The sequence below is a fragment of the Peromyscus leucopus genome, chromosome 5 (assembly GCF_004664715.2).
Source record: "Peromyscus leucopus breed LL Stock chromosome 5, UCI_PerLeu_2.1, whole genome shotgun sequence".
Classification (NCBI taxonomy): Eukaryota; Metazoa; Chordata; class Mammalia; order Rodentia; family Cricetidae; genus Peromyscus; species Peromyscus leucopus.
The window spans coordinates 134,044,021-134,188,199 of NC_051067.1; the positions used below are offsets into that span (position 1 = coordinate 134,044,021).

General features: G+C 44.5%; 1 protein-coding gene across 1 annotated transcript; it reads left to right on the forward strand.

Moving 5' to 3' along the window:
• Positions 1 to 1,057: 1,057 nt before the first annotated feature.
• On the forward strand, positions 1,058 to 70,917 carry Mkx (mohawk homeobox). The gene is made up of 7 exons (XM_028873071.2): positions 1,058 to 2,297; positions 4,202 to 4,471; positions 6,139 to 6,298; positions 13,216 to 13,369; positions 13,785 to 14,120; positions 68,741 to 68,774; positions 68,867 to 70,917. Exons 2-7 carry the CDS (start codon positions 4,284 to 4,286, stop codon positions 69,051 to 69,053), a joined length of 1,059 nt encoding a protein of 352 aa, XP_028728904.1. The 5' UTR covers positions 1,058 to 2,297; positions 4,202 to 4,283; the 3' UTR covers positions 69,054 to 70,917.
• Positions 70,918 to 144,179: the final 73,262 nt, after the last annotated feature.

Genomic DNA, 144,179 nt, shown 5'->3' on the forward strand with positions numbered 1-144,179 from the left:
CAGAATTAAGTTTAGGTCTCCGGTTTTCTGCCTCCTCAGCTGGGGGTTCCTTTCCTCAGGGAAAGAGCACCTCCTACACGTGCCTCACTCTCTCAACAGCTGCCTAAAAAACAGCAAGTTCACACTGGGGATGACAGTACAGCACTTCATAGAGCCCGAGTAAAACTCAATTTAGGAAAAGATGAAATTTCATATGATACAATAAAGGTGTCTGGGCTGTTGTGGAAGAAGACAACTTCCCTCTCGCACACGGGCTGCAACCTGGAATGCTCTCTGTGAACTGTTCCGAAAACACTTTCATTTTTAACAAGGGCCCTCTACTGTCCCTCCACTGAAAAATAGATCCTAACCATTAAGCCCCAGTCCAAAGGAGATGTGATATATTAATTTTCAGTGACCTCACGTGAGTCGAAGGTGTATGTGACAAAAGTCTGGGTTTTTTTTTTTTTTTAAATTCTGTATATCTCATGGGGGAGGACTAGCTTGCCAATGTATAGTAATGTCCCCTGGATTTTTTAATGCATGTAAATACATTGAAATACTAAATTTAAAAAAATCACAAAATTGCCTTGTTCTGCACTACAGCATTACTGTAGCACGCAGCTCCGTAAACTAGTAGAATATTATAAAATTATAATCACATTCGCGAATGCTGCTTCGCCCCAGGGAAGGGCAGCTGGCGAGAACGTCGTTGGTCAGAAGGGAAGGTTGTGACTGAGTTCATCCCAGTGTCTACCGACGATCTTCACACAGAGACGACGGAAGAGAATGGACTCTTTCTACCTATGGATTGTCAGCTGTGCCTGCCTCTGTTGTGAAACTGGACGGCGGAAAAGCGGTGGTTGAAACTGTAAGACGTGTCCCTGCGGTTTAAGCCGCTGTGGTGGCCTCTGTAGACCAGAGCCTGTCCTCAACCCTACTGCACAAGCGCAGCGCAAAAGCCAGTGGTGCAGCGTGACCAAGGAACATTATATAACAGAAACCTGGGAACGGCGCAAAATGCAATCAAACCATAGTGCGCATCTGCCTGGCGCGCAGAAATGAAAAGCCACTCTCCTTTCTGATTTAGATTGTGCCATGCTGGGTTTCCGCCTACTAATTGAGGAGATAGCAACTCTGAAGAACCGAGAGTGCTGTTAGTCCTGGAAATATCAGCTTTATTACATATGCTAGCCACTTCTAGATGACATAAAAGGACTCTTAGGTGCGGATCAGCCCTGCATGGCCATCGTTAAGGGAGAAAGGTCCAAATGATGTTAATTCTGTCAGATCTTTAAAAATCTGCTTTAGCTCTTGAAAGAGATGGACAGTAGCGAGAGCAGCAGGGCCCAGCCACCCAAGCAGGCGACTTGGTGCTCCACCTCGGGGACATTCTAAAGCTGCCACAAATTCTGCTCAGTCTTCGGTGGATTACAAAGCACCGCTTGGAGCATGTGGTAGCCACTTTTTCTCCTTACTCCAGATGCCTTCAGGTTCCAACCACAGGGTACTTGTAGATACAGCCTCCCCGAGCTCGGTCTCCTGCACTCCTGATTAGCGCAGCACGGGCACCTGAGCTGGCCTGGCCCCACCTCTGCCTTTCGGCATCCCTACCTCTTCAGTTCTTGTCCTGGGAAGGGCACGCTTGCCTGGCCTTGACCTCCACAGCCTGGACTTCGCTGGCCAGCCCAACCGCACCAAAAGGGATTCCAGGGTACAAGAAGCTCTAACCTCCAGCTAATCAGAAGGGAAACACCCGGTGCGTCTCCGCGACCTTCTCGCGCCCTGCCATACAAAGTGACATTTCCGGCACTGGGAGCAGCTAAGACACGGGATTTGCACCGCAACCTCTGGAGCCCCAGGCTTCGGGCGGCTACTTGGATTACTCCCCTGAGCGCGAAGGAAAAAGCCGGCTTTGCTCGGCGCTGCGAGGCGGGAGCAACGGAAGCGGCGCCCGGCTAGGAGAATGCTGCTGCCCGGGGCTCGGGGCGCGGCCAGCGGCAGCTTCTCCGCGAGGGGTTAACTGCAGCTCCTGCGGCCCGGCGGGCGCGATTGCTTCCTCTCCCACTGCCCGGGAACATGGATACCGGGCCCACGAGATGTTCGCGGGCTGGGCCAGGCAGTCAGGAAACATGAGAAGGCCTCGGTATTCCGGGTCCCGGGCCGCGCGCGCCCGTCTGGGTAAATAAAGCCGAGACGACGGCGGTGGCGGCGGTGAGCTCCTCGTAGCCTGCGCCGAGAACATGCGGCGGGGATGGGAGTGTGCCTAGCCCCGAGGAGGGACAGTCAGCCGCTGGCTGCGGGCCCCGCGGTCACAGGTACGGCCCTGGGTCCCCTCCCCTGAGCGCCGAGCCCCAGGCTCGCCCAGGCTGCGGCACTGCTGCTCCCTAGCTCTCTGCACGCTAGGGCTCTGCCCTCCCCTCCCCCACCTCTGTCTGAGGTCTAGTAGGGGACGCTCCCGGGTGTTGGTCAAGGCTGGAGGGAGGATCTGGGAAGCAGCTGGCAGCCCACCTGGCCGCCTTTGCTCTGCTTTCTAATTGTCCCCGGGGCAGTTCCGCAGGGAAGCGCGCTCCCCAGTACAGCTAGGAGAGAATCTGGGTAAGTGCAGATCACAAGAGCAGAGATGGGATGTTGGGGACCTTTCACGGGAGCCAGGAAGAATTAGGAACCGTGGGTCTTAACTGCCTCCATGCCCCACGCCGACCCATGGTAATGGTTCGGAGCTCTCGGACATGTGCCAACCTCCTGCCACCGCGCCCGCAGTCGCAGACCTGGACCATGGCGGTGTTTGCAGTCTGTAGGAAAGGTCCTAGGTGGCAAACCTCGCCATGGCTTTGCTAGGAAAAAAGGCACTGTTGCGTCTAGGACTGGGCTGTGTGGAAAGAGGTGGAGTGTCCGGGGGAAGGATGCTTGCACCAGCAAAGGGGCTTGATCGCCAACCGTCGGAACAGGGACGCCGGGCTCACAAACTTGCTTTGACACTTAACCGCTGAGACTGAGTGCGCACCCCGACCGGTACCTGTCTGCGCAGAATTCAGCCCTAGGGCGCAACACAGCGGCCACCAGAGGTCTGGCTTCACTTTCCATACCAATATTGACGGTGGCTGTCGCTTAGTCGCTGTGGCTTTTCCTAAATGTCGCGTGTGGCCGCCACTGCGGTGACTAGAGGGCGGGGCAGGGGGCGTTGGCGAGTGTAGGCGCTGCGCACTCAAGAAGCAGGATGTGTGTGTTGACGGGGGTGCTGGTGGCGCTGTGTGAGCGGCTCCGAGTAGATCGAGCTACTGGGAGTTGCCAAGGAGGAAATCTGGCTGGTGGGCATGGTCCGGATCTCGCAGCGATACTGCGGCTTTTCTACCGCCATTCGGCCTTGCTCCGGATGCCTGTACCTGGTGAGCTGAGGCCTCCAGGCGCTCCAACTCCAGAGGTGAACTGCGGGCTGTCCGGGAGCCCAGCGGTCACAGTCTGAAAGGTGTGAGGGTTATTGCCTGCTAGGAGCCTTCAGGCTTCTGAAATGGGCTCAAATTCCTGAGGATTGTAATCCCCAGGAATCCATGACCTGGCGTCTTCGTTTTGAGCTCCCCAGGAAGACTGGAGATTTTGTGAGACATTTGTCCTAAGACCACTTAATTTTCAGGTTTGGGGCTCTACTAACTTCTCTCCGCTGTCCTTATCTCAGCGGGAGACTTTAACCAAAAGAAAGGTCTCCGCCTGTGGTCCAGCATCTAGAAAACATAAACATCCCTTGACACCTAGGACGCACTGACTTGCCCTTGTGGATGCAATTTTTCATGTTACCCCATTTCGTCTCCTCCTTCCAACTCCTCCTAATTACCCTAGAAGAGGCTTTATTCTGTGTGTGGTGCTTAATGAACATGCCCCTTACTTATTTTGCTTCGCTGTCCTAATTGTGTCTCTCTTAGAGACCGGAAAGTTCGTTTGGAAATTGATTTCTTTACCTCAGTAGGTAAATTGTTTATGTTTGAAGTTCCTGGAGGTGTGGGAGCTTGATTGCCGGGAGGAGAAGGGCCGGGACCTGTCCCAGGAGTGCTGTGTGAGTGTGTTGGTAGCCAGGTGCTGAAGAAGGGCGTTCACTAGTCTACCAGCAGCAACAGAGCCCTGCCCCTCAGTTCAGCAGTCCCGCAGCCCCCACCAAATTCTGGGCTTCTGAGCTGTGGGAACCTGGGCGCAGTTGGGAGTAACGTGATGCGCCTTGATCTTCTAGAACCCGAGCCCTGCTACGGAGCTCCTGGCGGCCCGGCTCCGAGGCGCTGCGGCGAAGCCGCACATCCCTGCCAGCCGTCACCATGAACACCATCGTCTTCAACAAACTCGGGGGAGCTGTGCTTTTTGAGGACCGAGGCACCCCGGAGCGGGAACGTGGCAGCCGGCCATACGGTGGAGTCCTGGACAATCCACACACACGCCCGGAGGTGGGCATTCCAGACGGCCCGCCCCTCAAGGACAACCTCGGCCTGAGACACCGGAGGACGGGGTATGCTCACGCTCTGGGGTCGGTGCCGACCCGTGAGTCCGGAGGGTAGAGGCGGCGAGTTGCGGGGTAGGGGGTATGAAACGCGAACTAAGATCTGGGGATTCGGAGTCCCCAGCTTCTCCCAGGACTCGCACGCCCTGCTCTTAAGGATTTGCCTTCTCAAAACTGGAGGGATTAATTCCTTAGAACAGTTCAAAAGAGGCTTGGTGGAAATCGAGTTGGCGCCCAGTCCTCCCGCACCTAGAGGTCACTGGCACCCGGGAACCCGGAGTAGTTTCTTGCTTTTTCTGCGTGTCTCGGGAACAAATTGAGCACTATGCTCTGACAGTGTAGAGTCGAACAGACGGCTCTCAGGTAAGGCCTCGGGGGCTTCGTCTTCTGTCACTCGAGGAGCTCACCTTGGCCTCGGGGTTCACCTTGGTCGGTTCCCCATACGGCGTCCCTGGCGCTCACAGCTCGGCTGGGCCCGCGGCGAGCCCGGAGGAGCAGGCTGCGGACCGGGTGGCTTTCGGTTTCTGGGAGTAAGCGGGCTGTGGTCGCCAGAGAGCTCCGGGGTGAGCCATCTGCTCCAGTCCCGGGGCATGTAGGGCAGTGTGCGCCGGGCAAGGTCCTCGCGGCTCCTAGAGAGGCCGGCCTCCTCCTGAACCACAACACCAATTGCTTGTTTTGCCGCACTGACGCTTAGTGATAGAGATTAGGCTTCCTCAAACTGTTACAACCAGTCAGCGAGGATGGAATTGCATTTCAAAGAGTTCGAAGAAGCTGACGCCCGGGAGGCAGGGGCGCAGGCGCACCAGCGGGGACTAGGGCTGGGAGCGCTCGCAGTTGCGCGGCGACACCTCCCGGAGCCTCTCGGGAGCGCATCACCCTACGCCGGCTGTAGAGTGAAGGCTGCTTAGCCTGGTCCTCCTGGAAGTCTGCTTTCCTGAGTGAGGTCTTTTACAAACCTTTGCCTGCTGGGACGACGTTTCACACTTTTCACTCTTCCGAAAGAGGGAAAGAGGCCCTAGACTGATTTGTAGGGTCGGCCGTTTTTCCAGCTTCCAGCATCAAATGAAATGAGAGAGTTCAGAGTCTAGGCTGCTCTCCATCATCCTCTGCTTTGTTTCCGCCTTCCAGTATGTGTTCCCTGACCACTGGCGACCTGCAGCACCAGGACCTAAGCAAGAGAACTTGGAGGGCCGGCCGCTGCCTCTCCCCGCCCCCGCCCCTGCCCCGAGGCTAGGGCCACTCAATGGCTTGGGGGAGCAGGCAAGGAAAGGGTCGGTTAGCTCTGGGTCCAGATCTTCAGTCAAAAGAACAGTTTTCCAACCACGTGGCGTTCATCCCTACCCCTGCAGCCCTGCCTTATTGGGATCAAGATAGCTTCTCCTTTCAATATAAATGTAAGGCACAGGACCCCATGGCCAACAAGCTCTTCGGAGAGACGCGCAAGACCCAGTGCCCCCACTGAGAAGCTGTGGGGTTTCCTTTTCTTGCTTTGCCCCATCTGTGGGGCTCTCAGAGTTGCTGTGCATGATAGACACCCTGGGTTGTTGGGGGTGGGGTTCGGTTAAGCCCAGGCTGGATGCTGACGTCGCAGAAATGCGACCTATCATGGAGGTCCTTCAGGCCACCCAAAAGGTGCCACTAACACGTCCCTCTCCTCTCCTCTCCTCATGTCCCAGGGCCCGGCAGAATGGAGGGAAGGTGAGGCACAAGCGGCAGGCCCTGCAAGACATGGCACGGCCTCTTAAGCAGTGGCTTTATAAGCACCGTGACAACCCGTACCCCACGAAGACCGAGAAGATATTGTTGGCCCTCGGCTCGCAGATGACGCTCGTACAGGTAATCCAGACCCCTCAAACCGGGGTCCCGTCTCCCCGCTGAGGAGCAGAAACAGAGTGCCCCTGCGGTTGCGCCTCTCCCTAGGATGATGCACAGCGTTCATAGGCGGGTCCAGATATCCTGGCTTCTGTCGCAGACGAGGATATGGGCTAGGTACAGGTGCCAGGTCCTGTCGTGGAAAAGAGATTTCACCCCTATCAATCACCTCAGTGCGAATGATTGAGTCCAGAAGGAGTTTCGGTGATGCCCTGTTGAGAGTGGAGGGAATACAAGGCCAGCTGCAGTGTGTGTGCTAAGAGAAGGTGGTTAGGAATCTTGATTCAGGAGCCATGATGGGTAAGGATGGTGCCACCCACTGTAATTTTCAGTCTCTAGTGTGTATCAGTTACTAGGGAGTCTACTCAGAGCACAGATTGTTGCATCCTGCTCTGTGTTCCTGATTACGTAGTTTTGGGGAGGGACCATAAAGTGCATTTCTAACAAGTTCCCAGGTGGTGCTGAAGATGCTGGTCGAGCCTTGAGAACCCTGGGGCCTGTGGTTATACACTGGACCCCAAATTAAAGCATACGTACAGACTAAGTAAAAAATAACCATTATTCAGAGGTAAGCCAGAAAACGGGAAAGGTGGGAAGAGGCTTCTAAATGCTGCATCATCCTGGCACAGTTGGAAACCGCAGCACATTGTTACTGTTTTCTTCTGGGCTAAGAAGAGAAGATTCCAGTTTGTGAGCAGCCGGTTCAGTTGCAGGGAAATCATGCCAGTGTGTTTCTTTTCTAGTGAACAAACGCTGCTTTGTATTTAATTAGCTTTTCTGAGCACAGTCGTATTTGCTATTACCCCAAACCGTCGGTACAGAGCAGTTACTACCAGTTTTACCAAGGTGCAGGGGGGCTGTGGGTAAAGGCCGGAGGTCTTGGAAACAAATCCTGGATCAAATGCTTTTCCATCACATGACAGTTTTCTTTACTGAACATAGTGATATCAACTTTTGTGTAAACAACAGATTCATAAAGAGGAGGCCACAGGGTGAGCCGGAAGACTCCATATATTACAGTAGCACAAGTGAGAAAGTTTGGACATTTCATCGAACATAGGACAAAAGGACACTGAGAGATCCAAGATAAAATTGCACTCAATAAAATAAAAATCTCTTTCCAGAGTATTTACAATTTCATTTAAGAATTACTGGAAAGTTTGACAAAGCATTTGTGTTGGCTTGTAGCATGGCCCCACAAAATTCCAGCGTCTATTTTTTCTGCTTATTTTCAGAATACAGTTTTAGAGAAAAACATCTGCTTTCCTTCTTATCAACAGGAAATTGTAATAATGGTGATTTGCCACAGCACTGGAGGCAAAAAACTAATTCTGTATTCTTGGCTTGAGATCTGTTTAACGCAAAACTGTGAACCTTGCAAAAGCAGTTTCTAAATAGTTATTACAATCAGAAAAACTTGACTTATGAAAATAAATGCATATGCTCCAATGTTAATTTAAACAGGCCTGTTACTTATTCTGGACATATGCCCACTTACAGAGGTGCTTGAATACTAGTAGAAAGTTCAACAATAAAACACTATATTATTTTGGCTGATCATGTAGCTTCACCGCTATTCATATGTAAAGCAAGTCTATTTGACATGCTTTTAAAAACTGTTTAGTGATTAAAAAGTAACATTTATAGTTATGAGAGAAATTTAAATTATTATATTTTCATTGTTAATTTGAATGAACTGAAATGCAAAGTTATACTCTTAATTTAGTTACATAGTTACTTGCTGCTTGTAATGATAATTTTAATACAAATAACTGCTTTCACGCTTATATCTTGGTAACACTATTACATTTTTCTAATTTATGTGAAATTTTCGTTCAAAATTTTTTTATTCTTTTATACCATTCAGGATATAAAAATATGTAATTCTTAAGGGAAGCAATGATGGTTTGCAATAATAGATGATATATGTATAGCAATGATTTTTTATTATTGTCAGTAAGATGAATTTTTTAAACTTTAAAATGATAAGTGGAAAAACTTGAAGTGCATAAAATTACCACCCAAGGACCTTATTTATAATCCATCTGAGGTTCAGTTATTCTCAGCTATGCACAGTGACATATGCAAAAGATATACATAATGTGTGACGTATGCCCACACATCCACCTATATAGGAATTTATATGAGTCAAACATGAATTAGACATCCAAAGCATATTCCAGCTTTATGGAAATTGCATAAATTATGCAAATACTTTGCACTTCTGGAGGAAAAGCATAAAGCTGTGATCTGAGTCAGGCTTTTGATCCTTGCAATTAGACTCCATGGCCTGAGTCAGTCTCTCCCCGTGAGTCATTTTCTCCTGTGGAGTGAACCTTCTTAAGAAGAGCAGTCATGTCTTATTCATGGGGTTTGCCCCGTAGTATGACTCTTTCCAAGCAGCACACTACCCCTATGTGCTTGTAGAATGAACAGTTCCTGCCTTCTGGGAAATGGCATTCGAGTCGCACAGAGCTTTCCAGAACGTCCTTGTGACAGTTACAGGAAGTTTTGAACTCGGGTTTTAGTTTTAGAACATAGCTTTATCCTGTAGAATAAGCCTTCAGAACAAGCGCAAATATGCCTCGCTTTATTTTCAAATTGTCTACGGATATACCGTACCCCTATGCCTGCAGGGAGATTTGGAAAGCTGCCTCTGCTTCTGCCTGAACTCTTGGTTTTTGGTCACTACAGGGCCTCCTCTCACTTCTTCCTCATGGCTTATTGCAACCGGCTGTCACCATAACTATTTTATTCCTCAACAAAATATCTTAAGTTTGGGCATTTATTTTACATTTAACATTTTCCTCTGAGTGCGTGTCAAACTTTTCCTATACTGTAATTTTCCTTTCCTTTGCTTCTCTTAAACTGCCAAGGAAAGGTGTGAAACCTAGTCAGCAATCTCCCATGAAACATAGAAGTAAAAAGATGGAAATGTGTTTCAGTACTTTTTCTGATGCATAGAACCTCGGAGGACATTGGTTAGCACCTACCGTTTTTCATCCCTGAGAAAATGAAACAGAAATGAATGAACTGATCATGTGACTCCCACTTATTGTTATTCATTCACCTTAACAGTTTGGTCCTAGTTTGCAATACCTGTGTCTAACTCTTATTTGCCCATGTCATCTTTATGAAATCACAAGAAGCATTTTGATCAAAATTAAGGAGAGTATTTCTGTGTGACATGCTTTGATGTCAACCAAACAAAATCTTATTATACTGGGCTTGGTTCCTATCACTAACACTGTTCACATACTATAAAAATGTGCTATGTACTCCTAAAATAGGAATAGCTTGTGTTGTTGTGGACAATAACTAGTAGTATGAGATGGAAAGTTTGCATTATTGTAAGGTATGTAGCTTACCAAGAAATAACGCTTGGGTATTGGGGCTTCATCTGTTTATAAAATTTCATGTTCCTGTGATGTGCTTATGTACGTTTGGTAAAAATCAAACAAAATCAAAGTATTACAAAAAAAATTGTTTCCAACATTGGCATAGCTGTTTTTGCTGGTAGTTGAGTATTTATTCTGAGATAATACTTGTCACATATTCAACCAAAATCTTAGATGTGGCCTTATACATCATTCCAAGTGTTATAGGTACAGAAAGAAAATGCCCATTATTTATGCTAATAACTCAGAGTAGATTTATTAATTTAATATGTTCAAAACTGGACAGACGACAGTTCATCCCTTTGGGTTCTCACTGCAATTGCTCTGTCCACACAACAAACCTAAACGCCTTTGGTAAAGATGTGTGGAAAACTTTCGCTTCCAGCTTCTAGGTATTAGGCTCTTTAAGCTTTCGCTATAAAATATGCAGCTTTAAAGGCACTTCTGACATTAAAATGCTGCTCTAGAACCTACCCTTGGTAAGAGAATATGAACAACAGCGTGAAGGAACCCAAAGTGGGTGTCAAACGTAGAAAATGTGAGTCTATGTTTTTACTGCCAGCGACACAAGAAATTTACATTCAGTCAATAACCATTAGTACGTGTGGTGTTCCAGGGAGTCACTATTCACCCCTCGGTCTACGCTTAGCTGTTAAGTTGTACTACAGCTTTCTGGTGACAAAATGCTGGCAGTGTATGTATGCTAGCAGACTTGGTGTTATTCAAACTTAGGAAACCAGTTTAGAAAAAGCCTATGTCAGATATCACTGACCTTTCTGGAAAATCTCCTAATGTCATTATAATAGGTTGAGAACTAGGAATATATAACACATTAAAAATAGATAATCTACACAGAGAAACCCTGTCTTGGGGTAAAAAAAATAATCTCTAATTGTGAAAAACCAATTAATTCCCTCTGACATTTTAATGTTCTTCCATTTTTATACATTAGAATTATAGTATACGGTTGTTTGTTTTTCTTAACTAGGCAGTCATTCCACTTTTACTATATGAAGTGTTGTGAGAGTTCAGTTTTATACTGTACCACATGGGTATAATGCAAGTTAGTGAACATTAGTTAAGATGTAACTCATGTAGTCTAAATTATATGTTGTTTAGTAAAGAAAATAACACAAAAAGGGTTGGTGTTGGGTCCTATGAAATGTGTTGTAAACACTGGAGAAGATGCAGGCTGGCCTCCTCCGTGTGAGAGGTGCACAGGTAGGCCTGGTCACTGGCAACTGCTTTTGAAGGAACACTGGAGAGAGCTGGAGGCAGGATGGACAGCGAGCTGCCAAGAGGGTGGCGGGTATGTCGACAGTGAAGGCTGCTTCACAGCACTCTGTTTTTAGAGTTGATAAAGATGCTGGGAACATCTGAATCATTTTACAGCAGGGGACAGGACTGCTGTTTTGTTTTTTTTCATGCTAAAGATCAAACCCAGAGCTTTGCATATGCTAGGCCAGCGCTCTATCACTGTGTTACATCCCAGCCCCTAGATGAAGTTCAGGAAAAGTTAGAATGAAGTAACTAAATTTACATGATGTGGCATGTTTTTAGATAACTCAGAACAGGAAACATTTTCATTATACCACTTTTCATTATACCACAGTCACAGGGCAGCAGGACATTAATAATGACTTGAAGGAGTAAATTGATTAAGTCAGAACAATGCATCCCCTTTGGATTTGATAATAGTTATTAAGATCCATTTAAGAGAACAGAATGAAAACAAGAGAAGTTAGAGAGAATGTTTTTAAAGTTCCAAAATAATAGTCATGGGGATTTCATGAAGATTTGGGCAGCGAGAGAATCAGAGGCGGGTGGGGGGTAGGTAGTGAGGAAGAGACCAGCAGCTCATTGTTTCCATGGTGAATGACTGCCCTGGGTCTCAGATTATTACTGTTATTACAGAGGTTCAGGTGAGTGTGTCACATTTGTAGATTCGTGTGTGTGTGTGTGTGTGTGTGTGTGTGTGTGTGTGTGTGTGTGTTGATATGGCCTTGCCAAGGCCTGCACTTCATACCATAGCTAGTATGCAGTAACTACTCACTGTCTTATTTGTTGAGTGAATACTCCTGGACATTGCCTATGTGAGGAGGATGGAGAAACTGAGAATTTGACGCACTGAATCATGGCAATAGCAGTTCAGCTTGACTGGAAGAGAAGTTGATGAAGACTAAGGTTTTTGCAGTGGTCTGGTAGACACAGTGAAAGGACAGCCATCTTGTTCAAGGCGGAAGGGGGCAGTATGAGTGTAGTCAGTGTTATGAGAAAAAACATACATGTTAGACAAGGAGGAAAATCTAATTTTCCTTTTTTAAGCAGCAATCAAATATAGTTTCAAATAATAATAAGATATTGAGCAGTTTTCAAAAGTACTTATTTTATATTTATAACACTTATCCTATACTATAAACAGCCTAAATATATTTACAGCATGGGAAAGAAGGAAAGAAAGAAAGAAAGAAAGAAAGAAAGAAAGAAAGAAAGAAAGAAAGAAAGAAAGAAAGAAAGAAAGAAAGAGAAAGGATCTTCCATGGAAAACATTGCCACACAAACCATTATAATAATAGAAATTTGTGTTCTGGACGAAATTCATAGAAAAAATAGATATATTTATATAGTTCATATTTTTAAAAGCAAATACTGTCCTTTTAGTTTTTTTTTTTCTAAGCTATGTGCTAATATCCTGATAGCCTGATATTTTAGGAGAAAAGTACATTCTATCCTCTAGGAACTCAATGGCTCCGTGAAGGAAGCACGAAAGTAACTCAAATGTTATTTCTTTGTCTTCACTGATGTCTTTAACAGTGGACTTTCAGTTTCATGCAGGGTGTCCTGGCCTTCCCCTCCCCCTGCTCCTGATTACACCACCTTTGACCATTTTGCTAGCTCCTCTTTTAAGTGTCCAGCTCCTTAATTGGCTTCCAAGGCTTGGACCTCAACTCACTTCAGCTTGCCTACTCACATCTCAGCCTGAAGGTGAACCTCTAAGCCTGTCACCCTCAAATCGGACCCTCCCTTCCTTTAAGTCTTACGTATGAGTCTCCTTTTCCTGTTGGACCATCGTCATCTGTGTGCGTCTCTAGTACCTTAGCGTAAATATTCCCCAAACAGGACATACTGGCACATCCTCAGAAAGCTGTCTTATTTTTCAAAATTTCAGGGCAACACAAGTTGGTCAACTCAACATCACCATTGACTTTTCCACTCACGTTTGTGGATTCTTGTATCATTCATCCTCCCTCTCCCTGCCCTTTCCCTTTCTTCTCCCTCTCTTTTGAGATGGTGCGTCCCACTGTTTCATGGAAATACTGACCCCAAAGCCTAGCCTTAAGTGATTCTCCTGCCTCAGCCTCCCAAGTAGCTAAGACCACAGGTGTATAGCGGGAGTCCTGGTCTTGGACCCTCTAAGAGAAAGTTACTGCATAATCACCACGTTTTAATGCTATGTTAATTGAAAAACTAATGCCGTTTTAGGTGTCAAATTGGTTTGCTAATGCTAGACGTCGGCTGAAGAACACTGTTCGTCAGCCAGATTTGAGCTGGGCCTTAAGAATAAAGCTATACAACAAGTATGTGCAGGGCAATGCAGAGCGGCTCAGCGTGAGCAGCGACGACTCCTGCTCTGAAGGTTCGTTCCGGTTTTTATTTTCCTGTCTTTGCTTTGCCATTGTAATAAGTTCACCCTAGATGCTGTCTTAATGGTTGACCCTACAAAATATTGTAGTGCCACAGATTTGGTTTTTATTGCATGAGGTAACTTCACCTTTACAATTTTATAAAGCAACAGGAACTACAGCCATTTCCTCTGTTTATAGATTTGTCCCGTAGGGGTAAAAAAGCATTTTCATTAAAATTAAATACCCTATGGAACAATTACATAGGTTCCTGCATCCTTTTACCTAAAAAGTAATCTTCTATATCAAAAAAATCTTACATATGGCATATATTCTTCCATTGTGCATATTTTTAATGGCTAAATGTGACAGCTGAGCAACTAAGAGAAGTATGTGCAAATACTACTTGGTGACATTTATTCCCCTCAGATGGAGAAAACCCCCCAAGAAATCACATGAACGAAGCGGGCTATAGCACCCCTGCCCATCACACTGTGATTAAAGGGGAGAGCTCAGTGATAAAGGCTGGAGTGAGACCAGAGTCAAGGGCGCCCGAGGACTATGTGTCACCTCCCAAGTACAAGAGCAGCTTGTTGAACCGTTACCTTAACGACTCTTTGAGACATGTCATGGCCACAAGCACTGCTATGATGGGGAAAACAAGGCAAAGGAACCACTCGGGATCTTTTAGCTCCAATGAATTTGAGGAAGAGCTGGTGTCTCCGTCGTCATCAGAAACTGAAGGCAACTTTGTCTATCGCACAGGTAAGCCCATGCTTTGTTGTAATTATGGTGGCCTGTGTGAGACAGACAGAAAACTGTGGCAGAGGGCTTTGTTATAACAGATATAAGAAAGCCATAAGATGCACGGATTGCCGTAATGCATTCTGATGTAAAGCTTGTGATTTGTTTTAAACTGGCAATGGATATATTTGTTGGTAGATATGTTTGTTAGTCTCAGAGAGTCTGAGATATTTTGTTCTTTAACAATAAGGATAAGAATCTTCATTCTTACCGATAGTTTTAAGCATGATGATGTGAAAACAGTATTTATTTCTTTGCTGTGTATTTTGTGTGTGCATCTGTGAATGGGCCATGTGTGCCAGATGCCTTCCTCTCCCGCTCTCGGTTTTATTCCCTCGAGATTTGGTCTCTCATTGGCCCTGGATCAAGGCTTGTAACCAGCAAGCCCCAGAAATCCTCCTGTCTCTGACACACCAGCACTGGGGTTACAGGCACATGCCCCATCATGCTTAGCTTTTTTATGGGGGTGCTCAGGTCCTCACGCTTGCGCAGCAAGTTTTCTTCCCCTCAGAGCCATCCCGCCTGCCTGATGATAACAATATTTAAAGGATGTATGTGCTCCCTTTGTGAGTAACACATACAGTGGAGGATTGTGCTGGATTATGGCCAGCCATGCAAATGTTTTATGTTCCATCTTTTCTTTTACATACTTTGGTTGCTAGATGTGATAGGAAATGAATACAAATTAACACACATGCCAGCATTTTCAGAAGGAAAAACACAAGCCTGGATCTACTTACTTTGGAAATTTCACTTTCATTCCTGGAAAGTACAAGTAGAGCTGATAAATAGCTTTGAAAATGTTATATTCATTCCAGAAATATTGAACTGATTTCTACCTGTCCAAAGCATTCAGATGGAGTAGCAGGTTGGCAAAGATTTCTATCTTGACTTTAGCTCAGAGAGATTTGCTTTTAAGGAGTATTTTGAGCAGGATTACTTTGGAAGAAGGGATAGGTGAGATCTACATCTGGTATTGATGCAGCCTGGCTCCTAAAAACACCAATGAATGAGCCTAATGTTAGATCTCTAGACAAGAAAGCACTCAGCCTAGCCAGTCACACCACAGATGGAGAAACCGACCAAGAACACACCATGGGTAAGCACTGGCCGAACAGCACAGCTGAGCCTGCACACGGGGTCCCAGGAGGGGCACCTCTGCCAGCACTGTGATTGTATCTACTACCGACAGTCACCACCTGTAGTTAGCCCACAACCACCAACCACTGCTCCTAATTACCCTACCACTAATTAATGCCTGTAGCTACACTACTGCCTGTAGTTATCCTACTGCCAATCAGTGACTGCCTGTAGTTAACCTACCATCATCCGTCATTGCCTGCAGTTAACCTTCCATCATCAGTCATTGCCTGTAGTTAACCTACCATCATCAGTCATTGCCTGCAGTTAACCTTCCATCATCAGTCATTGCCTGCAGTTAACCTACCACCATCAGTCACTGCCTGTAGTTAACCTACCACCATCAGTCACTGCCTGTAGTTATCCATCACCACCAATCAGTGCCTGTAGTTATCCATCACCACCAATCAGTGCCTGTAGTTATCCATCACCACCATCAATCAGTGCCTGTAGTTATCCATCACCACCATCAATCAGTGCCTGTAGTTATCCATCCACCATCAATCAGTGCCTGTAGTTATCCATCCACCACCAATCAGTACCTGCAGTTATCTTTCCACTAACAATCATTTCCATGGTTATGTTACTGCCATTGACAACTATGGTATATTCCCCAAGAATTTGTTGAGTACCATGTGCCCAACATCATGGCAGATGTGATATCTGAATTACACTCTTAGAGAAGAACGAGGTAGGTAATTCCTTGTCCCTGGAGACTTTTCCAGTAGCATTTAGTTCAAGTCATTTTTGCATTATAAAACTAATTTTTAAAGGTATACCATATGACAGAGACTGAGTTAGAAAGACTACAAGGTGAAACCTGTAGCTGGAGCCAATGACCTAAGCAGTCTTCTTGGAGGACCAGCAAGCATTTGATGGCAGAAAGAGAAGACAGAGGTCTGGAGGTGCTACATATCCATCAGCTCCCATGATAAAGATGTGGCTTGTGTATGGCAGGCTCTTCTTGACTACTGGAGTGCTCTCTTTGAAATCATGGTATTTATTTAACTCTTACTGGTTAGTTAACCCACTACTCCCAGGTATTTACTGAGTAGTGATGATACACTTGGCCCTGCTATGGGGACTGCACACCTCTACACAACCTAACACTGTTGAGGAGCCTGGCATAGCAACAGCAGAGCTTTAGGAAGAAATCCACAGTCAAGTACAGCCTTCCAATTGGTTAGCCTGAAGTCTCCTCAGGTGTCTACAGGTGTGAACAGCGTTATCATTCCGGAAATGTCAGGACACCCTTAAAGAACTGTGTCGATACTTTACAGTTTGCATCTCTATCTCCCTCATAAAGTAATTCCAAGCACACAGAAATAATAAAAAAAAAAAAAAACAGCCTCAGAAAGAAGGACTGGTTGTAGGAAGAAGTTAAAATAAAAAGCCATTTAGTCAATAATGAAAATGAAGAAACTATATTAATACCTAACTGCTAGGAGCTAAGTAGAAATTGGAGTTAATTCAGAGTTTTAGAAATATTTTTGGAGAAAGGAAAATAAATCAAGAAATTCCAAATGCAGGTGTCTAAAAGAAAAACATAAGTAAAATGAAAGTCAGAAAATAAACTAACCACAAGTTTGAAGGCAATAGTAAATAAACAAAAAACAGTCACAAATTAACATTGGAGATGACAAAGTAGATTTAGAAACAAATGCACAGTTATCAAGCAGAATTTTTTTTCTACTTGTCATGAAGGGCCTGGGGAGGTGGCCCTGTGGCCAAAACATCTGTCACACAAGCAGCAAGCATGAGGACCAGATCGCCAGCCCTACATGAATGTCAGTAGGGTGTGGCAGCCCTTCTGTAAGTCCAGCCCTTGAAAGGAAGATAGAGGGTCTCTAGAGAAAGCCAGCTAGTGAGACCAACTTGATCAACAGGCTCTGGTTTAATCAAGAGGCCCTTCTTCAATGGATAAGATGGCAAGTGATTGAGGGAGACTCCAGATGTCAACCTTGGGCTAACACATGCACACAGATACAATGCACACCCAGGCCAACATGTGCAGACATATACACAAGCATACCTGTACACCTGTGACTGTGTGGATGCAATAAATTGATATTATTTATAGCCCTGAAAATAAATGACAAATTCACGAGTAAGAAAGCTTTATAAAGGACCAATAACTCAGGAAAAATTCAGGTTTTTAGTAAATCCAGTGTCCCCAGAATTATGAATTGATGGATCTATTGGGTTGTTTTTGTTTTTTCAAACTTTGAGTAAGTCTTCAGTTTTACACATTTTCTGGGGCATTTAAAATTATAGCAAGTGCTTCAGTTTTTAAAAAAAATGTAAATGTAATCCTAATCCCAGACTAGATTGAGATAATATAAAAGTCCCTTTATGGTACAGAGTACTGAGTGAGCTGAGAGATTTTTACAGTCAACTATTCAAACTGCAGAAACATGGACACAGCTATGATGGTACAAATGTACATGCACAGGTACAGCAAAGGTTTCTTGGAAGAAAAATCCAATTAATGGGGTGAGTTAGGTAGCAACTGTTTATTTAGGGGAAAAATGTTTCTTATAAACACGTTTATGTTACCCAGTAAAAACAAGATTATATGCCTGTAAAATGCCCATTGTGTTGAGTCTTTTGAAAACGTGTGCTCTTTTCAAAGGTGACAAAACACAGGCTCAGAACGAATGCTGTGCCTGCACTTGATGCTTTTCAGACTTAAATATTTTGGCTGTTTATTTTTCTTAAACCATTCCAAGAGTACTTGGTCCCTATTAAGTACCATTCATCTGCCTGCTCGCTTTAGAAGTAAGGCCCATTTTTTCCTTGTCCAGCCAGGGAGAAAGCAACCTAGACACGTAAACTTTTTCATGCATGTGTGTAAACTTACAAAGAACAGTTTTTTTCCTTTAATGTCCCAGTTTGGAAAATTAAAAGAAAGATCAAGGGCCTAAAAGCACTGTGCTAAGTTTCAGGCCAAACAATAAATGTCTGTCTTCAGGGGACTGAGAGATGACTTTATCGCAGCCAGGTTAGCGCGTGTGGCACAGGGAACTCGGCTTTCTGAGCAACCACTGTGGCTTTCCTTGGCATCTGAGCCTACTCCAGAGTCCTTCATTTCCATCTGGTTATGTCTCTTTCCCCATCAGAACAGCAATGTTTGAAGTCTGCTGTTCACTAACACTCCTACCTCACCTTGCTGTATACAAAGATGTAAACTCCATTTTGTTTTATTTTTTTTATTTTTTATTTTTTATTTTTTGGTTTTTCTATACAGGGTTTCTCTGCGTAGCTTTGCGCCTTTCCTGGAGCTCACTTGGTAGCCCAGGCTGGCCTCGAACTCACAGAGATCCACCTGGCTCTGCCTCCTGAGTGCTGGGATTAAAGGCGTGCGCCACCACCGCCCGGCATTTTTTTTTTTTTTTTTTTTTTTGTAAACTCCATTTTAAAAGGACACTCTAAGTGTGATTTGTTCATTTGTCTAGGCTAAGCAATAACAATTACATCTCTCCTTTTTTTGTTGCTATCTAAGAATATACTTCATTATGAAGATGGAATCAGGAATTGAAATTGGTGTGTGGAAGGATCTTGGGGTGCTGGTGAAATTTTATTTCACCATTTTTTTTTTTTAAGATGGAATCTCTCTGTGTAGAAAGAACAGAGTGGCCTAAAACTCACAGAGATCGGCCTGCTTGCCATGTGAGTGCTGGGATTAAAGGTGTGCTCCAGCACACCTGGCTTTGTCCATTCTTATAAAATCATCAGAGGAAGGAGAGGGTCTGTGGGTCATGAAGCAGAAATCATCAATGCATGAATGTTTCGTTGGTTTTTTATGTAAACATTATTTCACTGTATTTTGCAGCCTTTGGCATTATGCCAAAGCCATAATAAATCCTCAAGAAATACTCACTAAAACATTTCCAATACAACTGACCAGAATTCCCAATGTTTTAAATACAATTAAGTGACTTTGAAGGCAGGCAGTCACTCCGTGTGTGTCCACGGGAAGAAATCCTGTGAATTAAAACAGAGATTCCTATTCTGCATGTTAGGCTAAGGAGCTGGGAGGAGGAATTGTCAGCTATTCGCTGGAGCCAATTTCTGTTACAAACTGACACCCAGACCTCTGGGGCTGAGGATGTGCCGAGGCATCGGGATAAAGTTTTCTAGTCCTCGTTCATCCCTCTGTCCTCTCTCTTCCTTCTATTCTCCACACAAGACCAACTGACTATGCCACCTTAGAAAACAAGTCCTCTGTTTGGCTCGAACTGTTTGGGGGGCACCCAGGCAGGGGGATCGGGATCTGTGCCTGGTGCACGGGCAGGCTTCTGGAATCCGGTGCCTGTGGTGTGACACCTTGCACAGCCTTGGTGCAGTGGGAAGGGGCTTGGACCTGCCTAGGCTCGGTGTGCTGGACTCTGCTGACTCCCCATGGAAGGGCTCGATTTGGGGGATGTGGGGATGCGGGGTGGCTTGGGAAAGAGGACTGGGGGGTTGGAAGGAGGGAGGTGGGAGGGCCTGTGGATAGCATGTGCAGTGAGTAGAAAATTTCTTAATAAAGAAAAATAAAAAAAAGTAAAAAAAAAAAAAAAAAGAAAAGAAAAGAAGTCCTCATTAAGACCTTGCCTTAAAAAAAAAAAAAAAAAGACCTTGCCTAGAGGATTTAAATCTGCCTTATACCTCAAAACCAAATCTATTGAGTTTTCTTCTCTATGGAAAAAGGGGAAGAAGTTTCTAAGTGTGGTGATTAGAGGCTATCAGGAAAGCCTGGAAATGAAACTTAAGGAATTCAGCTTTCCACTTGGCTGGAGAACGAGGGGTGTGTCTGTCTGTCTGTGTCTGTGTGCGTGTTCACAGCTCACAAATGAACCTCTTTATAAGTGCCTGGGACATTCAGACCTTTCTCTGAGCGCCCCGTCAGTAAGTATATAATTCATTGGTGTAACCTGCTCCCAAGAGGCTGAGCGTTGTAAGTTCATCTTGTTAAGCTGACTTAATTAGTCACATCTGTCCTAGACAAAACATCCAGGCCTCCAGGACAGCTCTCTGCGTGCTGTGAATTAATCATGTTTAGCTTTTCCTGTGCTTGACTGAGGTGAATGTCCCCAGTAAAGGGAAATTTTTGATGGAGAGCAAAAAGAAGCCATGTTCTTGGTACATGGGACAGACACTTTAAGATACAGGGACTATTTGGACTGCCTGCCATGGTTGCAGAATTGAAGCCAAATGAGAGAGCTGGGCAGTGGAGTTGCTGAAAAAGTACACCAAAGGTTGTGGACGAGAAGGGCCAGCTGCCATTTCTGAGTGTTTCTGTCTTAGCTGAAGATACCCTTGGAGGGATAAGATGTTCTTTTCCCTCTCATTTCCGGCACACTCATGTATGTTAGAATTTAAGCTGGTGTCTGTAGTAAGGTCCAGGTGTGCCAGTGAACCCTGCAAGCCACTGGGTCAGCCTGAGGTGTCACCTTGCTCCTGGCTTCACGTCTTTGGAGAAGTACACTCTGGTTCTGACAACTGCTGTATGTTGCTCTTCAGCAGCAAGTCCATCCTGTCTGAGGTTCTCCGGCGCATAGAGTCATTCCCACATCACCCACGATCTGAGGTCCAGGAACCCCGTGCTTGGGTCAGCCACTTCTTAATGAGATTTGCATAAATGAGCCAGAGGAAAGATTTTAGAAGATGCTTTAACAGACATTTTCCAATGATGAGAATCAGTTCTTCTGCATTAATAACTTCAAGATTGGTACCAGAGCATGTGGCTATCAAGGCAGTGATGCGGCTTTGTGAAGGACAGTGCGTGTGGATCTGTGTGCACATGAGGTTTGTCTCGGACCTTGTAGACCAGACTTTCTGCTTTGGATGCAATTTTTTTTAGTTCCAATTATTGTTGTTGTTGTTGTTATTATTATTATTATTATTTGGTGTAACCTGACTGCTTCCTGTTGAGCTTCGCCATTTTGGACTATTTAAAACAATGCTTTCCTGACAAGGTAACAATAGTTGATAGAATACAGCAGAAAATTATGAGACCACCTGTCTCTGGCCCAGCCAGTGGCATTTAAAGGCTATTTGAAAATTTACCCAGTTGTTTTCAGCCTTGTACCTTACCTATCAAACACCATCTGGGAAGGAGGTAGTTAACATAGTGAAATTCCAAGATAGCAGAAATTTAAGTATAAATATAAAAATACAAAATTATCTGCTCCTCTGACATCATAAATTTGTGGGGTTTTTTTTGTTTGTTTGTTTTTTGGTTTTTGTTGTTGTTGTTGTTGTTTCGAGACAGGGTTTGTTTATGTAGCTTTTGTGCCTGTCCTGGATCTCAGTTTGTAGACCAGGCTGGCCTCGAACTCACAGAAATCTTCTTGGCTCTGCCACCTTTTAGTGCTGGGATTAAAGGCGTGCGCCACCACCGCCTGGCTCTGACACCATAATTTTAAACACTGCTTTCAGGGTATGTTTTAAGGACTCTTCTTTTCTCTTCTTCTGTTTCCTGCCTTCTCTGAGAGCTTCATTAAGTTGATATTTAAAGCTGGGATCAAACCAAGGGCCTTTGGCAGTAAGACAAATGGTCTACCCCTGACCCATGCTCCTATCCCCCAGTCCCTTTAAAAAGTCATTCTAACTTCTAGTCAGAACCCTCAGGGTTTGCCACCTTAACTGGACCCTAACTTCTTTGGGTAAAGAACAATGACTTTCTGATGGATTTTGAAAGGGCAGAACTTCCTAGTTACTAATTTCAAAGCAATAATATTTCAAATGAGATTTATAGATATTCTAACCATTGGGTAAGATCATGACAACCTTAGACAATCTGTAGGTTCTTATAAACATTCAATAATGACCGTGATTGCAAAACTTTCTCACAGAGCTTATGTGGAGAATTTTAAGCAAAAATGATGCTTGAATTTACTTTATAGATTCACTTGAAAAATAGAAATGGAATTACACAAACTGTCTCCCCCATTGTGAATAACCGAAAGAGGCACAGGCAGGAGAGGGAGGGAGGGAAGGAGAGAGAAATGGGGGGGGGGAGAAAGAGAGACAGAGACTGAGAGTCACTGAGTGACTCAATCTTTGGTATCTCATGGGTACCTAAGAAAGCCAAAATGAAGATCGGAGACTCTCAGCCTCAGGAGCAGCAGGACTTGCAGGTGAAGCCAGGGTGGCATCGTAGCTAGGAGAACGCTTTTTTTTTTTTTTTTTTTTTTTTTTTTTTTTTTTTTTTTTTTTTGAGCTGGGTTTGATCCCTTTTTTTACATTCTAATGCTTAAGACAAATAACAATACTAATCATGTGGGTTCTGGAGATTGACCTAAGGTTGCGGCGGGTGAGGTACAAAGCACTTTACCAGCTCAGCCATCTTGCTGTCCATGAAGCATGGCTTGAAATGCAGGCATATTCTTTCTGTTCGGTAGTGATGCCCAGTGCCTTGCATGCATTACAAGTTCTCCGTGGCCCCGAATTGGCGATGTATTGATTGAGGTTTTATAGGCTCCCTAGCACTTGAAATAGTAATATATTGCTATTTGCTACATAAGTATTTCCTAAGTGAGTGAGTTGGTGTTTTAATGTTTAAGTGTGTCTCAAAATCTTGACAGGCATTCAAATGTGCACAGGTGTATGTGGGTTTTCACTTAGCACCATGACAAGAGAAAGAAAAAGATCCTGAATAAGTTACAGTTAATAAAAACCCAGATTTTTGAAGAAAGAAGATGTAATTTTTTTGAAACCAGGCAAAGCTTAGATAAAAAAAATCAAGCTCAAAAGAGATTGTAAAATAAAAATAATTCAATTTTAAGTAAAAGAGAAACTTCCAGGAAACTCATAGGTAATGAGTGGGAAGGAGTAGCTAGTTTGAAGAACATCCATCAGTGAAGGAAACTCTAGCAGGCACATTTATCTCCACTGTGAACATCGCTTTGGAGACGAGGCTTCAGAAACAAAGTGAGACATAGACCCATTCATCAGAACTCTTCTGTCTCTTTGAGGGTTGACGAGAAGCCAGAACAAAGATTTGCCTTTTTAAGAATGACTGTGTGGAGTTGAGGATGTAGCTCAGAGTCCGTGCCTCCCATGTGTAAAGACTATTCCTCATCCCAACGTACATCTTAGAATAGAGAACAATCTATGAAGAAACCTTAGGTTTCTCCTCTCTTCTATGTGTAAGAATGATGATGAACCCTACGTTTTACAAATTTTCCTACTAAAAACAGGTTTGCGAGCAGGAGACTTGGATCCTGCAGAGACATTCTCTGGGCTTTGTCCTGATTCTTCTGCTAGCATCTGTCAATAAATCCAGTGTGACCAGTGTCTGATGCTCAGACTTGCCACAGAGGCCGGTCACCTCCTGGGCCGTTCCTTGGATGTGCGTGTCTGTGGTCCCTGTCACTGTGTCTAAGACTGTGTCAGCATTTCCATTAAGAGACATTTTCATTCCCTGGGGTTTCTAAATGTCATTAGAATTCAAGCCAAATTCAAACCCTGGTGTAAAAGACTCTTTTTTCCCCTTTCTCTATGCATAATGACTATAAGCCAATAACCCCCACCAATTCTAAGTTTAGTTCTGTGCTTAAACTTTCTGCACAGAATGAGACTCAGTAAGGGACATTGACACCTCTTTGTAGCCTGAGACTGAAGAAAATGTTAAAAAAAAAAAAAAAAAGTTTACAGCCTCTGAAAATGACATGTTCTGTTTAATGAACACAGAAGTGGGTGCTCTGCTCCTCCCTGTCTCCCATGTCTGTCTGTCTGTCTCTCTCTGTCCCTCCCTTCCTCCCTCCCTCTCTCCCTTCCTCCCTCCCTCCCTCCCCATTCCTTGATTCATTACAGGTCGTCTCCCCAACTTCTGCTTCCCTACTCTGTTTCTAAAATCCAACAGGTATTTTTCTGCCTAAATTTTTTCTGTGTAGCATTGTGGGTCTTACAGAAGTTTTACTCTGGGTAAATATGTACATTCTGCCAGCCCTGAAGATGGTCCTTTGACATTTTAAGGCTGCATGTTCTTCTCTTCTGTGATTTATTGGACTGTTGATAACTGTGTTTCCTGGAAGCAAGGGGGGCTAGTACACGTGTCTACCTTAAGCAGTTGGTTTTTTTGTTGGTTTGTTTCTCAGAAGTTTTTCCCTTGTTTCTTCAGGTTGATGGAGGATGGCATGTTTCAATAACAGTTAGATACTGAACCTGTTCTTCTCTGTGTCAGCTTAGTTATAGTTACTCTCAGGGTGGCACACTAAAGGGGCAGGTGGTCATGGACTTTCCTGAAGGATCCTCAGATCCCATCTCTTACTTCATGGTGAAGAAGTGGCTTTGGGTGCTACCATAGGAACAAAAGGTGCTTTTGGGATATGAATTGCTTAGTCTAGTTGGTTTGGGTAGTTCCAGGTACTTAAATGGTATTTGCTTAAGAATTCTTGAATCATTAGTGTTGAGCTTTTGAGAACTAGAATGGGTACCTGTACATTTCTACTAATTTCATTAAAAAAAAATTTTTTTAAAAATCATATATTATTATTGTGTGTGATAGGGTGTGCATGTGTACTAAAGCCAAGGTGTGTTTATGTGTGCATATGCGTGCAGGCGTGCGTACGTGCGTGCATGCGTGCACGCGTGTGTGTGTGTGTGTGTGTGTGTGTGTGTGTGTCAGAGGACAATTTTGTGGACTAGATTCTCTCCTTCCATGTTTATGTGCATTCTGGGGCTCAACTCAGGTTGTCAGGCCTACTGGCAAATGCTTTGTTCATGGAGCCTTCCTCTGGCCCAGTGTCCTTCTTTTAATGGCCATGGTAGAATGGTTGTCTTGTTGACATTACAAGTTGCAGGCTGTGATGGCCAGTGGTACCTGGGGATGATCTTCAGTTATAAAGAGGAAAAAAGAATGGTTTGTAGAAGATCACCAGTAGTTAACAGTGGTGGCTGGAAGTCTCTGTGGGGTGCACACATGTGCTTGCTCCTAGTGGCAACCGATGGAGTGCCCAGGAGAGCAGAGCAGCTTTTGAAAGGGAACCGTGCCATCTTCCCTGTGCCTTTGCATCATGGGAGCCTGAGGTCACCACCGGGAACAACTCCAGTGCGAATAGCATCCCGGTTTGCTGGTACTTCAGTGTGGCTTAGTCTGAGGTTTATAGACAACAGCACTGCTCCTCTGCCTCCAACAGTCCTGAGACTTCAGTCAGACAAGTGAACCATGAACTTCCTTCTGGTCCAGTCGGACGAAGCAGTTGATGGCACCCGAGCTTCTGTGAAGGAATTCCTTGTGGGCATTTCTCCAGGTCAGATGGAGAGTGCCCCATCAGCTCAGATGGGGAGTACTTTCTCAGGTCAGATTGGGAGCGCTTTCTCAGGTCTGGTTGGGAGTACTCCACTAGGTCAAACTTGGAGCTCAGATTGGGAGTACTTCCTAGAGTCAGATTGGGAGCAGTCCATCCGCTCTTCCTAAGGTCAGTATAAGAGAACTAGAATGACGTTTAAACTTCACTGGCTCGGGACACGAAGCAGCATCTTACCCACTGGCCCCGTAGCCTCAGTGATCTCCACTATCTTCCAGAATTACTGGACTGCACATGGGGTTAAAAACTTACCCACTGCTGACATTTGGAGCATTTTCAATACAGTGAGAGAAATAAACATCTCTGGTGAAAACAATGTGTTGATGTGTATGTGTGGTTGTGTGTGTGGGGGGTGTATATGTGTGTGTGTGTGTGTGTGTGTGTGTGTGTGTGTGTATGCACTTGTACAGATGTGGGAGACAAAGCAAATTTTGCCTTTGAATAGTTTTCATTCAAATAAGAGAGTGAGTTGTTGTTTAACGATAGCCATGCAAAGAGGAGCATATTGGGAATGTAGAAACTAAAATGAAAACACAAAGAACTCGGGTGAAAAAGAAGCCTGTGAAACACTGAGAAGTGGTGGGAGAAAACCATCCACACAGTGAGACTTCCAAGGGGCAGACTGCTCTTACGTTTTCACATCGCCGCCTGTACACCAAGAACGCGTTGTCCCTTCCGCAGAGCCAGACTCAGGCGATGGTGGACAAGGCTCAGTGTGCAGGGCTGTTTGGAGCAGGAATGTCCTGTTCTGCCAAGACTGTCATTATGACCCTGAAATGTGCCCTTTTTCGAAGGGCCAGAATTCAGAGGCTGTCCTTCCAGCTTCCACACTGATTTAGACAGCAGATGCATTAAAAGGCAACGTGGAATTTAGAATCATTTGTCATATGGCTTCAAGGCAAAAAAGAAAGAAAGAAAGAAAAAAGAAAGGCTATCTGGCCAGAGCAAGAATTCCTTAAGTGTTACTAGGTCCTACATTTCTAAATGTAAAATCCCAGGCCAGAAGTTGTTGGGTGCCAAGGACCTTTCCTGTGATGTCTCAGCCTAGTGCACGCTGGCCGCTGTGCTGCCGTGGCTCTAGCGGTCCACATGGCCCTCTTGAGTTGCAGCTGAAGCCAGGCCTGAGGATATTATTGTTTCCCATGTTCACTTACTGCTCTGGTTCCATCCACACGGCTTTGTTTCCTTCCCACTGGAACTCTCCTGTGAGCTGCTAAGTCTGTCTACCTGGACTGCGGGTCCCGTCACGGCTGAGTCAGGAGGGTAGTTGGTGTGAGTTCAGTTGCTGAGCCTCCCGGCTTCCTTTAGACCTCTTAAGAAATACAACCCTAATTTGGATTTCTTTTCATGTCTCATGGGGACCACGGTTTCTCTAACCTGTGGCCTTCCTCTTTCAGAAGATTTTTCTTCAAGTATATCGCCTGCCCCTTAAACCCTGCTTGGAAAATATAAATGTAAATCATCCAGGATAGTAATGGTTAACCATGCTAAAAGATATTTGAGGACTGTTTCACTGTTACTATGGTTGAAGCTATAAAATTTCATTTATAGATATAATAACTTTCCTCTCACTAGAGGAAAAAAAAATCAAAGCTCATTGTGATTTCATGACATTTTTTATTTTTACATGAGCTAGGGATGGACAGATCAGTAGTCTTTTTCCAAGGGACAGTTGTGAGCTGCCCTGTGGGTGCTGGGAATTGAACCCGGGTCTACCAGAAGAGCAGCCACTGCTCCCAACTACTGAGCCATCCCTCCAGCCCGATTTCATGACATCTTATCTCCTCGAAAAAACATTCCTTCTCCCACCTGGGAGCACACGAGTGGAAGACATTCCAGGAGCCAGAGAGGAACCCCGGGGTGCAGGCTCTGCCAGCACCCAACCTGCACTCACTTGTCCTCACTCTCACTAAATGACAGTGTACACGGCCCAAAGAGGGGCTCCACCGACACACTCCAAGTCGAATCGATATTTTTATTGTAGTTAAAACACTGGTGGCCTCTGCTGAAGTTTGGAAAACAGCATCACTGCCCCAGATTTTCTCTCCTGTCAAAGCCTCCTTACTTGACGTGAACCAATGACCTGAGGGAGGGTCACAGACTGAAAGAGCAGAGGCAAAGTCTTAGGCTAAGGAAGTCCAGCTGAGTCAGAGCTGCAAGCAGTGGGTTTGTGTTCTAAGGTAAGTAAGGCCCTTTATTAACCCAAGCCTCCAGTTCCTCTTATGTGAAGTGAAGGAACATGATGATGTAATGTCAGTGACACACAGTGAAAATCTGTGGCTGTGTGGAAGGCGCAGGAGAGAAGGAAACACAGAGCTCAGAGACATGCACAGGCAGAGGTCTACCACGTTACCCATCCTGAGGAAACACAGAGCTCAGAGAAATGCGCAGGCAGAGGCCTGCCACGTTACCCACCCTGGGAGGACATTGGGCCCTGAGGATGGCTTATGGGGCTCAGAGGGAGGGCTCAGCTGTGTCTGTCATGGTGGACTTTGTGCGATGTGTCTTTTTAGAAAGCTCTAGCTCAAGTTTATAGCCACCTGCTTCTGTGTTTTCTCTACTATTTTAAATATTTAAATTGTATAGCACAGCTTATAATCTATCCTTCGAATTAATTTTTGTAAATTATATGAGGTAATGACCCAACTTCTGTGTTTACTCATTTATTTATTTTCTGAATAACCTTGAACTCTTGGTCCTCCTGCCTTTCGCTCCCAGTGCTGGGGTTTAACTTGTAGGGTTTTTTTTCTGACACAATTGACTGAATACAGCAACAGTTCCTAACTGACTTGAAAGAGTACTTTTATTATATACTAGCCAGTAGGATGCCTATTTCTAGATGATATTGCATTTGATCAGACTTAACATACTCAATGTGTAAGAGCAGACCATCCTCCCAACTCTGGTCTTGTAGACCATTTTGACATTTAGCAGCATATGTCTATATTCATTTTTTCCTCCAGATAATTAAAAATTCAATTTCCAGCTGAACTTTTGAGTAAATTTGACAAGTTCCCTTAAAAAACATTCTTGTTTGAAATTAATTTGGTATCACTTTGAATATTAGTCTGACTATTATCATTATTAGTCTGGGGAATATTTTTGTCTTTAATATATCAAGTCTAAGGAATGTTTATTCTGGTCAACTTTTGTGACATTCAGTATGTCTTTATACTTTATATAAAATTTGCATATTTCTTATGAAGTTAATTACTAGATACTTTATGTGTTCTTAATACTTTCATTATTTGTAATTTTGCCAGTTACATGTTATAATAGTTAACACTGATGTATAGAAAAGCTATTGCATTTTGTATAATTTTCTTATAGCCAAGTGGCTTTTCATAGCACACTGTGTATCTTGTTTAGATACCATTTTGTATGTATCCTCTCCTCCCCCTTTCTCTCTCCTCCCCCTCCCCCTCTCCTTCCCTCCCCCCTCCTTTTATTATGTCATCTTGGTTATTCTACAAGACACCATTGGAGAGCAAACATTAAATGTAATTTTCTTCTGTTTTACCATTAAGTATATACTTGCAGAAGGCTTTTGGTCATCAGAAACCAAGAATAAAGAAATTACTTTGTAAAGGAATTCTTCAATCATTCCTAGAATAGTAAGGGAACCCAAACCCAGCAAATAGAGTGGTGCATGTTGCACTTACAGAGTGCTACCTCTACAGTTTTCAAGATCATTCTCTATTATCTTTTCTAATCTATTTGTGTTGTCATTTAAAAAGAAATTTTCCTATAATCTAAATGTCCTTGAATTCTTAGGGAATTTATAATTTCATCATACTACATCATTCTTCTGAATTCAGCTTACATTCTACTAGTAAACATTCCAGTTAGTGATTTTACATCAAAATTCTTGAGTAAGATTTGTCTATAAATTTATGTCATTCTGATGCTCTTGCATCGCTTTAGTAAAAGAGTTATGCTCGTCTTGTGGAAAGAACTGGAAACTATTTTGCCTTTTTTTTTTTTTAATTCTGGAAACTTTTAAATGATGTATTAGCTCTTCTTCATGTCATGAAAGTTTGAAAGAATTTACCTATGAGATGACACTGGTCTGTGAGTCACTGAGATGGTCTTGGGCTGTGATCTATTGGGATGACCTTAGCCTTGAGTCATTGAGAAGAACTTGGCTGTGAATCATTGCTTCTCTGCTTTTTCTCATTCATTATTCATCTTTCTCCTGTAAGTCATGAACAGTTTCATAACTTTATCTTTCAAATTACTGCTTTTGGCTTCAATCCCATCCCCATTTATTAACCAGCTTTATACTGAAGTTGATCTTTTTTATTTTAGTATCTTATTTTCATTCTCCAAGAATGTCATCATCTTTTTATCTTCTGTTACAGTGTGGACCTTAAATTTCCCTCAAACCTCATGTGCTAAAAGTGGGGTCACCAGCCTAGGAGAAATGGTGGGACCATTAGGAGATGAGACAGGGAGAGGGAGTTAGGCCAGTAGGGGCTTCCCTTGAAGGGGTCACTGGAATGCTGACCCTTGCCCTCTCTTTCTCTTGTTTCCTTGCCTCCAGGAGGTGAACAAATTTTTTCCTCAAGGCATTTCCTGCTGTGATGCTCCCCCTTTCCACAGGCTCCAAAATAGAGCCAACTAACCCCTGATAGAAACTGGGAGAAATACAAACTTTTCAGCCATTGACTTGGTTTTCTACATACATTTTATCATAATGATAAGCACAACCAGACAGTATCACTTATTTTTCATAGCAGTTGGGAGAACAGAAGTTACTTGAAAATATTTCCAATCTTCTCCTCCTCCTCCTCCTCCTCCTCCTTCTTCTCTCTCTCTTTCTCTCTCTCTTTCTCTCTCTCTCTCTCTCTCCTCCCTCTCTCCCTATCCTCCCTCCCTCCCTCTCTTTCTTCTTCTTCCTCCTCCTCCTTCCTTCCTTTCTCTCTCTCTCTCTCTCTCTCTCTCTCTCTCTCTCTCTCTCTCTCTCTCCTCCCTCTCTCTCTCCTCCCTCCCTCCCTCCCTCTCTTTCTTCTTCTTCTTCCTCCTCCTTCCTCTCTCTCTCTCAATCTCTCTCTCTCTCTCTCTCTCTCTCTCTCTCTCTCTCTCTCTCTTTCTCTCCTTTCTCTCTCCCTCTCCTTTTCACTCTGGCGATTGAACCCAGGTCCTCACACAAGTTGAGCACAACACACTCTACCACAACATGCCACTCCTGTGAAACGCTCCCGATGCTTTTAAAGTCTTTATTAGGAATCCTTCTTGCCTTTTCAACACGTCTACTGATTTGTTTGAAGAATATTTGTTGACAGGTGACCCATTAAGTTCTCATTGAGTCAAGAAGGCAGAAAAGGCATGACCTTCTTCTGGTGAGTGTCCTTTAACTGGTGACTCTCCTGATTCCACTGACATCCCCTCAGTTCTGTTTGGGAGTTGCTGACCTGCAGTAAATTCTGCTCTCTGTTGGGAGAAGCCACTTATAGCCTGTCCACATGTTCAAGTTGTAGTGTCCTATTTAGATTTCTACACCAATGGGATGCCATATGTAGTTCATCTTGCATGACTTTCTCAACTTTTCTGACTTGACAATGATTAGTTTGATTGTTTTCATGCACTACTATGTCTATATTTTATTTTAAATTTACATTCTATAATATAATTTTAAAGGACAAATGAATCAAACATTCAGTGAACTAACTTAAAGGAGAACTCTGTAATACAGATTTAGTAAATGCTTTTATCATAAAAAAAAAAAAAAACACATCTTTTGTTTCAGATAGTTTTTTTTTCCAGAGCTGAGGACCGAACCCAGGGCCTTGTGCTTGCTAGGCAAGCACTCTACCACTAAGCTAAATCCCCAACACCTCAGATAGTTTTTAAACTGAGACATTGGACACACTCACAATTGTGCATGCATATGCAATTCAAGAAATAATAAATTCAGAGTAATTTCTGAGCTATCATGGAATTATTAATAGGACAGTAAAATGGCTCAGCTGGTGAACGCTCTTACCAAGCAAGCCTGGGATCGTGGTTAAATCCCTAGAATCGATGTAAAACCTCCGGCTGTGGTGGGTCACATCTGCAATGCCAGCGCATACATGATAAGACAAGAGAATCATCTGGAAGCTTTGGGCAGTCTAGCCTGGGGAATGTAGCACACCAAACAGGAGAGGCCCTACCACAATAGGGTTGAAAGACAGAAAGGAATCTCCAAGGTCCTCGGACCTCCATATGCACATCATGGTACACCTATGCTGTGGCACACCTCATACACATGCATAATCATACATTTTTTTAAAAATTAACAATTTCCTGGAGAGATGGCTTAGCTGTTTATAAGTGCTTGCTGCTCTTCCAGAAGACCCAAGTTCCATGCCCAGCAACCAAGTTCTGCTCACAGATACATGCAACTCCAGATTTAGAGAATCAAAGCCATTTGGCTTGGTCTCTGTGGGCAGCCATATACACATGGCACACACACACACACACACACACACACACACACACAAACTCTCTCTCCCTCTCCCCCTCCCCCTCTCTCTTTCACACACACACACACACACACACACACACACACACACACACAGAGATAAAACCTTTTTTAAATCCTTAAAAACATTATTGATAGGCTTCATCTGTATAAACATGGCTTGTTCTGATAGCACACTTCCTGAGTTACATTGTTTCTAGAAAAACTTTCAGTATAATTGAATTACATAAACATGCCTATAGTTATAACAATGTGATGTGGGGCTACTTGGCAGATGTGACCCTTAGAAGTACACTCCTTGAAATGCTCCTGTCTCCTCTGGACTGTCTACTCTGCAGTTAAGCATGTGACAGAAGATGCTAGAAACTCACTTTTCTTTTTGTCTTTCCATGGAAAACTTGAAGTTCTTTGAAGGGAAACTGGTGGGAATTTTTAAGTGAAAACAAGGCACTATGAATTCCACTACTTTCTGCCAACATTTCTTTCAAGCAAAATGATCAATAAATGGAGCATTAAATATCATATGCTTCAAAATATTTTTTTACCCTTTTATACTTGAGTTACTTTTATGATTTTAGCTAGTGTTGTGAGTGTAATTGGTGAAAAGGACACAGAGAAAGCCATGGGAGGGAAAGGTCACCATGTTTGAAAGACATCGTATTAACTAAAATACATGCTAAATGTGGTGTGTGTGTGTGTGTGTGTGTGTGTGTGTGTGTACACACTTGATTTGTTTTGAAAATGTCAAAAACAGATTTGCTTCCCTTAAGACTTCTATCACTTTTTCCCTCTTCCTCCTGTTTTTTTTTTTTTTTTCTTTTCCTGACAATAACATGTGTCTTTGAAGAGCACTCCTGTTTTTAGATTCCCCTTGGTTGGTTTGACTGTGACTGGTCCAAGGAAATATTTCACAGTAATTCTGTGTCTATCAGCAGTGATAAACTGGCCTCGGGATATTTTCTGTGTGTTTTGATTCCCCTTCTCTGTCGACACACACAGCTGCAGCACCAATTACACAGTACCGTTTTAAATAGGCTACTGTCCCCAGGTCTTTCCAAGACTGGCTGGTTCTTTCACTTGAACAACTGACATTTCTAGTGTCTTTGCTTACAGTGACTTATTGTCATCTCTTAGTGGCTTGCCTTTTATCAGACAAGTCTTTCCCTGAATTACATAGCTATTGCTTTGGTTTGTCCTTGAGGACCGATGAGCTCAAGGACTTTGCATCCTTTCACTAGCTGGCTTCACCGTCGGAAAAGCATAAGCAATTACCAGGTCCAATCTGAGCCCGTGGCTGCAGCATGCTCCTTTACCAGGCTTTTTCTAGGAAGATGGGGATCTGAAGCCATTCTTTCTTTATTTTTCATTTCCTTTTATTAATTGACAAATAATAATTCCACACATTTATGGGGTACAATGTGAAGTGTGATACATGTGTGCACATGGCACAATCAAATCATGCTCACTAACACACATAGCACCTCAAATATTTATCATGTCTTTGTGGTGAGAACAGTTAAAAATCTCAATCCTCTGACATTTGCAGCACATTTATTACTAACCATATGTGATTCTCAAGCTTGGAATGGCTGGATCTCATGGTCATCCACCCAGGCTTTTTCTGGACTGCCATGCTGTTTTCCCCAATGGCTATAGTAATTTTCATTCCTATTAAGTATGGACCTTTGGTCCATGGAGTCTCTAATGTGTTTCAAATTATAAATATGTGTGTGTGTGTGTGTGTGTGTGTGTGTGTGTGTGTGTGTGTGTGTGTATGCCACCAAAGGATAAGAAGGGATTTCTCGTGGCTTTAATCTTATACTTAAGAGATATTTAACATTTCTTAATATGTCTTTAACCATTTGTATATCTTCTTTTGAGAAATAACCATACACATTTTTTGCTGTTGTTTTTGTTGTTGTTGTTGTTTTAATGTTCCATGGGGTTGTTTTCTTGTTAAGTAATTAGCATTTTTCCATACTTTAGATTCCAGAATTTTATCTGACACATGATTTGTGGGTTTTTTCCCACAAATCCTCTGCTCTGTGGAAAAATTTTCTGGCGGGGGGGGGGGGGAGTTGGGAGAAGCTGAGGATCGAACCCAGGGCTAAATCCCCAACCCCCTGTAGAAATGTTTTAGTTTAGTTTTTCCTTCACCTGTGCTCTGGGGGTCATATCCAAGATCATTGCCTCAATGTGTCATGGAGCCTTCCCCTAGGTTTTCTTGTAGTGATTTTATGGTTTCTGGTCTTTAGTCCTAAAGGATTTTCTTTCCCAGTGATCCACCACACCCTTTGTTTGAGATGCTGCTTGGTAATGGTGCATCTCAACATTTATCCTAAAAAGAATAGAAAAGGAGAGTCCTAAACCAAGGAGGGCACAAAAAAATGGCAGAGGCTGGCTTCAGATCATCACACACAGGTCGCCATGAAGAGATAGCTTGCATGCATCAGCCGAGGACATGAGGTAGCTGAGGCTATGGGGCATTGTGTGTTACCTCAATAACAACGTGGGGTTTGTGAGTCTAGTTACAAATAAAAGAGAAGTTCTGTGGCCGTGTATTAGTTTTCTACTTCACATAGTAAGTTACCATAAACATTATAAATCATTAGTATTGTAAGATGTCACAGTTCTGTAGGTCAGACACCTGATACAGAATGCTGTGGACTCAGGGTCTCACAGGCTAACATCAGGATGTCAGTTATTTGACTCCTTCAACACATGCAAAGAACCCATTTAGAGATCTATCCAAGCCATTGGTGGAATTCATTTCCCTGTGGTTATAGGACTGAGGTAACCGATTCTAGTCCTTTCTCTTGATCCTTCTCTGGTTTCTCAATTTTTTTTTCCTCCTCCTCCTTTTTTATTTTTATTTTTATTTTTATTTTTTGAGACAAGGTTTCTCTGTGTAGCTTTGGAGCCTGTCTTGGAACTTGTTCTGTATACCAGACCAGCCTTGAACTCACAGAGATCCACCTGCCTCTGCCTCCCGAGTGCTGGGATTAAAGGCGTACACCACCACTGCCCAGCATCTTCTTGCTTTTTTGCAAACAGCATTTATCACATGCCAAGTGTGAATTTCTTTGACTTCCCCTTCACCTTTAACCATCAAACCTTTTGCATTTAAGAGTTGATGCCATTATACTGAACCCATCTACGTCATCAAAAGTAATCTCTCTATTTTGGGGTCAACTAGTTGCTCATCTTAATCAAATCTACAAAGTCCATTCCCCGTATAATGTAACATACTCATGTGGCACTGAGAACAAAAGTTCTGTAGGGCCATATTTTGCCTTCCTAATATAGACACACAACAAGAGATTTTGAAAGGTTTGTCCCACCCTCCTCCAATGTACAGATAAATATAGTATTAATAGCAACTGAAACCTTTTATCTATAAGTTATCAGAAAGTATAATGCTTAAATGCTTTGGGTATGGACAGTCTACACACTGAGTAATGAGAACCCGTCTAGGATAAATAAACTCAAGTTTATATTTTATTCATTTGTGCTCATTTATCTGCATAAAGGCCCCCATTTCTGCTCTCGTGTGCTCTCTACCTTTCTTGTTACCTCACAACATAAAGTAGGCAACTGAGCATGCAGCTGGGCATCGGGCTGTTAACAGTGGACTTCCGAGCAAGCTGGCAGGTAGTTGCAGTGGCCTGAGGAATGCTGAGTGGCAGGAGGATTGAAGTAGACTTTGCTGTATAGTGATGGAAGCTGCCGTTTGTCATGGTCAGGCATGTCTGGTGGGGTGTGCAGTACTTTACCTCCACGTCATTTAGTCCTCTCACAATACCTCTGTTATTAATAATATCCTGTGTCACTGCCCTCCTTTTTGGGATGAGAGCAGGTGTAAGTTAACAGAACGGGCATGTGAAAGCGGCTGCTGAGCCAGGATTCTAACTCAGGCTGGTTGACTTGAAAACATGACCAAGATGGGAGTTTATCTCCGTGAAATCTTTTCGCCCTCTTTCTCTAAGTCTGCCTCTACCTCCTGGGTCTTTCCCTCTCTCCACCAAAGGTCTTGTGTCCTAATGACTTTCTCAACCCTCTGCCGCCGTAGTGGGTCCTTTGTCCCTCCAGAGTTGATGATCTTCTGTGTCTCCATCAAAACCTACAGACTCCAATTCTGGGGACAGCTGATAACGACAAGGTCTGAGAGCACTCCAAAGCACTCACATGAGGGCATTGGAGTGACAGAAATCACAGTGTCACCGAACACTCACAAGAGCCACTCACTGATTTTTCCTCCCGTTGATTTCCTTACTCAACTTTCACGGCTCCATGACGCAGGCGGCGTTGGTACTGTCCTCATTTCCCACAGAAACCTGTGGATCTCCAGGAGGTTAAGGGCCCTTCATTGGACTCCTTGGCTACTGCAAGCATCATTCCTGAAGATTAGGGTCAGCCCTCAACCTCCTTCATTTTTGCCAATCACCTTTAGCCTTCAGAATTTACTCCACCCGTGTCCTCTGACGGCTGATCATGCCTTTTGAGAGCCCCTTGTGAGCATGTGAGATGGAAGACAATTCGACAGAGTCAGCTTTGGACAGACAGTGGGAAGACTAAAGAACCTTTGTGGAGATGCCTAGGGATCTGGAGACACATAGCAGCGGAGGGAAGTCATTGCCAGCAGTGGTAGTTCTTCAGAGAGCTATCCAGTCCAAAACTGTGAGGAAGGCAGAAAAGAAAATAAGTAAGCCAGGTGCCCTGTCACATGAGACCAAAGTGCCAGGCTCCTTAGAAGGGCAACTGCTTATCTGCAGGGACAGCAAGTCTGCTGAGGGACAGGCCCTCAGGGATATTGCTTCCTTCTCAGAGTGGCCACAGGATACCCAGAGCAGGCCTGGAGAGACCAGGCTTAGGGCCTGCCTTGCTTGTAGGTTCGACTTAAAACTTCCATGCCCTTCTCTAAAAATCCACAGACCATGAAGGCATGGCTTAATTTTCAAAATAGATTCCCAAGTTTTAAAGAGCTTAACTGAGGTCAAGCTTCAAGGACAGTACAGATAATATTTTCAAATAAGCCTTCAAGGAAGCCCTTTGTGCTACATACAGCCTATCTCAACTTGAATGTTTTGTAAGCTTCGACTCTAAGATGTGGGGCTTTTCTTAAATTTAGGGTAAAGCTGCATGGTCAGCTGGCTCCTATTAGGTCTGTCATTGTGTCCAGCGGTAGCTAAAGCTTTACACCCGGGCTTAAAGTGTGACCGTAATGTAATAAGGAGTGGGTGAAGTGTGGCTGCCGTAGTTGAAAAGCCGCAACAGTGAGGTCCCCATGTGTGGTGTATGCTCTATACTTAATCCTCCCATATCAATGAAGATGTTTACTTTAAGGGGATTAACTTTTAAAAATCCTGATGCTATCTCCAGTGGTGAGACTCAGTAGCGTTCCTTTTCAGCCACTTTCACTCCTAATCTATAATTAAAACCAACGTTTTCTTTTCATTTTAAAAGCTTGTCCTTGAACTAAAATAACACGGAACATTTTAAAAACACGGCTCCAAGCAGCTGTAGATACGTTTCGTTTAAACCACAGAGACTGCCGTTAGATTCCTCAGTGCCAGACAGACTACAAATTATAACAGCAGCCGAATCAGAAGTGAGTGAGCTTCTGGATGCTGTAGGGCCAGTGGGGCTGGGTGGGGTTTTTGGAGTTGTTCCTGCCTTGGGTGGTACCCACGGATGACTGACTCTTTGCCTGAGACCCAATGGCATGCCCTTTGCCAGGTGGGGAGGTATGTGTAGTCTCCTTTGCCTGTCACCCCATCCTGCGAAGATGATGTGCTCGCCTCCAAAGGAAGGAGCCATGTGGAGAGAGCTCCCAGACAGAAGTTGTAAAGTGAGGCCAGAACACACTGAAACTCTAAGGTTTGGATGTGTGATTTAAAAAAAAAAAAAAATACCGTTTAAAGAGAAGGCAATTGTTTACCATGGCAGGAAAAAAGGGTTACCATCCATGATTGAACTGTAGAAATATTTTTACAAAGTTCGTTCTCTTACTTACTATTCTGGTACTTGATTAGCAAATCCCATGCCAGATTAGGTCTAATAATATCTTATATTGTGTTGCACTGTGTACTGCAGCGTGCACGAACATCTGTTATTCTATTTGATCCTCATTATGACTCTATGAGGTAAAAGTACGGATAATTATTCCCACGTTCTGCAGGGTGGGAGGGAGCGACCTGCTGCAGCTACTTAAGGGCAAAGCCAGAGAGAGAAGTGAACACTCTCGGGGCTCGATTCAGGCTCTTTCCATCCAGTTTTATGGTGTTTTCCATCCTGGTTAAATGGACTGAAAAAATTAATAATAATTTGCAGAGAACTCTTGAAAGCAGTGCCTGGGAGTTTATCTGGAGCTATTTTTTTTTTTCTTTTCTTGTTTTGGTAAATGGTCTGCTTTGAAAGCTGTGTAAGAGGTTCCAGAAAAGTGCACAGCTACCCCTTGTCCCCTTACAGCTGTGTGACACAAGCATCTCAGTAGTGTCCCCTGGCATAGCGTGGTCCCTGCTGTGGAGGACTGAGTGCTGGAGTCACAGCCTGTGGCCCGTGGCACCTGTGCTTCCTAAACACATTCACTTCATGGGTTGTGGCTGTTCTCTCCATGTGCTCCTGTTCTGTGGCATGTTGGTTGATCCAGACACAAAGCGAGTCTCTTCCAGTGCCAGGAGCCCCTCCTCTCCAAGGCATGCACACAGTATGGTGGGCTGGGTGGAAAATATGGAGAACACAAATAAGAGTCTTCCATCATATCGCTTCCTGACTTATCAGAAACATCACTTCCTCCTCCTGCCCTCCCACCCCCACCCGGCCCCTGGCTTGGGATTCAGTAGTCCCCCACAGCCTAAGCACATGCTCAAGTCAGTGAGCTGCATTCTATCCCTGCCCTTATCCTGCCCACATGGGACACTTCTCCTATCTCCCCACCCCCACATAGCCTCCCAGCATCTCAGAGTCTACTCTTCACTCCTTCCTTCCCTTTTAAACCTTTTTGCCCACTTCAACAGCATGGTGGAGTCAGAACAGATGGTCGAGAAGTCTGTGAGTATCCACATTTGTGGATCTGTCCATTCCCTTCAACTGGCTAATCAAGAGATAGAGGTAGCAGAGAAACTCCCGGTTAAAAAAAATAGAAAAGAAATCAGACCAGGCAGAAATAACATTGATGTTTTCCTTATCAGTCTATCTGGTCCTTAAGCTTTATAAAGAAATGAAATATGCACTATAAAGAAAAGTAAAACTGTGTTATAGGGGTAGAGAATGGTATAAAAACAGGACATGGACAGAGAATGGTATAAGGTGGCTTTTTGTGGATATTTATTTTTTAAAGTTAAATACAATATTTTAATTATTTGAGAATTTTACATATCCATACAGTATATTTTTATCATATTTACCTCCCCCCCCACACTCTTCCCTCTAATTCCTTCTAGGTCCACTCCCCCTCCACACTTCATGTCCCCTTTGTTTTTTAAGAGCCCACTGAGTCCCGTTCGTGGTGCCCATATACCCATGGGTGTGGGGCCATCCACTGGATCATGGGTGACCTACCAGGGACCACACCCTAAATAAAACTGATTCTCCCTCCTCTGGGAGCCATCAACTGTCACTAGGGGCCAATACCTGAGCCCTTCCTCTCTCTGGAATGGTGACCAGCTTGATCTTGTGCAGCTCTTGTGAAAACAGCATCCAGAAGACACTGTTTCACTCCAGTCTTTCCTGACCATAGCACAAAGAAACCTCTCTGACGAGATCTGAGAGCTGCATTAATATATGGGTATAGAGAAATGAAGTTGGGAGGCGGTTTGATACTGTATCCATTGAGCAAAATAATGGTAGTAGGTGTACCCCTGGATCCTATGAGCTCCCCAACCATGAGTTCTTGGTCATATATATAGTCCCAGTGCTTCCTCCTGCAGAGTAGGACTTAAAGGCATTCAGGAAGTAGTTGGTTACCTCCTAATATTTGTGCCACGCCTGCACACGTGGGCATATCTTGCCAGACTGGTCATTATTGTAGCTCACAAAGTTCACAGCTGAGCAGCACCGTCAGGCACTGTGGAAGCTAGCCAGAAGGGAAAATCTTTCTAGTAAATACCAAGTGGATTTCTCTTTGTCCTGTGACCAACTTGTGTGGTATCTTCAGAAATAAGGTCTGAAGATCAAGTTCTGGTGGACAACCAGAAGCAGTGGCAACAGCCTATATTCTTCAGTGGAGGGTCGGTCTCTTGGACACCCTTGACCAACAAACACCTCAAGGGCAGGTATCCTATACCTGCACTGCATTTTTTTTTTGTTTGCTTTTTTGTTTTTTGTTTCGAGACAGGGTTTCTCTGTGTAGCTTTGCGCCTTTCCTGGAACTCACTTGGTAGCCCAGGTTGACCTCGAACTCACAGAGATCCGCCTGGCTCTGCCTCCCGAGTGCTGGGATTAAAGGCGTGTGCCACCATGCCCGGCTACACTGCATTTTTTATTTGGCAACTTATGCCTTCTGTGGGGGTCCCTTGCAAGCTCTGTTGCTGGAGGCAAAACAATCCGATCTGCAGAGAGGCAAGAAGGAAAACGAGTTTAGCTCAACTTAGTTAGCCAGGCTAGATCAAATGTCTGGAATCTGACACCAGGCAGTTTATTGTAGACACATTTAAATGTAGTGTAATCTTGAAAAAAAGTTCCCTGATAACAATTATCTCAGTCTATGTGCACAATAAAGCTTAAAGTGTGAGTACATCAAAATTCTTTTGCAAAGTATGTGTGACCTCTACCATGAAGATGGGTTCCACAGCTTAAGGGCTCAGGATCTGGTGTGGTCTCTGACAGAGATAGTGTAGAGGTCAGCAGGCTATGAAGTACATGAGACATCTCCCCTAAAGATGGCTCCTATTGACTGAGAAACAAAACTAAAGATAAAGGCCTAGGGAGGGAGATTCTGGGATGAACAGTCTGAGGGATTTGGGTGAGATCTGGCTCTACAGACAGCAAAGGTCACCAGGTCGTTAACATCTACTCCCAGCCTTCTGCATGGAAGACAGGTAGGTATTCATTTCCTCCATTGAGGAAACGGCCCTTCGTGATTGACATTCCTGGTTTCTCTAGTGCTTATCTGTGAGCAGTCATGCCTTCTATGGGTTTCCAAGTTGCTCTTCAAGGCTCCGGGCCTGCTCCAGCCAACGCCCCCACCCCTCTCCACTTACCCATCTCTCCCCATTACTCTTCTTTCCCCTTTCACATCTTCTGTGGTGGGTGTTGACTTTAATTACATTTGGTCTAAGTGCGAGATGCTCCTCTGAAACACCTTCCTTCCCTAGCAGTGAGCATCTGGCCTGAGAGATGTCAGATGTCTCTCCCGGGCAATCTAGCAGCTGTGGCTTTATGTTTAACATTACAGAAAAATTACTATCATCCTGCTTGAATAGCATACTTGACTAGCACCTATCACATTTCTGAAGGGAACATTTAGAGCGGTGAGGTGGTTTACAAATGTCGCTGGTCCAAATGCATCTTAAGAACCTGTGTGACTTGCTGCCTAACCTTCTATTTCCGCCTCTGCCTTCCCGACCCCTACTGATAAGGTGTACCAAAATAAATTAGGGGACTTTGTTCTGCTGTTACAGCACCCTGGGGTCACATAGTTCACAATGACCCAGTTAGAATTTTCGAAGGACTAGAAGACTCTGCAAATAAAGCGATGGAAAGCAAACAGACAGTAATGATCCTCATTTGATCAGAACGTGCTACATTCGTGTGTTGATCTATCAACACACCCTACAAATGAATATAATCGTTAACTACATAAACTGTGTAAGTTACTTTTCTTGTCATTGACAAAACCCCTCACAGGCACGGTTTAATGGAGGGAGGGTTAACTTTGGCTCGCGCTTTCAGGGTGTTTCAGTGCATTGTTGGAGAAGATGGGGCAGATTGGCTGTGGAGCAGTGGCTTGTTCACGTGAAGCAAACGGGGAACAGAGATGTTAATTAGGACCAAGGATAGGCATGCCTTTCCAAGGTCCAACCCTGGCGCTCTGCCTCTGCTAGGTGGGCACCGTCTCCTAAAGGCACCGTAACCTTCAATGTAGTGCCACAGCTGGGGGCCAAGTCAAAGCACGAGCTGGGCAGTCCAGATTGAATTTATAAGTCATGCTAATCCAAAACGTAAAAAATTCAAAGTCAGCCAAGAGAAGGAAGGAAGGAAGGAAGGAAGGAAGGAAGGAAGGAAGGAAGGAAGGAAGGAAGGAAGAGTCAGAGTCAGGGAGGGAAGGAAGGAGGGAAGCAGAGCTGCAGAGAATTAGGGATAAACAACAAACATCATAGGATTGCTAGTTCCGAAGTTAAGAAGGTGGAAATCATTGAACTGGAATTTGGGTCCTGGCCCCACTGGTCCTGCTTTGGAGTGTTCTCTGGAGCCCTTGGGGCTTTGCTGTGTGCCCTGGGTGTGCTATTTGATGCTAAATCACCCCAGTGATTTGCAACATACTTTGTCTGCTCTAGTGAGCTTATTAAGATCATGTTCATCTCTTTTCTTTCTTCTTAGGAAAACTCAGCCAAGGTCAAAGGCACTGGATCGTCTCTTTATACCACTCAAATACCACTGAGTATTTGCGTTTGGGTAATTTAGCGAAATTATGTGTCATTTTCTTCCCTGGAAAATATGGGGTGTTTTCATAGTTGAGTATAGGTCAGATCAGTCTGCCTTGATATAGGAGTTAGAAGATATGGCCCAGTATGGTGGTGTATGCCTGTAATCCTGGCATTCGGGAGACTGAATCAGAAGAGCTGAGAGTTCAAAACCAGCCTGGGCTATGTCATCAGATCCTCTCTGGAAAAAAAAAAAAAAAAAAAAAAAAAGTGAGATCAGCTTTTGAGGCTGAATGAGCCAGAACAAAACAGAAGAGGTAAATACAGTTACCTGCTAGTTGTAATAAATGATGGTAGCTCAGAAAGAGAAAGACAGGAGAGACATAATGAGAAGAAATCCAGAGGTGGGAAAAGTTACAGCCTCTTAGTGGGGTAGAGAAACATACAATTGAAGAATCCATTTGATTAAAGGAATCAACTAGGGAAGAAAAGTAGAAATGGGCCTGAGAAAAAGGGACTTTAGGAGTTGTTCCTTCATGCTAAGGATCAGAGTGTTTCTTGATACTTTGAACCGTTGAGAGAGGGGGTCGAGTGAGCGTTTGCAGGGACCATCAGTAACACGCTGAGTAGTTCTGGGCAAGTCCTTCAGTGGGATTCTCCAATGTGGCGCAACATGATGTCATAGTGTAACAGATACAGTATTTTACTTTGGTGCTATTCTTTATGTATTGAGTGATGGCTGCTTGTTCATAAGCATCATCTAGTCTTCTCCCAGAGTCCATGAGCGAAGTACATACAAGGGAAAGCATGTTGAGGTGTACCTTGAGTTGGCACTGCTGGGGAACAGTCAGCCCTGTTCCTGCCAAGCATAAGCTAACAGTGAGCTGCTGAGGTTAGGGAATCGAGTCACTGTGAATCTGGAATAAGAAGTCCTCCAAGACCTAGATGAAGAAATGGAAAGCTAAGTGCTAAGGGCTGGCAAAATGGCTCACCTGGTAAAGACACTTGCCACCAAGTCTGAAAACCTGAGTTCAGTCCCTGGACCCACCGGGTAGAAGCAGAGAACTGCTGCGTGTTAGCTTTTTTTTTCAAGTCTGTTTCTCCATCAAGAATTACAGGACAAGAAGTTGGCACTCCACTGGACACAGGATTTATTGCAGCACACACACCACACAGCGCGCACACACACACAAAGTCAGAGCCTGCTGAGTAGCACAGGGGTGAGGTCCAGGTGAGTGTGTGTGTGTGTGTGTGTGTGTGTGTGTGTGTGTGTGTGTACGTGCAGAGCTTGGCTCCATTTTTCCTTCTTAATGTGAACCTACCAGATTGCATTTAGAGGGACATGTTAAATGTTAGCAGGGACCTGGCTTCCTGAAGACAAGGGTGGGGAACCCTTGAGATTCCCACTGAGAGGAAAGCCTGCCAAGCCCACAGCACAGCGGGAGATGAGGGTAGGGGATTAACCTACTGGCTGGGAGTTAGCCCAGAAGTCTACTGGAAAGGAAAAGGCTGAGGAAAAAGAGTTCTTTTGGACAAGGGTGGAGGTGGATATTCTTAGCATCCCCATCTAAGATGGAAGCATTCAGGGGTCTTAGAGGTCAGGCTGATCCCATCCTGAAACTTTTTCTCCAACTACCTAACCCCTGTTGTCTCTTAGAACCAACTCCTGCAAGCTGTCCCCTGACCCCCACATGCTCACCATGGTACATACCACCCTCTCCCACAAAATAAATAAATGAAAATGTAATTTAAAAACCCTTTTAGGAGTGGGAGGCTAAGTTCATGCCACAAATCAAGATGAACCTGGTCTTCAATTTTTCCATTGCACGATGAGTCCGGGAATGTCTGATTTCACGGAGATGCTGTATGTAGAAAATGACAGACCTTCCTACATATCCTACTTTATAAGACAACCCTTGTGGGGTTCTGTGGGTATAAAGTATCTGGAGTAGTCAAATTCATAGAGACAAAAAAACTGTTGTAGGACCTAGAGACAAGGAGCTAGGGGTGGATGTTTAATGAGTGTGGACATTCAGTTTGGGAAATTGAAAAACTTCCTGAGATGGATGGCGGAGGTGGGTGGATTATACCAGTGTGCTCGATGGCACTGACTGGGACTCTTAAAAATGGTTAAAATGGTAAATGCTGTGTTAAGTATGTTTTACCCTGGAGGGGGAGGGGCAACTTTCATCAAAGCTCTTTCTGAGTGATAGAATGAAGGGCTAGGGTCATCCTCTGATTCTGACTTCTTATTCATATTCAGCAGGTTAAAAAAAAAATGTTGATCACAGTTTGTATTGTGTCTAGATATCAGGAATAAAATGATGACTTTTTTCCCCTGGATGCAGCAGCAGTGCTTGGGGTATTTCCGAATCATGTAAGATGGCGGCCTGGGAGCTTCAGTCACAGTCTTCTCCCACTCAGATTATGGGTTTTGGTCTTGGAGAGCTGGGTTCCAGTTTTTCCATTGTTGTTTACTAACTACAAAACATTAGCAAGCTCATCCAACTGCCCTGGTTTGTTTTTATCTATGTACATACAATGAAGAAAATAAAAGTGTCTCACGAAGCTATCACAAGGGTCAGACAAGGTCACGACCTTGAAAGCCAGTGCTCCTCGGCAGTGCTGTGTGTCACCGGCTCCCTCCTCCCCCTGTGGATACTTCTCTTTCTGGAACTGTAAAAGCTGGATTCCCCCTTGTGGCCCTGAGCCTTTCTGTAATTCCACTCACCACACAGTTTCTACATCCACTCCAAGTTTGGAAGGAAAAAAAATGGTTTTTGAACGATGAGTGAATTCCTGTGCCTACATTTAACCAAGACATATTCCAAACCTGGAGCTTCTTGTGAGGTTAAGAAAATGTTGGTCACCTTCTTGTAAAAAAGTGAAATAAAAATGTGCCTGTATCTCCGCTCTTCCCCAGTGAGCTGGAGGCAAGAGCGCCAGGGGGTTGTTACTTTGTGGTGTTTCAATTCCGGGAAAAAATGAAACCAGAAAATAGAGGAGATTTTTCACATTTTTTGTTGGGAAGCTTTTCTTTTTCTTCTTTTTCCTTTTTTCTTTTCTTTGATTTTGTTCTTGTTTTATGATGTCTGCTCCAGCATTGCTTAATACTACGAAAGTCACAGACCTCTGGTCGCACGCAGATATTCGGCAGACTAATCCTGGTTACTGATTCATGGCTTTTTCTTCTGAATTAATGGTTTTAGAGAATGGACTTGAGTCTATTTCCCGTCTGAGACACAACGCTGACTCGGGACAGTCTCGATGAATGGAAAATAATTTGCATACATAGGATTTTTGTGTTTCCTTTTGTGAGTGAGTGTCAATATCAGGTTTCTGTCTGGAGTTATGTGGCCTGGTCCAGTGTGACAACTGACTTTTTCTTTATAAGCAACCAGCCAGCAAGAGGCTCTTCACTTGTTAAAGAACTTAGTTACTTTGAGTTTTGCATATCACTGCCTTCTTAGCGCTCGCAATGTGAATGACTACTCCTTTGCTAGTCTCCACGTTTCCTCCCCACTCACCTTACTCCCTTGAGACAGCTCCCAGGCTGTCCAGCAATGCTGTAAAACTGAGTGTTTCCACAGAAGCAGCCTTGACCCTGCTGGCTGGCCTGTGGGTGGCTTTCTCTCATGGCTAGGCTTCCGGAGAGGAGTCCACAGGCCCTCATTTTCCTAAATCTAAATCTGGATCTATGACTATAGTTAGAATCTCAAGAATCTTCTAGATCTGGGAAGACTGCAGTTTTACATTAAAATTGAATGAGGCCTCACTGCATTCTCTCAAAGAAATGGCCATAAGGATGATGTTCTCATCTTCCACACATGTTGCAGATTTGTTTGCTGATATTAAAGGCAAGCACACAGGAAGACACATACCTTCTTTTATACATAGGCATGTATGATCTTTTATAGCCTTATATATTTATAGATACAATATTTTATAGTGCTATCATCCATATGTATCATCTTATATATATCACCTTTACATATCATCATATATGAAAATTCATCTAGTGTGGACCTCAGAGCAAGAGCATGAGGGAAGACAATGTGGGAATGTGCTGAGACGATCTTTTGAAGAGCCTCCATGATCGAAATGCAACAGTAATCCTGTTGCTCCCGAGAAGCAGAGCTATCGCCTCCTTAGCTTAATTTACAGAATGCTTGTCTAAGCGAAGTTTGCAAGTTAGGGTAAAAGTCAAAGCCATCACAATGATTCATCAAAAGGAATCGGAACTCAAAGCTTCACAGATGTCGCTCTGGTGAGAGCTGTAGTGACTGTGACCCCCATGCCACAGAAAGGGCTCTGTTCACCCAGTAGTACAGCAAGTGTCAGGGAAGAGAGCAGCTTCTGAGGTGGGGGTGGGGGACCCTCTTTATAGTTTTATAATTAAAATAAGCATCCAGGGATATGGTGGTCTGTGTCCAGTTTATGACTTCTCTCGTTTGTTACGCTTCAGACACTCCCCGTCTCCCTATGTCCATGGAGCTAACTGTTAACAATAGCAGTGCTGGGACACGTCTCTTGATTGACAGAGCACTGGGGAATAGAGGTGCTTCCATCTTCGCTTCCGTCTCAGCTTGGAGAGGAAAGCTTGTATATCTTTTGGTGTGCAAATCTGACAACAGGCAACGTAAATATGATAGGCCAGAGAAAATTCTCGTCTAATTAGGAACAGAGCCGATGCAAAGGAAATGGTTTATGTTACTGTAAAAGCAAAAATCTGCCTTTAGTGTCAGATACAGCGGTAAGACCTGGAGGGTTCGCCTTCTGCCCCTGGTGTAAACACGATTCCAAGACGCCTCTGGAAGTCATTTACTCAATTCTTATTTCATATGCATGTTCTGTTCTGGGGTTTGGTGCAGAACTTGATGGAAAGTTATTTTCTTTAAGTGACAGCTTGTTTACAGAAATTCCTTGAAATCTGGATGGTTATTGAAAAGACTGAAATAAATGTTGCCTGCAGCTGCCTGCAGCAGAACTCCGCCACACCTTCCAAAGTGGTCCCATGCCTCACTAGTAAATCATCCAACATCCATAAAGGTCATGGAGACGGCTCCCTTTGTAATACCAAGTATTTATGTTTCTTTTGCAAAAAAACATACTGTGAATCACTTTGGTGTTTTTTAGGTTGAGGGTACATAGTAAATTATTCCAAAATTATGGGGGCCAAATGCCATTCCCTCCAAAAGTTTGTGTAATATCTATTTATCTGAGGGCAGATGACTGCTCTGGATAACCAGTGGCAGACTTTGTCAAGTTAGGTCTAAGTAAACACAGCTGAACGTAAGCAAGTTGGACTACAAGGATTTCTTGAGCTTTGCCAACAGCATATGACCTTGGAGAATGCTGGGGTTTTTTTTCTTTTTCTTTTTTTTTTTTTTAGCTACAATCTGCTTTCAATGGAAAAAAAGAATTCTTTTTGCTTCAAATTAACAAGTGATGATTAGAAGCTTGTTGTGTTCTAATTTTTAGATGCCAGACAAATGAACATGGGTACACGGTACACGCACCAAGCAGAGTCGCCCTCCTAGGGAAAGCTGTCTCCATCCAGGGAGCAGGATATAGCCTGGAGAGCTAGGCAAAAGCCAGCCAAATGGAGTTTGTCTGAGAAAACAAAAGGGGGGGGGCGACCATTTTCATTTGCTTCCTTTGTGCCATTTCAACAGATTAAAATTGTGGTTTCCAAGGGGCACTAGCAAATGAGAGAGAGAGAGAGAGAGAGAGAGAGAGAGAGAGAGAGAGAGAGAGAGAGAGTTCATGTGCATGCCATAGCATGCTTGTTGAGGTCAGAGAACAACTTTCAGAGTTGATTTTCTCCATGAACCAAGTAGATCGTGGGGCTTGAACTCAGGTCATCAGGCTTGGCTGCAAGCTCCTTTACAGGCTGTGCTATCTTGCTGGCCCTCCAGTTTCCAGCAGAAATTCCCATCATTCTTTTATACTTCCCATGGGTTCCTTTTGTGCTCCTTTAATACACTAATACATGTCTCTGCAGTCCCCTAAGGTTGTCATTTTTCACATAGAATGGAATCCAATATTTAACAAATGTAAGGGCACTTTGTGGCGCATGTAAGGTTCCTTGTGTCAAAGGTGGGACTTTCAATGAGAACCGAGGTAAAAGGTGGATTAGTTGGGATTTGTCTCAAAACTTCTGGCCTGGATGTCAGCCAGATGGCCGGCCCTGTCTTTCCCTCATTTAGGGAAATGGTTTCCTTTCCCTTTACCCTTTGCGTGTGTTTCCTCCTGAGAATAAATGCAGTATGTATGAAGGGGTGTGACTAGTACAGATTTTAAAATAATTCATCTTTCAAGATGTTGGTATTTTATACTTAAAATCACATGCTGAATAATAGTAGATGAGCATATGGGAAAATGTTCAGCTCTTTGTGCTAATGTATTATTCTACAGTGAAACCTTTTATTATTTGTGTATTCATTAATCTATTCATCCACCTTCTCCTGGATTTCCACAAAGAAATACCTTAAGAAGAATATTTTCAACTACCTTGTTAAGTAGCCCAGCATCGATTTGACTTTACATCATCTTCAATCTCTAATTTATACCTGTGCTTCAAGATCAAGACATGTCATACTCTGGATGGACAGGAACCAAACACTGTCCTGCCTGCTGTGGAGGGAACCTAGCCTTCTTCCATTCCCTTTGAACTCAGAGAATGGTATTACCAATACCTCATTCTCCCAATGAGTTATCCGAGTCTTGAGAAACACTTTAGATCGCAGTTCCCCTCGGTCATTTAGCAGTTCCCCAGTCAGTCCTCACCCTGCCTTCCCATCTGCACTGCTACTTCTAGGCCCCCCCACCCCCACCGTGTTTCTCCCCCAAGTCCCTTCGAGGATCCTCCCTGACTCCTTGGTCTTATACCACAGCAAGAAGAACCTTCCAGACGTCCAAATCTGATTCCACGTGAATATCCATGGTGTCTCCTGGTACCTTTCAAAGAGAGTTTCCATTCCTTGTGTTGGACACAAAGCCATAAGACCTTGGCGAGTGTTTGCAGACCTTTGCTGTGTCTTGGCACTTGGATAATGACGTCATTGGTTTGGTACACAGCGTGAGGAGAGGAGACTGCTTGCTGCTTGGCTACAAGAGCATCATCCTCTCTTGATCCTCATTGCTCCATCCTTTCACATCTTTCTTGGCACTACCTGTCATTCGTTTACCAAAAATGGTCACCAGGTCTGGGATGAGATCCTTCTGGAATTATTATTTCTAGTGTCTGTCACCACGGCTGGGACACAGCCTGCATCCAGTAAGTGTTTACTGGGTGAACCAATGAACCGAGTACAGAACTGAAGAGAACATAAAGAAAATTCCGACGCACTAGAAAGAATCGGTATCCCGTCCTGTTGTTTACTGACAACCAGGTTTTATTTCCTACCATGGGAAACGGGTAGGAATTTTTCCCATGGTAGAAACTGAACCTAGGACCTTCTCATGCCAGGCAATCTCTCTGCCATTGTGAACCCTCAACCCAGGAATATGTTTAATCATGCCAATGTGCACAAAAGCAGATTAAACAAATCATGTGGTTATGAAGTGAAATGGTTCACAAAGTATAGGACTTTTTTCCCTGACACTCAACAAAAGATAATTTGTTCTTCACGCAGGCAAGTTCAAATTCATTAGAATATGGTTATATATTTTCTACCAAAACACCAAGCATCCAAAGATGGGGAAAAAATTCCAAGGGAGGCCAAACATTCTACCTATTACACAAGGTGAGGCAAAAAAAAAATGTGGACTGTCAGGTATAAGACAGCAGGAGTATTTGATAATCCATGCACTCCTGCTGCAGTCAGAAAGAAGACCACCCCCCCCCCCAGAGCCAGCTTAGTAGGAAGCAATGGCCCAGTTAAAGCTGTGTAGCTGTGCCTGTGTGGTTTGCAACCTGTGAAAGGCAAGTAAAGCACTGAATTAGATCCTACAAGAAATCTTATGTCGTTCTCTCTCTCTCTCTCTCTCTCTCTCTCTCTCTCTCTCTCTCTCTCTCTCTCTCTCAGATAAGGTCTTCATAATTGAAACTTGCTTCAAGCAATTCAGAATAAAAAAAAAAATCAGGCTATATATAGCTCAGTAGCAGAGCTTACCAACATTCAAGAGGCCCTGTGTCCAACCTCTAGTGTTGTTTTTTGTTTGTTTGTTTTTTGTTGTTTTAATACAATCTTCTAACATAGTGATTGAATAGTGTGTATGCAAGCTGCTGGTGCAAAGGCTGCTTCAGGCAGGACACCAGATAGTGACCAGCCTGTTATTTAACATACCCATTCTCACTGTCACTGAAGATGCCTTCCTAATGTGTTGCATATTGTGACTGTTCACCAACCCAAGTGACCTTCTCCAGGCTGCTGCAAACCTGGAGCTGCCATAATTATGCATCATGCCCTTTTGAGAATTTTCCACACTGCAGCGGCCTAGACATAACATGGCTTAGACAACACAAACTACGAAGAACTGTTGTGTTTCCTATTATCTGTTCCATTTCAAGGTAAATCTTCAACTTTTGCTGCAAAACCCAGCAAAGGCAAGTGTAGAATGGCTTTTTGTCATTCCGGGGTGCTCGGTGGCTTACAGAAATTATTTCTGATTTTCACAACCACCCCAAATGTTTGCTCTTCTCACACCCTTTGCGCACATTTAAAAAGTGAAACCAGTGCGATTAAGCCACCTAGCCCAAACCTCCAGCAGCACATAAGCAGGGGAGCTGGGGATGGGAGCTGGGGCTCGCTGCCCTCTCTGTCCTCCTTTCGGTGTGCCTCACTGTTTCAGGAGGAAAGTCCAGCGGACGTACCCTCACAAGAGTTTGTAGTTACTATCGGCAAACAGGTTTGTCCCATTCAAGATAAGCCAAGCAGAGCCTTGGGTCCCACTAGGGAGTGGCTTTAGAAACCCGAGTCATTATTTCCTTCCTCTGTGCCTTAGTAAAGATGAAATTAGCAGAGTTTCCACGTGGGTATTTCTTCAATTAATCCTAACCTGTGGCTTCAAGGCAGCAGTCCCGCCTTGTCCATGCAGAATGTGTTCGGAGACCCTCAGTGTCTGGAAGCATGGGTTCCATATATACAGACATAGCAGTGATAAAGCTTAATTTGTAATTGCACAGTAAGAGACTACTATAATAACTAATAATAGAGCTGAATAAGTATAGTGATATAGTGATAAAATATTATTTCGCCTTTAGAAAACGTTTAGTCTTTTAAATGTTGTGTGTGCCCATGTGTGTGACTGTGGTATATTTGTGTGTGGTATGTGTGTAAGTGTGTGTTCAGGCGTGTGCCTGTGCAGAGGCAAGAGGAGGACACCGCATGTCTTCCTCTGTCACCCTCCACCTTGAAGCAAGGGTGGGGCCGGCGGCCAGCAAGCCACAGGGACCCTCTTTTCCCTGCCCTCTGCAGTGCTGGGGTGCCAGCTGTGGGCGCAGCTGTGTCCGGCTTCCTTTCCCCTGAGTTCTGAGACGTGAACTCACCCCCTCGTGCTTACACGGCAAGCTCACACCCTTTCCCAGAGAGCCGTCTCCATCTCTCCACTGTCACGTGGCGGTCTCTCTCCTCCCTCGGCATCCGGATCCTCCATGTCAGTGCTCTTGCGCTCCATTATAACGTCAGATAGGGGTTCCCGGAGCGCAGCGCTGGGGGACTGGGCTATCTGAGTGTCCAGGGCAAATAGAGACAGTGTAGACACCCTGGAAATGGGGGGCAGCCACCTCAGGTCCGATGGAGTGAGATAGCATCATACTGCTCAGAACGTTATATACCTTGACCTACTAGTGCCTGTTTCTGGAATTTTCTAATTAATTTGGGGAGAGTGAGGTTGACCGTGGGTAACTGGAGCTGTGGACTGTGAAACCATGGATAACAGGGGACCACACTCACTCCTGTAGCCCACTGACAGAGGCTTTCAACACTTGCTCCTCACCAGCTCCTGTTAAACCCTTCCTTTCCTCTTTTATGTTCTAGGCAACTTCCCAACCAATTTGTCTAATAATCTGTGTCTTCTAAGACGACTTCAGAACCTCTGAAAATGCACTGTAAATCGGCTGAATAGCGTATCTAGTTACCTAGGGCTTGGGAACGGTGAGACCGTGTTTCCCCCTGGAAAGCCTCACCGTCCACCTCCTCTCCCCTCCCGCTATTCCTGTCATTGCCGACACTGAGTAACTGAGCTTAAGTGATGCCCTGAGGCCTGAACAATGGCTCGCTTCTGTGGTTTTTTTAATGTCTTGTGTGGGACTCCCACTGTGGGTGGCCTGGGAAGGAGCCTTTCTCCTGTGTCTGGTCGACGCCTTCGGCTTCAGGAACTCTCTGCTTAGCCCATGTGCAAACACTTTGCCAAACAGTGGCACATTCCCGCTGTATGTCAGCTAGGGGTGTGTCTAACTAGACAGGCGTCTAAATTAATGGGGACCATCACGAGCAATGGTGCTGGTGGGTGTTTCTAGGCTCAGGGATCCCCACAGCTCAAGTTTCTTCTGAGAAGCTATTCAGTCATCCTGGCTTTGCCTGTACAGACCGCTCTTGCTTTCATCCTCTGGGTGATATAGACGTGGACTAAGACAACCATATTCTACTAGGAAGGGGGCTTTGGAGTCTTACAAAGAATGTATGACTTTCCTGGCTGTTACTACACACAAACACAAGAAAATGTGTTTGTCCTTCTATGACGAAAATATGTCATCTGTTTACTCCTGTGTGTGAGAGCCGGGCTCTTTTGTTTAATACTTGATTCAAGGAAGTGACTTCTATTGGCTTCACATCACTCATTCACTATTTCTGGATGTCTTAGCAGTTTACATGGATTTGGGACTGTGAAATTTGATTTTCAAACCACTCTAGAGTATATTCCATCACCAGACCCCGAAACTATGAGGATCTGATTTGTCCTGAAAATATATTTCCGTCCCTGTCTCTATCTCTCTGTCTTTCTCCATGCTTCTCTGTCTCTGTCTGTCTGTCTGTCTCTGTCTCTGTCTTTGTCTCTCTCTCTCTCAATTCTAATTTATTCTGCCCATATGCTCTGTGCTCTATGCCATCCATTGGAGCATTTCCAACCTACCAGGAGCCACGCCATTGAGGAAAATTGACTCTTCCTCTCCCAGCAGCTTCTCTCAATTGCCACAGCTAGGGGTGGGACTTCATGCCCACATCCCCTCTCCATGTCGGGAGTTTGTCTGGCTTGAACTTGCATAGGTCTTGTGTATGCTGTCAATGCTGTGTGGTTATTTTGTAATGTTTTATAATGTCTTCTATCACCATAGAATTGCCCTCATAAGTTAGATTCTTAGAGTTGCTGTGTAGAACTGTATTAGTCATGGTTCTCTAGAGTAACAGAACTTACAAAATTGAGATTTATTTACATAGAGAAAGGGGATTTATTAGAATGACTCTCAGGCTGTGTGGTACATCTAATCCAACAGTGGCTGCCTATGAACGAAAGGTCCGAGAATCCAGTGGTTGTTCAGTCCATAAGGCTAGGTGTCTCAGCCAGTCTTCAGTATAGGCAGGAATCCTTAAGAAGTAGGCTTTGCTGGGCAGTGGTGGCACATGCCTTTAATCCCAGCACTTGGGAGGCAGAGGCAGGTGGATCTCTGTGAGTTCAAGGCCAGCCTGGGCTACAGAGTGAGTTCCAAGAAAGGTGCAAAGCTACACAGAGAAACCCTGTCTCAAAAAACCAAAAGGAAGTTAGTGAGGCAAGAGCAAGCAGGCCAACAGCAATGTCCTTATGTAGACTTCCGGCAGAAGGTGTGGTCCAGATTAGAGGTGGGTCTTCCCACCTCAAAGATCCAGATTAGAAGTGGATCTTCCCACTTCAAAGTAAGCAAAAATTCTTAACAGGTATGTCCCCCCACTTTGGGACTTTATTTAATTACAGATGTTATCAAGTTGACAACCAGGAATAGCCATCACAGGAACCCTGTTGCATTAGACTTGTGTCTTATTTCTGGTAGACCATTGGAAGAGATGGTCTTAGCACAGGATGGCCCCACTTGCCCTGGTGGAGGAATAAATTCAGCCCACCTTTGGACCAACCCTCCAAGAGTCACTCAGCTCTCACCCCCTGTCTCTGGAATCTTTAACAGGGGCTTTTCTAGATTCATTCTCAACAATTTGGCCACAGATTGCAAAGAAAATAAGTGTATTTTTTAAGTTACGCCAGCTGGAGTGTTCAGTGTCCAGGCACTGGCATCTAGTGAAGGTTGTCTTGCTGCACCATCCCATGGCAGAACCCAGGAGGGCAAGAGAGTGTGAGAGAGAGGAATGAAGGGATGAACACGTCTTTTCTGCGGAAGCCCACATCAACGATGACTAGCCCACCAATCCATCCAAGAGGACGGAGCCCTGGAGACCTAAGTCACCTCTTCAAGTCCCCAACTCCCAGCAGCGCTGCATTAGCAGTTAAGCTTCGATAGTAGGAGCTTGAGGGATCATTCCAGCCACCACAGTGCTCAGCCCTGTGGTTCCAGATGATAATAGCTCACTCGTATTCAAAATAGAGCAGCAGCCTGGATAGGGACCACTCAGTCTACCGTCACAGCCAAATCTAGTATCTCAATCCCTCTGCTCTGTGCCCATGGCTTTAGGCTCAAGAGCTGCCAAGTTGATTTCATGGTGCTGCATGAACGTTTCCCAGGGAAGATGTGAACAAAAGTCTACTCCTCCCAGGATACCAACAAACCAAAGTCAACCCAGTGAATCAGTGAGTTTATTGGGCTCACATTAGCAAGTATTAAGGGTGACTTAAAGGCATTAGATGACCCCAAATGCAACTGCATCACCAAAAAGTCTCACCCTAGCATGGATGATGACTTCCCTGAGGTTGCATAGATAGAGTTCCTCTCCCCTTGAACTTCACCCTCTACATTTCTGTCACCTCTCAAGGCCACAGGATCATACCCAGCTGGGGTTGAACTACATACAGCTGGAAGGGAGATGTAGGAAGGAATGGCTTGAATCTCCAAAACAAGGGGGAGTAGTTAAATGACTCCCCTCAACCCCTCCTCTTATGATGGGGAGATCAGCAGGTGGCTTACTGAAAGTCTTTCAAGAGTACTCAGAGCTGCTCTGTTGCCATGGAAAGCCTGACATGTTTAGAGGACCATGTTCTACAACACAGGGCAGTTCCACCCACATTATCTTGACCTCTTCAGAGACCAGATAGTCCCAACTCCCTCTCAGGGATGCCGCAGAAATAACAGAATAAAAACAACCCTGTTGGGCTCAGTGGGTAAGAGTGCTGGCTGCATCAACATGAAGACCTGAGTTTGAATCTCCAACGCTCACATTAAAAAACCAGACATGGATGAACGTGCCTGTGATTCCAGTGCTGTGGGGACCAGAGACAGGACGATCTGGGAGGCTTGCTGGCCCTTGCCTAGCTCCAGGGGTTCAGAAGGAGACAGTCTTAAGAGAAGGCAAGGAGTTATAGAGCAGGACAGCTGATGTCCTCTGGCCTCCACGTACCCATGAGGTCATGTGTATCTATATGTGGTATATCACATATACCACACACACACATTTAAAAATATATAAACATAATTATTTAAAAAAAAGTAAAAACATCCCTGTTTTCAGAACCTTATCTTTGTGTCAGTTGAAAAAGAAACAGCGCTCTGTTCTTCGGAGACAGGAAGGGCAGCAGGAACAGTTGACTTTGCTTTACAAAAGCTGATTATCCTCCCTAGAAAGAATCTGTATTTTGAGATCCCATGTGGATTATTGTCTGTTACCCTGTTTTCCCATAGGAAAGATAAAATAATAAAATAGAAGACCTATAAAAATAAAATCCCCACCATCACTACAATATAAAGCGGGGCCAATGTGTTTCATTTCAAAACACAAATGTAGACTTTGCAACAGTCTGTTGCCATGACTACACCAATTAGAAGACCTGTTGAGTAAGTATTCTGCAGTCTAATGATGGCTTGGATTCTTTGATTCTGAAATTTGTATTACTAATGACTTCCTGTATAAGATAGCATGGCACAGAAAAAATTATAATAATAGAGCAAAAGTTATGCGAAAGGGGTGGATTGTTTGCCACCCAGGGAGCATCTTCTCTGTTTCCACTCTGTCCATGTATAAGCAAAGGCCCTCCCCTGAATGTACACCCTTCCAGAACTGCTAGAATTGCAACCCACACTAAAGCAGAATCAAGAACATAATACATTGTGCTCAGGCTTAGACTGAGAACCCAATAACGATTTTTTAAAATATCGAAGAAATGCTGTTGCCATGTGTTGCCACACTCGAGAGGAGGCCCAGAAATTCCTGCCTGGTTTGACTAAAGGCCTGCCCATGCTTCAGATTGCAGCCCTGGTTTCCCGCTGGGCCTCCCCTGCCTTCCCTGTCCGGACTCCTGAGGTATTTCTTCCTGTCAGCACCGTGGGTCCCAGAGAAAGGACCCAGGGATCTGCCCTTTGGAAACACCCCACCCCCTCCTGCTGCTGGAGTTTAATTCTCTTCTCTATAAAATTCCGATAAAATGGACAAGCTCTGAGGAAGACAGAGGAGACCCGAGAGCAGTCTGGGCACCTCCATGGATGTGGGACAGCCCTGCGCCTCGCAAAGCTGGCTATGGGGCAGCTCCTAACACCACAGCCCTAACTCCATACTGTGCCTGTTCAGGGAGCTCAGCTTTGGGTACCTTGTCCATCTGCCAGGCAGTCCTAGGAGTGAGTTGTTATCATCACCCCACTTTACAGGTGAGAAAGGCAGGCACAGCGTGTGTAAATTAACTCACCTGATGTCACTCGCCTGGAGAGTCTGCTCATTCTTTTCATGTGATCCCAGTTCAAATTGTGTGCCTTACACAAATGATTGCGAAGAATGTGGTTTGTTGCCTATAAAATGCTTTTGCTGGGCCAGCGAGATGGACCAGTGAGTAAAGGTGTTTGCCTGCAACCCTGATGGCCTGAGTTCAATCTCCAGGATATATATGGTGGAAGGCAAGAATTGTCTACTACAAGTAGTCCTCTGACCTCCACATGTATGTGTGTAAACACACACACACACACACACACACACACAAATGTAATAACACTTAAAAAATGTTTTTGCCTCTTCAAGACCAGCTTGTTAGGTTAAAGCAATTTACTTCCTATTTTTTTTTTTGTAGAAATTCCCTGTGTTCTAAATTTAGATGGTAATAGTGCAGTGAGCTCTGTATGCCACTGTAACTCAATAGATGTTGTTTTGATTCAAATTCACTTTTAATTGATTCATAACATAAAAATTACACACAGTTATAGGGTACTATGTGATAACTGTTCATTTAGAATGCAGTCATTGTATATTCTAGTTAAAACTCCTTTTTATTTTTTTTAACTGACACACAAAAACTTAACAATTGTATCTTTTTAGGGTGTACCACATAGTGGTTGTGTTACTTAGTAAATGATTAGGAAGGAACATAGTCAAGTATGGCTGCTAGGTGTAGCTTTAGCCAGAACAAGATATCTGCCACACAAGTGCAGGACTGGCTCTGATTTGCATGGCACACTCGTCCCTTCTTGTAGCTAGAGCTTTCCTGCCTGGCCCACAGTCAGGACAAATCTCTATCACCTGCCAGTCCCACAGCTGCTCAGACCTGACCAAGTAAACACAGAGACTTATATTGCTTACAAACTGTATGGCCATAGCAGGCTTCTTGCTAACTGTTCTTATATCTTAAATTAACCCATTTCTATTAATCTATACCTTACCACGTGGCTCGTGGCTTACCGGCGTCTTCACATGCTGCTTGTCATGGTGGTGGTTGGCAGTGACTCCTTCTCCCTTCCTGTTCTTTCTTTTCTCCTCTCTGTTAGTCCCGCCTATCCTTCCTGCCTAGCCACTGGCCAATCAGTGTTTTATTTATTGACCAATCAGAGCAATTTGGCATACAGACCATCCCATAGCACCTTCTTTTCCAGGGGCTTTCGTTTCTGCCTGCTTTGGGATGTACAGCCCCTGGCAAAATTTAGAATGGGTCCCTCTACTAAGACAGACTCAAGGTAGGAAGGATGTTTCAGTGTTCTTTTGGTCAAAATGGGTCACAGAAGGCCACTTTATGGAGGCTATCTGACCTCTAGCCACAGCTATCACACAAGGAGGAGGCAGTGACCTCACCTTTGTGCATAGCTTCCTTTCACATCGATCCTTCAGTGTTATCGGAAGCAATTTGGGGAGGGCATCTACGCATCACAGTGTAAGCATGAAGGTCAGAAGATGCCCTCGGGGGTCAGTCCTCATCTTCTGCCTTGTTTGAGACAGGGTTTCTGTGTTGTTTGCTGTTCTGTATAACAGGCTAACTGACCACCAAGCTCCTGGGAATTCTTTTGTCTCCATACCTCCCTTCTAGCCATAGGAGTGCTAGGATAACAGATGTGTGCTGATGTGTCCATCTTTACTTGAGAATTCTAATTCCAATCTTCATGTTTGCATGGCAAGTGGTTTTTTGTTTTTGTTGTTGTTGTTGTTGTTGTTTTTTGGTATGGCCTTCTGTTTTTCATTTCATGTATACCTTCACTCTTGTTCAGTCTTTACATGCTGTTTCAGATTTAAAAGCTGGAAAGACCAGAACCTAAAGGTCAAAATGCAGGAGCACAGATTGCTGCTGGGCTAAATTCAGTTTTAAGATTCATGCTGGGCTAAATTCAGTTTTAAGATTCAAGTTTATCCAGAATGTTGAAGTGCATTTGGAATATAGACAGGTTGGTGATAGAGTCCATCTTGTGTCTAAAACTTATTTTTTTTCTCCTTTTGTAACAAATATAGCAGTTGAACTGTAAATATAGCTCAACTGTCATTTGCTATTTTTCTGAAAGAGCCAAGATGTCTGTGAACGTTGTCTTTTTATTGTGTCGTTTCTGGTGTTAATGCAGTCAGACAGGTTTAACCCCAAGATCCCGCAGTCTGAAGGATCGTTTCTGGAGATGGTGATGTGAGGAATTTGAACTCCCTGGCAACAGGGTGAGCCAACTCAGAGATACACTGCAGTTCATATATCAGAGGAAAAATACTTTTTGATGGTTTTTCAGAGATACTGAGGAGTTTGAAAACGCAGAGGGAGCCCGACGTTCCAGCCCGTTTCCAGATTATTGCAAGTGAATATTTTTCCATCTAAAAGGTTTTTATTTTGCTAAAGAAAGCCATATTAGAAGTTTGTAGCCTAATGTCATTCAGCTGTGTGTTTATTAAACAACATTATCCTTCTAGAACTGCAGTGGGCAGCTGTAAGCTTGCTCTTGTGGGGAAGAGCCCTTGTGCTATGGAAGAGCACAGAGGATGAAGACCAGTGTTAATATGAAGGAACAAAACTAAGAGCATTCGGGCTTCAGAACCAGTCGCCCACTTTGTATGCAGAGTGGGCGCTTTTACAGACAACAAGTGCTCCTGAGACACACGGGCACACAGGAGCGATTCATGCGGAGCTAGGAAGTCCTTTTCTGAGACTTGGCTGGAAACCTAGCTTTCATGCATGAAGCATTTTGGGTAGCATCTCCAATATTCCCCTTGAGAAAATGAAGTAACAAAACCCATCAGACACCCGAGGTCAGCAGCTCTTTAATGTGGCTCCAGGGCTCGCTGTCCTGGCGTGCTGTGGTGTTCTGGCACAAAAGAGCAACGGCAGCGCCATCTTTGTCTTTGAAGATGATAGATTCCACACACTTAGTTCATTAATCTGAGTTGATGGGCTTTGCCTGGAGTTAAATATTCTCTCTTTACCCAGTGGTTTTCATATTAATCTCTAAACAGTACTGATTTTCTCAGTGACTGCCTTCAACGCCACTTATAGATGTAAAAGAATAAAGTGAGATAGGAAGTTAGCACTTTTAAAAATAAGGACCTTTGTAGTAACGTGTGTGTGTGTGTGTGTGTGTGTGTGTGTGTGTGTGTGTGTGTGAATATCTTCTGATATTTTACAAAATATTGTCATGTGGCTTTGATAACCACCCCCATGAACCTGTGGTCCATTTTCTGAATGAAAAAGCAGAGTCACAGAAAATCACGCAGCTGGTGAGCCCCCAGACAGCAAGAAAGAGAAGGGGTCCAGCTGTGCTATTGGGTGAGTCCAGGCTCTGCCCCCATGTTACCTAGTGTCTCTGCGGCCTCCTCTAGACCACCCTCATAGCTACTACAAGAAGCCAAGCAAAGCGGCCATCGACCGTCTCCGACCTCCTGTCTCGGACCCACCAGCCCCTCCCTCCCACAGACTGCATTCAAATCTTCAAAGCCAAGTTGCAGACTGGGAGCTCTCAACTCAGCAAGGGTGGGGAAACCTTGGAAGGGACGACTGTGCAGAATGGCTTCCCATCCAGAACACTCGAAATGCTTAGTGGAAGACTGAGAGTGAACCGAAACTGTATCATTGGATGACACTCTGTTTATTTTAGGGGATTACTTGGAAGTCACAAATCCCGGCACTTTTAACCTGCCAGTTCAGATAGGTGAGAGCAGGATGGCTGTGCGTCCTAGGAGAAAAAAGACAACCAGGAATAATGGAGCCAGAGTAGTTGTGCATTCCACCAGCCCGGCAGCCAGGAGAATGGACAAAGATCGCCCAGCAAAATCCCATGTACTCTGCTCAATAGTGAAAATCTATTAAGGCTACCGTTCCCCAGTAAGGGGCTAAGCAGCATAATTATAGGGCTACCACAGCGTGGGTGCTCCTGCAAAGAGAATGATGCTGCGCATTGTTGTTAATGGTAATACTATGCCGTCCCTGGAAGTTTTGACAAGTCAGGGTTCCTCATCCAGGTGAAGAGTTCTTTACCAGGAGCCCACATAGAGGAGTGCGGCTTCTAATTTTTATATTCTGACGTGACCCAAAGGGGATGATGCATTGACAGAAGGCCGCTGAGGTGGGGATCCTCCAGATCCAGGCCATCTGGGCATCATTAGCCTTCGCTGGAGCCAGCCCACATGAGAAGTAGCAGGAAGGAAAAGGATGCTGGGCCAGATGTGGGAGCCATGCTAAGGGAAACACTGGCTCAATGTTTGGAAAGATTTTTCCTCAAACTCTTAAACGATTTTGGAAGCCACCTAATAGTAGCCCTGAGATGAATAATTTAGCTGGAATATTGCAAGACAGTGGTGTGTGTGTGTGTGTGTGTGTGTGTGTGTGTGTGTGTGTGTGTGTGTTAGATCCATCCATAAAGATGAGATTGGTTTCATTTTCTAATTCTCACTAATTAGAAGGTTTCCAGTGGGCCCCACCCCACCGCTGGCTCACAAAGTCCAGATACCTCAGGACTCTTCCAGAGGCAGCAGACTCGCTGGTGACCCAGAGTCACTCCTCTCCTTGTGAAACCAAGTTTTAGGGGAAGGCTCTCTTGGGACCGTTAGAGGCAGTCTAGTCCTCCAGCGATGAGTGTTACCCTGGTAGGCGTTTTCATTCTCTCTCTTCCTTGTTGGGCAGATATCATTTCAAATAATTTCCTTGGACTCTGCAGAAACTCCATCTGTCCCCGAGAGAGGATGAACCACAAACGTCTTCTTCAAGTGGTGGGACAAGGGCTCTCCTGCAGTGATTTCACAGGGATTCTGTCTGGGCTATAGGAAAGTGATCACAGGGCTCTCCTAGCTCCTAAAACGTCGCTCCAATTAAAACCTGGGAAGCTGGGGGGGTTTGTTTAAATTTCCTTTTCTGGGGCTTAGACAGATGCCTTGATCACCGATCAAGCCATAGAGACAGACAGAAAGTCTTCGTTGTTGTCCTTGTGTCCCTGGCCTACAGGCCTAGCAAAAAGTACGGGAAAAGACTTGAATTGTGTGTGTGTGTGTGTGTGTGTGTGTGTGTGTGCGCGCACGCGCGCGCGCGCGCGTTTATGTTTGGCATATTTGGATTTTGCTGGTACTGCAGACAGAGCCAGGGCCTCGTGCATGGCAGGTGAACCAGTGTTAACTCATGTCTGTTCCGTAGCCTTTCTGGCTAGTGATGCATTAGGCTCACTGGAGTCCCTGCAGGTCCTTTGATCGAAGAGATATTGGCAAAATGGAAATCTGTAGCTGCAAACATGACCTTCAGTGCTAGCTGACTCAGAGATGAGTCTCACAGTCCCCATTTCCTGAGTCCCTTGCAAGTTCTTGGACCTTCTAAGCTGCAGTGTTATTTGTGAATAAAGGTGTCGGTGCCCAGTCTTATCAGGTTATTGTTACCAGATAACATTTGGAGAGTTCCTGGAATAATGCCTGACATCAGCATAAGCAGTCAATAAACATGAGTTGTTATTCTAAACAATTCTCTAACATCCAGGTTCTCTTTCTTCACATTCTAGTTTAAATTAGATGGAAGTGTCTTTTGAGCTCTTCTAACCTACTTCTGTTCCTCCCATGTTTTGCACCTTGGGGAAAGTCGAACAGCGAACTATTCCTTAGAGTGATACAGGATAAGAAAAAGCAGAAGCTTGGTGAGGAAGAGGGCTCTAAGACATGTACTGATGAGGTAGGGGCGATGGCTCAGAGGTTACGAGCACTGACTGATCTAGATGGACCTAGCTTCGATTCCCAGCACCTATATGGCGTCACACAACTGCCTGGAACCCCAGTTCCAGAAGGATCTGAGGCCTTCTTCTGCTCTCTTTAGGTACCTGACACACACGATACACAGGCATGCATCCAAGAAGAACACAAATGCACACAAAATAAATTACTTTTAAAACTACATGTACAGAATATCCTGTTTAAAACAGGTGAGTGATTATGGCTTAGAAGGCCATCTACCCTGTTCTAGTTTGTCTTCTGTGGCTGTGATAAACATCATCTGGGAAGGAAAACATTTATTTCATCTTGCAGGTTATTTAGTCCATCACCAGGGAAGACAAAGCAGGAAACTAGAGGCAGGAATGGAAGCAGAGAGCATGAAGGAACACTGGTTCCTACCTTGCTATCCAATTTTGTTCAACTTGCTTTCTCCTACATCCCAGGACCACCTAAGGGTGGCACCACTCACAGTGGACTGGACACTCCCACATCAATCATTAGCCAAGAAAATGCCCATTGGGCAAATATACCCACAAGCCAACCTGATGCAGGCAATTCCTCAGCTGAGCTTCCCTCTTCCCAGTGACTCTAGTTTATGTCAAAACTAACCAGTACACGAATGTTACTATTCGGCCTAAATATCCTATCTTAATTCTGTTTCACACCCTTCCCCAGGTTTTCCATGGTGAACGTTTATTACTGTCTTTCTTTTTCATATGTGAATACTAAATTCATTTATTTTTGTCTACAATAAGTGGAATAAAAATACGACCTGATTCAATCGACCAGCTATGAGAGCAAAAGCACTAGTGTGCAATTTATGCATAGTAAATTATTTTCTTTCTCTAGAAATTACTCAGAATGAAACCTAATCATCGGACGACTTACTCTGGAAAATCTCCAATTGCAGTAGGGAAAAGTCGCAGTTAGAGCTGCAGTTAGAGCATGCCCTCTATCCCGGTGCTCACACGTGTATTAGTCTAGTATTATGATCCAGAACCTTTTAGGTTCAGGGCTCAATAAATATTATGACATAGCCTTTCCCTGTTGCACTGCTTCCTTGTTAGGTAAAAATAAGAAAAGTTATTTTTTAAAATTACACTTATTTATTTATGTGTATGTCAAGTGAGGGCGGGGGAGCCTAAGTGCCATGGTGCAAGTGTGGAGGTCGGAGGAAAGCCCAGGAGAGTCTGTTCTCCTTCACCCTATGAGTTCTGGGTTCTAACTCAGGCTGTGAAGCTTGGTGGCAAGCACCCTTACCACCTGAGCCATGTTGCTGGCCCAACCTGACCACCTTTGTGGAAGCCTAGCATTCAGACATTGGGATTTATGGCTTGCTTTAGATCCTTCCCTGCAAGGACATGAAGCCAAGTGTGACAGGTGAGGTAGATACTGTCTTCTGTCATCTTAGAATATAAACCACAGCTTCCTTTGCCCCATCCACCTGGTCCAAATGGCCAGAACAGTTTCAGTGGCTCTCCTTCCTTCCTTCCTTCCTTCTCCCCATTCCTCCATTCCCCAGTTTCCTGTCACTCACTCCTTCCATGTTAATTTAGAGAAATGTCGCTGTGCGATTTTCACATGACTTAATGTGAAAAATAGTCACGCGCTTAATCTTCCTTCATTTGGTTTACATGCTAGGGGCCCAAGTCCTCTTTCGTGAAACACTTAGCAGAGCATTTCCAATTTAAGGATTTACTCATTAAATTTGAAAGACGTGCCACAGAGGAGAAAGATTTGGCCATACTTTTGTCACTTTAGGCCCACAGATGTTATTTTAGGAATTTACCTCCCAATTAGTACGCTTCTAAGCAGCATACCTGACGGTCGAAAGGCCCCCTGACTCACAAGCCCTGTGCTCAGGCAACCTGAATCGCTGTGCAGCCTTGTTTTCCATGTAATTGTTTCTCTGATGAACTTTCTAAGGAAACACTCGTCCAAAGTGAGGGTAGCCCATCCTTAAGTTTCAACATGCTTTGAGTTTCACAGCATCCAAGATTTTCCTAACTGCCCACCTCTTTATTCTTTCCTTTTCTTTTTTGGTCTTAAAACACACTCTTTTGGCTGGTTCAATAAGCAGTTCCTGCCAACCAATTGCTTTTATGGTAATTGACAGCGGAGCTGAATTTTGGAGCCTTACAATCTAAAGAGACATTTTAGCTTAGACTTTGGGGAAGCTGAGCCAAGCTACTTGCAGAGCGAGATGCCACTGAGCAAATCCCGGTGGTAGTCAGACCCTGATCTGTGAGTGCTCATGTTCTCTGCCAGGAGCCTGCCCCACATCTGCAGCCTGGGCCTCCGCTCTCTTCTGACTTTCAGCAGTATTGATTCTGCACCTTTACTTCTCCTGTCTGGAACCCCTGGTACTCCTACCAGAAGAGAGCCCGTAAGACCATCTGTCATGGGTGGGCAAGTGTGACCTGAGCATCATGACCACCAGTGATGGGGGACAACATCCCCAAGGCTCCTGAAATACTGACTGTGGGAATGTAAAGAGAACTAGCTCAACTAGAAAAGAGGAAGCAAGTGTTTGCTTTGGAGGAACAAACTCAGAGCATTTAGTAGCACCATCCAGTGTTGGCTGTGGATTGTAAGCTTGCTAAGCTGTCCTCAGATGGTGTCAGTCTCTAAAATAGCTGGGACGTCCCCAGATCCCATCACAGCACAATAAATAGAAGTCCCCAAACTAGCAGATTTTAAGAGTTCTTGCTTTCCAGAGAATGCACAAATATTTCCAAGAAGAAGGGGGTTGCTTATGAACTTCCTTCTGTGGTTCATCTGGGGACTAAATTCATCACTCCTCAGGCATGGGTCTAGAGTGAAATACACTAGGAAGCCCCAGTACTAGCCACACAAGAAGCATGCCCCTTTAACACCAGTCGTCTATGTTCTAAACTCAAGCCATCCTAGAAGCAGAAAAGCTTCCAAGTGATGACAGTCAGCCTTTGCAACTGGTCTGAAATCCTCAAGAGTGCACTTTGGGACCGGTTTAACCCTGGTAGAACTGCAAGCTGTCTCCCAGCTGTGCCAGCTCATGCAGGTCTGCCTCTGTCTTCAGAACCAGTCTGACCTTACAACACCAAATGTACCCATGTGCCTTAATAAAGTGTAAAGTTCGCTCTTGGGACCCGTGTATAGGATGTCATTGTACCATTTGTTTAAAAAAAAAATAGGGGCTAGTGAGATGACTCATTGGATAAAATCACTTGTCATACAAGCAGAAGGACATAAGTTCAAGTCCTTGCCAGGCACATAGTAGGAACATCTGTAATACCAGTGTTTCACGGGGAGCTAGGAGGTAGAGACAGAAGAAACCTTGGAAACTGGAGGAACCAGCTAGTCAGGATACAGGACAGTGAACAAGGGACTCTACTTGGAACAAGGCAGAACCAACACCTGAGGTTGCCCTGTGACCTCTTCCTGAGCTCTATGCAGCATGAGCACACACATTCACACCCACAAATGTGCACGTGTATAGAGTCATTTACACACACACACACACACACACACACACACACACACACGAGAGAGAGACAGAGACAGAGACAGAGACAGACAGACACAGAGACACACAGAGAGATTTGTGAAACTAATTAGAATGCCCAAACACGGATTTGAGTGTGGGTTTTTACACATCAGAGATATTTTTATAGGCACCAAAGTGGAAAGCTCATCCATTTCTAAGCAAGCAGAATTTCATAACTTCACAGCCCGCTGCCAGAATCTCCTTTCTCGGTGGCTTGACTTTAAGGAGCCAGCCACTGTGGGTGCCAGTCACATCTAGCCACTCTGGGGCTGAAGAATATAAGGCTTCCTCCTCATCTTGGGGGACCTCACCTCCCTCTGCATGCAGGCGACACCATTTCAGGATTCTGCATCACCTTACATGTCTGACAGCTCAAGTATCCTGCTTGTGGGCAGTCACCACCCTCAGCTGACCTGTCAGGTGGGAAGCCACATTCTGGTCCCTTCACCGGTGGGAAGCGGTTCAGCTGTAAACCGGAGCATCAGAACACGGTCTTTTCTGATTTCCCTAATGTCTGTACTTAATGGAACTTAGCCTGCCTTTGACAAATCTTTCCATTGACAGACCATCCCATAACCTATGGCTTTACTTTTGGCAATAGCTGTGGGAAAAATTGATCAAAGACCAGAATATTAATTTTCTGTTTCTCTCTGTCTCTGTCTCTCTCCTCTCCCCTCCCCCACCGCTCTGCTTCCTCCCCTCTCACTGTAAAATGTCCAATGCTACCGACTTTCCCGCCCAAGGGCCTTGACTTATTTGCTCTTCTGGTCGCATCTTTTACCTGTCATTAGTGAATGAAAACAGATAATAGGAGAGACTTTTGAGGGCATCAAAGAGACATGCAGCCCCCGTGCAAAGTCACTAAAGCTGAAGAACTTAGAATGGGGACTCTGAGAGGACTCCCTGGCTGAAGACACCTGCCACCATGCTTGACAGGTTAGCTTCGATCCTGGGGCTCACACGACGGAAGGAAAGACGAATTCCTGTCCTCGGACCTCTATACATATGATGGCTTGCACATACACCCCCATCAATATATAAATGTGATTTTAAAAAGTTTGTACAGCAACACCCAAGAGGCCTGACTCAGAGAAAGTTTCTATAAATCATGATTATTGAGTTCTGCAGGATAAATTATTGCTGTTTTACTCCATGTACGTGAGTGACTTTCTAATCCCAAATTAGCCAGCACAGCAGGCTGAGGCTCTGACTGTCCAGGCCAACCCAGCAGGATCAGAAGATCCTATCCAGACCAGACCCAAGCATTTCCCCCAAACCCTATGAAATGCTACTCATGTGTTGACTACCCAGGCATGTCAATCTCACCTCACCTCCCCCCTCCAGCTTGAGTCTCAGCAAACTGCAGAATATTAAGGTTGGGAGAGCCTCAACAGCTTCTAGAAAAGTCCTTATTCTGTAGTTTTGAAGAAAATAAATCTACTTTATGGGGCATGGTTATGTGCTGATAGTTGCTAATAAGTGAGAAATGACCAAAAACATTGACTGGCTGGAAAAGTCAGTACACTTCCCTGCACAGCCCTTCCCCATGAAGGCTCGACTTCCTATAGCAAATGAATCTATCTCACCTTAATAACTTCTAGGATCTCTGTTTAAAAAAAATAATTTCCAACCATCTTTTAGATGAAATTTTATTCTTGGCAATTAATGAAGAAATCCTAAGGTTAAACAGGACTGGATGGATGGCTCAGTGTTCCAGAGCAGTTTCTGCCCTTCCAGAGGACCTGCATTTGGTTCCCAGCACCCACAGCTAGTGACTCACAGATGCTTTTAACTCCAGCTAGGGATAGGGATCTGATGCCCTCTTCTGGCCTTCGTGGGCAACTGCACCTCTCTCTCTCTCTCTCTCTCTCTCTCTCTCTCTCTCTCTCTCTCTCTCTCTCTCTCACACACACACACACACACACACACACACACACTCTCTCTCACACACACACACACACACACACACACACACACACACACACACACACAAAGAGAGAAAGAGAGAGAGCTAAAAGTACAATAGATCTTCAAAGAAAAGGTCCAAGAGACAGTGACTGAATTGTGCTTTTCTCTCTACAGACACTCTGGACATCGGCTTGAATAAGGGTGACAGGTGAGCATAACCCTGGTGCCTTGCTGTGATGCTCTCTCCAGTGCACACTATGGTGGGTTTGAGCCTTTCTCTTCTCTTTTGCACCCATGCAGTGCAGCTAACAGAAGAGGCGTGAGCAAGGATGATACGTACTGGAAAGAGATCAATGCAGCCATGGCCTTAACAAACCTCGCCCAGGGAAAAGATGAAGTGCAGGGGACCACCAGCTGCATCATCCAGAAGTCTTCCCACATAGCAGAAGTAAAGACAGTCAAGCTGCCTCTGGCACAGCACTTCTAGTGTGGCCGGGGGCACTGAGCATGTCAGTGGTTTGTGGTTTTTGGTGTTTTGTTTTTATTTTTCACCTAAATCTTCATCCTAAGAGCCAAAGCAGGGGTGAAGAGGACTCCCACCCAAACCTCCTAAGTTCAGCTATCCTAAATATATCAGTTGCTTCTATAAAAAGACACATAAATTATAAAAAAAATCATTTTAATCAAAAGTATTAACTTATTTTATGTTCCTGAAACTATGCATAAAGCATCTGCGTTACCATTACAGTAAGTGCCTTGCTTCCCTGAGATAAGCTCCAACGTGGGCACAGTGGAGAGCTGTGCCTCAAACAGCTGACGCCGCCGCCGCCGACACTTGCTAGACTGCATCATTCCAAACTGGTTCCGGACCAAAGCCAGAATCGCTGAAAGCCCTTGAAACTAATTCAGTCATTCACACGTGAGAACTTGGAAATCTGTTCAGCTCAGATGAAGTGCTTTTGCTTATATATATATATATTATTTTTTCCTGGTAATGCCTACAGGACTGGAAATTGTTCTTTGTGCTTTCCAGGGTGATGGTGAGAATTTTATGTGTGGGTTTTGTTTGCATCTCTGATATGTTAGCAGCTTCCAAAATGAAAGGGGCAGCCAGCTCACGTGATATATATGTTTAAGAAGAGACCCTTTCAAACTAGTAATTACAGCACACTGTAATCAGAAATTAGTTTCCCAAGCACTGTGGAATGCATCCCAGTGCCCTTTACAACTTATTTGGATTTTTCTTTTTCTGAAGTTTTGCGAAGAGCCTTATTATATAAATCACTGATTTTTTTTTCCTGTGTAAAACTAGTTTTTAGTTTTAAGACATAATCTTGTTTGCATTGGAGTGTTCCTTTGTGATGGAAGCTGGCTTTCATATGGAGTAACTAAAAGATTTTTATTTGGTTCATTTCAAGTCACAATTCTAATGGACAATTTGTATTGCAAGGAGAACAAGAAAATGAAGGGAAAATATCTGTATGTGGATATACATATACATGCAGAAAATTGATTTTTAAAATTTAAAACATATGGGAAACAAACCATGAACAGTCTCTGATTTGTGCCAAGTAAGACATTCAAGTAAAAATTAAGTGAAATCTTGCATTGAAGAAAGAACATTTTGTTTCTAAATGACACTACCACTGAGTGAGAATAATCACTGTCAAGGAAGAAGAGTGTCTTGTTCATCAACATCCTAACCAGCTTGGGAAGACTCGAAACGTTGAGAAATATAGAGACGCCGCAGAGAACAAAGCAAATGTCCAACAGCAAAGCGAAAAGACTGGGCTATTTTGGGGTGGGATTTTTTTTCTGGGTATGTAACCTATTTCGTAATTTTTTTAGACTGGAAAGCTTTTTTGCAAGTGTGAATGACATCCAGTAGCACAGCACGTGCTGACATTTTTCTTTATTTTACAAAATGCTTTTATAAAAGCCAAAGGTTGCTCTGGCTGCTGAGTGGACACGACTGTCTTGATGGCCACCGTAGGACACTTTTTCATGTATCATAGTATTGTGGGGTGGGGGTTATCTAGTGTAACGAAGACAATTTGATATGAAAATATTTTGTATGTATATTTTTACTTTGTTTTCTTAAGTGCAGTTTGCAGTAACAGGAAGCCCAAGGTGAGATGTGGACATGATGACTGTATGAGTGGATGAAGTATTGGGTTCTTCGGCTGCTTCCTTGGTGCACTAAGATCCAGGATGGGAGGTAGAAATCGCCACAACAACTCTGCCCAGACGTGAGCATGGCAGTGAAAAACAAGGACGAATACTTCACTCTTTTTCATACTATTATAAGTTATTCTGATATTAAATATTTTAATAAAAATGTTTTTGTTTTACCATGTTGCAATTAGATAAATGAATGCGGGTTGTATTTTATTTGAAATTGTCATGTTTTATTTTTTCCATCTTTTGGGGGGAAAAATCAATGAATTTGTTCTGTATTATGAACACAAATCAATGACAGGACACTATCCACATGATTTCTTTAAAGAACCAAAGCTTGGAGTCCAGTTGTACACACATCCAAAAAACATATAGTTAGCATATCCCAGGCAATGTCTCCAACAGTCACTTTTAATTTATTATTTTTCTTTCATTGCTTTTGTCTGAATTGTCTGAAACTCAGAGCCCCCTTGCCCCTTGAAAGCACCTTAAACCATGCCGAGCCAGCAGCCGAAAGGCTAACACATAATTTATATTGAAGAGAAAGAGACTCGCCCTCTTTTTATTTCACAGTTGTATTTTAATAAAATTAATAACGGTCGGGAGTTCTTGACAGATTTAAAATAAAGGTTCGTTTCTAGACTTCAGTGATCATATGGGTTTTGTTTGCCTTTGAAAGCTGGCCAGAGGGAGAAAATAGACAGGAGTGGCTCACATGTGGGTCATGGAATGGGGAGTGCTATAGTTGGATCAAATTTGAATTCCATCACTTTAGGCCACCAACCCACCTGTTAAGACCCAAGGACAAGAGCACAACACAGACTGTTCAGATACTGGATTGCACTAACTTCTTTCTTTCCATAGATAATACAATAAGCATTCTTTTTTCTATATTTGTTCATCCATGGATTTTAATTGCCTTTTTAAAAAAGAAAACCAGCCGGGCGGTGGTGGTGGTGGTGGTGGTGGTGGTGCACGCCTTTAATCCCAGCACTCAGGAGGAGAGGCAGGTGGATCTCTGTGAGTTCGAGGCCAGCCTGGGCTACCAAGTGAGTTCCAGGAAAGGCGAAAAGCTACACAGAGAAACCCTGTCTCAAAAAAACCTTTTATTATTAGCACATAAAATAATGGGTTTTGTCACGACATTTTCATATTTAGATATTTTTATACTTTGTTCATACAGAGCCCCCTGTCCATTACTGGTGTGTTCGATACAGGAAAGAAGCTTGGCTTGGAAGCCAGGCAGATCTGCATTGCAGTATTAGCTCTGCCCACCATGACTGCAAGATCCAGACTCAGTCTTCAGGTTTTTTATATGCAAAGTAGGAAGAAGGAGCTAGCCCTTGTAGACTCTGTGAGAAATTGAAGTAATGAATGAGACATAGAATACAGGGACCAGCAAGAGCTCACTATGTGAGGACTTTGCTACCAAGCCTGACAATTTTGCTCTCCAGAACCCACATGGTTCTTCTGTAAAGTTGTCTTCTGATCTCCACACTCATGAAGTGAAATAAACAAATGTAAAAAAATAGTGAACTGCCTACTACAGTGGCTGACAAATAGGTGCTCAATAAGTGGGAAATACTATCACGGAATGTAATGTGTCCACGTGGTGTTTGTATAGAAGTGGAAATGTAGGTGAAATAGGAGACACCAATACCTTGACAGAAATCCTGAAGCATGGAAAGATTTCTGACTTGAAAGACTGCAGCGGTGAAGTTGGTACCCGAGGTAGAGCTTTGAGGGCGACACACTCGCTCATTGCTGTCACTTGGAATGGCTACACCCACATATGAAGTAGAGCAAAGGCGAGCAAAAGCAAACACCCCCCTCAAAGGCACAGTGTGCTTAGTGGTGTCCTTCACTGGGGTGACAAGGATTGCTTTTCCTTCTGTTCCTCTCCACACTGTTCAAGATGACCAAACTCAGCCTGATGCCTGTGTTCCCTGCATGCTCTACATAACAGTGTTTAGCACACAGCACCACCGGCCATAGTCCTCTTTTTTAATTCATCCAGCTCAATGCAGAGACTAATAAACAGAGAGTAGGAATGAGCCAAGCAGACTTCCATGGAGGCGAGGGAGGTCACCTGTGCCCTGGAAGGCAGCATTGTGGGAAGGCGGGCGGGGGTACAGGAACTAGCAACTGGGACAGAAGTACGACCCGCCAAGGCCAGCATTCCATCAGTGGAATCAGGTCTCCACTGTTCACCGAGACAGCGGCTGAAATGCTTTGCAAGCTGCACACAAGTGTGCATAAGGCTGTGATTACAAGTATGTGCCACAGGACCCCCATGGCGTAACAGCCATCCCTCCTGGCAATATAGGTTGTGGTTTCCATGGACTGTAGAGAGTCCCTTGTTTTATTAGACACACATTATGGTACCATACAGGTCCTCCTGAGCACAACGAGTTTCTTTGGCTCAGGACTCTGGTCCCGACAGACCAGAGTATGACAGCTGATTGCCATCCCATGGCTATCCTAGTACTGAAACCTGTCTGGCTTAGGGAAAAAAAAAACAGAATGACAGCAAATCCTATATTTTCTAAGGTGAAAAGATTGCCAGGATTGGGGAAAAAAACAATGTGTTCTCACAGGACTCTATAGGAATCCATCCCATGTAGAGGGTGTAGGATTTTGACAACTATTATTAGTCCACAGTCAGTTTTTGCAAATTTGGCCTATAATACATCTAATATAGTTATTCTGTTTTGGCTTTAACTTTAATTGATATATAATAGTTAAACAGATTATCAGTAGAGTGTGATATCTATCTATTAATGTGCTGTAGAATAATCAAGTCAGGGCAATTAGCATATCCCTCCAAAGTTTCATTTCTTTGTGGCAGACATTCCAAGTCATCTCCTTTAGATATTTTAGAGTATTTAAGTATTTTGAAGTCTACAGTAAGTACATTATTACCAACTAGTGGGAGGCTCTAGAGCACATTCTTCTTGTATAGTCTGTCTTTGAACTTTACCTCTATTATCTCTCTGATCCCTCCATACCCTCCTTGCTAAAATAATAATTACAAAACAATGTAGTTTTTTCTAATCTTAGGGGTTCTGCCACCCAGTTCCCAAATAAATACACAGAGACAAATACACAAGCCTTAGCTTGGCTTGTTTCTATCCAGCTTTTCTAACTTAAATTATCCCATTTCTCTTTAACTACATTTTGCTTCTGGGCTTTTTACCTTTCTTTATTCTATATATCTTTCTTTTCTTTTTATTCCATGGCTGGCTGGGTGGCTAGCCTCTGGCATCCTCCTCTTCTTCTTTTCTCACTCCTCACTTTTTGTCTTGAGCCTAGATTTCACCTCCTATATATTCTTTGCTTGCCAGCCCCATCTATTTCTCTCTCCTGCCTAGTTATTGGCTGTTCTGCTCTTTATTAGACCAATCAGGTATTTTAGACAGGCAAAGTAACACAGCTTTACAGAGTTAAACAAATGCAACATAAAAGACTGCAATACATCTTTGCATCATTAAATATTCCACAGCATGAATGAATGTAACACATCTTAAACTACAAACATGGAAACAACAAAACAAACATGGAAACACATATGTCTTCAATGCATTGATTCCATTTCATTCAGATGTATATCCAGAAGTCATAGTTACATCATATTGAATAGCTATTCCAATGTATATAGTATTTATTTTAAATGTATTTTGTTTGAATGGATGCCATCCTGATTCTGATTCTCATAACTATCCTAACTTACCTTCCAACAGTATGGATGGGTCCCCTTTCTTTCACATGCTTCCCAGCCCTTGCTTTCTTATGTTTTCTACGATGGCAACCTCTACTGGATTGAGGCAATGTCTCCCAAAGTATCCACTACTGATTAATGATATGAAACGGGTTTTTTTTTTCATTCTTATGTGTTCTCTTGAGAAATGTCTATGTCGCTAAAATTCCTTCCCTGAGGAAGATATGAACATCTGCTCCCTCCTCCCATGGTCGCAACAATGAATCAAAGTACACTTCTACCTCCATTCACCCTGAGAACGAACGGGTTTAAGAGCTTACTTACAGAGATTGGCTAAGGGGTGACTGACCGGAGCACAGATGACCCCAAAGCAGCTACACTGGCAGGTCTCCACCCAGCATGGATGATGGCCTCTCCACACCTCATAGATGGAGCCAGTTTTCTCTTATTCTTCCCCAATCTTTTACGCTAATCTCTCACCCATACCCAATGATCATGTACAAGTAGGACACAATTTCATCAAAATGTCTTTGGGGGGAGTGGCCTGATGTGAATACGAGCATCCAGTGATCCTCTCAGTCCCCTCCTTCTAGAAACAAATGTCAACAGTTTGTGTTTTCCTTTTATGGAGTAGAGTCCCTGTACCTGTACCTCTTGTACAATAACATCTGGTCGGGTGCAGTTTGAATGAATCTCCAAATCTGTGGATCATCTCTTCCTTCTGTTGATTGGTTGCCATGGATGACTTTTTAGCTTGATGTAACCTCATTTTTCTATGGTTCATTTAGCCTGATTTGGGGTATTATCATCTGAAAAACACCTCTACATAGCCCAGTGTCTTGAAGTGTTCCTTCTACTAGTTCCATGGTGTGAGGTCTTATGCTCAATTGTTAAAACTGCTTTTAGTAGGTTTTTATATATTGTCAGAGAGTCAATGATTGGTTTGTTGACTCTGAATGAAAGCTTAAACTTTAGTGAGCTGGATCAAGAACGGAGAGGGAGAACAAGGAAAAAGAGACCATGATAAATGAAGACCCCATGGGAATAGGAAGAAGCAAAGTGCTAGAGAGGTCCCCAGAAATCCATAAAGATACCTCCACAATAGACTGCTGGCGATGGTTGAGAGAAAGCCCGAACTGACCTACTCTGGTGATAGGATGGCCAAACACCCTAACTGTCGTGCTAGAAATCTCAACCAATGACTGATGGAAGCAGATGTAGAGATCCTCGGCCAGGCCCCAGGTGGAGCTCCGGAAGTCCAATCGGTGAGAAGGAGGAGGAGGGATTGTATGAGCGAGAATTATTGAGACCATGATTGGAAAAAGCACAGGGACAAATAGCCAAACTAGTGGAAACACATGAACTATGAACCAATAGCTGAGGAGTCCCCAGCTGGATCAGGCCCTCTGGATAAGTGAGACAGTTGATTAGCTTGAACTGTTTGGGAGGCTCCCAGGCAGTGGGACTGGGACCTGTCCTCAGTGCATGAGCTGGCTGTTTGGAACCTGGGGCCTATGCAGGGACACTTTGCTCAGCCTGGGAGGAGGGGACTGGACCTGCCTGGATTGAATCTACCAGATTGAGCTGAATCCCCAGGGGAGTCCTTGCCCTCGAGGAGATGGGAATGGGGGGTGGACTGGGGGGAAGGCAGCGGGGGGGGGGGGCAGGAGGAGGGAGGACAGGGGAATCCATGGCTGATATGTAATATTAAATCAAATTATAAATAAATATAAATAAATAAATAAACAGAATTTTAAAAAAAGATTGTTAGTGTAACTTTATATTAGTTGTAGAGATATTTCTATAGTTTCAAAGCCAGGAGATAGAAAGTCCCACATCTCCCCTCTCTAGGATCATGGTCCCAAGTCTTGAGATGACCATGATCAACAGGGTCTTTCCTGTGCTTCCAGAAGCTCGGTGAATACACAGACTTATGTTTGTCTTGTGTTTTTTACTGTGTATGCTGTTTCACCCCATTTCCCCATGTCCTTGTTCATCTTTCCATCAGTATATGTAGATTTCATTTTTAAAATAAATGGATACGATTTTATTTTTGGACCTATTATAATTTGTTTACAAATACCCATTGGTGGACTTTGAGGTTATTATTTGATACTCAGTTTTATTCCACATGTAGATAAGGAGTACACACCATAAGGTAAATCAATACACTGTTGTCTCCATCAAGAAAACATTCCTATGACGACAAAAAAAAAAAAAAAAAAAAAAGAGTCGGGAAAACTCAGTGCCCTTGAGATGTCTTATTTACACTGAGTGAGGCTGTCAGAACGCTGGCTGTGTGGAAAGCCTTGTGTTTCTGTGTCTCTGTCAAGTAATTAGGTGCCTCTGGAGTATACTCAGGCACTGAGCTAATGGGCCAAAGGATAGGTGCATTGATTTTCTTGAGAAGTGATGTCAAATCATCATTTTAAATTCTACCAATTTGCGTTTCCACTTCAGTCTGGCCAGAACATTGAAGGGAATAGACCTTCCCAGATTTGACAGTACAGTGGGACACTGTCTCGTCTTCACTTGCATTTTTGAAGATGGGTGACCCTAGATAAGGCTATTGGCATTTCTTTTCAGTGAACTGTTCATTCATAGTTTTTTTTTTCTTTTGCCTCTAATTGTCCATTTGTGAGTAAATATATATATATATATTTATCTCAGTACCTTGTATGAAATTGAGATGGGAATGTTCTTCTGTTGTTTTAAGTTTTGAACTTGGACTAGCATCCACATTTATGTCTAGTTTGTATGGGGTGGCACCACACAACTGCCCTCAGCACTCAGAGCACAAACTTCAGAGGCAGCCTGGTGACAGCCAGGGCAGCCCTACCCTGCTCACTGACCCTACAGCCTTGGACTTGACACCCATGCTGTCTCTGCACCCATCTGTGACACACAGATCATAGGGGGAGCTGTTCCTTCTCATGAGGGGAACATGTGATGATCTGGATGCAAAATGTCCCTACAAGCTCATGTATTCGAAGTCTTGCTCCCAGTGAGTTACACTGTTTAAGGTTGTGGAGCCTTGGGATTCAGGATCTAGCTTTGCTTTGCTTTGGGATTTGCTCATATTAACAGGGCCATCTGTGTATCCATGGGTTTGGGGCTATCCCGTGGTAGCTGATGGGCTCAACCAATGGGTGCACAGTTGAAGATGTTCACTGACTCTCCCTGGCCAGCATCCATCAGTTGTCAGTAGTTCATAGGGCCTCATCTGAGAGGAGTGAAACTCCCCCTCCAGGGTGGGCAGGTCTCCTAGGCAACACTGAGGGACTCAAGTGAAGGAGTGCACTCAGCCTCTCAGATGATTTCTCTGTGCAGCTGGCTCACATCAGCGCCTTCAAAACACCTTGTTAGTTCCTCCTTCCCAGGCCTGTTTCATTTCTGGGTCATGGTAAGAGAAAATTAAGTCTTCAGCCCCACTTCCCTTTTGGTTTTGATGCTATAAAACTAAGCTCCCCCGGGACTAATTCACTTCTGTGATATGCTGTGACACAGTCCTTGTTTTTGTAAGGACGGGATTACCTGTTGGTATTTCAGGACACTTGTTTCACTGGTAGAGTGATTCTTACCAGTCCTCAGTCTCAGGTTCACATTCAGCCACCTTTCTTGTGCCCCCTAGAACTACCTAATCAGGAGTGGCACTGTCCACAGTGGGTTCTCTCAGTTGACGGTCCCTCTTCCTAGATGAGCCAACCTTTTGTTGAGTAGACAGAAACTAACCAATATAGCACTTGTGGGTGTATCAAGCAGAGATGGGAGTAACTGTAAATTCCTATCTTCTACAGAGGTCTCAAGAGAATTACATTCTTATTATTTTTCTTTATTGTCCCCTCACCTCATGTTTAATAGACCCCTCTCATTCTTACATTCTGTTTTGTATCTTTGGTGGATTTGTACTACCTTCTAAAAATCTGTCTAGTTTCAAATTTATGTAGCCCAACAGTATCACGTTCCCTAGTAATGAACTCCTCCTTCACAGAGCTTCAGGCTTGACTGCTAGAGAGCCGGAATACTCCCAGGTCAATTAAAGATGGAGTAGCCGTGGAGAACTGATAACCTCTATTTCATGTTCACCTTCTCACAGGCAGTTAAGCTTAAATGTGCACTATAAAACCTCTCCAACCAACAAGCCCAACCGTTAATCACTAAAGCCTTAACGACCTCTGCCTTTTGGATATCCTAACTCCCCGAAGGACTGTCAATTTAACCATAACTACCTAACAACCGCCAAGCCAGACTTTATGAGCCGCTGTTGAGAGTTCAGCTATTTAAGGCTGATTTTAAAAATTATTGGCATTTCATGGCATTTGCTTGATTGCCATGCTGTAAATAACCATGAATCAGGGAAATTTATTTTCCTTTAAAGTATGGGCAAAGATTACCATGTCATCTTTTTCCACGTGGTTCGCTCACTGCCTGCTCATTCCTCCAAGTTTCCCCAAGCCAAACAGGTAAGAGCAGGTCAGCTCTCAAGAGGGGTCCAGGATTTCCAGGAAAGAAGGCCTGCAGGCAGGAAGCCAGAAGAGGTTGTTGGAGTTCCTGGAGTTGGAGTTACAGTTATGAGCTGCTTAAATGGCATGGGGAACTGAACTTGAGTCCTCTCATACCTCTGGGATGTATACGCAAGGTAGTAGTTGACTGTGAAGAGCAGCAGGCATCTTAACTACAAAGCCATCTCCAGCCTCTTCAAGCTTCATTCTTTGCTGTCCCATATGCTAGGATTTTTCCTTCTGTAGACATACCTAATATACAACATTTTCCCCCAGCAATTTAATCTTCCCCCTTTGAATACCTTTGAAAAAATTCAGATTGTGACGAGGTACACAAAGCCATGGATGTGTCAATGGCTTTCTCAAGACCCTGGGGTTAGTAAGGTAGCAGGTCTCCTTGCAGGATGAGCTGACCAGCAGGAGGTCTCCATTGTTCTCAGACCCTGCTTCCCTTATGAGGCATAATGGCATCAATATGAGTAAGCCAATACAGCTACCTCCTTCTGAGACTTACCAAGACTCACCGGCTGATGGCTGCTGCACACAGTCTTTCTGGCAGACCATCAGGCATACACACACACACACACACACACACACACACACACACACAACCCTCATGGAAACAGTTGTCAGCTAGCTTCCTAACTGGCCTTGGCCTTGAAAGGCCACAGCCAAGACCCCACATCTGCTAGGGAAGCAGGCCAGATCATGGGACCAGACATGTCCAGTCACCAGGTGGTGACAGTAGACCTCCAGCCTAGCCTCAAATCTTTAAAGCAAGATAGTTTGCTTTTGCTCCATTTCTACAGGTGGAGACAGGAATCAGATGCTGTGAGGGCTGGGCTTGGTAGGCAATGCTGGGCAGACAGCAGGACTGGGTCAGCCCAGGTTTCCCAAATTTTTTTTCCTAAAATACTGTAGATGCAGAGGCACGGATGGCTGAAAGGGCAAACGCCAGGGCAGGAATGAAGTCTGCCAGGACAGAGAAAGCAGTAGGCAGGCTTATGCTCTTTGTGTAAGAAAGAGGTGGCAGCTGGGGGAATGCCTCAGTCATCCAGGAAACTGGGCAGCTGGGGAATTGATTTGTGGTGAAATGCTTTCAGGAAAAAGGTTTGCAACAACTCAGCAGTCTGTGGCTCAGGGACCTGTGCCAGCTCACCAGCTTATTTTCGGTGTTCTCAGAATCGAGCAAGTGCTACACAGATGGAAGAGGAAATTCCGGATGTGACAATATGTGTAACATTACGTTACCTAGTTTTGATTTTTAAAAATAGGTATGTGTCAGGACCCAGAGTTGTACTGTATGATTCCTGCAGATGTTGAATGCAATCTGAGAATCATGAAGGCTCACAGAAGGACTCTCACAGGAGCAGGTGAAGCTGCTTGCGACAGAGGAAGAGCCAAGGTGCAGTTAGAGCAGGTGAAGCAACAAGGGACTTGCCTTAGCAGCCTTAGAAAATATGATTAGGAGCTAGAGAGAGGGCTCTGCAGTTAAGAGCACTTGCTGCTCTTGCAGAGGACCTGGGTTATTGTGCAGCACTCAGGTGAGTATCTAATAGCCACCTGTAACTCCAGCTCTGGAAGATCTGAAACCCTCTTCTGGCTTCTTTGGCCATTGTCACCAATGTGTGCATGCAAGCATAAACACACACACACACACACACACACACACACACACACACACACACGCAAATCTTTTAAAATTACATTTAAATAAAAGAAAACATTATTAGGAAGGAAATATGCTTTCCCAAACCTGGCCCTTGGGAATACACTATGAACAGCTGAGGCAAATACAGGGGGAATCGTTTTGTTTACTACTCTTCTACTTTCTGTTGCTAAGATGAAACATCCTGACCAATAGGAAAAGAAGAAGTCAAATGATCCCTTTGTAGTTGATATACCATTATATAGAGACCCCAAAAGCTCCACTAGAAAGCTTCTAGAAATTGTGGGTACTTTCATCAAAGTGGCAGAATAAAAAAAATCAACTTTAAATACACCAATAACAAATATGCTGAGAAAGAGATTGTGAACACACTCCTACTCATAATAGCCTCAGAAAACAAACAAACAAACAAAACCCAAGGAGGCGAAAGACATCTAAAATGAAAACTTTAAATCTCTAAAGAAAGAAATTAAGGAAGACAATTTCGTGGATTGGAAGAGATAATATTGTGAAAACAGCAAATTCTACCCAAAGCAATTTACAGTCAATGCATTCCAATCAAAATCTCCATGATATCACAAAAATATGGGGACATCCTAAAATTCACACAGAAGCACAAAAGACCCTGGGTAGCCAAAGCAGTCCTGAGCAAACAGAATGATGCTGAAGGAATCACCATATCAAGATACATTGCAGAACTATAGTAATAAAAACAGCATGGTACACACACATACACACAAACACACATGTAGATCAACGGAACAGAATAGAAGATTCAAACTTAACCTCATCAAATTACAGCCACTTGATATTTGACAAGGATGCCAAAAATACACACTGGAGGAAAAACATCTTCAATAAATGGTGCTAGGAAGACTGGATATCTACATGTAGATGAATGAAATTAGACCCATCCTATCAAAAGTCATTGTCTATCATCCTATACAAAAGTCAACTTCAAATGGATCAAAACTGCAAGGTGAAATTTGGAATTGCTAGAAGAAAATGTGGACAATATCTACAAGATGTAAGTGTAGGAAGGACTTTCTGACTAGGACTTACTCCTCAGGAATTAAAATCAACAATTGAAAATGGGACTTTATTAAACTAAAAGGCTTCTGTACATCAAAGAAAGCAATCATTCTAGTGAAGAGGAACCCCATGGAGTGGGAAAGAATCTTTGCCAGGTATACCTCTGTTAGAGGATTAATATTCAGTATATACAAAGGACTCACAAACCAAAAAATACAACTTTTTAAATAGGTTATGGATCCAAACAGGGTCCTCAGAAGAAGAAATAAAAATAGCTACAAAGTGTCTCAAGAAGTATTCATCATCCTTAGTAACTAGAGAAATGCAAATTAAAACTACTTTGAGATTTCTCTTCATCTCAGTCAGAATGAATGGCTAAGACTGAGAAAATAACTAACAAGTGCTGGCAAAGATTCAGGGGAAGGGGGATTGTCATTGTTGGTGCGATTGCAAACTGGCAAGACCATTATGGAAATCAGTGTGGAGAATCCTCAAAATGCTAAAGAGAGATCTGACACATAACCCAGCTGTATCATTCCTTAGCATATGCCCAAGTGTCTACATATCCTGCTACAAAGATACTTGCTTTGTCATGTCCACTGCTCTTGAATTCACAATATGGAAGTGTAAGCATACCTTACCTTTTCTCCCCAAATTGCTTTTGGACATGGTGTTTGATCACAGCAATGGACAGGTGTATAACCTGAAGTAACTGAAGAAGCCAGAAAATAGAAAAAGACAAATGGGGGAGTGGGGGCAGGGAGCGGAGAAGGAGCTTTAGAGATGGGAATAGCAGGACACAGGTGTTATGAAAGGGAAAGGGGCAAATGGGAGGGCTTAGCTATCAAAGGAGGGGAGGTAATGCAAGGAAAGGGGGAAGGAGGGGTGTATAAGCTTGAAAAAGCCACAGGGAAACATTATTTGATAAACTTATTTTATGTACATACATTATGACAAACACCTAAGAGTAACAACTTCTTAAGAAGAAATAAGACCAACCAGATGACTCAGTTGGCCCTGACTGCCAAGCCCAATGACCTGAGTTTGATCCCTGGAGCTCACATGGTGGAGGGAGAGAACCAACTCCCACAAGATGTCTTCTGACCTCCACACTTGTACTGTGATACACCCATACCACCACCTCCAACGCACACACACACACACACACACACACACACACACACCACTACTTATTCAGGCTCTCAGTTTCCAAGATTTCAGTCCATGGTTGGCTCACTCCATGGATCTGAGCTGGAGTTGAGGTGGATAGGAACATGGCAGAAGACAGCCACTCACCTCATGGTGGCCAGGAAACAGAAAAGTAATTGGAAGGGACCAAGGCTAAGCTATTCCCTTTAAAGCCACACCCTATGACTCATTTCCTCCAACTGGATTCTAGCTTCCATGGCCCCATCACATCCAGAAGTCTACTCATATCTGACCCACCAATGAATTAAACCATCAAATTGGCCTTAGCCCTCATAATTGAATTGCCTCTGGAAATGCTCACACGGATACACTGAGAGATGTGTTCCCTTAATCCCAGAGGCAGGCATCTCTCAATCTAACAAAATTGACAATCAAGATTAACTTTTATGGAAAGATTGAGAGAAGGTTGTACATTTCTTGGCCTGGGCATCAGAGGGCCTAATATGGAGGAGACTACTCTGGGATCACTCCTTAATGGTACCTACGAGACATGGAACATCTCAACTCAAGGCTTAATTAGATACCAGAGTGCCACATGGGGCTGTAACCTTTGAGTCACAAACTACCTTACAGGTGGCCTCAATTTTCTGTACAAATCTCCAGATATATGAATAAAGAATTTTTTTCTCACAGAGTCAAAGAAAGAATCTTTTTATCAAGCTGTATGTACAAGTTTACAGTGAGTCTCCAAGGCCAACATGACGTAAAGAGGAGGAATTCTGGGAAACACAAAATTGGAGTTGCTCTGGACTAGAGAAGCCTGTTCTAATACTAATTTTAGAAGGTATTGAGCAACTTTCACTTGAGAAATAGGAATTTCTTTTGCCTTTTCTTGCTCAGTTCACTTACTGGCCCCATTCTTCCTTACTCAAGCACATGTAATCAGTTACTAAATTTTACTCAATAGAATGAACTCAACAAGGAAGAAATCAGGTACTATTCTAACCAGCAACCTTCTCAGTCCCCACCCCCACCCCAAACACACACACACACACACACACACACACACACACACACACATCACGCTGACAGTAGGGTTCAGTTCTGTAACTCTGATGTTAAAACTAGTAGTTTACAAACCTAAACCTGACCATCTAGCTATGTCAAAATGAACTGAGATAATTTTTCAAATATAGATTCTTGGCCTCTGTCCCAGACTTACTCAATAAATTCTCTGAGGACTGGATTCATGGAATGTTTGTTTAATAGCTTTTAGGTAAGTGTGAGTCACTTCTGGTCATCAGCATTCTTAATATAAACACACATTTAGGTGTTGCTAAAAATCCAACTGTTTCTAGTCAGTAGCGATTTAATTCCTCTGTGTCCTGTGACCAATGTGTATGGTGTCTTCAGCAATAGGGTCTTATCATCAAGTTTTGGTGGGCAACCAAGAGTGATGACAATAGCTTATGTTATTTAGGGGGTCTCTGGGACATCTCTGTCCAATAAATCAAAAGGTGTATCCTGCACCCAGCACTGACCTTTTTATTTGGCAACCTATAGCTTCTGGGAGGAGCATCATACTCTGTTTAGGGTAATTCCAATTAAACTCTTTTATATGAATACACTCAAAAAGCACACACACACACACACACACACACACACACACACACACACACACAGAGTTTACACGTTTTCATATGGCTTTTTCAAACATCCTAAGAATTAGGTATCCCTCCCTTAAAGCCAAAGATTCCTCCCTGATATCTATCTCTCCTAATACTTCAAGTGTTATGCAAGCTACTCAGGCTGAAGTGGGGAGTCATCAACAGTCTTAACCAACTGTGAGCACTGTGAACTGTAATGATGACTGCTATGGCATGATATGCCCATGAGTGAAATCGTGGTGCAAATGTTATGGGGTTAACCAACCACTTTCTAATTGGATTTAAGTCCCATTCCACAGGAGGAAACACATGTCCGATACTTCAAATCTGGCCAAGAATCCATGGTTGGGGAGATTACCCACCCCAAGGGTGACCCTACTACTATTAATTGCTAAATGAACAAAGTATCAAACTAACTTCTAAACCCATAGCTCTCCACCTATAGTTTAGTGCAGCTCTCAGATCACATCTCATTAGAGAAGTAGATGATGGTTAATACAGACACTCACAACTGGTTAAAGGGCAAAAAAACTGGAGTTCTCAGCTATAAATGGGACATCAATATCACACTCCCTCCCCAGAGCTCAAGGACCATCATGGAAGTGTGGATGAAAGAGGCCAGAAAGGACCTGAATGGACCAGTGTCTTCTGCATATAACAGGGCCCCTTCACATACAAACTATGTTAGCAATATAAGTTAGCATAGAAAGTGAATCAGGTACATTTTGGACTTACCAAAATAGGATAGATAATGGAATTATTTTCTCTGAATTTGTCAAATGCAAATGGACTAGATATTTATTGCTTATATATATGGTATATAGTTATTGTACTTTTGTATATAGTTTTTCTTATATTAGTTATAACTTTTTTCCTTTTTCTTTTTATTAAAATAGAAAAGGGGAAATATGGTGATATTTTATTTGTACTGAAATGTGATTTTATTTGTATGCTAATAAATAAAGTTGCCTGGGGGTCAGAGCTAATAGCAAGCCATAGCAGAAGTCGGGGGTGGTAATGCTTGCATAAGACCTGCACAGAATCAAGCCAGGCAATATTCTATCATGGAATGGGAAGGAAATTATGAGCTCCCACCTCTAAATGAGGAGTTATGAACAGTTGATAGGTTTTTGGGAGAGAGAGTTGGTTTCTTTAAGGGTGCAGATCCTGGTAGATGAACCATGCTTCAGTGGATGACCCCATACCCAGAAGTATATGCACAGAATAAATTGAAGTTGACAGTCTACTAATTTTTTTAATAAAAGAGTACAGGAATTCAGGGATAAGGAAGTGAGGGTGGATCTGGGAGGAGTCAAGGGGAGAAATTGGTGAATATGATCAAAATACATTGTACGAAATTCTCAAAAAATAATAAAAGTGTTTTAAAGGAAAAAGATTTTTTTCAACCATTTCTTCAACCAAGGCTGTTTTTGGCTCTGTAATAGTAAGTTTCCCAACTTGTATTTACCAAAACATAGAACTTTTTACTAAGTTTACAAAGATGGTCTCCAGAATAATCTTCTCTCAGAATATTTTTTCCACTTCTGTCTATTCTGGATGGAAATTTTTGTCTATTCATATATGGTATGTGTTCATATATGTATGTGTACTTGGATTGTGTAGGTGCACATGTGTGTGCACATGCAGAAAGCTGAAGTTGTGATCTGGTATATCCCTCAGGCTCTCTTCATTTCATGGGGATGGGGTCACTTACTAACCAAGAGCTCCCCAATGCAGCTGTCTAGTTAGCTGGCTTTCCCTAGGGACCGGACCCCTGGCTCTGACTCCCAAGTCCTGAAGCTGCGGAGGGCTGCCACACAGGCTCTCTACTTAGTTCCTGGGGATCTGAACTCCAGTCTTCTTCTGGAGTTTCTTCTTCGTGTTTGCACAGAGGGCTCTTTACGGGTTTAGCAATCTCCCTGGCTGCTCTGGGGATTTTCTCAGTCCTGTTTTCCAAATGAACATCAGTTCAGATCTTTTATCCCACCTGGAATCCATAGCATTCCTTCATTTTTCCACTTTCATTTTTAAAAGCTCTCTTCTATCATATTTAATAGTGCCAGTTTGTCTTAACTTTTATGAAGTCTACAGCAGATGCTTCCCACAGTTGACTTCTTTTTCCAGCACTAAATCCTTTACAAAAGTGTTTTCTCTCTGCCTTTTGAATATTAGTTGTAGAACTTTCTTCTTCTTCTTCTTCTTCTTCTTCTTCTTCTTCTTCTTCTTCTTCTTCTTCTTCTCCTCCTCCTCCTCCTCCTCCTCCTCCTCCTCCTCCTCCTCCTTCTCCTCTTCCTCCTCCTCCTTCTTCTTCTCCTCCTCCTCCTTCTTCTTCTCCTCCTCCTCCTCCTCCTTCTTCCCATTAGAGAATTTCTTCCTAGAGCCTCAAAAAGTCAGTGTTCAATCAGGAAAACACAAACACAAAACATTTTGAACAGGAACATTTTTAAAAGAGATTATGTGAAGAGGTACTTCAGGGGACAGGAGGTCAAGTCTGGAAAGAGGAAAGAGGCATTCTTAGCAGAGCCTAGGAGCCAGGTAATCTGCAGAAGCTGGAACCCCACCAGTCCAGCATGAGGGTCTGATATTTCAGAAGGAAAGGTTTTCCTTTGGGGAACTGGAGACACAAGGAAGTGTGGCCTATGCTGCAAGAGCCTTCTGAAGCAAAGACAACACTCTGTTCTCCCTTTCTCCAAACTCCCCATCTCTGAGCAGTGTCTCCTAGGAGCAGGAAAGCCTTTGAGCAAGGTGGTGGTACATACCTTTAATGACAGTGCTTGGGAGGCAAAGGCAAGTGGAAGGAAGGAAGGAAGACAGACAGAAAGAAAGAAAGAAAGAAAGAAAGAAAGAAAGAAAGAAAGAAAGAAAGAAAGAAAGAAAGAAAGAAAGAAAGAGGAGAGATAAAGCTAATTGTTTTTCTAGTTCTAGCTCTGTCATGATCTGTCATGAAGTTTTCATTTTGGGTGGTGGATAAGTGCATAAAAATGTATTTGACAGTGAAAGTGTAAAATCCACTTGGGAGGCAGAGGTAGGTGGATCTTTGTGAGTTCAAGGCCAGCCTGGTCTACAGAGCGAGATCCAGGAAAGGTGCAAAGCTACACAGAGAAACCCTGTCTTGAAAAAACACACACACACACACAAAGTAAAATCCAATGTGAAGCTCTATACTCCTATTCTGAATGACTACTCTAATTACATATAAGTTTCTTGGGTTGTGTAGTTATTGGGTCTGGTTAATTTTGGAATGATTTCCAACATTTTTATAATTGTTTAAAATATTTTTTAAATTAACAAAGACACACACACCCGCACATCCCCACACCCACACCCACACCCTGCTGCCCCAGGATGCTCTTCCCAAGGTTCCATAGAGACTAGATTAGTGGATCCACTCTCACGGGATGAGGAAAGGATGTGGGCCTTCTTCTAGCCAACGACTCCTGTCTCAGCCTCCTCCTGGGTCTGGGCTGCTCCATCACCACCCAGATCTTTCTGAGTATAAAATGGTTGATAGTGGCACCTATACAGCAAAGCTACTTTGGCAGGACTTCCAGCCAAGCTACACTTTTTTTTTTCTTAAACCTCTTCCCGATATATCTACCTGATGCATTTCATCACATCCAACACTGACCACTTCCAGTGAGGCATCTGGAGCCACATTCTCCACTATGTTATGTAAATGTTGTATCACAAGAAACAAGAGGCTAAGAAGTCTGAAGACACACCCTAGAATTCCTTCCTGCTGTTATTTCCAAGAACTTGACAGGTCTTCTCTTGAAAGTGACCCTGGTGAATGGAATGTCCCTCACAATGATACCTAGGCAAAGCTTCAGGAGCCAGCAGGTCCCTTGGTGTCAGGGGACAATTTAAACATCGGGTAGGCACAGATGCAGCAGTGGTCATGGGCGGCAGTCCTTCGTGGAATAGGCTGCCCTCGCAGGACGCCCCGCTTACAGACACCAGCAGAACAAGCACAACTCTCCCTGGGCAAATGTGGCCAAGTCAGGAGCTCTGAGGTGTGGTCTCTATCAGAAAGTCTCCACAGCACCCAAAACACACACCTCAGGTGTTTCATAGAGACCCGGCTCCAGGCACCGAGAAAGCGACAACTTTCCATTAAGCTGGGAGCACTCAGGAAAACATTTTTTTTTTTTCACAAACATCTTTTAACCAACCTCCAACAGAGCATCGGCTTGTGCGGCCTCCCCATTGAAACACTGTTCTCATTCTTGGAGGAGCCGCAGGGTGTCGTGCAGACAGACGTGAGCATGCTCCCCGGGCCCCATCCTGAACCTTCTTCCGGGAACAAAATGGAATGTGAATTCTCAGCATCCATTGATTAACGTGAAATAACTCTTCGACTCTGTTTCACAAAATTACTTTCTAGAATGATAGCAATGATAAGGTGAATATGGGCTGACTGCTGGAATTTCATTTTTTTTTTTTCTTTAAAATGTCATCTTTAGATGCCACCGGTCCTGCCGCAGGACTACAGGTGCTAGAAATTAGAAGCCAGGTGACAGGACTGCTCTTGCCCTGGTCAGGCTGACCTTCAAATATGAAAAGATATGAGCAGCAAGCAATTAAAACGACTTCCACCTGTGCTGAGTGATACAGAGAACCGGCTAGAGGTGGGGAGGCTGGGACGGGATGGGGGGATCGAGGTAAGTTAGGGACGGAATTGCGAGGTATATTGAATTCCAATGTGTTTCTGAGGAAATGTTTGAATCAGACCCATAGGACAAGAAGCAGCCAGTCATGTGAAAGCCAATGGGACGGTTGATGCAATTACAACATTGCATGTACTTCCCCTCAGACTGTGTGTATTTGTCACTTTTCTGTTGCTGTGATAAAATATTCTGAACAGAAGCAACTTATGGAAGAAAGGGTCTATTGAGGCTTATAGTTCCAGAGGGTTAGAGCCCATCAGGATGGAGAAGACATGGCAGCAGACAACAGGAAGCAGAAACTGAGAGCTCCCATTGCAAGCACACAGGAAGCAGAGAGCACAGGAAACGGACTGAAGCTATGGCCCCTCAAAGCCCAGAGATGTACTTCCTACAGCAAGGCCACGTTTCCTAACAGTTCCATCGCCTCCCAGAAACAGGACCACCAACTAGTGCTGTGTGATACTATTCCTGGAGAGACTTGGACAAACATCTACTCACCCCAGATAGGGAACTGACGTGGGGAACCAGTGAGTTTCATTGGAGTTACAGGAACAAGGGTGAGCGAATACTTACAGGAGCAGAAGTGACTCAAAGACAGCTGTTTCACCACAGGGCCAGCCCACCATGGTGACAGTTCACAAAAGCTGGGAACCTGGAGCACACTGCACGGCCTGTAGACAGCTCAACAGGTTGGAGAGTGTCCTTTCCATGTGACTCTGGTCTAAACCTCTTCCAGGCAGCTGGCTGGTCTGCTTCTTTCAGGACGCTCAGCTAGTCTGAAAGTCTTTGAAACTTGGCCTGTGAGAATCTTCTCTTCAGCCTGATTTTCTTTGAGAGTGACTCTTAGCAGTCTTTACTGCTTATATACTTTTGGGGAGGGAGGGACCAAGGTAATTTGGTTGGTTTCAGGGACTTCCTGTCTTAACAAGTTTTCCGTCAGGATGAAATGCTTCTAATAGGGCTTAGCATCAGTGACGCCATTTTGTCTCAGTACCCTGACAAGTTGCTTATAAGATGGCAATGGGTTTTGATTCCTCCTACAGGCACATTCCTCTTAGGAAGACAAAGCCATCATCTTCCAAATTCACAACTTTGTACCAGGTCACATTAGATAGCATGCTCCTTATTTAGAAACATTTAGTCCTCCACTAATCAGGGTTTGACCAGATAACCTGGAAGAGGAAGAAATTCCAGAATAATTTAAAAAGCCCAACAAACCCAAACCCTTGTCCAAACTGTTTTGGGTGTGAGATACTGACTGGTAGCATATTGTCACAAGAATTGAATCAATGTCGTCTTCTGAAGTTTGAGAGCATTGTCTGACCCACGATGAACAATGTGAAGCTTGTTCCTGTGTATATCCAGAGGATTCTGTGTGGCCCTCTGGGTGTCCCTCAGGCCATCACTGTCACCGTGTGCAGCTGCATCTTTCTCCCACCAGAGGTGGAGACAGCTTCTGACTCCCAAACCCTTCCTTCATTTCACAATTATAGAAACTCCACCTGGTGCTTAGCCTTTCTGGGGGCATAAAAGAGGTAGTGCCCCGAACTTACCTTAAGTGTCTATAAATTGTATTTTCCTACATTGGACCCTCTTCCACCAACACCAGTGAAGGAGTCCCACAAACCAGCAGTATGCCTTCAGCAAGCATTGAAGAGATAACATATGTGTATAAACTACTGTAGTGTGCGGTGCAAAGGGCAGAATACCAGTTAAAGCAAGGGGAGGAGGTTCTAGAAAGAGCAGGATGTGTGGTTTGAAGGACTCCTTTGGTATCTTGGGATGTAAGTCATAAATGGTAGCTGTCATAGGAGCTTACAATAAGGAAGTTCAAATCAGAATATTTCTAAGGAATTCAAGCCCCTGAAGTGGGACTGAGCAAACTAAAGAAATCCCTCCACTTCGTACCACCCACACCCATTATTATCCATGTACATCCAATGGATTCTTCTCTCTTGTGTTTCAGGCTACATGTTCTATTTCTCCCCCTCCAGAGTCTCTGAAATATACGTTTTATAATTGCAACCACAGTTGACAATAACTGGTCATCTCTTGTTTTGAATTCCAAGATCTTGTTGGAAAGAAATTCAGACTGTGTTTGGGACAGAAACAGGGATGCCAATGAGATGGTCAGAACTCAGAAAGGGCTGCTGTTTGAGAGTCCAGGGGTAGAAGATAAAGTGTTGTGGGCCTCAGAGAATGTGAGCGTGCTAGAAATGAGAACAGCTTTGGGCAGGACTGCATTCCGCCAGCAGGCTTGGTGCAGAACTGCATTCTGCCAGCGGGCTTAGGGCTTACTTACAGTCTCAAGACCCAGAGTGTGTCTGGCACAGTTTCACACTCATTTATAAGACCCAACGGCTAGATTTCCCCCCCAAAAAATGTGAGACACTTGGTAAACGTAGCCATCACTAAAAATTAAACTATACAAATTCATAACTGGAAATTATATTAAAGATGAAGGTAGTTTAGAAGACTGCTTCCAGAAGCCAGAAGCCATCATATAAGATGATGTACTATTTATGTATAGCGCACACACCCTCCTGTGAGCCTTAAATCATCTCCAGGAGACTTACAATGCATAATACAAAGTAAATACTATGTAAACAGATGTCTTGTTATAGTGTTTAAGAAACAAGGACAAGAAGAAAGCCTGTGCACATTCAGCACAGATGGCAGCATTTTGATTTATTTATTTATTTACTTATTTTTCCATATATATATATATATATATATATATATATATATATATATATATATTATCCTGGGTTGGTTGGATCCGCAGCTACCGAGTTCACAGGTGGGAAGACCCGATGCTCACACTCATCGCTTCCTGGTTATTTTCTCCCAGTTGACCGCCCACTCTGATTTTATGATTCCTTCAGTCTACCGTACTTGTGCGGCAGGAGGGTAATGAAAGCACAGTGGTGTGACACCATCCCACAGCGTTACCCACAGCCGAGAGACAACCTGTCGGCCGCAGTGGGAGGGATCAGAACAGGGACACGGAAAAGGGACACCAGCCCAAACTTCATTTGTTAACCAGCCCAAACTTCATTTGTTAACCATAGTCTTCTTTTAAAAGTGTCTATATCAGAGATCAACAAACTGTGACTTGAAGGCAACCTGCCACTTATTTCTGTGAAATTCATGAGCTAAAATTGTGTGGTTTGTTGTTCTTGTTTAATGATTGGGAGAAAACAATAATATTGTTTGACATGTAAAAATTATATTACTTTGAAATTTTCAGACTCCCCAAATAAAGTTTTTTATTTTAAAAATTTATTTATTGTTACTATTAGTGTGTGGTGTATCTGTGTGTGTGCATGCGTGCATGCGTGCGTGCGTGCGTGCGTGCGTGCGTGCGTGTGTGTGTGTGTGTGTGTGTGTGTGTGTGTGTGTATGTGTGTATACATGGTGAGTGTACTTGGGAGCACATGCCACTACTCACATTAGAGGTCACAGGTCAACTTTACATAGTTAATTCTCTCCGGCCACCTTTACAGGGGCTCTGAGGATGATGGAACTTAGGTTACCAGGCTCGTGTGGCAAGTGCCTCTACCTACGGAGCCGTCTCGCCGCCCTCAAATGAAGCCTTGTTGGAACAAGGCCACTCTGACATATTGTCTCTCACTAATTGTGCTACAACAGCAGTGTTAAGTAGTTGCAAACAGGGACCATATGGCCTGCAAAGCCAAAATATTTACTGTGTGGTTCTTGAAGACAGAAATAGTTTTTCTGATCTGGTCTAGATTTAAGAGAATGAGAAAAAAATTCTAAGTATGAGAAGATTCTTAAATGTCAAAATTAAAGGCACGCTGTGTCTTGTAGTGTTTCATTATGAATAGCAGACAGACTGGAGGGAATAGCCGCTCAGAACCCAAGAACTTTTATCCAAGTCAGCAAAGAAACCCCTCCCATTGCTGACAAATCAGCAAGGTTCTGACAGTTTTCGTGGCTTCTCTTTGTAATCAAGACAAATGGAAATGCCCACGAGTCTTGTGATGTGAGTGCGCTTTGCTCAATTAGATAGTGTGCAGGCATTTATTTATAACCTTAAGTTATGACTCTGTTGCTGGCACTGGCTATATAAAACCAATAGTGGGGAGAAGTCAGCAGGGCAGGTAGCAGAGCAGTGCCAAGAATCCCTCCCTCTAGACAGCTGGTGGATCTCCCTGGTAGAATGCTTTGGAACGCTGTAGTCCATTATTACCTTCTGAGAGCTTTGTCTGGCAAATCCTGGTTAATTCAGGCTATTCCAGCAGATAGCGTCATCACAGCTCCAGTCTCCAGCCCTGTGGCACTCAGCTTTTCTGGTGTTTAAGTGGTATCTCAGGTAGCCAAGAGAAGTCTGTTCCTTGAATGTCTGGATCTGGGTTTTGCTAAGTGGCTGCTGTCTGGTTGCAGAGGCGCAGGCGCAGAGGCTAACAGCCCTGATGAACGCTCCTTCTGCCGGTGCAATGACTTCCAAGGCATGGAAAGGAGCCTGTGTCCCCTTGTTTCCTGCTCTCTTTGTTTTGGGAGTTGTATATTTAAGGACCAGAATACTCTGAGACACACAGGGGACCTTTAGAAAGTCATTGCACAAGCCTAGAGGATGACCAAGGCTCAGAAAGACCCAAGGACACCCTGAATTTACACCTGGGACTGATTATCAGCACAGACACAAACTAATAATTAAAAACTAAATAAACAAAATAAAACACCAGACTCCGAGGCATAAGTCAACTCTGATCTCCAGAATTACCATGCTATCAGATTCAAATGTCCAGTTTTAAACAACAAAGCACAAGGCATACCAAGTAGCCGGAGACTATGGCTCCCTCAAAGGGAAAAATATTGACAGTCACTGTCTCTGAGGACTAGCAGATGGTGGACTCACAAAGCAAACATCGGAAGCCAGCTGTCTTAAGAAAGCAAAGTCAGGTATAGACAAAGTCAGGGACACAGTGCAGCGAAGAGACAGAAAGCTTAATCACAAACAAAGAGAATCCTGGAACTGGGGATTGCGATGGCTGAAATAAAACGTTCAACAGATGCGGCGGAGGTGGACTGAGCAGGTGAAATAATCAGCGAACTCACAAGTCAACTGAGGCGGTAAATGTAAAGCACACAAAGGAAAAAACATATATAAATAAAAATAAAAGCAGAGCTGAAGGAAATAGTGCAATATCATCAAGCGAATCATGCAGTGTGATGGTCTCAGGAGGGGCAGCGGGGAAGGGGGGGGAGGTGATGGGAGAGGTGAGGAGCTAAGGGGGCAATAGGGGAGGTGGAGGAGGAGATGAAAAGAGAGGGAGGGGAAGAGGAGGGGAGAAGAAAGAGAAGGAGGAGGAAAAGGGGGAGGAGGAAGAGGGAAAGGAGGGGGAGGAAGAGCAAGCAGATGCAGTGGCACAGGCCTATAGTCCCAGCACTCAGGAGGCTGAGTGGAAGAATCATGAGTTCAAAGACAGCCTGAGCTTTGTATGCAGAGAAACCTTGTTTTAAAATAAGTAAGGAAATAAACAGCTAACCCAAAGGTATAAGCCATCCATTGTCCCACACTGAGAAAGGGGGTGGGTCAGGGGTGGAGGTGAGCAAGCCCACTGCCCTGGGGGAGCCATCGGGAGCCTGCCTTGGAAAAGCACAGCCACATTCACAGATTTTGTTTCCAGATCCCTAAGCTCCGGTGGGCATTCTGGTCTTTGCCTGCTACACAGCATTTTCTTCCGTCTGTTCACCTCCCCACCACTCTAGAAAACCACTCTGTGCCTCCCTCTCCTCCTCCCTCACAATGAACAGCCTTCATTATTCACCAGGAAAACAGAAGCAACCACAGCAATCTTCCACAAGTTCCTGCCACCACACCCATCTGCAAAACCTCTATGGTTTCTGCGTTTTCCCTAATTCATCTGCCCGAGGCCAGCCGCTTTCTGCGAATACGAGGTATACCGATAATAGCCTGGCAACAGGATTTCTTCTCTCTCTGCTTTGCTCTCTGCCCATGGACCAGTCGCTTGGAGGCCAGAAAAATGCGTGCAAGGAAACCAGGAACCCTGGTAAATGTTTCAGCTGTGGACTTGGGCTTAGTAAACCCGAGGAGTGTCCTGAGGTCTTTAGGCAGATCGCTGAGAAGGGATCCCCCAGCCACTTGAAAGGAGTAGTCGTTTCAAGATTTTCTTCAAGGACTCAACAAATGAGGACAAAGAGGAGGTGACATGGATGGGACATTTGAAATGGGTGTTTTGCCGTGCATAGTAGTGCGTGCCTATAATCCAGTACTCAAGAGGCTGAGTCGGGAAGAAGGTGAATTCAAGGTCAGCCTGGGCTAGTTAGCAAGACTATGCATTTAAAAAAAAGAGAGAGAGAGAAGCAAAGAAAAAGAAAAGAGGGGAGGAAGGAAAAACTAAACTGCTGTTTTAAAGCTTTATCTTCATTTTGCATGTGTGTCTGTGCCCACACCAAGTCGTGTAGGAGCCCGAGGTGGCCAGAGGGTAGCGGATCCCCTGGAGCCAGACTTACAGGCTACAGTGGCAAGCTGCATAACCATGCCTGTGCTGGGAACCAATCTCGAAAGCAGAAGCCCCCCCCCCCAACTGCTGAGCCATATTCCCAGCCCCTAGATGGATGTTTTCAAAATGCCCTCTCTCTTGTGCTGGGACTCCAGCAATCGGTGAGGGTTAGCACACGTGGCAGAGAACAGAGCTATGAGCAAAGGGATGCGACCTCTCCCGTGAGGCGAAACTGTCCATGCAAGGCAAGAGCCAGGAGAGAAAGGCCAAGCTCGACCAGCCTTCGGTGCTTGTGGTACAACCCAAGCTGACAGGAGAGAGCCTGGTCTGGCCTCAGCACATACGTTTCGATTCAGAGAACCGCAGTGCTGAAAAACATAAATGAAATCAGTTCCAACGTTTACTGAGACAAGAGGGAAATTGCCAGAAAATGTGGAAGGAACTACCCTTCCAGAGCGAAGCCAATCATCCCAAATCCTCTCTGAGGCTCCTCTAGCCCAGACTCACCGCAGAAATCCCTGTTGGCCTGAAGCCTGCCCCTCTCAGCTTCCACAGCACATCCTCCTCATGTGCGGCTCCTCTCTGCTCGCCCTCACCGGGTTTAGCCCTCTCCACTTTGCGTTCTCAGGAAAAACCCTTGTCCTCTCCAATGTAAACACTTCATCCTCCCTGCTCCAGCAGCATCTTGGGGCACAGTGGCCCCCAAGTCTGCATGATAAAAACCCCAGAGTCCCAGACAACAGAATTCTCTTCAGAGAGGCAGAATGCAGGAAGGGCTGGGGCCACAGAACGTTAATGATTTTTCCCCCATCACAGTAGAATAAAGTCTCTTTTCCCCCTCTGCATTCCAAGTGTCTTAAAATATCTTATTTCAAAGGGAGAACACCCTTGGAAATACAGAAACACTGGTGAAGAGAGAAATCCCTCTCTTTGAGTAGGGACGGCAGCCCAGGGAGCCGCAGGGCTGGGATTCTTTTTAGCCATCCAGGCCGCAAAATGTAAATGAATCTATTTACTCAGCAAAATATTTCCTTATTGCATTTCGAGTAATTTCCCATTGAAAACAAACGGTGCATGTCAAAAAGCTGCAGGCGTCCCCTGGGCCCCGGAGGTGCAGGACGGACACACTGCGGCCATCTTTCATCTTCTTGCAAGACAGAAAGGCAGACGTGTTTATTTTCGTGTTTGTCTTGGTGTTTTGATTTAGCAAGTGCCACTGCCCCAGTTGAGCCTTTGAAAAGACAAAAAAGAGCTGCCACCACCTCTGCTCAGAGGGACCCTGTGTGAACCTGGACAGAACCTGAAGAGAACTGAAGTCACCTCGGTAACAGCTTTAGTGTCCAGGGTGGTCTGTGTCATAGCCTCAGGATACGGGAAGGGTGTATAAGGAAAGGGTCACAGAGGTCCCGTGGGGCTCATAACCTCAGCCAAACCCATGGATGCTCTGGACCTAGAAGGATGCACCCCAACTGTCCCGTGCAAGCGCACCTGTGCTCATCTGCCTTTGTACCCCACCAGGACCAGGTGTGGTTTGCCTCTCGGAGCGTGTGCTCTCTCTCTGCTGCCCAGTCTGAAGTGTGTGTATGTCTGTAGGGAAGTGCTCGTGCACATGAACCTTTGTGTATGGGCAACACATGGGCGTGGAGGCCAGAGGCTGACACTGCGTGTCTTCCTCACACACTCTCCACCTTAATTTTTTAGAAGGCTCAACTCCCTGGTTTCTATGCAGCTGCAGCTCCCTGGTTCAGCTGGACCTGCAAGCCCCGCGGGTCTCCCTGTCTCTGCCTTCTCATCTCTGGGATTACAAGCATGCACTGCCATGGCGGGCTTTCATTTAGATTCTGGGTTCTAAACTCGGGTCCTCAAGCTTACATAGCAAGCATTTTACAGCCTGAGCTCCCCTGCACCCCGTTTAATCTAACTTAAAACACAAAGTCTTGTTTAATACTCTATGGGTGTTTTTCATTTTGCATCTGAATAGAGCTATCTTCTAGCTCTGATAGTAAAACTGTTCTATACACTCAATCCTCTGACATCACCGAAAGAGCAAAACCATTAACTCTGCTGGCCACACTCAATGGAAACTCTTCTCCAAGCTCCTGGCATATTTGGGGTTCTTAAGTTTTCATGGAGAGTTTTGCTTCTGAAGTCCTGTGCCCTCACAGCATCCACATTACCCCAAATCTTCCACCAAGCTTTTCATTGCCCCCAAGCCCTCTTCAAAGCTGAACTGAAGACCTGTCATCATGAGGGAACTGTGAATCCAAAGCACAGGAAAGGCAGAATCAAGGATGCTGAACCCTTCCTTGAGTGTTCTCTGATGATCCTTGCATCCTCACTAAGCTGTCTATCCCAATGCAAACTTTCTCTCATTGGACCCCAACTTTTGCACAGACCTCATTTTCTCTCTCTCCCACTGTCCAACTTTACCCACACGTGCACACCCCAAACCTGATCAACACCCCATGCCAGAAAAGAAACACGTGTGTTCCAGACCTTATGCTTATCAATGCCCGTGACTGGATTTCAGTATGTCCCTCACTTGTCTCTACATACTGAGAAGAACCGATACTAACAGTTTTATTGACTTACTGTCAATTTTCTCCTAGTGTGTCCTATAGTGGGCTGCCTTTCAATAATATTTAAGGATCCATAAAGTGCTGGCCACATAAACATTAGGACTTGAGTTCAACATCCCCGCCAAGAGCACTTTCATAAAAAAATCCATAAGTGGTTGCACACAGTTGTCATCTTAGTACTGTGGAGGTGGAAACAGGAAGGTTCCAGAGACTCAGTGGCCAGCCAGCCTCACTTACTCAGTTTGTTCAGGCCAATGAGAGACCCCATCTCAAAAAACAAGGTGGACAGTGTTTGAGGAATGACACTGGAGACTGACCTCTAACCTCCACGTGCACCCACATACATGCACACACACATCGGCACCCACATGAACATGTACCTGCATTTATACATTCACACACATTAATCATCATCCTGATAATGCACCTAACCAGGATGGTGGCACAAACCTATAATCCCAGCATTCACGAGGCCAGCCTGGGCTACGTAAAAAAAAAAAAAAAAAAAAAAAAAAAAAAAAAAAAAAAAAAAAAAAAAAAAAAAAACCTTGTCACAAACACACAGTGTGAAGCTTTAGCTCAGCAGGAGCTGCCGAGCCTACAAGTGTAGCTAGAGAGTTTTCTCTCCGGGTCCCGCCAAGCCCCGGCAGTCCGACAGCCCACTTATAAAATAAACACACAGACGCTTATATTATTTAAACTGTTTGGTCTAATGGCTCAGGCTTCTAGCTATCTAGTTCTTACATCTTAAATTAATCCATTTCTATAAATCTATAGTGGCGGCTGGCAGTGTCTCCCTCCGCCTTCCTGTTCTCTCAATTCTCTCTGTTAGTCCTGCCTATACTTCCTGCCTGGCCACTGGCCAATCAGTGTTTTATTTATTGACCAATCAGAGCAGCACATTTGACATACAGACCATCCCACAGCATGCAAGTTTGATCCCCAGTACTGAAATGTCTCTGATCTCAACCAAGTAAAAGTCGTGATGATTCATTATCCTCCCTACAACCTCCTCCTCATGCAAAACAAGACCCTGAGTGGTCTTTTGCCTTTCCTCCAATGCCTAACTTCTGCTAATATAATCTACAGTTCTGGATATAAATAACGCATTAATTTATTAAAGTGTTCTTTATTCTTAAGAACTTCATACATGTATACAATGACATATGACCACATGTAGCCACCATCCCCTCTCTGAATCTCCTCAGCACCTACAGTTTTTAAATGCAAGTGTCCCTCTACTTCTCCCTATTTGTTCCTTACACGGACCCTGACATCAGTCTGAAGTCACTGTCCTTTTTGCCTACTAAAAGTTTATTCAAGAAAGGCAAATGTGTTTGAATATTCACTCAATCTGTTTTTATCTTAAAATGCTCCAAAATTTCTACCATATAACACAAACTTTATTCCTTAAACTCTGTTTAAAGTTGTATGTGTGTGTGTGTGTGTGTGTGTGTGTGTGTGTGTGTGTGTGTGTGTAATTAAATGAACCAGCAGGCTATTATATAAAGGAAGCTTAGAGTGAATTTGTTTCACAAACTAAAGAAATTTTTTTCCTTTTTTGCAATAGTGCACTCTTATTCCAACCCATTTCCACCTCCTCTTCCCACTAACAAGAGTGACCCTAAAGAAATCTGCTTACCATATACTTAATTTAAAAACCAAACACAAACATCAGACATTGTGCACCATGGTTTGTTTTTTGTTTTTTGTTTTTTGTTTTGTATCTGTATAAATAATCCCCCTTTCCACGTCAGATCGAGCTGTTTCCTTTTCAATGATTTCACTTTCTTTCTTTCTTTTTTTTTTTTTTGGTTTTGTTGTTGTTGTTTATATGTTCCTCAGACTATACCAATGCATGAAGGAATGTGAGGAAGATCAAACAATAGAGGTGTGTGTTTTTTTTTTTTAAGTCAAAGATATTTTTCTTTATGTATGTTCTAAACTTCTTAATTCTTCCTCCTAGGCTCAGAACACTTCCAAGTTCTTCCTATCGCTGTCTCTCCCGCTCTTGGAGTTGGAGCTGGTGCACTAGATTTCTGCAGTACTTCTTCCCCCAGCGGCGTACCCCAGTAAACTTACTGAGGATGGCCTTCGTGGGAACTTAGGAAACCTTGCCGTGCAAGGCAAGCTTTTGCATTTGTCCAGAAAACCCAGGAAAGCGGCTGCTGGGGCGGTGCTGCGGGTGGTGCTTGGGGCTGGCCCTGCTTCTGGTGGCTGGGGAGGGGCTGGTGGGGTTCATGCTGGAGCCATTAGTGGAGTTCTTGATTATGCTCTGACAAGTTCAGCGCTGAGTTGTTTGGTTGCTCTCTGCAGTGGCAGTACACATGGTCGGCACATGTGGCCTTGACTGGAGTTTTTCTACTTTAGAGGTGTTGATAAAACAGTTTTGAAAATGTAATTCACAAGCCTGTAACATTCCTCAGCCCTACAGGATGTAAACCCTCCTCCTTGTCAAAGGCAATGCCTTGGCAGAGAACCTCACTCCCACCAAGATGCTCCTACTTCCCCAAGCCAGACTTCCTCTGCCCAGTCCTGACCCTGGCTTCAACCTGGGCAGTTTGCTGGGACCCTGCCCAGCACAGTGGAGCTCCGTGGTCAAGACAGTGAAACCCAGCTATTATGGAGTTCTTCCTACTGGAACGAGCCAGGCTACCAGCACAATCCCATGTTCAAACCTTAGGAGTCTGTATATAAATGGTGAATGGACAGAGTCAGAGTCATCAAGTCCTGGAGCTTCCTGTGCACATGGGACCTGACAATCATTGTTGTCCACATCTTCCCTGATGACCCTCATCTTCTCTGGTACAATACTTCTCCCCTCCCCACCCCTCCCCTCCCTAAATTCTCTAGGCTTCTGATGTTGCTATTTTTAAAGCATATCTCCTACTATGGTCATAGTGACCTGTCTGAAATGCAAATGTGACTATGTCTTCCCTTTTCAAAGTCCTTCCCTGTCTCCTTAAACCATTGGGATTAAGTTTAGGTTTCTGAATATAGAGTAAATAGGGCGGCATGCATTGGCCACAACAATCATGATTGAGAATGAAGACGGTCAAGTGTGCAGGTGTGGAAAGGGACCATCCCAAGCTATGCTGGGCACAAGTCACCCAGGGCATAAGTAGATAGGTGCGTTTCAACCCAGTCCCAGCAAGGCCCCACTCCCAGCCTCATTGCCTAGTCAATGACTATTTGGAACTTTCGTGGTCCCAAAGGCACACATTGCAGGCTTGGTCCCTAGTCCATGGTGCAACTAGGAAATGGTGGGAATTTGAGGAAGTGGAGTCTAATGGAAGGAAGTTATGTCACTGAGATTGTGTCCATGGAAAAGATGTTAGGACTCGGTGCTACCACCACCACCCCCTTTCTCTTTCCTTTTCCTTTTCCACCCATGTCTCCATCTTGGCCACCATGAAATAGGAAGCTCCACTCTACCACATGCTCCCTGCCACGATGTTTTGCCTCATGAGAGGTCAAAACCAGCAGCATGGACTAAGGTCCTCACACTATGAACTGAAAAGAAACCTCCTCCTCCTCCTCCTCCTCCTCCTCCTCCTCTCCCTCCTCCTCCTCCTAAGTGACTTGGCACCTCAGGGCTTTGCCACTGCCATGAAAAGCCAACACAGGGGCCTCGCTTTGTTGTGTCGCTGCCTTGAACACCATTTTCCTCTCCATCTACTCTCCGCTCACCCTGGCCAGCTCTGACTACACTTGTTCCTCTCTGCTTTCACTCAGCTTGCTGTAGGAAGCTATGCCCGAGCTCTTCAGAGGAAGCTTGGTGCTCCCCTTTGAGGTTTACCTCTCCACTGTGTTTGTTGGTCTGATAGTCCCTTATCCTCCTAGAGAGCGCTAGACACTTCCAAGACTGGGATCCACCCTGGCATCGGTTGACTCAAAACATACAAGTGAATTAGTGAATGCTGAATGAATGCCATTGGGACATGGAGAGGGAGGGCATGAGAGGAGTTTGGAAGAGACTGAGTGACATCAGTAAGTCTAGGGGTTTGGGGTACAGGCATGGCATGAGAACTTTGCCTAGCCAGGGCACTGGTGGCTTGACACAGTCCAGCACTAAGGAGGCGGGCTCACTTTGTCCCGAAGCTCTGAGATGAGATGAGAAAAATCACCATTTGCATTGACTGACCAGAGAAACATAACTATGGGACAAGGAACGTGAGTGTGATTGTTTTTCTTATGACCTGGATACTTGGATCCACAAATGTGTTCAGTTTGAGGAATTCTCTGTATGTGTATTATAATAAGCTAAAAATAAAGCAGGCAGACCCTCTTCCCAGACTGGATAACAGGGTCTCCCAGGACGTTGAATATAGAAAGCCTCCCTGTCTGTCCTCCCCAGCTACAGCTGGAATCTGGAAAGCCGCCACAGAGTAAATGTGTCTGCAAACCTTCAGACTTCTGCCAATACCCCAAGATGCTGAGTAAATACCAATGAACTAGCTTATTTACCGCCAAGGTGCAAGTCTCATTCTTCTGAGAGACGCTTTCATTTTTGTTAATTGTGCATGGGTTTGCAGTGAACATTTCAAGTGTGTATTTGGGCTCGCCACTATTTCGGAGATGGCTACAAACACTCTACAGTGTGCCTTGTGTGCACTCATTAGCATGCAGTTTGAAACCCGCCTTGCATATTCATGGTCCTGCATCCCTGTTCATCTCAGCACCCTTGACTCCCCCCTACAACTCCCGCTCCAGCTCCAGCTCCTCATTTCCAATTTTGTACCCGCCCCCCACTTGCCTGGAGATGTCTGGGCTGTTGCTGGGCCCATCCCCACGGTTTTAATATGACACGGATTGCTGACATCCAGTGGCTGCTTGGCATCATTACAGATGTCTGTTCAGTCGGCTCCTTCTGGCCCCTGGGTGCCTGTTTGCAAGGAGCCCTGTCCTGGACTGCTGAAGAGGCTCCAGACCTGACAGGAGGGTGGAGCGTCAAGGCTGTGGCTTTGGTGACAGCTGAGCTCTGCCATACCTTGGGGTTTTCCATGCTGTCAGACTCTGAGGAATAAGTCGAAGGCCTGGTGACCCCTGTCAGTGGGTGACAGTGGACATAGGACACAGCACACTTCCTGGCCTAACCTCCTGAGGCCGGCTCCCTCTACCCCTCCCTCCTCCTCCCTGTCCTCCGCCTTGCCTGCCTCTCTGCCACCTTGAAGACCTAATGGCTAATCATTTCCTCTCAGACCGCTTGAACTGTGAGGCAGGAGCCATTGTATAAATGGCTAGCCATTTTATTATTTTTCCAGAGCAAACAGGTTTTGCCTTGGCCGGCCTTGGTGCCACGGTAGGATATGACTTGTGACAGGTCTGAAACACATTCAGAACAGTAAACACAGGGCCAGCCACAGCCCCCTAATTTAAACCGGGGGGGCCCGGCAGCGCAGGCCGTGTTTACCACGCTCGGGAGCACACGTGGCCTCACTTCAGAGGAAGGCATTCCTTTGAATCCGAGACCGGGACAGAGAGAGACTATAAGAAGGAAAAAAGTTTGGTTTCAATATGTGAAATTGGTGCCCCTGGGGGAAACTTTAATTCTTGTCAAATGTTTAGGGAGAATGCAAACGGGAAAGTTTCCACGGCTGCAGATGTATCCCTTGGCGCTCCGACTTCAGTCTCTGCGCAGAGGCTCCTGCCCTCAGCCAGGCTACTTCTGAAGGGCCTAGAAGGAGGAAACAACCAATGCCTGACAAGATGACAGGCTGGCCATCCAGCCACAGACAGTAAGATGCCTTGTCTGTTAGCCGGGCGTGGTGACTCATGCCTGTAATCCCAATACTGAGAGGCTGAGTCAGGGAGACTGAGTTCTGGGCCATCCTGGGCTACAAGAGGAGATTCTGCCTCAACAAACCAATGACAATAACCATCATAACTATTGAAAGCCATATTCTGTTTGTTTGTTTCAAGACAGGGTTTCTCTGTGTATCTATCCCTGGCCATCCTGGAACTTGCTCTGTAGACCAGGCTGGCCACAAACTCACAGAAATCCACCTGCCTCTGCCTTCTGACTACTGGGATTAGAGGCATATGTCATCACCATCCGGCTGAAAGCCATATTCTTACCCTAGTATCTTGGAAAACCAGTGTCTCCCAAACCATTAGAACTTTCGGTCCAGTCTAGACTATAGAGTGAGAGCCTGTCTCAAAAGAAAGAGAAAGAGGGGGGTTGGGGAAAAAAGGAGGAAAGGAAAGGGAGACAAAGTACTTTATGCAGCCTGAGTGAGGACCAGCAGCAGCAGGTGGTCCTGGGGCAGGGGTGGGAGAGGGATCAGGGGTGGGCTCAGAGCTCTTCCCAAGCTGTAGGGAGCAGGCAAGGACGACCATGAGCACATTCCTCTCATCAAGTAACTTTAACCTTCCTTCTCCTGCTACTGGAGCTCTGGGGGCCATGGGCCTCTGTGGGCAGAGGCAGGCCAGGCCAGGCCGGGACACCTTGACCCTCCAGACCCAGGGAGAGTACAGTGCTCTGCATTGATCTCCCGCTGCATAAGGAGCCTCTGCAATGGACGTCGAAAACACATTTCCAGTGCCCTTGGGAGAGACGTCAGGAAGTCTAATTATAACCGGCAGCTTCTGCCTTTCTGGGCAGAGCTGATGTTTTGAAGAGGAAGGGGAACTCCGCGGGTAGGGACTGGCAACTGCGGCCACGGATGGAAGCACTACAAACGTCTTCCCCACCGAGCACAAATGACCCTGCAGCTAGGTAAACACTCCGTGGGTAAACCAAGGCTAAAGAGCCCCAGAGTCGGAGTGGAGCTGGAGTCTGAAAGGGACACGCTTCCTCAGATGCAAACAAACCCTCAACCCGGAGAGCATCCAGAAGAGCTTCTGGAACCTCACTCTGGTCCTCAGCAACAGGTGACCTAGGGGGAACCGCTCTTCCTTGCCATCTTCTACACCCACGGCCCTGGCTGAGCAGTCCTTCCAGTGACCTGACAGGAAGTACTGTGTTGTACTTCCTGTCTTCCTGGCAGGAAGTAAGTCATGGCACAGCTTCTGACTGGCTGGCTGCTGGCCTCCGAATTCCACATGGCTGCCTCAGTCCATTACACAGTAGGTACTTAGTAACTCTGTTAAACAAGCTTCGGCCCACTGCTGGGAAGGAGAGGGATGGAGAAAGGCAAGAGGAAAGAAGAGGAGGGTGTTGGGAACATGGCTCAGTTCTTCAAGGGCTTGCCACACCAGCACACAGACCCGAACCGGATCCCCACAGTCCACCAACAAAAGGCCAGTGTGCTGTTCCACGCTTATAATTCCAGCACTGGGTAGGTAGGGATAACGGGACTCTTTGGACTTAGCCATCCTAAGTGAGGTTCTGGGCGGTAGAGACCTGAGGAATGACAACCAAAATTGTCCTCAAGAAATACATGTGTCACACAAACATACACACAGGGGAGAGGGAGAGAGAGAGAGAGAAGAAGAAGAGGTGGTGGGTTTTATAGGCCTAACTTGCCTAAATTGGATAACATAATTTAAAATTAAATAAATGAATAGCTTTGAAGGCAAAAATTCCTTCAAGTCATTCTTCACCTTCTCTCCCTCCCTCCCTCCCTTTCTATTTAAAAAGTGAGAAGTAACATGATGTTTCAATACACGAGTAATGATTGAACCAGAGTAAACATCTACCCAAACATTTACACTGTCTTTGTACTCCAGCTGCTTCGAGCTCTTCACTGTTGCTATTCTGAAATATACACATTACTGCATCACATCCGGAGAAGCACACACTACAGCTTTTCTCCTGTCTAGCTGCACCTTGGTACCGTTGACTAACCTCTCTCCACCCCTCTCCTTGGTTCTCTTCTCCCCCTGACTTTTCGAGGCCATTTTCAACACCAGCTAACCTCAGGCCTGAGTACAGGAGGCACCCCCATCCTGTTGGGGGTGGGTGTGCTCATGTTTGCTAGTGTTGAACTATAGATTTGAGGGGAGGGGTCATGGGTGCAGATCTCAGAAGCATCGTGTTGAACGTGGAGCAGGCTGGGGTGTGGCAGAACTGGAGCACTTACCCGGCACACACAAGACCTTGGATTTGATCTCAAGGCAAAGAAAAGTGGGACGCCACCATTAAAAGTGGAGGGGTTTTCTCTGAGAATAGACTAAAGGGGCCTGGGGAAGTGAGTTCAGATAAACTCTTTGATGGTTACCAAAGCGAATCTTTGGGTCTCTGAACTAAGACAAAGGGAATTCCAGAGGTTAATCAGGGCAATGCCACAGAAAAAGTTCAGAAGGCTTCTTTTCGGTTTAAAAAACCATTGCCTGAGGTGCTGTGGTGATTTCCTGTGGACACCAGAGTCAGCTCCATTTTTGACCTGGTCTCCAGGTGGGTAGAGGAAGCCACAGTGGACATGGTATGTGCTATTCAGCAAAGCATGCGGCAAAACATCTAACCACATCTTCATCGAAAGTACTTCAGTTATGATGAGATTCCTGATAGAAGCAACCTAAGGAGCTGTTATCTAGTTCGCTGTGGTGTGTGGGCCAGAGACAGCGGCTCACATCGGGTCCCTCCACGCTCAAGCAGCCCAGCGCACACAGGAAGTGGAGCAGGGCTAGAAAACCTTATAGGTTATCCCCAGTGGCCCATTTCCTCCAGCTAAGCCTGCATAAAATGTTCCAAAATGTCACTCCTAGCTGAGGACCAACTGTCCAGCCATTGGAGCCTATGGGAGAGGGCTTACCTTCAAACCACAGCCGAAGCAGGGGGGAGTGTGGATTGGGTTGGACGCTGGCGAACCTTCAAGGGTGAGAAGTGATGTGTAGTCTCATAATGGGAGTGATGTGTGAAGTTCAACTTTTTTATCAATGGCTATTTTCAAAGACCGGAATTACAAACCATGCTTTGAGGAGAAAGAAGCCAAGAGAGAGCCTGTTCTCTAGAATGTAGGTCAAGATTCAAACTTTCAAAACACTGCTGCCAATGTTATAGACTGGCTACAGCCCACAGAATGAGCCTTCGTGGGGAAGAAATGTATTCATGTGTCTCATATTCCCAAGGTAAGCCATAAATGAAGGAATGTGGTGGCGAATGTCGGGCTGGTATACGATGACTTGGAAATGGTCTTCAGATTAGCAACACCTAGGATGCACACAGAGCAGGGGCACTGAATGGAGAACATTCTGAAAAAATGTGAGAAACGGCTGAGGAAAACCAGACCTATCAAGAGTGTGAACTAAAGTTCTCCGAAAAGAGGCTGTGTGTGAACTGAACCTTCTAGAAAGTCTGGCTTATTGGCTGATTAGAACCACAATGATTGTGGAGAGGTTGAGCTGTTGCTGGCCCAGAGCTAATTATGGTTTGTCTTGGGCTGCATAGTCCTGGCCGACCTGTGTCTGACCTAAGGTCCTTGTGCTGTTACAGGAAACGTTTGGGACTGTATTGTGTTAAGAGACCCACCAGAGGGCACCAGAGAGCACCTGAGAGCATCAGATGCCTATAGCAAAGGATTTCCTCACTTCGCTGTAACCATCTACCTGATGGGTCCATTAATGCATTTGAAAGTGTGTTGATTTATGATTCTTTTTGTGTTACTATAAAAACCTCATGGGACTGTTACCTCATTGGAACATGGTATTTGGAGCAACCTAAATCTGTGTTCCAGGGCTATGGTCACTCGTATTTGACCCTAGAATAAACTGCTGCTTTTTTTCACTTTGAGGTAAGCGCTGTGCCTTTGTGTCGACAAGAGAACAAGAAAGCTCTTGCAGGAGGGAAGACTCAGAAGCCAGGAAAGCAGTCTGTCCAATAAGTGACCAGTGACCTCTTTCTAACCGCTCCGCAGGCTGCCTTAGGGAGTGGGAAGAGCAGAGGCGTGCAGAAGGATCCAACAGTGTGTCATCAAGAGCACTTAGAACCCAGACAAGCTTTGTATGAATGCACAGCACACAAGACGACCCGGGTGGGTGGCCACAACAGTCTGAACATGGATGTGGGGAAGGTGCCACTCTGGACAAGAATAATGAAATAGTGGGTTTGAGATACTGGACAGCAAATGAAGGAATTCCCTTCGCCCTCTTGCCAAGAATTCTCTGGGGGACTGACATCCTAAATGACTTCCATGTTCCTTCTTAGCATTTTGACCCCAGGTCACTTCTTTCTTACTCTGTTTCTATCATTCAACCTTGTATGATTTTTTTTTTAATTCCTTTCTCTCACTAGATCTCAGATCACTTCACTGTAATACTTTTAAAATCTCTTTCTCTTCCTAGGCCTTGGGTCACTTTTTAAAAACTCGCTTTTTTCTCCCTTGGTCTTGGCCAGGACATAGATCACTAGACCGCTGAGTTTTCTCTGTGAATCACTCATAGAACAAGTGTTTGCTTAGCCATGTCATAAAATATCTCTCCACTTACAGCCACAAAGGAATCTGTTGTAAACACAGAGATCCTGACCTTCTTTCTTGTCTGAAGTCCCAGGAATGGCCAGTCGGAGAAAGACCTGGGGAAAGGAGAAAGGAAATGGGGTGTTCCCATACTCTCCAGCACAGGGCTCCTCTGGGTAGGTCTCATTCCATCCGTCTGGCTGGCCTCGTGAAACATTCTATTTTGTACCTTCTGGGGCTGCTGAAGAAGGCAGAGTGGAGATTTATAACAACCACTGTTCATTCCAGCCCAAGCAGCTTGGCACCGTCCGGGGCTGTGTTCCTCAGCACAGCTTTCCACATTCCTGCCTGAGCTGAAACGCATGACAATTCCAGTTTGGAAACAAGCAGATGTTTTTGTCAGGGAAGAAATAGATGGCCCAGAGGAGATGGGAAGACAAGCTCCAGGGCTGGAGAAACGGCCCTATGGGGAACTCTCATCACGCCGCGCCGACCAGCCTCTCGCCACCATTAGCCTGCTTGTCTGGAAGCCAGACTCTACTTAGCGTTTTTTTTTTTTTTCCTTTCCAAGGATTCCTCTCTGGCTGCATGGAGGCTAAAGTTTGGGAACGAAGAAGTAGCCTGCCGACTCCGGCTGGAAACTCTGGCATGGAAGGGTGCTCATGGCTGGGGAAGCTGTTCCTTGTGGCAGAGCTGGCCCAGGGGAAGCAGGTTGAATGGGCCACAGGATGTGGCAGACACAATGCTGGGTTCACCTGTGATGCTGAGTCCTTTCCTGGAGACAGAGGAGGCCATGCCTTTGTAGTCCCCCCTCCTCAATGACCCCTGCTCTGCTCTCCTCACCGACACCTAATATACTGAACCAACATCATTGTGATCAGTTTGGGGGTGAAAAAAAATAGACTTTTTCCCCCAATAAAGATGCAATTTACTAATTTAAAAATCAAAATTGCTCTGTGTGATTGAGTTAAGGCTAAATGAAGACACTGACCAGTGTAAGTCCGGGAGGACAGAAAGGCAGACAAGGGAATGGTCTTCCTAATGACGGCCGAGGCTTTATTCTGGGAGAGGCCTGCAGAGAGGGTGCTGCTGTGAGAATCAGGCTCCCTTTACAGCCTGGGGCAGTTCAGGGAGAAAAAAGGAGAATGCTTGATGATGGGTTGGGGGGGGGGTTGGGGAGGGGCTGGTCCCTAGGGATAGCTAGGGAATAAGGTGAAAGGTGAGTTAAGAAATGTCAGGTGAGCCATAAACATCTGCCAGGAGGGGTGGGGGTTTCTTGGAGCAGGGAGGGCAACTTGGAGAAGTTAGTTACTTTAGCTCTGGAAACCAAATGACTTCAGTTTCAGGAATTGCCATCGTTTAATCCAAATGGGGGAGCATGGCACAGCGGTATGGTCTTGGCTAACACAGGGTGACAGATTTTTCAAAACAATTCCAGTTTCCAAAACTCCACTGTACTGTCTTACCGTGAGTCTAACAGTCTAACTTTTTGTTGTTGTTGTTGTTTGTTTTTGTTTTTCGAGACAGGTGCCTGTCCTGGATCTCACTCTATAGACCAGGCTGGCCTCGAACTCACAGAGACCCAGCTGGCTCTGCCTCCCGAGTGCTGGGATTAAAGGCGTGCGCCACCCCCCACGCCCACCCCCCCAGTCTAACTTTTAATTAAGAAAATATGATCAAGAACTTATAAATACCTGGTGGGTGATGGAAGGATCAAAGAATAGAGTCTCTATTTTGTATGACGTTGTGTTTGAAGTGTGAGCTTTTTGTGCCTGTTCCTCAGGTCAGTTCCCAGTGTCCTTAGGGACAAGTGTTTGTTGAGGTCCTTGAACAAGAGCAACCCGGAAGTCATGCACCTCTTCCTTGCTGGTCTCTAGACCTTCTTTCTGTGTCCTCTTCACTGTGTCTAAGACGTGGGATACCCAGTATCTCAGCTGCTATAGCCCAGGATAGTGTCAGGCTCTCTACCTGAAGGACCTAGCTATCGGATGGAGAATAGGGACTCGGGATGGGTAGGTGGTTGGGTACAGGGAGTGAATGAAAAAAGCTAGTTGGCAGGGGGAGACTAGAAGCCCTTCCTCATCTGGGCTACAAGCATCAAACTGAGCATGCTCAAGAAAAGGCCTGTTACACCAAGATAGGAAAGGCCTTGCCATGTAAACCATGTAAATGATCATGAGCCTTTAGGTCCATGGTTTCTTGGAGGACATGCTTTTCCCAGCTCATTAACCCGCTCCATTCTCCACAGTGCTTTCCTATTCTTAAAAAAGGGGTCTCCATTTCTATTTCTATTTCTAACCACGTGTCTCTGGTCCAATTCTTTGCCCTGGGACACAAAAGTCCACACCTGTAACATCAATGGCTGGCACCTGCTACAATGGGCTTCCTCTTTGCTTCTTCCCAAATCTTCCTTGATTATACGACGGGAAGGGACTTTGTAAAGAGAAGGACACCAAGAATGAGGCAGCCAGTGAGTACTGATGCTGCCTGACTTCCTCATACCCACCACATGCCCCAGGCCACTGACCACAGCCCCACGTAGCATCTAGGGCTCTTGTCCACCGCCCCTGATCCGCAGCTTCCCAGGCAGCTCCCCCATCTCTGAGTGCTACCAGCACCTGGGTGATTTGTTTAACATTATTCTTGTAAAGTTGCTGCCTCTCCTCCAGCCGCGTCAGCATGCCTCCCTCTTCTCCAGAGAGCCAAGAGAAACTATTAAAAATGTGTTTGAAATTACACATTCCCCCACTCTCCTTGACAGAAGAGCTTTGCAAAGCTCGTTAAGAGAGCTGGAGAAAATTCCTCTGCACATTTCTGGGCTTATGGTTATTATTCTGCATGTGTTGCCCAGCTAATAGAATGGGACGCTGGACATCATGATCCAAGAGAAAATGGCTGCCTAAGTTGTGGCTTTAATTCTAGAACAGCAGACGTGGCTACCATTTTGGCCAGTTGCAGAAGAGATGAGAACCAAGGGGACAGAGACAAAGAGGGAAGGAATACGTTCAGCGGGCTTTGGAATGTGACCCCTTTCTCCTCCCTCTGCTCGTCCTCCCCTCTCTCTGCTCTCCCTCTCAGAGGCTGGATGGCTGGACTCAGCTTATTACAGCTTCTCTCCAACTCCGTAAAACTGAGCTCCACCAGAGCTGGACTGTGTGGCTTGTAAATAATCCCCTACAGGAGCCTCCCTAAGTGGAAGCAGCCTGTTCTGTTCAGTTTTCTCCCCTGATTACCATCGGGGACCTCCAGACAGCTCAATCCCTTGCATAATCCCCAGGCAAGCACAGCCTCTGCTTTGCCTCTGTTGGAAGGAATGCCACACTTGACCTTCTCCCTGGCTCCTGGGCTAACACAACCCTGTGAGAAAACAGCCTGGCTCTGGACAGGAACCGTCAGGGAAAACTCCAGGGCATGGATTTGCATCTTCTCCAGCAGATTTGAACGCCTGGAGAGCATATTTCTGAGCAGACCCATTAGAAGTGAGGTTATCCGCCCTCACGGAAACACACCTTTCACTATAAAAACAAGGAACTCCAGTGACATTTCTGTGACACAAAATCCAAAGCAACACCGTATGACCTTGGGCCATGTAAATAAGTTTAACAAGGAAAAGCTAAAACATCCTGAGACCTTCTAACAAGAAGCACACACTGAGAACCCTAGCACGTGGGAGACCATCAGTGGAAACTTTAAAATTTATTTAAAAATCCTGATTTACAGGACGTTATAAATTTCTGCAACAGAGAGTGGAGGACTAACCCCAGAACTGTGACTGTGACCTCATCTTGATTTGAGATATCATTGCCAAATGAGCTGGCTTCCTTAGAAAGGATGGGCTGTCTTCTCACAGAGAACTCTGGTTCTCTTAGACTAAAGAAACCAGAAGAAAAAGAAAATATGCAAATATTTCTCTTGGTAACATAAATACTGAGTTCTTTATGGGACATTATATACTGTACTAAATGTTAAGCACACAGGTCAAGGGTTAAAGAGAAATTTCCAGAAAAGGATTCCAAACCTCTGTCTGCCCTTCTGAAAGGACCATTTCTACAACACTCTTGTTTTTCTTTCCATTTCAATGTTTCTCAAAAGCAAGAACCAAATTTGATTCACAAGACATCCTTGGCAAGAATTTCCCTCCTAGAAGATTTTCACTCCCTGAGTTTTAAGCACACTCACCTACACAGTGCAAGCCTTTTGGCTGTGTCAATTATTGCCTATAAGACTTTGATCTTTATATATCAAAATTTGTGGTTTTCAGGTTAATGTCAACTTTTTTTTTTTCAAGTTATCTTGAAACCCTAGAATTTAAACACTGGAGGAGTGAGGATCAATCCTGTAACTTCACAGCCTCCAAGGCTCCATCTTACTGGACCACACACCCTAAGACTTGTCTTCCAGGCACCGAAACAGTCTGTGGATGGACGTTTGCCCTTTTGCCTCCTCCACTGGCTTGCAAACGACATAAACATAGGTGGGTGTCAGCTTAGGTGAGGGTCAACTTCTGCTCACTGTCATTTCCAGCCCCAGTGCAGTGTCTGGCTCGTCCATTCAACCATCCATGCATGCATCCTTCCGTTCATGTTCCCCATGTTAAGGTTTGTCTTAGTTTCTTCTCCTGTTGCTGTGATAAAATAATCTTATAAAAGCAAAATAAAGGAAAAAGGGTGTGCTGTTCCCACAGTTAAAAGGTGGAGTCCATCCTAGGGCGGGAATGGGGGGGGGCAAGGCAGCAGGACCTTGAAGCAGCTGATCATATCACATCCACGATGCATCTCCTGGGCAGCTCCCTTTCTCTATATATACAGCCCAGGATCCCACCCAGGGAATGGTACTGCCCACAGTGGTCATGTCCTTCCACCTCAATCAGTATAATCAAGATAATTCTCTTCAGGCATGCCTGGGGACCCATCTCCCAGATGATCCTCAGTTCCGCCAAGCTGACAATGTCAATGAACAGTCGCAAGGTCTGGGTAGGAAATGCTTGTGTGGTGATGTCTTGGTCCCCAGCTGCTGATGCTATTTTGGGAGTTTGGGACTTGAGGAAATGAGAGCTGACTGGGAAACTAGTCATGAGGACTTGTTCTTGGAGGATATGCCTTGTCGCTTGCTTTTGCCTCACTCTACTTCCGGGATGAGAAGTTTGCCCACACACTATGGTCATCACCATACTCCACCTCAACAGCAACAGAGTCGGCCAGTTGTGGAACACAGCCTCTGAGACCTGTAGCTGTTTCTCTTGTCTCTGTGAAGTACTAACACAGCCATGCCGCTCGTGTGAAAGGTGCTCCCCACCAGAGCACAGAGCAGGTGCTCCCCACCAGAGCACCAAAGAAGGCACAAAGGGCTCTTTCTGCTCTCCTGCTATTTAAATTCCAGGTGCAAGAAGGGGCTTGGGGGAAGAAACTTCCTATCAACAATTAAATGAGCTAGACAACTTTAGACACTGCTGAGTTCTGTGAAGAACGTGAAAAGGGTGGTATGTTTCTGAGTACAACCCTGGGATGGGAGAGTTGATGGGAAATGATAGGAGGGTGTTTTTAGAGAGGTCCCCCTGAAGAGAGATGTATGATAGAGGAAGGAGTAGCCACCTGACGCTCAAGCTCCAGAAGCAAAAGGCCAACAGTGAGACACTAGAGGCCAGGAACACCCGATGAGGAACCAGTGAGCTTGTCGGTGAGGGAAGCTCGCTGGGTCACGGGCTGAGGCATTGGAGAAGGCTGGGAAGAATGGCAGGCAGATCATGGTGGTCATGCAGGCCATGGTCACGCCTGGGCTTTCCTCCTGGATCATGGGACATCACCAGAGATGATGAAGCACCCAGAACAGTGGTATGACTTAACTAGCATCCAAAAGGGGACATTTGATGCTGGGCGGTGGTGGCACACACCTTTAATCCCAGCACCTGGGAGGCAGAGGCATGCAGATCTCTGAGTTCGAGGCCAGCCTGGTCTATAGAGTGAGTTCCAGGGCAGGCTCCAAAGCTACACAGAGAAACCCTGTCTCCAAAAAAAGGGGGGGGAGACATTTGAGACCCCGTCATAAGAATTAATGACATACTAGTTATGGCTGAAATCTCACATCAGCTCAGCCTCTGGTCTGAGCAGCAGGGATCCTCAGTGAACTCTTCACAGCAGCTGCTCCACGTGGAGATGAATGTGGAGCAAGTATAGATCTGGTGTATAGACCTGTCCTTCAGAACACTGCAATCCAGACTTGATGCAGGTCTGACATGTGGGGGTAGCCAACCTGCCTGAATTACCTAGGCTTGTCTTAGAGTGTAGACGTTTTAAAAGATTTGTTATTGTGTGTGTGTGTGTGTGTGTGTGTGTGTGTGTGTGTGTGTGTGTGTGTGCATGCAGGTGTGTGGGGTGCCCCCAGAGACCAGCAGGGGGTGTCAGATGCCCTGGAGTTACAGCAGGTTGCTAGCTGCCCTTTAGGGTGCTGAGAACTGAACTTCAGTCCTCTGAAAGAGCAGCAAGCACTCTTAACTACTGAACCTCATCTCAATCTCCTAAAGTTTAGAAATTACACTGTTGAAATATTTTACCAATTAAACAGTTTCAGAGTGTTGTAATAATTAAATAATTCATAATAATAATCATGAGGGAAAACCCATACATTTTGTGTGTATATACACATACATCCTCATCCCTCCAGGAGGTCACAGCTCCCCTGGTACACTGTTGTCTAGCCTAAGACACCTGCTCTCCAGCATAAAGAAGCAAGTTCTGTATTCGGCAGCAGCATCAATGCCAGGCTTTATGACTGCTTCACTGGTTTACTCATGAAAAACTCACAAGTTGGGTAGCAGCAGCAGAGGACCAATGGGCTGCATAATTTCCAATGTCTGCTTAGGTGGGCTGTTCAGGAAAACAAAGCCAGTTTTAATGTTTTACAAAATCAATGCTATTTCCCACTTACTGAGCCAGTACCATGATCCCAGGCAAATCCCAACCCCTCACCCCCATTAACCTTTTCAGGTCTTCAGTTAAGGAAGAACTCTTGTTTTTCTGAATTCTCTCAAAAATCTCACTGTTGGAATGACACTCTGCTTGCTAGCTTTTATTTAGAAACACATTTTTTATATCCATTTATATCTGCAAGAGAAATGGGCCAAGAAAAAGTACATATAACAGAGGCTGAGGTAACCGTCTACCAGCAACCCCCAGCCCAAACCGAAGCTGATGCCATGGGCACAGCCTTTGCTGAGGCTCAGGCAGGACCCTCCTTAAGAAGAGACTCTTGTTGACATAAGGATTTAACAAAGGCTTCGGGTGAAAACAATAATCTAAGGGTGTCTACACAGAAGTGTCAGGGTGAAAAGAACAATCTAAAGGTGTCCGCATGGTACAGGAGTGTCAGGATGAAAAGAACATTCTAAGAGGTTCATGCAGCACAAGAGTGACAGATTCCTAGTTCAGAGTCATTAATCTTTCTGCACTTGAGTGACAAGGAAAAGGAGCTCACAAACACAGACAGACAGGCAGCGAATGCTCACATACTCCGAGTGTCAGTTCTAACTTATTTCTTCACTAGGAAAGGGAGAATGAGGGCCGGCTGCCACTTTAAGGGGAGCCTCCTCACACCCCCAGTCTTCTTCCGTCCAGATAATGTTTTGAATGCTGTGGGGATGAGCCAATAAACAACCCACGAAGATTTCGACTCCCTCCAATGAATGAGAGTTTATTGGAAAAGTGAGAGAGGAAAGAGAATAGACCTCTGCCACCATGAATTTGGATAATTCAACAGTGCTTGGTATATTCAAACCAAACACCAGTGAAAGGAATGCATTTAAAAAAAAGAAAATCTGATTGACAGTAGGTTGTTGGGCCCCTCTGAAGAGCACTTAGAGAAGATACAAGCCAGCTCAAGTGCACTGATATTTTTTCCAGAACAGATATATGTCTATAAATATGCACACCAGAATCCACACAATCCAGAGTATAGAAACTGGGGTATATGATCCCTGTCCTTATGGACAGGAAGAGTGTCATTAGGGCATTAATGCTGGAGGGGGCCAATAGGAAAGGCACATCCTGAACACTCTATCTAGAAACAGATGAATGAGAGCCACACCTGTGGGGCTGATTGCTGTCCTTAGATTCTGCAGTGTTTAATATAAACCAACTCCTCTTTTCACTGAGTGTAAGTACCAAAGCAGTGAGCCTCAAGTCAGTGAAGGAAATTCGCTACTCCAGGAAGATTCTGGGGCTGAGATGTGCTCTGTAACAACCATCCTACACAGAGCAACACCAAAGAGTTTAAGGATGGAGCCAAATTGTGTGCACAGCTTTATTTGTTAGAGTACAAACAAAGTATCATCACATTTTTAAAATAAAGCTTGCCTGGAGATCAGAGTGCAGAGTTAGCCACTAGAGGCCAGGCAGTGGTGGCTCACACCTTTAATCCCAGCACTTGGGATCTCATGCCTTTGATCCAGTACTTGGGAGGCACATGCCTTTAATCCCAGCACTAGGGAAGAGGAAACAGGAAGTGATATGGCTGGACAGGGAGAGGAAGTGATAAGATAAGGTGGAGACAGGAGCTTGGCCCTTTTCAGTCAGAGGATTCCTAGAGGTAAGAAGTCTTTCTAGAGGCTGGCTGCTCCACTTCTCTGATCTTTCAGCTTTCACCCAGATATCTGACTCCAGGTTTTTATTATTAAGACCAATTAGAATTTGCGTGCAAATTTATCAGTGCACTTGAGCTGGGTTGCTGGCCCAACAGTCTGAAGTCTGTAAATTAGACTTTCTTTTCTTCCTTTTTCTTTTTTTTAAATTATTTCTTTTGCTTGTGTTTGGGTTAAATGTGCCAAGCACTTTTAAATTACACAAACTAGGTCATGGTAGGAGAGGTCTGTTCTCTTTTCTCTCCAACTCTACCAGAGAACTCTTGTCCACTGTGAGGTCAGAATCTTCCTGTGTTATTCCTACTTGATTATTTGGGGAATTAGTTAGCAGCCTTTTACTACACCACCCATCCTTTCAGAAAACAAAGCTTCCTGAGTTAACTAAAGCCTGTTTGTAGCACCAGTGCCTTCTCAAGACGCCAGTGCCCAAAGCCTGCCTAGGACATCTGTGCCTAAGGCCTGCCTAGAGCTTCAACTCTGCAGTGCTGGACGTCATAGGAACTTGACAGTATGAACAACACTGCCTTCCAGTGACCCTATCATGGACGGCTTAAAGACTCAAGGTTCAAATCTCATCTGCCTGGCAGTCTGGGGTGTGCACGCCAGTCTGGCCTCATTGGCACTAAGAAAATCCATGTGAGGAAGACTCCTCAAGCTACGTCAGAGACTCTTACATTTTAGACAATGTAGACAGGGTCTGAGAGCTTTTAAAAATCAAGCTTTCGTGCTTCCCTGCAGACTCCATGGAGCCTCCAGGAAATCCGAGTTTTTAACAAACTTCCAGGTACAAGTTGGTGCCACTTGTCCACAGACAACGCTCTGATTGGCTTCAACTGAGAATGCCCCTGGTCTGTCACAACCATGAGGAGTTGAACTCCCCGCTACTTCCTTGAAGTCTTTCCCTTCAGTCTTCAAAGTGCAGGGGCAGGGGTGGAGGATGACTCTATACAGTCCCCCACCCCCCACCCCCACCCCGAGACACACACACACACACACACACACACACACACACACACACACACACAAGAAACCAGCTGTTTCTAAGAGTTCTGACTTCCTCTGGGCCCTGTGTGCCTCTGCTCATTCTGTAAGGCTGCTGTTGCAGTGGGCTGCTGTTCTGAAAGAACCATCATGGACTGAACCTGGGGTGAGCCAGCAGCCACGTGAGGAGTGGGGCCGCACAGGTGGTGGAAACAGTCAGGGAACGTGACAAGTCAGACAGTGGTGAGATTGCTAAGGCAATCCTCCACGGGAGAAACAATTTGTAAGCAAGGGGAACTCCACAGTTATCTTCAGGCGCAGAGACAAGGATCTAACGAAGGGCACAGAGCTACTGGCCAGAGGATGCTGCCAGTCAATCTACACAGCAGCAAACCACGGGTGCAACGTGACTCTCGTTGGTGGCTCAAGGACAGAATATCACAGATATTATTGGAAAACCCATACAGTTTTGTTTGGCCTTTAACCTCCACCTACTTCCTCCCCCAAAGGTTTTCCTAAATCATTAAAAATCAAACAAAAGCTTTCTAACATGATTCCATCCAAGCGGTCATATTTCCAAGTGTCTGGGGCCACGCATACCAGGGCCAGTGGAACCCACGCTGGTTTGGTTGAAGATGATGCCATTTCCTCTGCCTCTCATGGGGACAGGAGGAAAAGTTGTGAACTTGCTAAGTGTATAAGCAGGAGCATGTGGGTGGCCGCTGAGAGGGACACACCTGTTTTGCTACTAAATGTGGGATCACAAACACAGTGTCCTGTAATATGACCCTACTTTAGCCAGCGCTGAATGCCAAGGGAATCTCTAGAGAACTTCAAAGCAACATTTTCCAAGCTGTTGAGACACGATCTTGATAAAGAACCTCCACTTTCAAGGAGAATATTGGTGGGCATTCCTTTTCCTGTGTGAAGACTATTCCACAGTGGCATGGCTCTATTCATTCATTATATGGCAGACACTCAGGCCGTTTGCAACATTTTTCTATTATAAAGTCACAATGGAAAGAACGTGTGTGTGAGGGTGCATATATGGATGTGCACATGGTGTGTGCACTACTTTTTTGAAGAATGGTTCCAACAGTTACTGTTGATGGGTTTATCATAAATTTGACCAATATTAACCTTTTTTAACTATCGTTTGACAGTTTCATACATGTACACAATGTACCTTGACTATATATGCCCCTCCCACCGAGCAAGCGTTGGCCAGTTGTGTTGGCTTGACCTTGTGTGGGTCTTGGGCAGTCCACCACAGCCGTTGAGTTCAGGGGTATCCCCTCATGTCCAGTAGACAGCATGTCACACCACTCCTCCCTCCCCATCTGCCGGTTTCTACATTACTTCCACCCCCTCTTCCATGACCCCTAACTTCTCGTGGGAGTGTGATAGAGATGTCCCATTTAGGGCTGAGCACCCAGCCATCACTTATTCTCAGCACTTTGGCGAGTTACAGTGCATTAACTGCTGCCCGCTGCAGAGAGATGCTTCCCTGGCCAAGGTGGACCGCAACACTAGTCTATGGGTAGAAACTGACTTTCCCCCCATCATTTCTTTTGTTTTTTGAGATTATAATATAATTATATAATTTCCCCTTCTCTTTTCTTCTTCCAAACACTCCATATTCCCCTCCTTGCTTTCTTTCAAATTCATGGCCTCTTTCTCATTAGTTGTTGTTACATAATCCATGTATTCTTTTCCTAAATACACAAATAGGACCTGCTCAGTCTGTATGATGTTACTTCTGTGTACGTTTTCAGGGATGACCATTGGGTTTTAGAGAGCTCTTCCCTGAGGAAGACTATTCTCTCACTTTCAGCATTCCTTAGCTGCCTGCAGTTCTTTGTGTAGGGTTGAGGCCTTGTGGTCTTTCCCCCATCCACTTTGGCATGTCTATTATTGTTGCCTTTGTTCAACTCATGCTTAGGCAGCCATGTTGGTGCGTCTGTATTGGTGTAGCTTCTGACATTACTAGGAGGCACAATCTCACAGCAAACTCCCTGGTCCTCTGGCTCTTCCGATCTTTTCACCCCCTCTTCCACAAGGATCCCTGAGTCTTAGATTCAGGAGTTGTATTGTAGATACATACACTGGATTAGGCACTGCATTTTTGTTGGTCATTTTTTTCTACAATACTCTCCACATATTGCAAGGAAGAGTCTCCTTGATTCAGGGTAGGACTACACTTATCTACGGGTTATAAGGACAAATACTTAAGAGGTAGTTAGGGATTATTCTGGTTTAGCAAAATGGTGGTTGTAGGTTCTCCTCCAAGATCCAAGATCTTTACTAGCCCTGGGTAGTTGGCTAGGTTCCAGTAGCAGGCATGATTTTCCTCTTGTTGAGGGGGTCTAAAGTCCAATTAGAGAGCTCTTGGCTACCACCAAGGTATGGTTCTGGTGCCATGCTGGTTGGTGTGGTTCACAGGAGTCATAGCTGGGTAGGACTGTTGGTTGCCTCCCTCCTCTGAAAGTTTGCATGGTCCCCCTAGTACCACAAAAGCTAGTCCTCAGGAAGTAGGCATTCAAATGACTTCCAGTTCAGTGTCCTCCGGGCCCCGTGTCTCAAGGAGGGGAGGCTCTAGTTAGGAATAAGGAAGGGAGATAAATACAGAAGAAGGAAGGAGAGGCAAAACAACAGTAAGACTGTTGGAAACATTCATAACTGTCTTAAAAAACCCACAATACATATAAGTCTGTGTATAAATATACATAAGTAGTTGAAATGAAATTTTCCCATCTGAGCTGACAATTATCCACCCCCCCCAAAAAAGCCAAATATCACCTAGCAAAAAGCCCAAGACCAGGCAGGCATGAGAAACCCTCTTTTGAGTTTTTGGTCAAGGTTGTCTGAGAGACTCCCCAAACAGGGACAGGCTCTTGCCATTGCCCTTGCCCCCACCCTCAAAAGCAGAAGGTAAGTCCCTCCTGCTGAAGATCCCATGTCATCTTTGGATTGTGCTAATGAGGCTGAGAACCCACCCTAGCCATCCTCATCCCCTCCACATCCTGGAACACTGGCTGCTGCTTCCACTTCCTTTTCTACTTTGATGCATAGAATCGCCTTTTTGCACTCTTCATCTGGATTTCCCTGGGCGGGGGGTGAGTGGACCATGTGCTTTTTTTTTTTTTTTTTTTTTTTTTTTTTCATTTCTTTGTTTCTCTGCATTTCTCTTCTGTGTATTCCCGGTCACCGCTTCTCCTTTGCTTGGATTTGCAGAAGCTGAATAAAATTCACACTTGGTCTGACTGATGTGCTCGGAAGTGCCACTTCCCAGACTTGGTCATTGTTTAGCTTAGCCTTCAGAATACAGAGAGGTGGATTTCTAGACAGTCAACTTCTCATGGATTCTGGGTTTGCTATACCCATTCACTACCCACCATCATAAAACACAAATCTGATGTTTTCTTTCAAAATACTTGCAGTTTAAAAGGTCAAGACTTTTTTACCACTGAAAACCTTACGCTGAGGTTTTGGTGTGTAGGATGTAAGGTTGGGGCAGTGTCCCTCCTTGGTCTGGAGAGCTGAAATGCTGCTGTGGCTTCATGGTAAAACCTCCCAGATAGGTTCCAAAGCTCTTCCTTTTTCGTTCCTATGTCTTTGCTACATCACTTGGCTTATAGTACTTTTGTAATAGAATTTAACAGGTTTCGTCCTGAAACATCAAGAGCATTTTGTGCATATATATTTCTAAACAGAAACCATAATAAAAATTTTACCATCAAAAAGCTTCTCGTGGGCTAGGAAGTGGTTCAGTGGGCAACAGTGCTTGCTGTACAAGCATGAGAGCCTGAATTCAGATCCTCAGTAAAAGTTGGGCATGGCATCTCATGCCTGTGACCCCAGAACTGTGGGGAGAGGAGAAGAGTGGACACAGGAAAAGCACTGAGCTCCAGATGCAGGGAGAGACCCTGCCTCAAGGTAATAAAGTGGAGGGCAATGGAGTAGGGCACCAGACTTCCTCCCCTGGCCTCTGCACGGTGCAGACTCCTGGATAACATGCATATAACACACACACACACACACACACACACACACACACACACACACACACACACTTTTTCATTAAGACTCCATTTGAATTTTGGTTGGGATAACATCTTCTGTTAAATTTTCCCATCCAACCCATGTGGTGACGGTGCATGGCTTTAACCCCAGAACTGCACTCACTGTATTGCAGATAGGAATGAATTCTACTTGCAGACAATCCTTGTTGTGTGTAGAGTCTGAACTTGTGAGTTCCCGTTCTTACCTGCATGCATTGTAACTCTAGTAGCCAGTGCTCACTGACTTTCACACCGTTTACACCTGTGCAGAATGGAAAAAGAGGAATCCCGAAGGATCTGTTCCCACATGACCTCAGCCAACCGGGGTGCTAGTTCAGTTTCACAGTGTGTGTCCCTCCCTGCCCAGGGTGTCTGATGCCTTTGCTTCTGGTTTTTGTTTTAATGTCTTGGCTTTCATTTTGTTGTTAATTAATTCAATGCCACTATACCACCACCATCTGTTAAGCACAGTGTCTGTAAACAAGGTTGGGTGTGAGCCACCACAAAGCTCAAAGGATCAAAGGCTGCAGGAACCCCCTGCACTTCCCACGGGAGCGGTGGTCCCAAGCTGCTAAGTGTCTGTAGGTGCTTTAGAGACCAGGACCATCACAGACAAGAAAGGACTCTGTCTCTGTCTCTCTGCCTCTCTCTCTCTCTCTCTCTCTCTCTCTCTCTCTCTCTCTCTCTATCTCTCTCTCATAGCTGGGAACCTGCATCCTTCACTGTGTTCTGAAACAGATCATTCAACAGTCTTTGCACCGGTGCTCTAGGATGAAAATTTCACTTCCTTTCCTATTTCCCACCTCAACCGTATACAGCCATATTATCAGAGTCCATTCTGAAGCACCTCTAAGAACATGTCATAGTCAACATTTTATTATTTAGATAGAAAAATGGCAAAAATAAAGTTGCCTAAAATTTGAACATAGGGCCGGGCGGTGGTGGCGCACGCCTTTAATCCCAGCACTTGGGAGGCAGAGGCAGGCGGATCTCTGTGAGTTCGAGGCCAGCCTGGACTACCAAGTGAGTCCCAGGAAAGGCACAAAGCTACACAGAGAAACCCTGTCTTGAAAAACCAAAAAAAAAAAAAAAAATGAACACAAAGTCTCTCCTTTATGAATTCCTCCTGAGAAATTAAAACCTGAAGATTAAATTACGAGGGCAACAAGATCTAAATTTCTCAAAGTCTAAAAGCTGCGACATGAAGGTTTTGTGCTGATGGATGAGAAAATGAAAGTTCACTATTCATCATCTCCCATGTTAACCACTGGTGAGTCCTTGGATGGAGGTGAGGGTGCATTGTTCAGTAGTCATAGGTAGGCTGTCACCTCTGGAAGACTGTGGTTCCCTCTGGACCAAATGCTAAGTTAGACTTTTTGGTGCCTTGTTTTTAAATTAAAAAGAAAGGAGAAGCCCGACATGTTCAGCAGAATGTGAGTCATTACAACACTGACTTCTTGTCAACTCAGAAGGTGAGTAAAGAGGAAGACTTTCAGGGAAACTATCAGGTAAAATCAAGTTTCCAGAAGCCAGGGCCACTGTTGCCAAAGTCCAGAGCTAAACACATTGCTGTCTGAGACAGGAGAGAACAGAGGGAACCTTGTCCCAATTCACCAGGATGCTGGCTCATCTATGTCAGTGGGGTAGCCAGAGGTTTCTCTGGTCCTGCCTGGCCCCACAGTCCAGACGAATCTCTCCCACCCGCAGTCCTGCATCCGCTTGTAAAATAATTATTCAGGGGCTTAATATTAATTACAAACTGTTTGGCCTCTGGCTCAGGCTTCTTGCTGGATAGCTCTTATACCTTAATTCAACCCATTCCTATTAATCTATGTTTTGCCGCGTGGCCCATGGCCCCGCCATTACCAGTCTGGTGACATGTTGCTCCTTCGGTGGTAGGCTCACATCTCCCGGACTCTACTCTTCTTCTCTCTGTATCTCTGATTGGATTTTCTGACTGGCTCTTATCCTGCCTTACCATAGGCCAAAGCAGCTTTATATATTTATTAACCAATATATTCACAGCATACAGAAAGACATCCCACAGCACAGTAGCACAGAGAACGAAGCCCAGAAATGTAAACTCCGTGGCAAGGAGTCAAGCATAAGGAGTCAAAGTTGTATCATCATCGAAGGTCTGAAGTTGGCATGTATACTGCATCCACTAGCGGAATGTGTTTGTGGTGGTGTCTCCATGGAGCATCCCCGGCCACATGCTTCCCTCAGTTGATCCTCCCTGGAAACGCCCTCGCAGACCCACACAGAAGCCTTGACTCCAGGTCTAGTGACACTGACAATTAATACTCATCATTACAGCCATCAATCCCCAAAGGCAATTTTGGCAGAAACATTTCTTTAAATCCTAAAATTCTAATAAGACAGTGAAGGCAGTCAGTGTAAATATTAAGCACCCACCAAAACGATAGCAATCAGAACACTGTAATGTAAGAACAAACCAACACAATATGGAAAATTAACCCTGACAAAGATACCGAGAAGACACACAACAAAAGGCAGCTTCTTTAATCACTGACATGGGAAAAACTGGATTTCCACATCAAAAAGTTTGAAATTAGACCCTTATCTTACAACACACACACACAATCAAAACAGGTTGAAAACTTAACAATAAGACCCAAAGTCATAAAACTCTTAGAAGAAAATAACAGGGGAAAGTTCTTTGACTTGGGTCTTGTAATGGATTTAAGTGTGTGTGTGTGTGTGTGTGTGTGTGTGTGTGTGTGTGTGTGTGTGTGTGTGTGTGTGAGTTATGGTGGTGCATACCTTTAATCCTAGTACTTGAGAGGCAGAGGTAGGAGAATCTCTGTGAGTTCAAGGCCAGCCTGGTCTACAAAGCAAGTTCCAGAACAGCCAGGGCTGTTACACAGAGAAGCCCTGTCTCCAAAAACCAGACAAGAGAGAGAAAGAGAGAGAGAGAGAGAGAGAGAGAGACAGAGACAGAGAGAGACAGAGAGAGACAGAGAGAGAGACAGAGACAGAGAGAGAGACAGAGAGAGAGACAGAGAGAGACAGAGAGACAGAGAAAGACACACAGAGAGAAACAGAGAGAGAGAGAGAGAGAGAGAGAGAGAGACAGAAATGGCATTATAAGTATATAAGTAGCAAAAGAAAATGAGGCCACAGCAAATTGAAAGACTTCTGCATAGAAAATAAAGCATAGGAACAAAAGAGCAAAATGGAATATATATGGTTCATATTCAAAATACATAGGAAGCTCATACAACTCAGTAGCAAGAACAAAATCATCTGAGTTAAAATAAGCAAACAACATGAAAAGATTTTTTTCAAGAGAACAGGTAGAGACGGCTAATAGATACATGAAAACATGTCCAGCACTACTTCCATCAGAGAAATTCATACCAAAATGTGAAGCAATATCACCTCACATCTACTAAGACCATTCCCCAGAACAAGAGGAAAATGCTGGCTAGGTTGCTAGAGAAGGAAGCCCTGCAGGCACTGTTGGGATTTAAACTGGTGTAACCATTGTGGAAAATAGAATATGATGGCCTCAAAACATTAAAAGTGAAACTGTCCATGTGGGCACATGTTTATTCATTGCAGTGTTATTCACAATAGCCAAGATATGGCACTAACCCAAGAATCCATTGACAGATCTATGGATAATAAAAATGCAGGACATGCACGTTATGGTGGAATATTACTTGGCCATTAAATCAAAGGAAATCTGATATGATTCCACAACAGGGATGGAGCTGGAAAACACTATTGTAAGTAAAGCAGGCAAAGAGGCAAACGCTATGTGAGCACACTTCTATGTCGGTGAACTCACAGATACTGAGAGCAAAGGGGATGCCAGGCTGGGGGCGGGGGAGGGCAGGGAGGAGTGGTGTGGGTCAGGGTCGTTGACTGCAGTGAACCCTCTAAACAATCCAAATGTAAAGAGCAGGCAGAGGCAGGTGTGGAGAAAGAACACAAAGTGTTGACCCATGCAAACCTAGCAGTTTATTTTAAAGGCACCCCCTGAGTTATGGTCAGCCTGAGACCCTTATTGTAACAAGTATTTATTAAACTGCACAGGGTTGCTAAACAAAGATGACAACCTTGCTTCAAGACTGCAGACTCCTCGGGCTTGTGAAGGCCCGGCTCTGGGGAAACAGTTCAGGACTGTTTATTGTGTGGAACGATGTTATTATTGCACTCAGCATGGAGGTTGTAAAGTCATTCTGTATGTTGGTTTCAATGTGTAAATGTTTCTCTTATGAAGTCTTTATGCACACTGACCATGAGTATTTCATTTTATGGTATTCTTGAATTAAATCCTTTACAATCGAAGAAGGCATTTGAACTTGGCAGAGCTGTCAATCCCCTGAATCCACTGGGCAAGGAATTACTACTGTTAATGCCAGAGAAATATAGACATACAACCCTGGAGCCTTAAGAAGGCCGCTCCTCTGACTCCAAAAACATCACAACAGATGCATGATGAGTAACACCGAGTAAATAAGACCTAAGTGAACAAGTCACGGATGACATTTAGATACAGATGTATTTAGAGTATGAACTCTGTTGTAACTCACATGCGTGCCTGGATGTCTCTTTCCCAATTATTTTCCCTCATTCCCCCCCATGAAATTAAGATCACCAGGTTTATTTTCTCTGTAGCTTAAAGGTCATGAAACATTTGCTTTATCAACTTCATTTCTCTTGTGGGACTTATTCTTGTATGCTAACTTGGCTAGGCCATAGGATGCTCAGGTCAAACATTATTTTGAGGAGAGAGATTTTTCTGAGCAATATTAGCTGTCAAATAGGTAGACTGAAGAAAACACTACCCTCCATAATGAAGGTGGGCCTCCTCCAATCAGCTGAAGGTCTGAACACAACCAAAGGCTGACATCACCTGAGTGAGAGACTTCCTCCAGCCTGAATGGTCTTCTAACTTCCTGTAGCCTGCTGGCCTTTGCACTCAAACTGGGGCACTGGTTCTGCAGATTTAGACTTTTCCAGCTTCCAAAATGTTAATTAATTCTTTACGCTAAAACAAATGTACTTTACACACACACACACACACACACACACACACACACACACACACACACACAGTGGGGGAGGCTGTTATGAATTATTGCGTATGGGGGTGGAATAGGGGGAACCCCTGAGGGTATTCTGAGCATGCAGGGAAACATGCTGGGCAGATGCAGCAGCAGGCTGGGCAGTTGCATGCCATTCAGGCATGGTGGCAGTAGTGGCAGCCAGTAATTCACAACCCAGATGCTGCGTCCACGTGGAGAGTTTATTATAATAGAGAGATGAAGAGAAAGATAGGAAAGAGAGAGAGAGAAGAAGGAGGAGGAAGAAGAGGAGGAAGAGGAGGAGGAGGAGGAGGAGGAGGAGGAGGAGGAGGAAGAAGAAGAAGAAGAAGAAGAAGAAGAAGAAGAAGAAGAAGAAGAAGAAGAAGAAGAAAGAGGGGCGGTGCTTTGTGGGAGGGACAAGCAGAAGAGAGAGAGGAAGGGGAGGAGTTTTTCCTTAGAATGAGGCTTTTACATCAGGATGCAGAGCGGCACCAAGGGGTGGGATTTCAAGAGGTGGATCAGAATAGTAACATTCCTCTATTTTGATTATTATACAAAGAGGTGAGTTATGAGAGCAAGTGGGGGAACAAGAGCACTGAATTCTCGAGGCTACTTCAAGCTGACAAGGGGTGAAGTGGGGAGGGAGGAACTGGGAGTCACATATGGCAGAAGATCTCAGGAACGTTCCTTGAGGGAGCTGAGGAGGCAGGTTGCAGCAGTGGTGTTCCAGGAGCCTGGGGGAAATGGCATGCCAAATCAGGAGTATAGAAGCCATGGCATCTGCTATTTCTCTGGGGGTCAGGTGGGAACAATGAATCTGTAAAATATGCTAAAGAAAAAATAGGTGGGGTCAGAGATGGGCTCTGAAGATTGTTAATTTTCATCAGATCAGATTTCTTGATGCAGTAGCATAATTTTTCCCAGGAGTCTATAGGTATCTGTAAGACAGCTGGAATGGATTTACATCATGGCAAAAGGGTTAAAAATCCATTTAAGGACTCTTAAGAACTCTTTGTAGTCAATGTCCTATCAGTTTATCAAAGCTGCATTTATGAGTATTAAAACTTTGAATGTCTGGAGTTATATCTGAAATCCATCTATCCTGTACCATGAAATCTGTGAATGAGGCATATCTGTCTGTAATTGGAGATCATATATCTATAATCTTGAGATTGGGGCTGTTAAACTGATACCCTAGTCATCAAACATCATCAGATCTGAGAAGGATAAACTGAAGAAGTGAGACAGCTTTCCAGTTACCTAGGCAGCAACCCCAAGTCTCTTTATGGCCATTGGGGGGAGGGGGTGGAGGGCCAGAAGCCCCAAAGGCAGCACTTGTTCAGCTGATAGGCCCAGAAGATCTGACAGATTTTTTTCTGTGGAGTAGATATTTGGGGAGACTAACCCACCTTGACTTTGTAGTATGTGGCAATCGATCCTCCGTTGTTCCACTTATTAACAGTCTGGACAGGATCTCAGCTTTTTGCTGTGTGGCCAGCCTTGCCATAAACTTCTGGGTTTAAGGTCTTCTGTGGCTATTTACCTTCTTGGAGGAGATACAGGATGCTGCCAGGAGTTGACATGTCTCTTTATCATAAAAAGACTTTTATATTAAATGCCATATTCTCAGATCGATCTCTACAGGTGTTTGAGGACTGAGGGAACAAAATCTGTTAGATGTATTTATAACTTTGAGAGCATATATATGACTTCAATCTGAATATACAGGTTTCCCAGTTAGTTACAGCTTAATGAAGTTAGCAAGGACAGGGAGACTCACATCCTTAGGCCTGAATAGACCTTGAGTAAGGAGAGACATTCTTTAAGATGTTGACAGTGATATCTGAATCTATTACCATTTTTAAGTCCCTGTAGCTGTAGTTCTGATCCTGAGTACAGCCAGATTATAATCCTGAATGACTTATATAGAAATAATTATTTCTTAAGCTGTCTTCTGAAAAGGCAAAGAAGAGTGGCAGGGGAAAGATCCCAAGACTGAAGGAGAGCAGGAGAAAAGGGGCTTTTGAGTCAGGGTGCAGCCCAACTCTGGGAAAAGGACCCTCTGGGAAAAGGAAAAGGACCCTCTTGGTGGACTCTATGCCAGGGTCTCCATCCCTAACCTAGCCCTCCAGCCTGTCCTGGGAACAGAGAGCACAGGACAACATATTCTCCATAGTTGCTTCAAGCTGAAACAGGGCACAGGTGGTCAGTAGGACTCTGGCTAGTTAAAGGTAAGGAGGGAACCAGGCGTGTGGTCATCTGACCTGGCTGTAGAGACAGGGAACAATTACATTTAGCTGGGCTGGGGTCCATGTCACACAGACAAGAGTCTCTGCTGACATCCATAGCAGGGAAAGCAATGCAGGTTGTGGTCTACACTGCTGTTGTGATGTGTCTGCCAGCCTGCTGAGATATAGACTAGAGATGGGAGTTACAATTATATAAATTTGGAACCTCTTGGTCCATGGTCTTAGCAATTGAGAAGAGCAGGAGTCCCAAGACCAGGTGAGAGAAAAAAAATATCATACTTAAGAATAGACAAGTGAGGAAAAAAATTAAAGTTTTATATAAGTAAGTATTATCAATCAGTACTGAAATCCAAATCATGGAAAAGCAGGTAATGAGTAGACAAGGAAAATTTAAACTCCTGAGCTTGTGACCCAAAGCGTATCAGAATTGCATTAATGTTAAAAACTGAAATTGAAAGTCTTAATATAATGATACCACCTGCATGTGGTTCTTCTGATGCCCCCGAGGGAAGTGCATATGTCTCTGGGCTCCGTCCACACGAGCGGCTGTGGAGGAATGAATGTCAGGCTGAGAATGAACTTCCACCTCACCCAGATGGCTGGAGCCTGAGAGAGGCAGCTGGGGAACACCAGGCCAAGGCTGGAGGACTTTTCCTAGGCCCATAAAACAATGGTGAAACAATGTGCAGTGAGAGGTGATTCCCTAATCTCCCTCGATACCGACAGCCTGAGTGCCGGGTGCCCTGCCCATGCTGCCCTTAGTGAAGATGGTGGTGAGGTCACATGACCTGCCTGTTTTGACCTTAGCCAAAATGGTAGCTAGACCACGTGATTGCCTTATTTAAGATGGTACCACCTGATCACATGATTACCCCTTTCAAATTTGGCACCTGACCACATGTTCATGTGTTTTTGTTTTTTGTTTTTTGTTTTTTGTTTTTGTTTTCCTCCCAAAATAAACTGAGCAGATAAGGAACAGATAAGTTGAAGCATTTAAAAGTCAGAAGGAAATATAGATGGCCACATCAATCCTGCATTTCCATTCACACATAAGAAATAGACTTTGTGAAAGAAAGACGGAGAAGCAGCGGTGCAGCTGGGTGGGAAAGAGGAACCCCCTGGGCTGCAGCATGGTGTGAGCAGCTGCAGGGGAATGAACCCGAGTCATGGGTGGACAGGGGGGGGGGGACAATAGGCTCATTTTTCCATGGTGAGGTGTAAGGCCCAGATGTCTGAATGTTTGAAATGTCAGGTATTTCCCTTAGATGCTGGCCCTCCCTGGGTAGGGTCAGCTCATGGCTTCTTCTGGATCCAGGTGTTGCCTGCCAGTAAGCCTGTCATGGCAGCTGTGTCTGAGCCTCTAATCTTGTCATGGCAGCTGTGTGGTCAAGTTGTTTTGGGCCCCCCACACTACAAGACAGACACTGTGATTTGGGCCCAGTGAACCGTATTCAGGACTTCTAGCCTCTATGAGAAATTGTATGTTTGTAAGCCACCAAGTTTGTGCTAATCCATTACAGCAGCAACCGGAGTGAATGCCACTTGAACTGTTTTCTGTAATAGGGTTTTGTTTTTTTTATTGATTCTTTGGAAATTTCACATCATGCACCCCAAACCCATCATTTCCCAGTCCCTTCATATCTGCCCCTCACCCCCATAGCATCCCCCCCCACACACACACAAAAGGAAAAATTTTAAAATAATTAAAAACAAAACAAAATGAACAAACAAACAAAAATCCACTCCATCCTCCATCTTTCCCACCTCTCCAACACTTCTTCATTAGTGTCGCTATTCTTAGTGGCGTTTGGGAATTTTAGTGTATCCACTCAGCTTTTACTCGTGAATGTTCATTGCAATGAGTCATTGGTCTGCTTCCAGGCCTGTGGCTTCTCGAACACCATCATTACTGTGCCCTCACCGAAACTCCTCTTGGATAGCCCATGGCTGACCCAAGTCATGTTGATCCTGTGGCTATGGTTCCTCAGGATCAGTCCCTTCACACACTCCAGCAGGTCATAGATTGAGTAGATGTTGGAGTGGGCCAACCCAAAACCGTGGATGTGGGTCTGGGTAGTAGCTGATTTGATCAGCCCAGGCTGCTGGGACAGCCCCCTCAGGCGAAGGGTGGTGCCAGCTCTTCTAGGCCCATGCCTTGGGGACCAGTTCTTCCACAATTATGGTGAAAGGCGGGGTCAGCTCTTCTGCTGCAGTGGCCAGCGTGGGGCAGGGCCAGCTCTCCCATGGCCAGTAAAGGACAGGGCAGGCTTAGCACGGCCCTCGGATTTCAACGCCCATGGTTTCTATGGCCCCCTGTGGTAACATGGGCCATGGAGATCAACACAGACCCCAGCTGCAGTAGGACTTGACCCAGACTTGGCCCTTAGCAGCAGCTCGGGCCTGGATGTCACCATGGCACTGGGTGGCAGCAAAAGCCACTCAGATCCGCATGGCCTAGGAGGCAGAATGCCACTTGTTTTTTGTTTTGTTTTTTACAGTTCAATAATATATTTTTATCTAACCCAACATATCTAAGCCATTGTCATTTCAACAACCAATCCCTATAAAGTTAATAAATGTCCCTGGTCAATTGAGTTGCCATGACAAAGTAACTTCTCAGTATTTGAGTTTCCTCATCGGTACAGTGGGATCAGGTGGAGTCACCCCATGTGGGCATCGCAGGCTTCTATTTCCCTTCTTACGGCTTAGCGTCTGCCACGCCGTTTTGCTCTGACCACCCAGAAGATTGTTTTCAGTCACTCGGACTAACACATCTGAAATGAACATTCCTTTAACAGGGAGCTATATTTTGACTCGGGGTTCTAGGCCACCAAGGCAGGGAAAGCGGAGGGAGGCAGCTCCCTTTGTGGCAGCAGGATTGTGAGGTAGAAGCTGTTGACATGCTTGTCCATCCGGAAGCAGAGAAGCACAACAGGAAGTAGCTGCCCATTACAGTCTTCAAAGGCCTGCCCTTAGTGGTCTGCTTCCTCCAGCAAGACCTCACCTCTTCAAGGTTCAAACGCCTCTCAAAATAGCATCACTAGCTGGAGACTAACCACTTGAACTTTTAACACTGGTTACTCCTATATGGTTCTGCTTTTCATAAGAAGCACACATTGGCTTTTAAAATAGATCTTGTGTTCTGTGTTTGTGTATTCTGCCCCATGTATGTCTATGCATCACTTGTGTGCCTGATGTCCATGAAGTCCAGAAGTGGGGGTCAGATGAGCTGTAACTGGAGTGATCTGCCAATGTGGGTTCTGGGAATCAAATCTTGGGTCCTCTAGAAGAACAGCCAGCACTCTAACCACTGGTCATCTTTCCAGGCTCCAAGCACTTAATAGTTTCTGTTAAAAAAAAAAAAGAAGAAGAAGAAGTAATTGAGGACAATGGATTATTTTTTCATTAAGATGGTATCGTACGTAGCTTGTAAATTTTTAACATACACATTAAAAAATAATGTATGTCCAGCCGAGCTTTTAATAAGGATGTTTGGACCCATGATGGACTGGAGAGAGGGTGGTGACCCCACACGACTGTCCATTAGTGACACTGGCTGCCCCCTTTCCCCACTCCCAAGACACTGTAGCACTTCCTGGCAACACAGAGCTCTGCAGCTCTCCTGTGCCCTTCTGGCTGGCTTCAAACCCTCCTGTGTGCTGCAGGAGTTCCATGACGTCATAGCACATCTAGCATGGCTTCCACATTCAACTCGACTTACTTCACCCCCCCCTCCCCAAGTGTAAGGGGTTTCTTTAGGCTGCTCTTTAGGAGTGAAGGACGGGAATCGGTTCCATGTAAATTTGTTCCTCCATTATCAAACTCCTCCGTGATCCCAAGTTTCTAATTTTGCTAAAATAACTATATTATCATGTAATTTATTTTTTAAAGCATTTTATTTTATGTGTATGTTTTGTCTGTATGTACTTCTGTGTATCATGTGCATGCCTGGTGCCCACAGAAGCCAGAAGAGGGCATTGGATCCCATGGGACTGGAATTATAAACAGATGCCATGTGGGTGCTGAGAACTGAACCTGGGTCCTCTGGAAGAACAGCCAGTGCTCTTAATGACTGAGCCAGCTCTCCAGCTTCATTTCTGCAATTTAAAGATCATTTTTGCCTAAATTTATTTAAAAGTGTATAATTTATTCAGAGTGGGTGTGCTAAGCATTAAAGGGCCTTGTGCATGCAATGCACACCTACTAAGCTATATCCCTAGCCGGAATGCCTTTTGTTCTTCCCAGTGTTTTCTGATTAATCAATTATAAAACATCCCAGGATCTTAGTCAAGCTCTCGTCGTCTGCTTACTTGTTTGTGAAGCTGGGATTGAACCAGGCCTTGCACATGTTAGGCGAGCACTCTACCGCAGAATCACACCCCCAGCTGTCTGTTTAAACAGCCCTGCTCCTCCAGCTCACTGCAAGCCTGGCCTTCCGTGACCCACTGGGATGTCCCTCTGCTCTGAGCTGAGAGGGAAAGATACACTGTGATTTGGCTCGACTCTGGGGCGTCCTCTTCTTGCAGCTGTCACAGAGGGAGACAGGAGCCCTCAGACTGACAGCTGGAGTTGGTTTACAGTGTTTCTTCAGTTAGAATATATTTCATTTCTTGCACTCGAAGGCATTTTTGTTGTTATTGCCACTGGAGAAAATTCCTTCCTTGTGTCTCTTCTGCTAGTCCCACGTGCTTCTGGGACTCAGTAGTGACATGAACAGCGGCAGTGACTCCAGCTGCTTTTCTTTCTACGCATTGTGGCCAGGCAGTAACTCTTGTTAGAGACAGATCCCAGAAACAAGTAAACTATTACTAACTAGTGAAGAATACATTGCGCACTCTGGAAGAAGTCCACTGAATCTTGGCGGTGGGACATAAAAGCCAATAAATGTGCTGGTGTGTTCATTCCCTCCCGAGCTTTCAAAACACTCCTGTAGGCTAAAAAAACCATGGAGGCCACCGTCATTTCCTCCCGATTTGCTGTAGCTCTAACCAGCAGCAAATTCTTGTGAAGAGCAAAGATGACATCTCTCACCACTGTGGTTAAGATTCTACACACACCGGGCAGTGGTGGTGCATGCCTTGAATCCCAGCACTCAGGAGGCAGAGCCAGCCAGATCTCTGTGAGTTCAAGGCCAGCCTGGTCTACCGAGCAAGATCCAGGACAGGCACCAAAACTACACAGAGAAACCCTGTCTTGGAAAGCAAAACAAATACAAACAAACAGATTCTACACATGACTCAGACTAAAACCTCCAAATTGCAGAGACTCCAAAAGAATCCTGGACCTTTCCATTTCAACTTACACACACAATAAAACAAAATTAAAAAACAAAAATGTAATATCAACATACAAAGCCATTGTGGGAGGCCAGCTCCCACCTTTTGAAAGGTTCTTATGAGGAGGAGAGAGAGATAAGAAAATATTAGATAGAAAGATAGCAAAGAGAAGAAAGAGAAAAACACAGGATAGCTTCTGGAGGACCTGGGTCAATACCTAATGACCTTTTCCATTTATTCAAAAAGACTTTTTATAACAATGCCAAGTGGCGGGGCAAAAGACCTCCCCCTTGCTAGATCAAAGCACACCACACAGCCAAGTATAGGCCCTAATAAACACCTGGTAAACACGCCTGTGGTCAAATCATCCCCTTATGCAGTCCTACTGGGTAGAGCAAGCTCAGATTCTCAGACCCTGAGTAAGTTCTCACTAGGAAACTTCTGTGGGTCTCCACAATCCATTGGTAAGATTACCCCTAAATCCATGCAGCACCAAGTAAGACAGAACAGAAAAGAAGGGCTGGTTACTGTGTGTTCCTGCTGGGCTTTTCTGGGAAGATGGGCAAGCCACACCCACATACTTGCAGTAGGGAAAGTGTAACTGTATTACCTACACAACCTGTGTTCCTAATTCTCAAGATGCATTTGAAACTGACGTTCTTTCTTAGAGAAGGAAAGAAGAAAGAAAGAAAACCAAAAACAACAGAAGAAATGAAAAGTAAATGGCAAATGACAAAGCTGTATTCAAATATGTCAGTAACTGTACTAAATGTAAATGTACCAAACTATTCAAATAAAATACAAAGATCACCAGACTGAATTAAATAAACTGAAACCTGATGATGTACTGGATCAGGACTCAAAAGACACAGCAGAAATGCAAAGATACCTAGAGCTTTAAAAGAAAGGGTAGAAAATATTCCATGCAATAAAGATCTATAGTGTCTACAATATCAAACAGATTTCAGAAAGGAGAAAATAACCACTAGGAATAAGGGAAACACTATAATTTCAAAGTAACCAATTAATCACAAAGACAAAATCTTAAATATTCATGCAACTAACTTCAAAACACATGAAGCAAAAAATACAGGGCTAAAGGGTGAAATCAGGAACCCCAAAACTGTAGCTGAAAAATGTATCCCCAGTCTTAGTAACTAATGCAATGACTAGATGAAAAAATCTGTTATGGTATAGAATATTCATGAGCCACACTTTAACTGTATCTAAGCTTATAATTTTAGGACATAGTCACCCAGTACACACCATAGTGTCAAACAAAGTGTTAGGACTTCAAACTGATTTAGTAAGCATCAGAAGATTGAATTAAGAAGAAAAATATAAAATCTCTACATATTTGGAAATATACAATTCAATTATTTATGGGTCAAAATTGAATGTTTCCTTTGGTCCTCCATCTTGCCAATAATGAGATAATCACCTTCTACTTTCTCACACATTCTTCTGTAGATAGTCTATGTAATGGATATGTACACATCCATTCTTATTGTGTAAATGCAAATGTTTTGCTATGGCCTGCTTGCTTCACTCAACACATCGTTTGGAAGTTCTTCACATAATTCTGTTTATTTGGTGATGGTTCCACTGTAATTGCACGACTGAACCATGTAACCAATTTTCCACTGATGATTATGTGTTTTGCTACTATCAGGAGTGTAATTTCTGGAGCCAAAGTGTGTTTATATTTAAAATGTGTTCAAAACTTCCAAACAAATCACTTTCTTAAAAGAAAAATTGTTTATATGCCTGTGTGTATTACCTGTGTGTGCAGGTGCCCACAGAGGCCAGAAGTGAGTGTCAGTTCCCATGGAACTGAAGTTACAGGTGTTGTGAGCCACCTGACATGGATGCTGGGAACCAAAGTCCAGTCCTCTGGAAGAGCAGCAAGTATTCATAACTGTTGAGCCATCTCTCTGATCCTGCAAAACACTGTCTTCTAAGTTGTACCTATTTGTGTCCGACCTAAAGCATCTGACCTTGAATAGCCTTTGGAACACGTGAGCCTGGGAAAGCTTACACAGGGAAGGTTAGGAGGGTCTTACTGTGACACTACCACCTGCACACACCACTACCCATTCTGTGCAGACGGACCCTGGGTATATTCACTCAGGGCTGTAGGAACACAGCCCAGCATGAAAGCTTCATCTCACATGTGGCACGGACCTCACCCCTGCCATTGAATTTGGGAGTGAACTCTGCCTCTTTCTTCTTCCAACCCACAATTCATTTTCCCTCCTTGAGGTGGGGTTTTGCTTTGTAGTCCAGACTGGCCTCAAACTGGTCCTCTCACCTCGGCCTTCCTGACGCTGTGATTTCAGGTATGTACCACCACACCCAGCCTGAAAAATGTTATTTATTGATGTTCTGATTTAGCTTGCAATGAAAATTTTAAATTTGGCTCAATCTTCATTACAGGTGGGATAAAAATTCAAGGGCAAAATTCCAGAACCAATCTTGGCCTTGTTTCTGGAATGTTCTCTTCTTCCTGGAGGAATATTTTGTCAACAAAAGTCAGTTGTTTTAAGTCTCTGATATGTAAAATATTGCCAATCTGATCCCAGAGGAGCAGTAATAGCTGTGGGCTATTACTATTGAAATCAGTATTATTGTAACCAATAGTTAACTGCCTGGGGTAAGTGCAGTAGGATAACCTGTAATCATGAATGTAAACAGACTTTTTAAAATGGGAAACTGATGTTTACTTCCTGCTAAATATTTGGTATTACTGATTTCCTTGGTCTTATCCCTTATTGTTTATAATACATTCATGCTGTCTAGCATATTTAATTATATATGTATCTGATTTACTCTCAGGTTAAGAATACACAAACCTCCTAAATCAGACTGATATGTGCCAATAAAAATTGTTGAAAGCACAAATCTGGGATATAAAGTTCTAGTAAAGAAAAGCAAAGAAGTTGGGTAGCTTCAAACTATTTCATAATTATCTATAATGCTTGATTAAAAACTGTTTTCTTTAATTGCTTATGTAGTTAAGTCAATAGATAAATGAAAGAAGGAAACTAAGGCAGTTCCTCTATACAATGTAACCACTCCTTGTTGTAATGGCCACACAGTGATCAGGGGAAGAAGGACCTAGCATGTGGTCCTCTAATGATGGAGAATTTGTGGGAGACAATTCTACAAGCATGGAGTCTACACAAAAGAATAAGGTTGGGGAAAGTTCACTCTGCAGCTGCATTTGAGAATTATCACGTTCCCCGCAAGACCTAATGTAGGTAGCAGGCCACAGGAGTCTTGGGTTAAAAGTAGAAGGGAAACACTAGAAAAAATTTTAAAAATAAATAGTTAAAGTAGGAGATTTTAACAAACTTCTTTCTTTAATAGGTCAAAGAGAGAGGGGTTATTCAGACTAGAGAAGGTTTCAATGACACAATCACTCACCAACTGCGCAGCAAGTAAACAGGCCACACACTCTTATTCCTATACCATGCTCTTTGGCACAGTGTTATTGAATTACAAATTAATAATGAAAATTAATTAATTTGAAAATTAATTATGAAATAATTAATTATGATTAATAATAATTAAATTGATAATGAAAAGTATATATCTATCTCTCAAAAATTAACAGCCCAAGTTGGAAAACTAAAAAGCAAAATAACTGACAGTTATAGAATAAAAATCATGCAGTATGAAATTTAAAAGTAACGGCAAGGAAAATGAACCATATCAAAACCTGTGGAAATACACTAAGATGTTATCTAATAATTAAATATTTTTCCTTAAGCACCAGCAGTTTAATTCAAAGGGCTAAGAAGAAGCTAAGGGAGTCAGTTTAGAATGTCCAAAGGTATAAATCTTTCTGGAAGTCCATAAGCTTAGAAGCCAGCACACACAAGCACAAACAAGAAAAAAAAACAGTAATTTTTTGCAGCTTTTTGAAAAATAGCAAAACACTGCAAACAACTTCAATACGTACCATTAAGAAATAAGCAAAGGCAGTGTGGGCATATTGGTGTCCTGGAACTGAGTCCATTTCCAGGAGGGTGCAGGGGAAACTCCTTAGCAATGAGGACACAGACCATGTTATAAAATGATGGCTACAGTCGAATACCATTTACAGAGCATTTCAATACCAATTAATTCTGCTTATCTTTATGGCTGAATAGAAACTTCTCAAGATCAGAAAGTATGGATGAGAAAAAGACAGAGGAGAGAAGGACCCTCAGAGGGAGCTGGAAGGAGTCTCTGGCCAGGGCTTTCTCTTAATATCCCAAGGAAAGTGTTGAGATTTGTTAAATCAGGCTGCTGCTTCTTCTTCTTCTTCTTCTTCTTCTTCTTCTTCTTCTTCTTCTTCTTCTTCTTCTTCTTCTTCTTCTTCTTCTTCTTCTTCTTCTTCTTTTTCCCCCGAGACAGGGTTTCTCTAACTCTCAGAGATCCGCCTGCCTCTGCCTCCCCAGTGCTGGGATTAAAGGCGTGCGCCACCACCTCGAGATGGCTCAGCCGTTAAAGGCTAGGCTCACAACCAAAAATAAACCAGGCTCTTTTTAATCTTGCCTCGTAGTTTCTGTGTACCAGAGGTATTTTATAAGTCGTAAGGGTGTTTTATAGAGTAGAGTATCTTGTTTGAACTGCTTGTCTACCATACACCACCTTCTTGGTTGTAATTTTTGGTCCCCCTACCTCAGCCACTGGAACCTGGGATTGCAGGGGTGAGTCACTGCCTGGCTTTCATTGGCTGGCATCCATCTGAAACGTATGAATGGACTGGAGGAGGGCTCAGAGGCTGAGCACTTGCCTCCTTCGTGTGAGGCTCTGGGTTCAATCACCACAGAACAAAGCAAACATACTAAAAATAAGATGAAACATTAAAGGTGTGACGCCTAAGTTCGCTATCCGCTGCTGCTCTTGGCCGTAGCTGTTCAGTGGCTAACCCGTCCTTCTCTCAAGGCACAATGTGGCGGAAAGAACCCGGCAAGGCTGACAGCAGCAAGTGCTTTTCAACTGTGGAGGAAGAGTCAAGTCTTTGGCTGATAGGCTTTTAATTCTATCAACAGCTCAAGCTAAATAAATTAAATACAGGCTCCATTGTCAGATCCCAGGCCCGAGAAGGCCCCTGCTGATACAGAGAAGCAGGCAGAGGCTGTGGCGCTGAGGGTCTGCCCCTCAGCAGCCTAGCAGCAAAGCTCAACCATGTGGTTCTCATCAAAGACCTCAGGAGGGGGTTTTGCATTGTAATCTAAAGAGACGAGCCTAGATTAAATGCAGGCTCCGCACACAGACAGTTCAGGATGCAGTAGACGTATTTCGATTGTATAACACATGTAGTCATTTCTGGTACATAAATTGGATTTTTACAAGCCTGTACAGAATCCATAAAGAACCCAGCCCTCTTTTTATCCCCTTCCTGGCAAGTCTTTGTATGAAAGTTGACATTTACTCACTGTGTTGTATGAACCAGGTGTTGTGACATCTGACGGCCTATAGGATGACTTGGGGGGTCCTAGGGTCAAGACCCATCAGACAATCTATCCCAGCCTAGGAAACTCCACCTTCACTGCTGGAGACAACCTACTACCTTGCCTAAGCAGAGAGAACTCCTGAGAAACTGCTATCCCAACCCCAGGACAGGGACACATGCTTTCTTGCATGGCAAAATAGACTTTTCAGACTGAGTTAGTTGTGGGTCTTGAGAGAGGCTCATGGCCCTGGATTATGAGCCAAAGTAACCTGGGGGCAGAAGGATCTTACTCAGAGAAGGAAACTGATAACAGAAGAGGAGGGAGAGGTGGAGAGAGAGGAAAGGACCTCCGAACAGTAAGCTCCTAGCTTTGAAGGCAGAGTCCTCCACCAGAGAGTTAGGAAATATCCCTTCCTAAAGGCTCTAGGAATGCAACCCTGCTACTACTTAAATTTGAGGATGTCTGGCCTCTAGAACTGTGTTGTTTTAAGCCACCAAGTTTGTGACAGTTTGTTACAGCAACAGGAAACTGATAATCACTCCCACAGGGAAAAGTTCCCCCATACCCTGCATCCCCAGCCCAGTCCTCAAAGTCAGTATTTTGGTGACTGGCTACTAGAGGACTATGGGAAATCCTGTCAGGTTTCACTATGCTGAATGCATGGCACTCTAAACTGATTTTGAGACCTGATGTTGTCTCTGAGGCCACAGAGGGAGATGCTATCACATCAGACAGAAGCATAGGAAGAACAGAAACTCTGCATCCACTCTCTTTTAAGACAGGGTCTCCTGTTTCTCAGGCTGGCCTCCAGCTCATCTTTCATCCAGGATGACCTTGAACTCCTGATCCTTCTTCCTCCACCTCCTGAGTGCTGGATCACAAGTGTGAGCCACCATGCCAGACACCTTCCTTGTCTTTCCTGAACTTCCTTGGGATACACATCCTCTTCAGAAAACCAATCATCTTGAACTAGCTGAAAGAGTTCACCCTTTATGCAAAGGTTCTGACATCCATATAAAACACATCCGAGATCCACTGGGTGTCTGAGGAAAACCAAGGCAGGAAAGAGCATTCAGGGAAACCGCTTGCAAAGCACACTAACATGATTTGGTTAATGCCTCGGATAACCTCAGAGACACAAGGTGAGAGCAGATCCTGCCAAGTCCACGAGCTTCTATGTATGAGCTGTAGGAAGGAAATGAATGAAGGCTAGAACAGGAACCCGGAGTGCAAGTGGAGGGGTTCTCCAGAATTTAAAACAAAACATAATGAAATGGTGAGAAAGGGTGAGCAATAAAGAGATCAGATGTAAGTATCACCAAAAGCCAGAAGTTGTCGGGGAAAGGCAGGGGCAGAAGCATTTTATTGACATTCTTTTGATGAATTCAAGTAGCAAAGAGGAAATAAAGAAAGAAAGAAAAGGAAGGGGACACGGAGGGAGGAGGAAAAGAAGGAGATGTACAGGGGTGAGAAGAGGTGAGAGTAAGCACAGCGTTGATGAAGGAGGTGACCTGCTGGCTTGTGGTTTCTATTGCCGCAATGAAACACCATGACCAAAGGCAAGCTGGGGAGGAAAGGATTAATTTGGCTTACACTTCCACAGCACTGTCCATCATTGAAGGAAGTCAGGGCAGGAACTCAAACAGGGCAGGAGCCTAAAGGCAGGAGTTGATGCAGAGGCCATGGAGGGTGCTGCTTCCTGGCTTGCTCAGCCTGCTTTCAGAACCCAGGACCACCAGCCCAGGGCCGGCACCACCCACAGTGGGCTGGGCCCTCCCCCATCAGTCACTCATTAAGAAAATGCCTTACAGCCGGATCTTAAGGAGACATTTTCTCAGTCAAGGTTCCTTCCTATCTCTAGCTTATATCCAGTTGACATAAAACTAGCCAGCACGATGACAGACATCAAAGTGGACGAGCATGTAACTACGCGCCAGCAAGAAGCTGACCATGCAGCAGTGTCCTCTCAAAAAGCAAAAAGGAGAGGGCTGGAGAGATGGCTCAGCAGTTAAGAACTGCTCTTCTGGAGAACCCAAGTTCAAGTCCCACCACCTACATGACAGCTCATAGTCATCTGTAACTCCAGTCCCGGGGGATCCGACACTCTCTTCTGGCCTCCAGGGGCACTAGGCATGCATGTGGTACACGGGTAGACATGTAGACACAACACCCATATACATAAAAACATTTTTTAAAAGAAGTCAAATAGAGAACCATACCATTGTGAACATTTTTACTCTCTAAACATACTTTATTCGTGTTTTGTGTGTGGATGTGTGGGTATGTGCAAATCATGGCATGCATGTGAAGGACAAAGGACAACTTGCAGGAATGGGTTCTCCCGCTCCACCATGTGGGTACTGGGGATTGAACTCAGGTAGTTTTTCAGATTGTTCAAATTATGAGCTAGGCATGTAACAGACACAAGTTTTCAATGTTCGTGCAAATATAAGCTTACCAATTTCAAGACTAGGAATAAGATGTATAGTTTCCAAAACCCGAAAGTATTTTAAAGGGACCAGAAGCATGAGGAAGGAAAAAGAAATAAAAGGAGAAAATGAAAACACTTCACAGATGGACAAGAAGGCAGTTAGTAGGGCAACGGGCACCACACTACATAGTCAGCTGCTGCAATAATGATAAATGGGTTAAACCCAGAAAATAAAAGACAGATTCTTAGATGGAGCTAAACCAAAACAGAAATGAAATTCCATTCTATGTGGTTTACAGAATATATAAATCAGAATGACACAAGAATTGAAGGCGGTAAAGTGGAAACTGATAAACTTGAGAGATGTTAGCACTTGGGGGACTATTAATGTCAAGCAGGATATAATTAAAGCAGTGGATATTTTGTTGGAAAACTACAAAAGAAGTGCTTTCTTTATAATAGGGAGAGACATTCTCCTAATCGCCGTGAACTCTAAAATTGTCATTCCATAAAATGAAATTAGCAAGAGAAGAAGTCATAAAGCAAGGCTAGCACAGTAAGAAAGTTCATGCGATGGGCGGGGTATGATGAGTGGGGATGGAGAAAACCTGCTAACTGGGCCCCACTAAGAAGACAGTCTACGTAGGAAAACACAAAATAGAGACTTTTAAAATTCTCTCTCTCTCTCTCTCTCTCTCTCTCTCTCTCTCTCTCTCTCTCTCCCCCCCCCCCCCCCCCGCGCGCGCGTGCCAGTGTGCGTGTGTGCGCAAGCGCGAGAGCGTGCACAAATGTCCCCTAGGAAGCCATAACAGGACATCAAATCCCCTGGAGCTAGAGTTATAGACAGTTGTGAGCTTCCTGACATCAGTGCTGGGAACCAAGAGCCTGTCCTGTGCAACAAGCATTCTTAACAACCCAGGCATCCTTCCCCGCCAGGATGTAGTTTTTCATTGAGGTAAAATGTGTGGGGATGGAATATGCAGATCCTAAGTGGACAATTTGACTGCTTTTGGAAATGTTTCCCCATGCCCTCTTCATCCACAACCTCCTTAGGCAATCAGTATTTTGATTTCTATCAGTTGGTTTTGCCTTTCCTGGGCTTTTACATAAATGAAACCAAATATAAAGGCCTGGGTGCGTTCACTCAACACCGCTTTTTCAATCTGCCACGTCCATGGTTCATGAGCCCTTTCCTCCTTTAATGCTGAACCATGCTCCAGTGTAAGAATGGGTAATGGTTTTCAGCTGTTCTCCTGGGGGTGGGCACTTGCAAATGCCACTATGAGCAGTCATGTGCAAGAGCTTCCGTGACCTCAGAGCAGATGAATAGTGAACTCTCTTGAAAGCACTAAATTGTTTTCAAAGTAGCTGTATATCCAAGCGACCTGTGTGGCTGGGACTTGTCCTAACTGGGGAATGAAGAAAGTGCAGACAAAGAAAAGCTAGGGTCGGGTGGGCTGTGATGAGTGGGACTTAGAACCTCAGCTCTT

Excerpts from the sequence above, each read along its gene's own strand:
- Mkx (XM_028873071.2), top strand. The coding sequence starts at position 4,284 with ATGAACACCATCGTCTTCAACAAACTCGGGGGAGCTGTGCTTTTTGAG. Across the intron at positions 4,472-6,138 it reads CTGAGACACCGGAGGACGGG|GGCCCGGCAGAATGGAGGGA; the intron begins GTATGCTCACGC and ends CTCATGTCCCAG. Across the intron at positions 68,775-68,866 it reads GGCTTGAATAAGGGTGACAG|TGCAGCTAACAGAAGAGGCG; the intron begins GTGAGCATAACC and ends GCACCCATGCAG.